The 144179-nt window shown below is 40.6% G+C and overlaps 4 protein-coding genes across 6 annotated transcripts; all 4 read left to right on the plus strand.

Annotated features, from left to right (window-relative positions):
* Positions 1–2790: 2790 nt before the first annotated feature.
* LOC142373627 (synaptopodin 2-like protein) lies at positions 2791–16176 on the plus strand. Of its 2 annotated transcripts, none has more exons than XM_075456960.1 (5): positions 2791–3029; positions 7233–7384; positions 7489–7791; positions 7936–8324; positions 12647–16176. In XM_075456960.1, exons 1-5 carry the CDS (start codon positions 2928–2930, stop codon positions 15331–15333), a joined length of 3633 nt encoding a protein of 1210 aa, XP_075313075.1. In that variant the 5' UTR covers positions 2791–2927; the 3' UTR covers positions 15334–16176. The 2 variants fall into 2 exon arrangements, with proteins under 2 accessions (XP_075313075.1, XP_075313076.1); XM_075456961.1 differs by having other exon boundaries at positions 7555–7791.
* A 7075-nt stretch (positions 16177–23251) lies between these two features.
* myoz1b (myozenin 1b) lies at positions 23252–40410 on the plus strand. Of its 2 annotated transcripts, none has more exons than XM_075457558.1 (6): positions 23252–23343; positions 29755–29841; positions 36533–36699; positions 36784–36850; positions 36955–37141; positions 39804–40410. In XM_075457558.1, the coding sequence occupies exons 2-6, from the start codon at positions 29757–29759 to the stop codon at positions 40033–40035; spliced, it is 738 nt and encodes a 245-aa protein (XP_075313673.1). In that variant the 5' UTR covers positions 23252–23343; positions 29755–29756; the 3' UTR covers positions 40036–40410. The 2 variants fall into 2 exon arrangements, with proteins under 2 accessions (XP_075313673.1, XP_075313674.1); XM_075457559.1 differs by having other exon boundaries at positions 36787–36850.
* A 12533-nt stretch (positions 40411–52943) lies between these two features.
* Positions 52944–98356, plus strand: usp54b (ubiquitin specific peptidase 54b). Its single transcript, XM_075457880.1, has 15 exons — positions 52944–53501; positions 62411–62503; positions 69678–69812; positions 72713–72826; positions 72968–73050; positions 74664–74769; positions 77914–78060; positions 81057–81206; positions 81725–81917; positions 82141–82323; positions 82663–82882; positions 86448–86828; positions 87102–87229; positions 87316–87474; positions 98243–98356. The coding sequence occupies exons 1-15, from the start codon at positions 53346–53348 to the stop codon at positions 98272–98274; spliced, it is 2280 nt and encodes a 759-aa protein (XP_075313995.1). The 5' UTR covers positions 52944–53345; the 3' UTR covers positions 98275–98356.
* Positions 98357–98487: 131 nt separating this feature from the next.
* Positions 98488–107083, plus strand: LOC142374363 (ubiquitin carboxyl-terminal hydrolase 54-like). The gene is made up of 4 exons (XM_075458010.1): positions 98488–99054; positions 100662–100789; positions 100877–101008; positions 104880–107083. Exons 1-4 carry the CDS (start codon positions 98892–98894, stop codon positions 104964–104966), a joined length of 510 nt encoding a protein of 169 aa, XP_075314125.1. The 5' UTR covers positions 98488–98891; the 3' UTR covers positions 104967–107083.
* Positions 107084–144179: the final 37096 nt, after the last annotated feature.

The following is a 144179-nucleotide window of genomic DNA, read 5'->3' on the forward strand; positions in this document are numbered from 1 at the left end:
CTATGAAGAGGAACAAACTGACCCATATGAGACAAAAATAATTACATTTTTAATTGAATATAAGCAGCACAACATGGGGAACCCCCCCCCCCCCCCCCCCCCCCCCCCACTAAAACATAAAGGATGTTAAATGATAACAAAGAGACCCAAAGTTGTACATAAATGACCAAATGAGAAGCTAAACAACCATAAATAAACCCAAAAGGATGCAGGCCATCTGCAGGTTTCACAAGAGGAAACAATAACAAACTGTGTTTACATTTTTTATTGTCTGTGTCGGCCTGTGTGTCTTCATCTCAGTGGGGAACATTTGAGGCCTTGATACATATCAACATAAATATTGATATGTACATATAAATATTAACTAATTAATTATACCGTCAATACAGTTCCACTCTCAAAGATAGGACTATCTTAAATTCAATGTATTTTAGATCTACATCAATATGGATACATTAGGGTCTTAGATGGGTGCTTACAGTGGACCATGTGATTCAGGTGCAATCCTCACGCCAGCCATTTTGCATGAAATTAGTGTCGAAACACAGCAACAACTTAAATCAACCAGGGCTTCTTATCTTAAACTTGTACTTTCATTATCAAGACCTGTGTTTCATTCTGATACTGGAAGTGTTACACCTGTCCCTGATCCTGCAACCACAATGAAATACTATATGTTAGCTATCAGCAGCCATATAAGCAGAAGTTGCTCGCATTCATTTCTCACTAATATCCTACAGATAAATTCGGTGGAAGTTCAAACGTGCAGTCATCTAAACTTTAGACAGCAGAAGAAGAAAAACACATTTTTTCAAAGTATTTTTTGGTAGGCCTGATGTAAAATCAGTTTTTTTTGTTGAATATTTTTGTTTGGGTGGAGGGGACCTGCTCATGTTCAGCAGGCAGAGAGAAAACCTTTCTCAGCATCTGCAGGGGGAGTATCTCCACTCTGGAGGAGCACAGGGTCTAACTGACAACTGACCACTGTTACATGTGCCCCTGATCTCTCCTTTTGCATAAGCCAGTGCAAATGGCCTTAGCTTTCTTCTTCGTAGCTTCAGATTCCGTGCAATTATCACAGTTATGCAGACGATACACAGCTTTATGTGTCTCTGTCACCGGACGACTGCAGCCCAGCAGACGTACTGTGTCAGTGTCTGGAGGAAGTAAACACCTGGATGAGAGAGAATTTTCTACAATTAAATGAAGACAAAACTGAGATAATTCTGTTTGGGAGCAAAGAGCAGAGGGTCAGCGTTGGTAAATATCTTGAGACTCGGGGACCTTACAACCACTGACCAAGTTCGTAACCTCGGAGTGTTGATAGAGTCAGATCTGACTTTCAGCAGCCACATCAAAGCTGTCACCAAGGCAGCTTTTTACCACCTCAGAAACATCAACAGAATTAAAGGTTTCCTCTCCCAAAAAGACCAGGAGAAACTCATCCATGCATTCATCTCCAGTAGACTCGATTACTGTAATGCTCTTTTAACTGGACTTCCCAAAAAGAGCATTAAACATCTGCAGCTCATCCAGAACGCTGCTGCTAGAGTTTTAACCCGGACTAAGAGATCTGAACACATCACACCAGTTTTAAAATCTTTACACTGGCTTCCAGTCAGTCACAGAATAGATTTTAAAAGCCTGCTGATGGTTTGCAAATACCAGAACGGTTTAGGCCCAAAATACATCTGTGATATGTTCAGAGAATATAAACCCAGCAGAGCTCTTAGATCCAAGGACTCAGGTCAGCTGGTCCAGTCCAGAGTCCAGACTAAACATGGAGAAGCAGCATTTAGCTGTTATGCTGCAAACAAGTGGAACAAACTGCCAGTGGAGATTAAACTTTCACCAAATGTAGACATTTTTAAATCCAGGTTAAAGACACTTCTGTTCTCATGTGTCCATGCATGAAATCTGCACGGTATATTTGAACTTATCTAGACTGTTGCTTGTTTTTAAATTCATTTAAATGATTTTATTTGTTTCTCTTTATATTCTTTTATGTATTTTTAATGCTTCTTCCACTCCCTGCTGCAATGCTTTAATTTTATGTAAAGCACTTTGAACTGTTTTGTACATGAAATGTGCTATACAAATAAATTTGATATTTGATTAAGTCTAGGCCAGGGTGCTTCTCATGAAATTTTAAATGGTGACACGGTGAAGCCATCTGAACCGGAGTCAACACATGCGGCTGCCTTCTATCAATGCCAATCTTTAATTATATCCCATTTTTCTGCAAAGTCAGAAGTCAAAGCTGACGCATAACATCTCTTTCAACCCTCCAGACGGGCTGGCCGTCATTGAACGTGCACCTTATTTATTACAATAATTCTCAAATGTGTCTTTGTGAAAGTGTGTTTATCCGCAGCTATCATGAAGCAGAGGCCACTCAAACCCCAATGTCCCTCTACCAGCCACTCTTGAACTGTTAAATTGCAGTGTCAGAAAACCCACTTAAACTCTTGAAATAGGCCTTCAGAACACTTTCTCCCGTGTTGTCAAAGGTTGGGATTTGGTGGGAAAACAAAGACAAAACTGCGCCACTGCTCCTCGACAGGCTGACTGAACTGGAGGGGCTTGAAGAGGGAGCAGAGCTGATGGTTATTTCTGGAGTGGATATCAGAAAGCATCCCCTCCTCTGTGGTGCGCTTGAGACTGACATAGCAAGTGTTGAACACAGGGGGAGGAGGACAGACACACAGACACACAGAACACGCTCACACTTTAGCCCCTCTCCCGCCCTCTGACGCAGCATTATTACAGTGTAAGCAGATGAAAGCCAGCCACCCCCCTGTCTCCTAATGGGTGGGGTGATCATGGAGAGCAATGAGAGGCACTTATTGATACTCGCAGAGTGGGAGGAACTGAAGAAAGGGAGATAGCGTCTCAAAGACACACACCGTGGTCTGGGAGCTGCTGGGATGGTGGCAGAGGAGATTGTGATTTCCCTCTCAGGTGGAGCCCCGTGGGGTTTCAGACTTCAGGGAGGAGCAGAGCAGCAAAAACCTCTGGAGGTGGCAAAGGTACAGTAAAGTGATATATATATATATATGTGTGTGTATTGGTGCAGTTTGCTGCAGGCAAGACTTTATGCAACTGTTATTTGTGGTTTGAGGACTTAATGGTTGCTCTTATGGTTTTCAGTGTTGCAATCTAAGCTTTCATCAGAAACTCAAAATAAGATTAATTAGTGTCTTCCTGCATTGGTGTCGCTATGAGTAGAATATCTGGTGCTTGAACGGAGATCTAGGATGTTACGATAAACTGAATTATTTTAGTGACTGAATTATGATGGTATTTCAACTTTTGCTTTGTTCTAAGTTAAAGCAAGATTTACCTGTTCGGATGGCAAAGTAAGTAAATTAGAAAAGCTGCAACTTTTCTGCCAGAACACAAGTATTTGCACTGCTTAAACTGATGAAGTTTTCACAAATAAAGGCAACATTTGCTCGTTTTTCGTGTCTGACAAAATATTTCTTCATCCCTGGACAATTTTATCTAAGCTTCAATTATCTTGGTGAGATTTTTTATAACCCGCCTCTTAGAAGTGAGTTCATGCTTGAATTTGTTGAAACTATAAAGCTTATTGATGAACACTGACAAGTATAAAACTGAAAATAATTCTTGAATGTATTCACTGTAACGAGACAAATGTATATGTTTTTTTTTTTTGCGTTTAGTCTCAAGATATCTACGAAGTTCTGGGTGGGATCTCTAGAAATGTTTCTGGTTTAAAAGAAAAATGTTGACAAATAAATTTTATAGTTTAGTTGGCCGAAAATGTTGTTTTTCTTCAAGTAATATATATCCCCCATGTTGTAACTTTATTTGTAGTACTTTATAGCAGTATAACAGCACTGGTTTGTCATTCTCATTTGGCCATGGCCCAGTTCAATTTAACCATCACCTGTTGTAATTGAGTGTTTGGTACAGTGTAGAAGTTTGGGGGATGGTCTTCTCTCACATTCCATCACCTCATCCTGAAGGCAAGCTGAAGCAGAGTTTAGAGGGGGGTTCTTTGAACTGAGTTGTAAATAGTACAAGAATCTACTCTTTATAATATACTTTAAGCGCAGGATATTATATATATATATTTCTGTCTGCAAACAGTCCTGAAAGCAGGAACTTCACCTCAATTACACTGATGATAAAAGTTGGACGGTCACTTATAAGCTATAAAATGGTTGCACTAGTGGTTCTAGCACCAAAGGCCACTCTTTATCCGGGATTTCCCAGCAGAAAATGTCACCTCAGTTAGGACCTTCTATCGATGTGTCTGCTTCTACTTCTTGTCATTTGGACGTGGGTTTATATGGGGTTGGACATAACTCAGATAAGCCTGGCTTGGAATGGAGTGCAAACTGGAGGATCAGAATAGCTCATTTAAGAGGAGCTGGAAGCGGAGCATGGAAAAAGGCCGACCTCTTGTTCACACGCAGACACAGATGCACACACACACACACACACACGCGCAGACACACACGCGCAGACACACTCATACGTTTTCTTTTCTCATTAGGCTCTTCATTCCGGTATTGTGTGTGTGCTTTTTTTTGCGCCTACGTGTTTCCCACCACAGTAGCGCCTGTCTCTCTCTCTGTCTGTCGAGGAATGTGGCTGATTTTCTGCAATGTTTTATTTTGGGAATGTGGGGGACATATGGTGAGTGACAGAAATGCCCCCTGCTCCCGACTGGTGATGCAGCTGTTCAAAGCCCCTCTTTCGCGATACTCGCTCGTGCTGTTTGTATATGTGTGTCTACAATTTTCTCTCAATGGGAAAGAATGAGATATATAGGTAGTCCTTGCCTTATGGGTGTGGCAGTAACTGGGTCAAAAGATAGCCTTCTGATAACTCTAAAACTTCTAGTAGGTGCTTGAACGCACTCAAAATTTTTAGCTTTGACAGCGATGAAGTGTGTGTATTAGTGTGTATGTGAGGGAACAGATGGGATGGCCTTATCATCTACTTTTAGAGGCGACTGTAATGTAGTGGACAAGAATGTTCACCTTTTAATCTATACCCACTATCCCCCACCCCATCAGACATACTTCCTGAAAGGGCCCAATGACATCATCTCTTAGCGACCTTCAGCAGCTGCATGGCTTCAGAAGTTATTCTGATGCAGGGACAGTTATGGCTGCCACTAACACAACATGCCTAACTTACACTATCTTTTCAGAACAAGCACTTTTGGCTATTTTAGGTGAAGTGCGCCTTCTCTCAATAGAATAGAAATAGGAGTAGAATAGAATGGAATAGAAAAATACTTTATTACACACAGCAATACAATTTAATTCTGCAGGTTGTTAACTCTCGCTATTTCTAATTTCATGGGCCAGACATATTTCAGTTGCCTTAGCTGTGTTGATGAAAAAACACTGTTGATGACACTTGTTTTAATTCAACAGGGAAAAAAAGGGTTTTAGCTTATTTATAGAAAAACAGCTTGTTTATTAAGATGTTAGTGGAGGCAATGATACAAAGGCCATGACTTAACAGGGTTTGAAGCAAGAACACATACAGCTGTTTCAAATCGACATAAGTTGTTCATTATTTAAAAAGCAACAGATGGAAAGTTCAGCGAATCATTTTTACGACATAATTTTCAAGTAAGACAAATTATACAGTAATGAATTGCTGTCAGGCTATGATGAAATAGTGGAAATGACCTAATCAGGATAATTGATTGATTTTACTTATTCAACAACAATGAAATATTTTTTCAATGGATCCTGATCTTGATGTTCTGTTTTTCTAATTTACAGGAATGAATAGAAATCAACTGCGAAAGCAGCAGATTTGATCATACATTACTGTGCAAAAGTCTTTAGCCACCTCTTATTTATTTAAATATTACCAGGAGGACGGGAAATATTTGCAGGGATTTATCGAAACATTAATGGAAATACAGTATATAAGGCAAAAAAAGGTCTGACACTTCTTCTTTTGTCCTCCACTTGCCCAGTTTCCTCACACGGCACACCATGCTGAGATATGCCACGTTTTCAGCTGATAGCTCTTTAGGAATCACCTTGCTGATGCAGAAATACAATTTTATGTCTGTCAAACTGTGTTGTGTAGATGCAACTATAGAATTGGTAACAAATAATGCATATTTGTGACAAGCTGCTAGTAAAAAAGTGCCTTAAGATAAATATAATATTGCTCTTTGCTAGGTTGTCTGTCATATGTCGACACGACGCCGGTTCATCCCCTTGGATAGATGCCTTATAATTATTTAATGATTTAGAGGTCAGTGTTAATATGTGGCTCAAAGAAAAACCCTCTTGAAAATGGTTAGGTACAAGGACTGAACTGACTGCTTGGAAGAAAAAATAAATTGTTATTGAGGGCTGGCTCAAGTCATTTGCACAGTATTGTTAACTATAGGAAGCCACAATGAAATGATCTCAAACCCACAATCAGCCTTCTGTCAAATATTGTGATCCAATATATGGCTATTTGCTATCAAAATCTGTATAAAACAGATCATAGAAATAACAGTATAATGCTGTATTTTCACAATGAAAGTGTTGATAGTATGCTCATTTAGGACAGTATATTAGATGTGTCTAATGGTGGCCAAACAGCATGAGCAAACAGACAAAGATGAATGGAGGATGAATTAATTAGTCTCACAACCTGAAGGTAGACACTGATCCGGTGAATAAAGCAGTGGATACTTTTCTATCTCCTGCCAATTCTGTCTATCCTAGGGATCACTCACCTCTGTCAGATAGCTGATGCTGTCCTGTGGAGCTCTGGCAGTTTAATCTGCCCTTACTTTAACAGCTTGATTCTTTGTAATCAAATTTTCTATTTGTAAATGGTACCCTGTGATTGACTGGCGACCTGTCCACTGTGTACCCTGCCCAATGACAGCTGGGATAGGCTCCAGCCACCCTGAGACCCTAAGTTGGAATAAGCGGGTATAGAAAATGGATGGATGGATTTGTGAATCGTAAATAAGAACTCACGTGGTATATCATGCAGAAAACACAGGCCAGGGGAGGCCAGAGATAAAAAACACATCATTTAAGATAGGTGGTCCTGGTCAAAAGGAATTAAAAGAAAAACTGAAAAAAACGATGGATTCATTGTTGAACATTGGAAAACTTCACAAACCTGTGAAGTGCCTTGGATGAGACTTGGTTTTCATCTCTATTTGTTTTCTGAATTAGAAACAAATGTTAATGTCCCATCAACTTCTTTCATCTCTTTAGGTACGCAGGCGCAGCAAAGCATGTCGAGCTGGACTCAAGGAGCATGACGAACTGGTTGCCATTGGTGACCACATATGTGCAGAGCTCAGTCATGCTCAGGCCATGAGCTTCATAGATACAGAGAGCGCCACGCTGAACCTGAGAGTTAAAAGGTCAGGCACCCACAGAGCTGCAGCACATGACACTCTTTGGCCTTATATCATGCAAACTGCTTCATGTTCTGCATTTTCACAGCTTGTCATCTGTTTGTCTCCAGGGCTCCCTCTGGATTCCACCCCTCATCTTACGTTGGTTGCTCTGTATCGCCCCAATCTTCCACTAGGGTCCTGTCTCCTCCTGCAGTCCCCCTGAGATCCAGCAGTTCCTCCCTCCTCTCCCCCACCAAGATACCCAAGGGCATTACCTCCCCCCCGGACAGTGAGGCTTACTACGGAGAAACAGACAGCGACGCAGACACACATTCTCACACTCATCACAGACGGCAGAGGCGCACACCTCCCCATGCGCGCTCACCTTCACGCTATGACAATCAAGAAGAGGAGACCTCAGAGATGAGCGGGTAAGTGACCTAAAGTTCCCTAAAATGTGATTGGGATGCAAATGCAAGACGTTGTACATCAGATTAACCACCAAGACAACTTTTCAGTACCTAGTTTACACATTGAAATTTAAAAAAATGGTATTGTTGTGTCATTGTTCTAAGATACGAGAGTGCGACAGATGCAGCAGTGACCATACAGGGGCAGTGGAATGGTCAGTGTCTTGTTGGTGTCCCTCGCAGAGAGCTCATCTATGCGCCCCTTGAGACAGAGTGGACCACTCCTGTACACACACCACACGCCCTAACCCCTCACACCCTCACCCCGACCCCTGATCAGGGGGCAGTTGATGCAGAGGGAGAAGGAGACAGCGGTTTCCAGGATGCGGGGGCCTGCACTGTCCTGAACTGCCCACCTTTAGTGTCTCCAGAACGGGCTAAAGAGGCTCTGAGGCTGGGCTCTGGTAACCATCTGGTGCCCATGGTGGGCCCACAGCAGACCCCTGTAAGTGACGAACTCTCCACCACGTACATGGACAAAGCTCGACAAGCCAGTGAGTATATATCTTGATACAAATCTTGACACAAATCCACATTTTTTCAGGAATTTTGTTATATTCATTTACAATGCCAAGTAAAAACATGCCTGTTTGTGATTTGCGGTCGTTGAAAACTACTCATTCACATTACTTAACACAATATAATGTACTTCCTTAGTCCCTGGGCAATAAATGGTAATTTACTCATTGCACAAGGCTGTATGAGTGGCAGTCAGTGAGCAGGGAGTCCTAAAGGATTGCAAAACTACTTGATCCAACATCATGTTATTTAAGAAAAATGATAAACCGTAAATAACATCCACCTTGCTGTAGCTATAGAGTAGGCGCGAGTCCCATGCTGAAGCCGTGTGATTCACCAGAAATTTTATGACACATTATTGTGGCATAGGCTGCCACAGTGGTCCACTTGGTACTCAGCGTAAACCATAAACATTAGCTACATTTTGCTTACACATTGCCCTACTGCGATGCAGCTTCTATCGATAAACCAAGTTTTCAAGAACTTGTTTCAAACGAGTGTTTCCAACCTGTAACTTTTGTGAGCAAGTTAAAAAATGCAAATAAATTCAAGTATATTAAAAAGAGTGTTTAAGACAACGGATTTTGATCAGGGCTACCGTTTTCAGTACCTCTTGCCCATCCTTCCCACGTTCTTTCTCATGTTTCTTTTTTGTGATGAACCCCACTGAGGTCAACTCCTCTCTGGTTCAAGCCGATTTCAGTCAACTGGCAGTTAATTTACACATTTTGTCTTGTTTGGGGAACTGCACATAAGCTTATCGGTGTTACCTCTGCCTTGGCTGAATTTCTGTGAACTTGTTTCTCTCTCCTGTAAAGTTGGCCATTTAAACCTACGTGTCTATTATGGACACTCTAACTCACTTTTGGAGTGGCCACTCAACAAAAGTGTTTTGGTGCTTCCACTGTGGCTTAATCTTAATCAAGCAGCTCAAAACTCAACGTTGTGATTAATTAGCTCCCCAAGGTACACGAAGTAGATCAGGTGAACAGGTTGTTGAGAAAAATGAAGACGACACATACAAACACACAGACAGATTCCTTCCTTCATTAGTTTGATTTAAAAACATTCCTTTAGTCTCTGAAGGCATTAGCTGTAGGGCAATAAATCTTTTGCAAGATCACCCTCTAGTGGTCATTTCTTGTCCCTAAGGTATCCATTTACATTTACAAGCTGCTATTGATGTGGTGAGATATACCAGATACGGACAGAGGCATTTAACCTCCTCCTCTTCCTCTCTTGGGTCCCCTGAAAAAGCAGTTTGTCTCTTCTGTCAGTATTCTGAGCATTTGCCTCAGTGGTCGTATTTATAGCTTCTGATTGAAAGGCTGAGCTCGACCCTCATTTACAGACCAGATGAAATTGTTGTGTATGAGTGCTGTGTTTGAATTAGTGTGTGTGAGTGTGTTAAGGTGAACTGTGGTATGGATGTATTTCTCATCCTTTAAACTGGCCAATGTATCTGAAAAAAAAACTGTGGGAACTCACCTACCTTTTGCTCTTAGAAAATGATATTTAATAGGCTGAAAACAGAAAGATAGTCAATAGACTTTTAGAGGGAATCATGTAAGGTGTGACATGGATATGAAATTAGAAAATATGCTTGTAAAGTGTAAATATGAAAGTAGAAAATAAAAACTAAAAAAGTCTGCTCAGTGGACTTTTTAATTCCTTGATCTTTGCCTGTTTATTTTGTGAAATGCACTAGATTGTTCTCTTCAGGCATCACAACATATGAATTAACATGCAGTCCAACGAGGAAAAAGTAAATTCAGTGTGAGACATGAAAAGGCATTACTTTGATTAAAATGCTTAGTTTGTAAATTGCCATAATCTCCAAAATGCTGAACAACCTTTAACCTTTAAATCATCATGTCATTAAAGGATGACAGCTTATTAAACTGAATAGTTATGCACTGACTGCATTCTCATTTCAGATGAGCGAATGTTGCAGTAATGAATGATCTGTCATCAGAAGACCTGCATGACTGTACCGTAGGATGAAGGCTTTGCTATAGGACAAATGATGTCTAAGGTGTCCAGGGAGCTGCCCTTTCTCATGTTACTAACACACAAACAGACGTTGGCTTTGCATATGGGATTGTCGGCTCTGCTGATGCAGAGTTGTGTGTCTGTGTGTGTGGTGTTACTCAGGTGTGAGGTGTCAGCAACACGGAGCGGCACATCAGTGAAGAGTTATGGATGCACTTTCCACTATAACCTATAACTGGCTTTATGAACTCATACACACAGGAAGAAACATTCACACACAGACACACACTAAGTGACACTGCTGTCTAAATATCCTGTGGTGAGGGGCTCTTCCCCTCTTTGTGTGTGTGTGGGCAGAGACGGGACAGGTGTTTGATGCCTGTCAACAGATGGACAGGAATAGAGGGTTGACATCATGTGTTAGTTAGGGCTGCTGGATACAGACAAAGGTCTTTACATGGGCTGTGCCCTGTGAGAGGAGCAGGGAGACAGACACTAAACGGGTCCACGCTCAGAGTGGATTTGGACTCTGTTACGATGTGTGTGGGAGGGTCTGAGGGAGGTTAAGGACACACACACAGTTGTGAGATGAGGGACCTCAAATCTCCTTCAGGTTCAGACATAGGTGGACACACAGTCCCACACACTGTGTATGCAGGTAAGATACACTCTTACATAACTTGTTTTTTGCGTGTGGATTTAAAGCAAAATCAGTTCTTTCAGGATAAAAGGATTGACCTTTTTTTCAAAGGATTATCTCATTTCTATGACATGTAAGCACTGTAGAGAGTTGGGTATTATTTGCCACTATTGTATCTGACTGGAAAGATCATGCCAAAATGACTTAAACAAAAATCTTAAGTCAGTCTCATTGATTATTTTAAGAATTTGTGCTGCAAAAACCAATAAAAGAAGCTCATACTGAGGTGTTTTTTCAGCACGATGAGGCTATATTTCGAACTATGAGCTTGATACTTCAAGCAATCAACATGTGGAGCAAATCTAAAGAATTTTTGTAGTTATTCTAACTCTGTTGGTGGCTTTGCTATAGAGACAGAAGAGGATGATTTGTTGCAACACTCTAGTCCAGACTCAAATATCCCAGCAATGTCAACATCATGGGTGGATTAGGGTGGGATTTACATTCATTTGGGATTCAACACAGGATGACAACACACCTTTTTTTTAATGCTACCACAAAGCTGTTTTTTAAATACATGACACCATTTGCATAGTTTGCCTTGAAATTGAGTGAATTCATGTTCTTGTCAAGATGAAACACAGTGAGTGCATTGGTGATACTTCAAGTTTTTCAATATTTAAAAGAGTCAAAACTCTGTGTGAGAAACAACATTCCCATCAGCCTCGCAAGTCCCTGTTTAACTCTAATTATAAAACATGTATCAAACTAAAATGTGCAAAGCAAAATTACAGCCACAGAGCTAAATTTTTAGTAGCTGTATTTAGAACCTCTTTAGATCAGGTTTTCCAGGTAGGGCCATTATATTTGGCAGAACTATCTAAACTTTATGACCAGCAGTTTGATATTAGGGTGTAATGTTTTATCTGTCTCCTCCCACCTTTGTTCTGCCACTTTAAGCTCCACTTCATTAAAGTGATAAAAAATAGCAAGATGTGTTTTTGCAGAGCCTGCATCAGCCTATAGCTATGTCAACAGCATTTTCATGTGAGGTGAGCCAAGATACTAAAAAGACTCAAATAGCCTTGGACTCAGCAGAGATACAGAGAGTGCTGGTGCACACACATAGTGGCGATTCCATCACATCAGAGGGCATTATATGGACTTGCATTTATTTTCTAGAGACTTAGTTAAAGGAGGTTTTTGATGCTTTTGCTTTGAAAAACGATCACCACAAGGGGGCAGAGTTTTGCCAGTCTCTGTTTCCTTTTGATTACTCCTGGTTCCTTTTTTATGGCTGCCTCGTGTATCCAGCATTTGTATGGAGCATTGTTTGTGCATGTTCTCAGAAATGAACGCTATGCGTTCACAAGCTTCAATATGTAGGTACAGGTAGGGGCAGTGTAGAGCTAAATTTGATCTAAATCCACAACACACTCTCCTGTCTGTCACCAATGCTCACTGAAGCACCTCACAGAGATAATACTATACAAATTTGATACTAGACACAGTTGGTGAGAGTACTAACTGTAATGCTTCAGTTATTTGTCACTTAGTCCTTGTTTTGTATTAATCAGAACTCCCATCATCGTTTCTCTGTTGTGTTCCTGATAATTCAACACATTTATTTTGGTCTTCCTTTTTTTTGTCCTACCTTTCTTGCAGAGCTGCAGCGTGGAGAGAGTGTGGTGGAGAAACAGGTTAAGGAGGCTCGAACTAAATGCCGCTCTATTGCATCCTTGCTGACTGATGCTCCCAACCCCAACTCAAAAGGGGTTCTTATGTTCAAGAAACGCCGGCAGAGAGCCAAGAAGTACACACTGACCTGCTTTGGCAAAGCTGAGGGTGACAGAGGAGGGGAAACAGAAGGAGAGACAGGAGGAGAGACTGAGGAGGAAGGAGGGAGTTCCATCCTAAGTGGCTCAGAAGTTGATGAAGAAGGATTCTCAACATCTTTTGACCCTACATGGGATTCTGGTTATCTTGACCTGCTGGACAAGAGAAGCTCTGCCTGCCCAACAGCCACACCAACTACTCCAACCACACCAACAGGTAATCACAGTACAGAGCTGGACGTCTCGGTTCTTCAAACTCCTCGACTTGTGACTTCTGACAATCAAAGCCCAGGGTTGGAGGTCTCAGGGTTTGAGAGCTTAGCCAATCACGGCTCAAGGCTGGAGAGCAGCATCACAAAGCAGCAATTCAATAACCACTCTGCACAGATGTCTCCTCCAGCTTTGGCTCTGACCAATGGCGGGTCTGTAGCTGTCAGTCGAGCCAATGTTGTTCTGAGCCCACCCTCTCAGACAACCCTTCAAAGTCAAAATGGGCACCATGGCAACCCGTATTCAACTCCTAACCCTGACTTTAGTTCAAGCCCAAACACAGACTTGCACAGTAGCACCAGCTTCAATGCTAGTCCAAGTGTCCTAAACCGCACTGCACGTCCCTTCACCCCTGGCTCGACCCCTTCTCGTGCAACTGTAACCTCTGTGATGTTCCGCCCCCCCCAACCCAAACCCACAGCCATAACCATGGTGACCAAACCTGTGGCAGCAGTATCCATGGTGACTCTCTCGCCTACTCAACACCAACCAGGGGCAGATGCAAGGAGAGCAGTGTCTAGCACCTCTCTGTATATCCCTCCAAGAAATAACAACAGCAACACTCCCCCATCAGTTCTTTCACCTCCCTCCTCCCTGTATTCTACACCTTTCTCTCAGCCTCCTTCTGCAAATCCACAAATGCATGCTTCGCCTTCAACCCTGCTCTCACCTTCTGCTGCTCAGGGTTCTCTGGTTTGTCCATCACCTTCCCAGCCATTCTCCCCTCCAGCTCCTCTGGCGTACCTCTCTCCCCCTGCTCCCAGTCATCCACCTCCCTACACCTGCATCTCAGCTCCTCCTGTTTCCCCTCTCTATGACCCTCCTGATTTGAACCAGGTCCCTTTCCCTGCTCCTCCTCCTTTCCAACCCACTTCATCTCCATCCGTTCACCCTTACATCAACATGACAGGTGCAGTGACTCCTGCATCGCATCCTCAGGCTTCATCCATGGACTCACTTTCAACCCGTGAGCAGCGCATCTCAGTCCCAGCTGCTCGCACCGGCATCCTGAACGATGCCCGCCGTCGCAGCAACAAAAAGCCAATGTTCAGTGCGCTGACAAGCAAAGATGTCTCTCCAAACCCTGACTTGCTGAACATGGTCCAGACTATGGATGATCGCTTTGGGAGAACCCCAGGTGAGTCTGGAGCTGCACCCAGTGGTGAGGCTGGGCATGAATCAGGGCCTGAAGAGGACTGGCTGAGGCTAGGGGCAGAGGCCTGTAACTTTATGCAGGCTCAGCGGGGACCCAGGCCGCCTCCCATAGCTCCCAAACCTCAAGCCCCTCAGGTGCCGCAGCTCGGGGGGAAAGGAGGTCAACTGTTCGCCCGCAGACAAAGCAGGATGGATCGATATGTTGTTGAGCGATCTCCATCTGCTGTTCCAGCACCTTACTCTCCTGCACAGACACGGGAGCCCTCACCCACACCTTCACTTCCTTCTACCTGGAAGTACTCATCCAACATCCGTGCTCCACCCCCTATCAACTACAACCCCCTCCTCTCTCCCTCCTGCCCTCCAAAGGCCCAGAAGAAACCTGAGGTGACAAAGGCTGGGACGGCTGCATCTAAAGGGCAGAGGTCAGGTATAAAACCTGTGGACATTATGAGCCACCAGCCATACCACCTCAACTCCTCCCTATTCAGCTATGGAGGCGGGGTTCCTCAGGACACTTTCAACCATCAGCAGCAGAGTGGAGTGACAGGTGGTCCTCAGAAGACAGCACGAATCTATGAGGTAAAACGGTTCTCCACACCCCCACCGATGGCCACAGAGCCCACCCTCAAAGTTATTGTTCCCCGATCAGCTACAACCCTTGGAGAACCACTGAGGCGCTCTGATGTCATGTCTCCTCAGCCAACTGCTGGTTACATCCCCTACCAACACCATCAGTCTCCACCCCAGCCTTACCAGCCCCAGTGGGCCACTTCTCCTCTGTCTGCCCCGATGCCTCCTGCTCCTTCTGCCCCACTCCCTCAGCTCCCCACCTTCTCCTCTGCTTCTGCTCCTGCTCCTGCTCCAAACCCAGTTCAGCTTCCCACCTTTTCTCATCTGCAGCCTACAGTTGCTCCGCAGGCCAACAGGCAGTTTAAAAGTGCCCCAGATCTTAGTTCCCTGGGCCCTGCTGGTGCCTCTCAGCCAGGGTCCAGCAGCTCTCAACCCTCCAGGGTCCCCAGGCCAAGGTTCAGCACTTCCAACCTGGGTCTGCAGCCTTGTGTGTGGCGTCCTGGATCCACTACGCACTGAAAAGGTCCTTGTCCGGACATGATAAACCAAAGCTCTGTGGGATCTTTAAACATATCCATGTGTTCTTAGTTTTTTTAATATCATTATTCCAGGCTGCAGCAAGGGTTTTATCAGTCACGTTTTATCACAAAATCTGTTGGATTGGCCGCACATGTAGCAGATTTTAATATTTAATCTTGTTTGCTCTTTTATCCGAAACATTTGGTTTAATAGTTATGAAAGGGAACACAGTGTTTGAAGATGGAAAATTCAGTGTGGAAACCTGAGTAATATTGGTGAAACGGAAATAAACCACACACTAACAGAGCAGAAAGAGTTGGCAGGGAAAACTGATATAAAATTCTGTAAATATTGTCCAGAATGATGAAGTTTAAACACAGAAAAAGAGGAACAGAGAATGTGTAATGATACGACTGCTATGAAAGAGATGTAGCTGAGGATGGGAAAAAGATAAACAAGAATGAAAGATAAGTAACAGTAGAAAAATGATGAGTAGAAGGTGCAGATTTGACTTATAACTCCACAATCTGTAACATCCTACCGGTTGCTGTCTGACAACATCATATTTCAATAGTTGTTTTACTATCAGCATTTAGCTGTTAGTAAAACAACATATATCACATTCTATAATATATTAAAATATTCTAAGGATTTGTGTTTGATGATTAATCTTTAAGCGTGTGCTTTATTATCTGCAGTTTTTCATAGGGGAAAAGCCTTTTACAGTAGACTTGATTTCTCATCTGTTGATATGAAACAAGAGAAGTATAAACAAGTCTGTTTAGCTGTGATTCTTTTCCACAGAGACATGCGGATGAATAAAAATAGACATGACTCACCTCAGCTGTCATTATGTTTCTCCCTGTGTCACCCACGTCACCACCCGCTTCCACACCGAGCTACAGTATCTCCTCGCCCTACCAAAGTTTTTTCTTTTTTCTCTCTTTAAAGTATTTACACTCTTCCAGCAGCTCTCTCCACATTCAGAGAGTTTTCAGATCAGATTCAAAGTAATTCATTTTTCAGAAATTGGTTTTAAATGGTAGTTTAAACTTTTACCACATGGAGGCACTGTTGGATTTGTCATTCAGACTTGTCACAACACTACACTTTACAGCTTCCTCCCCATTTGTGTCTCTCATTAACACTTTACAGTTATGTCCACGTGGCACTTTTATTATATTATTTTACATCTTAGCTGTGAATGTAGAGAACACATCCAAAGTATAGCGAAGAAGTGGAAAAAATTATTCAAACTGATGCCTCTCTTTTTTAAATTTTGCTGTTTCTGTTAGAGCGTTTGATTGCCGTACTTGACATTGTCCTTGTAGGACTATTGGCCCACATTTCAAAGCAGCTTAATGACATCCAGCTAATGGCCTTGGTGCAGTGAAACTCAACCATAGCCACTGAGAAGGATCTAACCTCTGACCCCTGACTGGGATCAGTTGACAGACAGGGCTAACTTTAGTCAGGTCTAAGGTAAGTTTAGCTGATATGCCACTGGAACGGAAAACACACAAGCAAAATGTGCAGCATATTATTATTGAGCAACTTATTGAACCTTTTAGTAAATGTCATAAACACTTTCCTCTATGACCGCCCCTCTCCTCTTTGTTCATATACCTCTTGCACATACCTTTGGTCTTCTAAAGCACCTATGACATATGGCACTCCCTAGCGTTTTACCCTAACCTTTATAACAAACTGTGTAATGCTAACCGCAATCTAATTCTAGCCCTATCCCCAAAACCAAGCATTGCCCCTAAAGTAGCTTTATAAACTTGTGGGCTCTAACATTTTGGTCCTTATATACAGTCAACAGCCTCCAAAAAGCAGTGGGACCCAAAAAATGTGGACAGCTTGAAGCTTTTGGATCATATAAATGTTGTAAAGCAACTACACATGCACATGCAACCCATTTCACCTATTTTTGGAACTGTTAATCTCCAGCGATTTGGCACGGTTGCTAAACTCTTAAATCTGATTGTTTTTTTTTACGATGTGATGAAGAGCAAAGAGGAAGTGCTACCTCATATTGCCTCGGACATCCTGTTACCACGTTTCTATCAAAAGGGTTGGATGTTTGGAGTCAAAGGTCATTGTGGGGAGGTCAGGGGCAAGTTAAAAGGTCATTCCCAGTCTCATGTGGATCATGTGGTCATTCTAGGGTTGTTATTTTGTTAAATGTTACTTCCTTAGCAGTTTTCTAAATACATGTTGATTTATTTGTTTGGCTGAAGTATTTTTACTTGGGATACGGTGAATTAACCATCAGGGAATCTACTACAGCAGCATTAAAGTTTGAATTGCAATGTTGGCTGGTTGACCAACATCAGCAGTCAAGATTGAGATGATTAAAAACTATTGCATGAAATTTGGGGCATCAGCACATTCATAGTTCATAGATTTGTAATAACTGTCATTTCCTTATTTCCCCCTTGTAATAGTGGACACATTTATATGCACAGCAGTATTCTGACTATTGAATTTATTCTAAATGTGACAATATTCCGACTATTGTGCTCACATAAGTTGCATATGAGGTATTGCTTTCATATTTCCTTTTACTTGGTACATAAGTTAGTCCAAAGGCACGTTTGCGCCTACCCAAAGCGTTGATTTGATCAATTTCTCTCAAAACATGAAGCATAACTCTGGATTCTCCTTTACCCCAAAAAATGTGTCTTCTTTCCCTGCAGCCTCTTTGTTTTGCACTGACTGTGTTAGCTAGATCATTCGTCATAAAGCACCGGTCTGTGTCACAAATGATAATGATAAACTGTGTGAATGTCTGCATAAAGCACCTAATATCAACATACTCTGTATAGCTTGATTCTGCTGTTGCTCACTCTGAATATGGCCTTTCCCGAGTCAAGGGGACCAACTGTTTACATGGCAGTGTCTTATTCCGAGTAAGGTTGATATCTGAACTGGGTTGATATCTGAAAATTAAAGTGCATGTAAACATACTTTACGAACTGAGGTTGTTTTGTTTGTGTGCAGTGTTTTATCAGCTGTTGAATAGATAGTCAAGTCACTCATAGTACAAATATCACATCCTTTTTCATCCAGTTTTCTGAATTTGTTTGCTAAATAGCAAATGCTACAATATGTTAACATGCCAAACTAAGAGGGTGGACGCCATAATTTTAGCTTTGACATTATGAGCAGTGTTAGCATACCATCCATGTACACAGGGCTGCTAGCTAATTATGACTTCAGACTAAAGTTGAATTTAGAGGTTGACATGATGAGTTTATTTACATGGCAAGCGATTAAGTGGCAATGTTGTCTTTAATTATGCATATTATTTTCACTAAATCAATGAACATTTAGTATTATTGCTGTGTTTGATGGGGCTGGAAATAGATTTTCTGCTATTTGTATATTATTTGATTATTCATCCTATTAAATACTTGATCGTTTATCATCTCAGCTTGCAGACCTGATATCCCTGTGGCTGGCTGGCATTGAGCATCACACTTCAGCTTCAGTTCACCTTTACAAGAGACTTAATTTATAGATCTAGATACTTTTTAAACCTCTTTAGTGGGCTTTCCCCTCTTTTATAACCACCTAGTGACAAATATAACAAGTTTTTGGGACAAAAATGTCATAGTACTGCACTACGACAGCAGCATATTTCTCCAGCACATTGGGCAAACTTCTTTTTTTCTCTACAGAGAGCCACAGCACATGCACAATGTTGTGCTTGTAGTTACTCAGAGAGAGGCCAATGGGAAGTTTCATACATACAAAAACATACAATAGCTGCCCATTTAGGCTGAAAATGACACTATAGCATGAAAGTGGTGACAGAACCAAAACAATAACACTACTATGTTTACGGACCATAGATGTAAAAGTTTTATACCAGATGTTAAACATCTTTTGAGGAGGAATTAGTGTTTACTAGTCATGACTAGGAGAACAAATAGTAAAACAGGACCTAAAAATATGAAAGAGAGCAGACAACTGATGATGCTTCACACCCTGCTTGCACACAATATCATCATTTGTGTTGTCTTTGTAAGTAATGTTGTGAGGATTTGTTGCTGACTTCACGTGACAAATTGTTACATTCATCAAATGAAGAATGAAAAAATAAAAAAGTCCTTTGAAAATATTTGCTTGGATGGGACTTAATTTGGGTTCTCTGTTGTGACAGTCTGACACCACCTTTCACCCCCCTCCTACTTCATTTAAACATTTTCAAACATGTTGTAGTGTGCGATGACACTTTTCTGACAGTTTTACACAATGGAAAGTGTAGGAATGTGAACCATTTGCAAAGCAAAATGTTGGCATGCAACCATTTTGGAGCCTAGAAAGTGTACTAACTTTATTATTTTTGAGACTTCACATTCTGGTGTTAGATTGTGTTGTTACATGAGAAGAGACTCAGACACAGGATCTTTAATCTGATATGATGAAATTAGATTGTCTAGGCTCGCTACGAACAGGGCTGCTCGGGGTTTGGTTTTAGGACTGTCGCCTCAAAGAAAGAGGGTTTCAGGTTCAAATCCCAGTTGAGGCCTTTCTGTGTAGAGTTTGCTCTGGCTTCCTCCCACAGTCCAAAAACATGCATGTTAGGTTATTTGGTTATTCTAATTTGACCCTAGGAGTGACTGTACATGGTTGTTTGTCTCATCTCCCTGTGATGGACTGGCAACCTGTCCAGGTTGTAGCCTGCCTCTCGCCCAATGAGAGCTGGGATAGACTCCAGCCCCCCCTGCAACCCTGAATTGGATTAAGTGGGTTTAGATAATGGATAGAGGGATAGTAACCACAAAAAACATTAGCTACTGCAAATCAGGAAATGCTGGCTGAGAATCCAATAAAGCGGAGGGGATTTAAACATTTTTTTTAGGCAATTTATATTTAACGTTAAGAGTTCATCCCAGTTGGCTGAACCATCTTAAATTATTACCTGACTGAAACTGAGCGCCACAAGACTGAAATGTGGAGTATCTATACCTTTGTCCCATAGAAGCATCTGTGCAAAACATTAATAACACAAACACTGGTTAAATAAAAAAACCTGTGGACCGATGCTGAGCTGACTGACATGGAGATTCAGGTGTAACTGTGTAGCTCATCCAGAACGCTGCTGCTAGAGTTTTAACCAGGACTAAGAGATCTGAACACATCACAGCAGCTTTAACATCTTTACACTGGCTTCCAGTCAGTCACAGAATAGATTTTAAAAGCCTGCTGATGGTTTACAAATACCAGAACGGTTTAGGCCCAAAATACATCTGTGATATGTTCAGAGAATATTAACCCAGCAGAGCTCTTAGATCCAAGGACTCAGGTCAGCTGGTCCAGTCCAGAGTCCAGACTAAACACGGAGAAGCAGCATTTAGCTGTTATGCTGCAAACAAGTGGAACAAACTGCCAGTGGAGATTAAACTCTCACCAAATGTAGACATTTTTAAATCCAGGTTAAAAACATTTCTCTTCTCATGTGTCTTTGCATGAAATCTGCGCAGTATCTTTTAACTTATCTGGACTGTTGCTTGTTTTTAAATTAATTTGAAGTATTTTATTTGTTTCTTTTTATATTCGTTTATGTATTTTTTATGCTTCTTACACTCCCTGCTGCAATGCTTTTATTGTATTAAAGCACTTTGAATTGTTTTGTACATGAAATGTGCTATATAAATAAATTTAACTTTGACTTTGACTGTGACTTTGCTTTAACTCCTCCCAGGCTCAAAACAGGCTGAGAGTTGCTAATCATACCCAAAGGTGGACGAAGATGTACCAAGAGACAATCAGAGGGGAGAGGGAAACACAACAACAAGAGCCCTGAGGCTAATAAAACTCTTATTCGTTCTCTTTTGAGTTGCTTTCATGTTAACAAGAGCCCATGCTCACTTTCAGAAGAGATGCAGTGGGACCAATAAATCTGGAGCTTGTGGAATCCACTAAAACTCATCGTGCCCAGTTTCATTTAACTGGTAATCAGTGAATTCAGGACAGAGTTTAAAGTTTTGGTGCACTCCCTGTGACACATACACATATCCTCTGGTTGTTCCAAAGTATAGACATAAGATCAAAGGTGATCTTTGCATGCGGCTGGCCAGAGCGGCTGTTGCTCAGGAGGATGAGCAGTTGTCTGCCAATCGGAAGGTCTGCGGTCCGATTCCCGGCTTCCCCAGAGGGCAGCCCTGATCACATGTTGAAGTGTCCCTGGGCAAGACACTGAACCCCACGTTACCTCCGATGTGTCCATCAGTGTGAAACACACACAATTTTTCTCAATGTGCGTGACTGAGATATAAAAATCCCTGTGAGCCTCTAACACTGTATAAAGTAAAACGTCTTGTATGAGAGTGTGTGATTGGAACAATTGTCGAGAGATGATTAACCCTCTGAACACAAGACAGCACTCATATAGCTTTGTGTTAACCTATCAGTAAATCACGTTTGGTTGAGTCTCCTCCTTGTGGGTTGTTATGGTTCATCCAAGCAATCTTTGATGAACAGTTGGAGGATGAGACTGCAAAGAGTTCCCTTCATCTAAACTTGTTTGTATGCTGTGTAAGATGCAAATAAGAATATATGGCAATGGTTGGCAAATAATGCAAATCCTATATTTAATTAAAATGTGATAGAATGACATCATTAGAATAACAAGTGTTTTTCTATTCTTCTTTAAAAAATCATTCAGAAATTGATAACAGGATCTTGGACTTGGTAAATTTAACAGTGTGTGGCATCATCTCTTCCTGCACTCTGGGAGTTGAGGAGGCCAACTGCTGTTCATTAGAAAATAAAATGTTTTTTCATTCTTGTTTGAGATTGGACCTCTACAGTTTGGAGGCTCTGTTTTTGTTTTTTAATACATTAAGTGTCAGGTCTGAAACTCAGGCAGGCCAGTTTTACATCCAGATGTTTTTACCACGGAGCAATGCCGCTGCAATGCGTGCAATACAACGCTGTCATGCTGAAATAAGCAAGGTAAATAAGCCCTTACCTGAAAAAGATGTATCGATGGCAGCACATGTATACTGCACATAATTCAGCAAACACTACACAAATGTTTGTTACTTTTCATTGGGCACAAGTTGCATTTGTGAATGGGAAAATGAATTGTTTTCACTAATGTGTTTCAGAGGAGTTTCTGGGGTCATGAAACGATTCCTCAACTGAATCATGTCTGTTTTCAATGGATGGTGGCCTAGGGGAGATTTCTTTGCATTCTTATATGACAATATTTACAGAAGATGATGAAATCCCCCAATTCCTTGCAGCTTTGTGGTGAAAGATATTACTTTTGGTCCTGTAGTCTCTTTCCTCTACATCTTTCTTTCAGCCTCTTAGGGTGCTCTTTTTACACTGATCCATGTTAGTTTCTGACCTTCAGGCAGTTAACCCTAGGTGCTGTATATTTATATTTATATTTATTTGATTTTAATTTTCTTTTCTCCTGTTTTAAGTTTTGTTAGGTTGTAAACCATTCTTACTGAAACCTTGGAAACCCGAAGGAACGGTTTGACAAATGACCTCATTTTTTAAAAGGCTATTGAGTGTTTAAGTGTTTTAAATTGTTAGATTCAGTGAGTTCTGCCAAAACAACAGAAACACTAATTTTACTATTTCTTGATTACTTTCCTTGAAAGACCATGTCCGAGAGAAAATACATTGATATAAAGCATCAGAAGTTTTGAATGCAACCAATCTCTCTAAATGTTTATCTTGGCATGTTTCTTTTTTTGATTGACCAGTAGATCAAATTGTTATTATTATTTTTTGTCCTCTCTCTTGCCAATAATGTTGACAATTTCTGAAGTCTACACACCACACCCACCTCTCTCTATGCCCCCTACTCAGTTTACCCCACCCCCCAGGTCTGGTCTATAGCACTGGAACAGCCCTTCTTATAGGGTTTCACTCTCTGCAGGGCAAAGAAGAGGGCAGGCAGTACAATAAAAGCTCTGGGAATCTAAATTCCTGTTCCTCTGGGACCTGCGTCTTCCTGTGGATACCTGGGTCTTACAGGTAAGACATAGGAGAGGTGAAATTGTGTGATAGAACTGATGGTAAATCCAAAGAAATCATGTCACAAATGCCTTGGATTTTTTTTGGATTATCTGGCACTGGTGGTCATTAAGTTATCAGCTTATCTGGGATCGTTTCTAAGTACAAGGAGACTTGTACGGCTAAATTTGAGCTCTGTGATTAGCAGGTTTGGGCTGTATGTGGCCCATGAAGACCTCTGTGATTGGATGAATTAATCAAACAGCAATCAAAAGCGCAGTATACTGCAGAATGGTTCAGGAAAATCCATAATTGCTCAGGAAAGCCTTCAGATTAATGGAGTGTCATGAATATTTTGACATGTGTATTACAATTTCTTTATTATGTGGCTCACTTGAATATTTCAAACCAAATCTGAATCACCAGTTGGTGGAGGATAAGGTGGAAGAAGTTGAAGCAATCACATCTTACCTAACACTGTAGTTGAAGAGGAATGTGGACCTCTCTGGTGGAGTTTTTAGTCCGCAGGGATGGATAGATGTGTGTATGTGGGAATGTGCTGACTGATGCCCTTCCTTCTCAGCTGTCCCCTCGAGATTTATCTGGAGCTAAAACAGGCTGGTCGAGGGGGACAGGAGCGCCTCTTCTCTTTAGAGAAGCGGTAACAGGACCCAAGCCCTCGCACACAGCTCCTGTAGCTGCCATCAGCCAAAGCCAAACCAGAACATCCAAAAACACCTGCAATCTTCTGTTTTTAATCCTGCTGCCACAGACTCACATTATTCACAAGAGTAAAGCTATTTGAGTGCAAATTTGTATGTGTGAGTACTAATGGTGTCGTTGCATGTATGTGTCATGCTGACAACAATTTCCATTCATCAGAGTGCTATTGAACATGGGCTCATAAAAATAGCTCACACAGGACTGAATCCCCAGCTAGGAAATGAGCTTCAATTACAGCAGATGAAAAGCAATTACATTAACTGTCTCCCTGTAGATGGGTCTTCTTGCTTTTTCTCTTGTACTGGGACTCACCTCCAGCTTTACATAATTGCTTTCGACCCGTGCAACTGACAGCGACATACTGCCTGTGCCCCATTAGAGTGGTTAGTCAAGAGAGACACAAGCTGCCACAAGGAATTAGTGTCCTCAAGGGCATGTAGAGGTTATACACCATGCTTAAAGTGTGCTTAACTTAATTAAGGACCCCACTGAGGTTCCATTGGAGCCCACTCAAATCGAAGGCGGATGTGCGATTTCATTATATGGAAAAATCTCATGGGAATAAGTTTGAATCTTCTTGGACAATAATGGATACATCTGCCACTTCTCTGCCACACTGCATCCTCCTGGAAATCCTGTCGGCCATTCTGTTGGACACCATTCAAACCAAACAAATGCAAGCATTTGGACAATAATCCCTGGAATTACATGAAACCACTCTTATACTACTAATTCATTCAAAGTAAATCAATTTATTGATTGACCACACAAAAAAAGAAAGGTGGAACAAAGTGCTTTATTGAAAATTTCAAATACAATTTCAAATTAGATCAAAAACACAAAACAAAGCTGAATGCACAAAGTAAAGACAACTGCTTTGCCATCACCCCAAACCATTCAATGAAGATGGTCATCCTACCTAAGCATGATTTTAAAGAAAAAGCAGTGATCTGGTTAGTTGGTAAAGTGAAACATGTACTTGTATCCTGTGTTAAAGTCCGAGGTTTTGTCACTCAGCTTACTACATCTTTGTTAATGTCAACAGTTGTATACAAACAAACTGAGGATTTAAAAAAAGTATTTTCAGCCCAGTCCCAACAGAATGTGCAAAACCTACATTGTTCACAGAACGAAAAGTTGTAGTTTAACAATAGTGTCCAAATCTGTTAAAATTCTGATGTTTTTCTCACTCAATTCCCTACAGACATACAGTGTACATCTCGATACATCTCGATACATCTTAACATCGATGTTAAACATCTGTACACATCTTGTTACCTGATGACGTTCATGCCAGGTGTCCACTTTCCGCATCTCCCTTCACATTTGACCCTCTTGATTTGGTCAAAAGTGCTTATAAGTAAGAAGAAAGCAATGGTGGGTGGTACTCCTCTGTGGACTTACATGCAAGACACTGAGTTTGAGACCCATCTTGCACAATGTTTTACAGAATCCTTTCACTTTTCTATTCCCCTATTACTCGCAGTTACTGCAAGAATTGAGATACATGGTTCAGTTTAGATGTTACAAAAAATTTACTATTCATGAGTTGTTGTTCATGCCATGCAACCTGAATGCCGCCCCACACAAAACAACAATCTTTTAATACAATGCCATCTTCAATTACCAACCATGGATTGTGGAAGTACTATGTTTTAGACATGATATCTGATATGATATTATTGCTACGCAAAGTTGGGTAACAGGTACAAGTTTATTCTCCAATAGTACAAAATCCATATGGAGTCAGGTTGCTCACCCACTGCAAAAATAGTTTATCTTTTCAACTCTGTTTTTGATCCCCCATGACCTGGGGGATATATATGAAAAACATTTGTCTTTATTGTTTGGTATCTGACAGGAGAAATTAAATGGGTTCATCAGAGCCATTTGAGTAAAAACGGCAGTTAGACTGCAATACACAGAAAAGATACCCATCCATCCATCCATCCATTATCTTCCGCTGGTCCGGGGATCGGGTCGCGGGGGCAGCAGCTTGAGCAGAGAGACCCAGACGTCCCTGTCCCCGGCCACTTCCTCCATCTCTTCTTGGGGGACCCGAGGCGTTCCCAGGCCAGCCGAGAGACATAGTCTCTCCAACGTGTCCTGGGTCTTCCCCGGGGCCTCCTCCCAGTGTGACGGCCCGGAACACCTCACCAGGGAGGCATCCAGGAGGCATCCTAACCAGGTGCCCGAGCCACCTCATCTGACTGCTCTCGATGCGGAGGAGCGGCGGTTCTACTCCGAGCCCCTCCCGGATGACCGAGCTTCTCACCCTATCTCTAAGGGAGAGCCCAGACACCCTGCGGAGGAAACTCATTTCGGCTACTTGTATTCGCGATCTCGTTCTTTCGGTCACTATCCACAGCTCGTGACCATAGGTGAGGATAGGAACATAGATTGACCGGTAAATCGAGAGCTTCGCCTTCTGGCTCAGCTCCTTCTTCACCACGACGGGCCGGTGCAGAGCCCGCATCACTGCAGACGCCGAACCGATCCGCCTGTCAATCTCCTGCTCCATTCGTCCCTCACTCGTGAACAAGACCCCGAGATACTTGAACTCCTCCACTTGGGGAAGGATCTCATTCCCGACCCGGAGAGGGCATTCCACCCTTTTCCGGCTGCGAACCGCTCCAGTGAGAGCTGAAGGTCACGGTCCGACGATGTCAACAGAACCACATCGTCCGCAAAAAGCAGAGACCCGATTCTGAGGTCGCCAAAACAGACCCCCTCAACGCCCTGGCTACGCCTAGAAATTCTGTCCATAAAAATTATGAACAGAATCGGTGACAAAGGGCAGCCCTGACGGAGTCCAACCCTCACAGGAAACATGTCCGACTTACTGCCGGCAATGCGGACCAAACTCTGACACGCCCATATCAAGGAGTCCGCCACTCCATACTCCCGGAGCACCCCCCACAAGAGTCCCCGAGGGACACGGTCGAACGCCTTCTCCAAGTCCACAAAACACATGTAGACCGGTTGGGCGAACTCCCATGCACCCTCCAGGATCCTGCTGAGGGTATAGAGCTGGTCCACTGTTCCACGGCCAGGACGAAAACCACACTGCACCTCCTGAATCCGAGATTCGACTATCCGGCGGATCCTCCTCTCCAGTACCCCCGAATAGACCTTACCAGGGAGGCTGAGGAGTGTGATCCCCCTATAGTTGGAACACACCCTCCGGTCCCCCTTTTTGAAGAGGGGGACCACCACCCCGATCTGCCAGTCCAGAGACTCTGCCCCCGATGTCCACACGATGCTGCAGAGGTGTGTCAACCAAGACAGCCCTAAAAACATCCAGAGCCTTGAGGAACTCAGGATGGACCTCATCCACCCCCGGGGCCTTGCCACCGAGGAGCTTTTTAACCACCTCGGCAACCTCAGCCCCAGAAATGGGAGGCCCCACGTCCGAGCTCCCCAACTCTGCTTCCTCATCGGAAGGCGTGTCGGTAGGATTGAGGAGGCCCTCGAAGTATTCCCCCCACCGACTCACAACGTCCCTAGTTGAAGTCAGCAGAGCCCCGCCCTCACCATAGGTGCACCGCCTCCCCCCCCTGAGCCGCCAGATGGTGGACCAGAATCTCCTCGAGGCCGTCCGGAAATCATTCTCCATGGCCTCACCGAACTCCTCCCAAGCCCGAGTTTTTGCCTCAGCAACCGCCGAGGCCGCGTTCCGCTTGGCCTGTCGGTACCCATCAGCTGCTTCCAAAGTCCCACTGGCCAAAAAGGCCCGATAGGACTCCTTTTTCAGCTTGACGGCTTCCCCCCAGCAGGACGAGGGAGTCTCCCGGAGGAGCACTCTCCAGTGCCTCCTCCAGGGACTCCAAAAAGGGTGGGTACTCTGAACTGCCATTCGGTGCATAAGCACAAACAACAGTCAGGACCCGTTCCCCCACCCTAAGGCGGAGGGAGGCTACCCTCTCGTCTACCGGGGTAAACCCCAATGTACAGGCGCACAGCCGGGGGGCAATAAGTATGCCCACACCTGCTCTACGCCTCTCACCACGGGCAACTCCAGAGTGGAAGAGAGTCCAACCCCTCTCGAGGAGGCTGGTTCCGGAGCCCAAGCCATGCGTCGAGGTGAGTCCGACTATATCTAGCCGGAACCGCTCAGCCTCACGCACCAGCTCAGGCTCCTTCCCCAGCAGAGAGGTGACGTTCCACGTCCCAAGAGCCAGCTTCAGTAGCCGAGGATCAGACCGCCAAGGTCTCCGCCTTCGGCTGCCACCCAGCTCACAATGCACCCGACCCCCTTGGCCCCTCCCATGGGTGGTGAGCCTGTCGGAAGGGGGACCCGTGTCGTTTCTTCGGGCTGTGCCCGACCGAGCCCCACGGGCACAGACCTGGCCACCAGGCGCTCGCTGGCGGGCCCCACTCCTGGAGCCAGAAAAGATACCAATAATAAATATACAAAATAACGTTCTCACTTCCAACTCATCACCGATGCCTAGAAAGGAGCCCGCTGCGTTGGCTATCAATGCAGAGTGTGTCCTCAAAGCGTCACTTTTGGATGTGCAGAGTTTCCACAGCTGGTAATATAACAGCTGTGGATTGTTTCATTGTATCAGCGTCAAAAAGGTTGGTGATGATTTTGGAAATAAAATGTATTTTACTGTGCGTCTTAACACTTAATCACAATCATTCCCCAACCCTGACTAAATACCAAGTTCCAACAAAATAGTTCAGTTGATAGCAGAGGAAGTCAAAATAAAACGGAAAAAACAGGACCAGTCTGAATGTTGATTAGAACGCAACTCCCATACTTGGGAGTCGTGAATAACCGCTTCCTCTCATCTAACCATCACAAGCAAATTGTGGCATCTGCAATTCAAACTCACTGCACTATTCATCCTATACAGTAGGTATCGCAACACCTACGGTGCAGGAATAGGTCACGCAGTAAGTACATCAGTCAAAAACAAATATCACTAGAATTTAACTCAGAAGTTTTACTTTTGAGTGAAATTTGACATTTTTTAACATTTGGAATAACTGTACCTTCTTGGGTTTGGATAGATCAAACAGATGACCCATAGAGACGAACCTGCTTTGATACCTTTGCCTTCATCTCTTCTGTTTCTCAAATGTCTGTCTGTTTAACGAGTGACAAGTTAAAAAATCAGGGTGCACACTATCGGCCTAAATGATACCAATGTGTGCAGCACATCAAGTTCTGTGATGTCATTTTTGGTGTATGAGACAACCACAAGCTTTACATGTTCCACGCTGTTTGTTGATAAGTGAGCACTAGGACTTTTCCAGTCGACATACACTACTTGTGCAGAAGAAAAACTTTCAATATGTAGCTGCAAAGAAGTTCCCTGTGCATTGGAAAGTAACAGTGAAGGGGTATCCCATGCACTGACACAAAAGGCTTTTGGTTCAGTTTGTTGTTTTTAAAAGGGTCACCATGAATTATGACTGTCAAATAATTAATTCAGCTTTAAACATTCAGTTTTCATTTTTCTTTGATCAAATAAGTTTAATCCAAACATTTATTTTTATTTTGAGTCTTGTGTATTTGACTTTATGTTGATTTTTGTCTAAAACTGCTGCCAAATAATTTAAGATTAAGATTAAAGGTTTACTGTAAAATTGTCCAAAGGGCCATTCTCAGTGTAAAGAAGTTGCTTTCCTTGTATGGCCGAACAGTGAACATGATTATGAAAAATATGAAAAACATTTCTGGTCCTCTCTGTCTTGTAGCCATGCCTGTCTCAACTCCTGCCCCTTCTAACAAGAGGAAGAAGACCAACAAGATCATCACTGATCTGTCCAACATCAGCCAGAACGGTAACACACACACACACACACACACACACACAAATGGCATAGCAATCACTCACTAAACATGCTGTATAAAGTTGTTTAGCCTCCTTTAACTCCGATGATTAAAAAAAAACAGTTCAGGAAATGATGAAACTGAACAGCATGGATATGAATATGGATACTGCATATGGTTTTTACCACAATTGAATAAGGACACCCACTTAAAGCAGTAACAAAATATCTAACATGCGTGAGGCATCTCCTACAGGGATGTGGATCATTATCAAATGTCAAAGCATCCACAAATCAGTCACCATCGTAGGCAACACAAAACCAGATGGTGATTCAGCAATCACTATATATGTGTGAGGCCATATGTAAGCTATGATTAAATTACAATCAATTCAGCTCTTTAAACTATGGCAAATAAGTTACATCTTGGCAAACTAAATCTATAAACATCATTCAGAAGTTTAGCAGTAATTGCTGGAGCTCATTTATGTGCTAAAATGAGTTCGCTTACACTTCATTATATGTGCTCTTTTCTTTGTTTAGCTACACTGGCTGCCCATGCTAAGTATCAGATTCTTCTTGTATTTCTTCCAAAAATCCCATCCTGTGAATCAGAGACTTTACATTCTGCAGGAAAGATCCACCGGAAACAGAATGTTTTATGCAGTTCCCTCTGCCAGACCCACCAGTTGGTCCATCTGTTCAAACTCAGGCCATACAGCTTAAAATGGTTCAAACTCAAAGTATATTACTTCTAATTATAATGGAGAGCCCAAAGTTTTGATAAATTACCAAAAGTATCAGGATTAGTTTTTAGAAAATGGGAAGGATATCAAGAAGTCATGAACATTTTGCGTAATTTTAAGTGTATAAATATACTTTGCTTGAACTGATACTCTGTTCCATTACTTAATGAGTAATATGAAAAACATTTGAAGACTTGTATGTGATTTTAAGTGAAATGTTCCCACATGAGCCTGCCGCAACTGCTCCAACGATTTCTCCCAAAGCGACACGACCTTTGATTGACAGGTGAATTGTCTAAGGAGTGTACTGCCCCTCAGTGTCAGCTGGGATCAGCTCCAGGCCCCCTGTGATCCTCTTAAGGATAAAAGCGTGTATTAGCTAATGGATGCATGGATGCACTCACAGGAGGGGATTTTTCTGCATGAGTTCCTATCTCTGTACTTAAAGTGTGTCTGAGTGAAATGTAAGACTTGTATTAACAATGCAGTACTTTTACACAATCGTACATAATTATCAAAGAGCCTTTTATTAAGTCAAAGAGACTTGACATTAAAAGGAAAAATATCACAAATTTAAGAGTTAAAGCATCAAAAATTGAAACAGTACAGGGTAGTCACAATAGAGACAGGTCTCTTGCAACAGCATTAATGGTGCTGCTCTATAGTATGTGTCTGCTGACTGATCCTGGCTGAAGAAAAACAATGCCTTTAAGTGTAATATTAATTAAGAGCAGCAAGACACTGGCTCCAAAACGTCTCAGGCTTCAGTATTTTTTGTTTCAAAATGTGCCAACTTCTTCAAAGAAATACTAAGTCAATAGATTTTCTTTAAGGCGTCATTGAATAGATTCAATCCTATTAATCTGTGTCCTGGTGGCCATTTTGAAAATAGTTCCCCAATTCAGTAGATATAAGTTCTTAAAGAATAATATCTTTGTCCAGTCAGGATTCACATGTCACTCTTCAGCTCCATCATCGTGTTCAAATATGATTACTTTTGGCTCTAGGAAGAACAAGATGGTGACCACAAAATGGGACCATAAAGTTAGCATTCAGCAGCACAGCTGTTGTTGCCATTTTAGCTCAGTTGATTGAGCTAAAAAAGCTCAGTAGCTGAGAGTCTCTACAGGTGTTCTGCTGCTTTCTGTTTCATGTGCATTTGTCTCATCTGCTCCAATGACTCTGCTGTGAGTTACACAAACCAAGCAGAGCAGAGCAGAGCAGAGCAGAGCAAAGGTGAAGTAAAAATAAAATTTCTCAAGCTGATTAATACTTGTCAAGGTACTGCCAGTACAATATAAGCTTCCCTACAAGTCCTCATTTTGATAACAATTTCCCCCAGTAAGAGAGCACCTAGATTTAGTTAAATTAACCCGAGGCACTCAAGATTTCCTTTTCATGCACTCTTTTCTCTCCTGACCTGCCAAAAACAAAACCTCTTTGTTCCAGGACTTCCTGATTCACAAATGATGTTCTTCTGTTTGAAACACAACGCATACACACAATCAATGCAAACACACACACACACACACACGTATACATGCAGTTGAGTTGAGCCATGCTTAGAGTTCAGGCCATTTAATTGGGCCGCTATCTTTGTCCCAGTATACATTTTAATTGAGGTTTTAATATGCTTTTTCTTTCCACAATGGCCTCATTCTTGCATCAGAACTAGAACAAACAAAAGGAATAAAAAAACAAGAGAGGCCTAAATTGCAGGTTGCTCCACATATCTTAAATAATGTTTTATGTTGGCAGAATAAAAAGTTACAAGTAGACATGAATTTGTGGGTGCTGTGCGATCACCACAGCAGAGCAGACGCAGATACATACACAGACTCTAAGTAATTGTAGGGTATACAGGGACTGTTTCTGCTGTTGCTGTCAACTTGTCACATACTGACACTCTGCTGCATTGGTTTGGAATGCAGAGGGTACCAACACAGCATCCCTTTTGGACATGCAGATTCCCCCAGACAAGTACCTTAACAGATATACGACGCATTGCCTAAACATGATGGTTTCCTAACCTTATTTAATTAATTTCAATATGCCACAGTTGTGGAGCAAATTCATTTAAAATAAAGACGGGAAGCAAAAAAAAACCAAAGTGAAAACCAGCAGTCTCCAGATTGGACTTTTATGCATTTGGTAGGAGGGTGTCTATCATCCACCTCTATTCTGATCTCCTTATACAGTTTTGTTAATTGTTGATAACACGGCACTGCAGAATAAGGTTTTCCTGTTACTGTTTACTGTTGGCACAGCTTGTGCACTGACTCACTGACTCCATCAGGATAACTGTCAATACGCACCTGAAGAGCAGTTTGCAAACTGACACTGGTGGCTCTTGACCAAGATTGTGTTTTGGTAGCTGGCTGCAGAACTGTAAAACATTTGCATTGTTAGTAAATTCTTATTGAAGAGGTGATAAAATAATTAAATCATAAGGTGATATTACTGAGTTTTAATGTAAAATAATGAAAAACGCTGGCTAAAGAAATTTCTTAATGACTCTAATGCTACTTTTGTCTTTCTGCTCTCCTTAGTTGACAGTATCAACAGCATGGTGGCAACATCATGGTCCCCATAGGGTCAACAAGTTGATGTAACAATGTTCATGACAAGTAGATAAACTGCATGAATGATATAAATAAATTAGTTCTCAAAAGCAGTGATAAATTGCCAGATCCCAATTGGTTTCCTGGACAATAAATGGATTTTAGACAGTTCCCAGCAACTACATGGGTTGATATATAGAGACAACTGATTTTTAAGTCCAATGTTTATACAAAAGAAAATCTCCATGTGTACAAATACTTACATGCACAGATTTATGTTCTTATCAGTCACGAACAAGGGATAAAGGTTTATGACTTTTGCATGATGAGACCAGGCATGAGCACTGCAGAACATCGCTTGCCTTTAGGACCACCAGGATCCCAATCCACCCTTTAACTGCATCCACAGCGTTGTGTTCTTGCTAATGTGATGTGATCCATTCATTTTTTTGATGGCTAGTGCAGTTTATAGAACAACAGCTCCACTTTTGAGCTCGACTCAACCAGACATGCCGAAAAGGGCACAACATTTTCCCCTTAGCCGTGCATGCATGTTTTCTCCTCTCTTTTCTTAAATCTCTGAGCATTACAATCTGCCACCAAATTGAGCTTGGTTGTCCGTAAACAAGTCATTCAGCAATCTGTTGATGTCTCCCCTCATTTGTCTCGTTTACTTTTTCCTGTACCAGTCCTTCTGCTGTCACATCTGTATCCACATCTGTAACCTTCCATTGGCTTGTATTCAGGCAGTTAGTCGTTCAGGAGCTTATCCTGCTTATCTCCCTATATCACTCCAGTTAATACCCACACATCTCTCCATTATCCCTGCCACTGTGTCATTCTGTCAGTCTGTTTGTCGTCCCATCTGTCCACTTCTGCCTCTGTCAGTGTGTCCACTTTCCTCCCAGTCAGCAGCCTGCTCTGGTTTCACATTCTCCTCAATTAACGCTAATAAATATCCCCATGGTAGACTTTCCTCCGCTCAGCAGCCTCAATTACTCTCTCTCACCCTCTCACACATACATACACACTTAAAACACAACTACTTGCACAAGCCTGATTTACGAGGTACTGCTACCAGCTCTCTACCACATTGCAATGCCAACTTGTAGCTTTATAGATTGTGTCTGTGTGTGTGGGTTTATGGCTGAACTCCAGGTGTTATGAGTGATATCAGAGTGCGTGCGGTGGAGGTGGAGAGCGTTTTATGAGGAGCTCTGTGGAGCTGTAAAATCCATCACCTCTCACCATCAGTGACAGAGGGCCAGAGAGACGATGCGTGTTATAAGGATTTCCCTCCATAAACAAAAATCTGTTGTGAGATTCCCCAGTTCCCTCTTCTTCCATATCACCTTGGCCTACTAACCCCTGCAACTCCCCTGAACACATCCTGTGGGACCACACAAGAGGTTTACACTCCAATTTATCACCGCATGTGCGGTCTAAAACCTCATCATAAAAACATACCCTTTAAAGCTTATCCATTCTTCATTCTATATCAGACATGTAATGGAACATAAAGCAGATTTATCATTTACCATATGGGTTTAGTCAAGCATAACTTTAGCTCTGACAAGCCTGCACAATTGATACTTTAGTAAAAAAAAAATGTATTTACAGTATTGACAGTTTAATACTGTATTTTGCATTACTACGGTACTATGCTAAAATTTTAAGCCACCTCTCTTCTGTATAATTTGCTTTCAAGGAGCCAGACTTAATTTTAATCTTTTAAAGTGGCCTTGATCAACAGTCTTGACTGAGTTTTCTGAAGGTTTTCCTCTGGACACTGGCTGCCTTTTCATTTATTTTTAGTCCAGTCCTTGTGCCTGACCACTTTAAGACACTTTATTTGCATGTTTATTTGTTATTCCAACTTAAGACTGACCTATGAATCATTCAGTCATAAGAAATGCACCAACCTGAAGGGATGAACCAGTACTGTGTGTACACGTCAGATAATTTGGTAAAAAAAAACATTTCATTGTATTTTTTTGGCACTTTGGTACTAACAGGCTGTCACAAAGGCATTGAATAGTATTTTTGCACCAACAAAAGTTATCCTGGACAAACTGGACAAGAGGGGGATAAAAGAAAGACTTAAAAGACTATTTACAGCAGATGAACAGTATCTGAAAGGAATGTTCTTGACATGAGAGATCCATCTGGACCTTCAGTTGATCCATCTACTGTTCACTGAAGTGGGTGGCTGTCAAGAAGCCATTCTTAAGGAAGGGAAACATGGAGAAAAGGCTGAGCTATGCCAAATGACACAAGAACTGGACCGAAAATCAGTGGCAACAGGTGTCATGGAGGGATGAATCCTCCCCAGGGCCCGGACCTCAACATTACTGAAGCAGTGTGGGATCATCTTGACAGAGAACGGAAGAAAAGGCAGCCGACATCCAAAGAAGAGCTTTAGAATGTCCTTCAAAAAGCCTGGAGAACTATTCCTGAAGACTGCTTGAATAAATTATGAGAAAGTTTGTTTAAGAGGGTTCAGGCTGTGCTGAAGAATAAAGGTGCTCATATCAAATCCTGACATTTAAGCTTGCTGATTTCCAATTTTCCTGGTGCTATTTAGAAAAGAAGGGGTGATTCAAGACTTTTGCATACTACTGTACATATAACCGAAGACTATAAGTAGGTTAAATGTAACTTTGCAGTGCCTACCAACATGTTTTCATTTACCTTGGGTACGAAATTCTAGTTATTTATATCAAATTTTCATCAACCCCCACTAATACACCTCCTGCTTGTGTGGTCATGAGGAATATAAATCTCCAGTTCAGTGCCAACATTAATGCAGCATTACTGAACTTTATACCCAACATTACCACTTATCCCTTTATGGCATTAAGTCAGTGTGATGGTATGGAAGTCATCAATAATCTTTGCTTAGTAGGTTATTTCTTCTGTGCAGACCACAAATTTAAACCTGTGTGACAACTGTCTTCAATCCAGAAATCAACTGCATTCATGTTGTCATCGGAAGTGTTGGTGGGATTTATTTTTCTCAAGAAATACAGTTTTGTCCTCATAGATCACAGTTACCTGCTGTTTGTTAAACAACAGAATAAACTGTTCAGTTAGATGCAAGGGATGTTATTTTATCAGTATCTTGCAATTTCTATAGAATATGGAAAATATTGTTAAAAGTGTTTTCACCATTTGAAATGAACAGAAATTCTAAATTCTGATTTCATGTAAATCTAAATCATAATATAGATGAATAGACAATATAAATAGACATTCTGTCATTTCTGTGTAGAGGGTCTTGTTATTGACAATCCTCTTATACCACAGCTTTATGAAAAACTGGAGAAATCTTTATTTGCACCGCAGATTATACTTGAATCCTCTGATTTTGCCTTCCTCCATCCCTCTTCCTCTCAGATGATGAGTCAGAACCTGATGCCGCAGAGCTCAACCTGGGCACCAAGATCAAGACCCCCAAGGATGTGATGCTGGAGGAGCTCTCCCTCCTCAATAACAAGGGGTCCAAGATGTTCAAGATGAGGCAGCAGAGAGTAGAGAAGTACATCGTGACCACTGAGAACATGGTGAGAGTAAAGTAGACAAACAGCCTCGTCATGTTGCATGCACATGTGCGCTCTGATCAGATTATATGCTCCGTTTTTCATCAGCAGAACCTTCAGAACCTGCTGATGCCCCCCCCTGTACCACCAAAGCCTGAAATGCCAAAGGAAGAAAGTGGGGTTAAACGTTAATTTTTCAGTATTTTAGGTGCAATCTCTCTGTTGAGGTTTTGCTTTCAATCTCTTTGGTCTTTCGAAAACTGTCTTTGTGTGTCTCAGACGTAGAGGAGACAGTGGATGAGGAGGCCGATAAGGCAAAGAGGAGGAAGGAGTATGTACGCACCTACATATCGCCATGGGAACGTGCCATGAGGAACAATGAGGAGCTGACTGCCACCATGAAGGCCTGCATGCCGGGACCCATCCAATTCCACCCAGATCTGCCTCAGTATAAGAGCTTCAACAGGTATACAAATGAATAGGATCAGAATCGAACTATTGTGTTTAAAGTTTAAAGTTCATGTGAGAAAAGCTGTAATATTCTTGAAAGCAATTATTATGCTGTCAAAACAAGCATAGTGTTACCAGTGTAAACACTCATTTACAGTTCCTGTTCCAGTTGCACTTTCATTGCAAGAAATTTACATCTCAATGAATTATTAACTTTCTTTTGAGGGTTGTAAACCTGCCAGAGAGCATATTGTCCTTTCATTGCAAATTTAAGTGTGTGTGTTTGTAGTCATGACATGTATTCTTGCATGAGAATGAGAGGACTGATGGTATAAACTATCCTTACTTCTCCCTATACTACTAAATCATTATTGTGTAACGTGTGCGTCACTGTCAGGTAGGAACGTGGGCAGACATTTAAAATATATATAATCACATAAACTGCGTATGATGTTATACAAACTAGTTCACTTTAAGCACATTGAAACCATTTAGTGCTGAAAATACATAAAGTTGAAGGAGCTAGAACAGATTGTTTCTTCAGTAATCAATTTCAGTCCAGCAGAAGCAAAGACAAATCCAACTTTTAGGTGCTACTATGGATCAGTCTCCAACAATTCTGAATTCTCTGCGTTTTCCAGTGTCTTTGTAGCATGAACTTAGCATGAAAAACAAAATATTCCCATGTTAGAGCACAATGAAAGTTATATGGTAAAACAGTGATCTTCGGTGTCCTGTGAAAACACATTTTGGGAAAGCCTTTTTTCCCCACCAAAAACAGCTGAGATGTAGTTCAGAATTATGTTTTTATGTTTAGCGCTGGACGTTTTTGGACACTGACACAGTTTTGTTATTTAATTTTGTTATATCTATTGAATATGAGCTTACAGTGAAGGCATAGAGTATTTATCTGAGGGTATTCAAATCTAAATAGAAGAAAGGTTGTAGGAATCACAGCTCACTGGGAAAATTTAGTTAAAACCTGTCTACGATCCTGTTAACAAACAGACCAACTGTCATCAAACTGCCTCCGCCTGCTTTACTGATCATGCTATTATTATATGCCGTTATAAGATGTTCCATTCCGGTACAGGTTGATTTCATCTCAAAAGAATGTTGTTTCAATGCGGGATCTGCCTTCTTAGAGATTTTTTTTTGGCGAAGTCTGATCTGGCCTTTCCATTCTTAAGGGCTTATTTTTTTGCTTGTCATGGTTGTGGTGAACCCTCTTTATTCAATCTTTATAGTCAACTGATACACAAGACCATCATTTAAAGTCATTTTTGTAGACATCTAAGTATTTCTTTTCTTTTTTTTTCTTTTTGCTTGGTTCCAGACCCCAGAAGCATTCCACACCACAGAGTTTCTGGAAACTGAGTTCAACAGGTTGACATATCTGTCTGATATCATTCTTCTAATGTTGGTCTAATTTTCCAGAATGTACCAAGCTACTAATTTGGTCATTATTCTTCTTGCTCGTGCTGTCTTTCTTATGGATTTGTTTTGTTTTTGAAGCCAAAGGGATGACATGTTTCATGCTGAATTGAGAGCTGTAAAAACAACTGTGCCATTTTAGAAATATTTCCTGGCCTAACATTATGTGGAGTTATGACAGCAGCATCAGTCTCAGCCTCACATAAACTCTCACAGAACCTGCATCACTATGACAACCACAAGATTGCTGTTTATCAGCAGTGAAAAGCAACTTCCTACCCAGCTGTGTTTCCATGGCTTTTAATTAGTACTAACTCTGTAAAAACTTGCTTTTGCTGAGAGACTTTTACATTTAACCCTGATTCAAACAGGTTGGGAAGCAGTGTGAAATGTCAATAAAACTGGTTTCATAAACCAATTTTGTTTTCACAACGGAACATAGCAAACATGTCAAATGTTGAAAATGAGAGACTTTATAGCAACATGTCTCAACTAAGTTGAGACAGGGCCATGTTTACCACTGTATACCATCCCCTTTTCTTTCAACATCAGTCTGTAAACATCTGGGAACTGAGGAGACCAGCTGCTAGACCTTCGATTGAGGAATGTTGTCCCATTCTTATCTTATAAAGGATTCTAGCTGCTACACAGTCTTAGGTCTTTTTCATGATGTTTTCAGTTGCTGAAAAGTCTGGACTGCAGGCAGGTCAGTCCAGCACCTGGACTCTTCTACTACGAAGCCATGCTGTTGAAATAGATGCAGTATGTAGTTTAGCATTGTCTTGCTGAAATATACAAGGCTTCATCTGAAAAGACATCATCTGGATAAGAGCATGTACTCCTCTAAAACTTGTATATACCTTTCAGCGTTGATGGTGCTGTTCCAGATGTGCAAAATAACGTTTCAGTGAGAAAGACTTTCCATAACATTCAAATAACATCCCTAACATTTAGATACAGTGTATACTAGCTCTTCAACCTACCACAACAACATCTTTTTTTTTTTTTTTTTTACCTCAAAAGCAAATATTTTAACTGTGAATCTCCATTCGTGATATTACTGTGACATTTCTTAATATATATAAATGTTTACTGTAGTCAAGAAGCTTTGAAGTATTTCCCTTCACTATGTGGCTATTAGGTGTCTGTGACCATTTTAAATCTCTCTCAGTTGTTATTTTTGTTCAATTAGCATCTTATTCTATGACTCCTCATCTTTCTGTTTCATCCTCTTTCTTCCCCAGGACGGCGCTGCCATTTGGTGGCTTCGTAAAGGCATCCAAAATGCTGACCTTCGAGCTCCCACAGCTCAATGCTGCCAGTGAGGAGCCGGAGCCTCTTCCCACCCTGCAGGCTGACATCCGCTCACGGCCCTCCTTCAACCGCACGCCCATTGGCTGGATCTGCAGTGAGGACAACTCACACATTCACATGGACCTGGACGCCCCCTTCGATGGAGAGACAGATGACCTGTGAACACGCATGCAGACACGAGCATATTTACAGTGCATGTAGTCGGAAACACACACATCAAGCGATGCACTGGACCTCATGAACACCCAGATTCTGATTTACATCATCGATACAAACTGACAACATGAGCTCTGTTAGACCAGCAGAAGCACATTTGAACACACAAGGAAACCTACTTTAATTGAATGGAAACATACATCTTAAAAAAAAATGACTAAACAGAAAAGGAAAGTATCTACCCCCATCTCCTGTGTGATTTCTTACCCCTCAACTATTTATGAGTCTTACTCTGATTTTGCATACTGTGAGCTGTATGAGCTGTGGATAGCAATAGATAAGCACTCTGCACTCTTAAAACAATGTAAATATGCAATAAACCTCCCCTTTACAGAATGTCTGGTGACTTTTTATTCACCAAGTCTGTGGGACTTCTTTTATCCATTTAATCAGAAGTAACAAATACTGCTTAATGCGAAGAGACCCCTGCCATCTGCAGACTGTATGCTGATAAAAAAAGGATTATTAGGACAACCTTTCTCATCTTGGATAATTTGTTTCACATTGACTTTATATTCATCATTTGACTAGACATTCCAGGTCACAAGGTCACAATCCAAGTTCAAGCTTCTTTCACTCTTCACGCAGACTGTTAACCTGCATGGAACCACAGTCCGCTTAAAAGTGGTTGGATTAAAGCAATACTATGTCACATTTCTACCTTAAAATAACAGCTTGAAAAAAATTGTGCGGCTGGAATGAGTTTTAATATTACGATCGGCCTGTCTCCTATGCCCTTCGGGGGTCTGAGTTGGAATAACTGCGCTATGTAACTTTGCTGGAGCGGCCCGGTGGCGGCCCGGGAGCTGAGCGGAAGTACTTTGACTTGCTTTCTGGCACACCTACCGCAAAAACAAATAGACCCCTCTCACTCTCCCAGGTACATTTGATTACTCTTACCTTCTCGGTCGACATAGCTTGCACCTTATGACTCCTCGCCGGTTCGTCAACAAACGTGAAACGTGAAAGCAAAAGGGTGTTGTATTTACGACAGTGTAACCGTACATTACCTCCAAGCCTGTAGGGGGAGCTCCATACTGGGCTTTTTGAGAAGTTACATTGTATTGCTTTAAGCGGGTATAGAAAATTGATGGATGAACAGACAATTTAGGGGCTAAAATACATTCTTTTTTTACAAGCGACCATAACCTTCATGGAGGGCATTTTACTGGTTGACTCGGTTACATAACACAAACGTAAACATAACACATTACAACAAATCTTTGTCACTTCCTGGTTGGCTTTAAACAGTGACATCTCTTGGTTAGGGTCAGAAATTGAAAGTACCTGAACAGGGATAGAAAGAATCCTGCAGTTGTGCTTTTTACCATCAGAGGTCACTTATTCTTTGAACGTAATTATTGGTGGTATCTGCCCACATGAACAATGCCACATGCGTATGTTTTGGGGAGCAAAAAAGTCTCTAATTGTAAATGGATATCTGTGAGTCAATGCAGTTGATCTCTTTCCTCATGAAAGGTTATACTTCTACACACCACTAAAATAGTAACAACTCCCTTATTTACTAATTACTAGCAGTTACGAAGTAGTCCTGCAATAATTTCTTTGTTATCAAGTAGTTATTAGTTGTTCTTTTTGAGTCCCCTTAAGTTAAGTGGAGTGTCACACTGTGTAGTATAAGACTAACAGAAGAATTATTTATAGTGAATCATCAGTTAATAATTCATCCATGGTTTGTTAAGGTATTTGTCATTAGATCATGGCTTGTAATCAATTAATGCATTATTCATTCCTCACTCAGTTATCATTTAACTGAGCATTAACTAATAATTTAATGACCCTTAGCGAATTAATCAAATCTGATCAGAAGTTCATCAGTTGGTAAAAGTTTTTTGTTAGCCTCTCATTTGTCCCCTTTGGGTTCCCATCCAACACAAGTGGTGGGTGAGCGCACTCTGACCCTAAACGTCGTTGTGCCAGCCCTGCACTGACCAAACCACCAAACAGCACCAAAGGTACAAACTTTGAATGCAAACGCATGCTCTGGAAAGTGCTGACCCATTGAAAAGGAATCTCTTGCGCACCTTTGCTGCCAAACTAAATGGTGACACCGCAACCTCTCACCTGCTCTATGAATAGTCTGACTGTAAACTGGCGCTGGCAGGTCTCCAGTTACAGAAATGAAGCAGATGTCCTCTGCACGCTGCTGCCAGCAGGTTACATCTGAGTGCAGAGAGGACATGCGGAGAGAAACAGAAAAAAAAAAAAAGGTGAAGGATAGAGGTGCGTGTGTGCTCAAACAGGTGAGACCTCACGGGGATGACATCATCACCACTCTCGCGCTCAACTCGCCCGGCGCCCAGAAGGCGGCGGCATCGAGCAGGGCAAACCACCTTATGTGCCCCGCCACGTCACATACTCTAGCTGAAAACTGATGGCACGGTATCGCGAGAGCGGCGTACCTCGACCGCAGCGCTGGATGGCGCTGGTGGGGGCTGTATGCGCCCACGGCTCGCCCTCTCTACTGTGTAATCACACGGGAGGACACACGATCGGACGGAGACTGGCGGCGACAGAAGCCGGGGTGAGTAAAAAAACCCGCACACTGCGCACAGCACGGGCTTCATCACAGCTGGAAAGACCGGGGGGGACTCTCATGCAACCACACCGGACAGAGTAGGTGCGTGTCACTTTATATCTCTGTGTGTATAAGGTTGTGAGGGGGGCAGTCAGCGTGGAGACCAGATGTGATCCTCTCCAGATGTGTTCATGTGACAGTCTCAGCGGACAGCTGTCTTTTTCTTCTCCATCATCATTCTCATCAGCAGCAGAGTCAGCTGCTGCTCCCTCTGTCACTCTATCTGATTAGTTTGATCATTTGATCAGGGGTCAGTAAGTCCCTCGTGTTTTAGGTGTCCCTCTCCATATATGTCCCGGGTGCACCAGTGTCCAGGCTCATCTTTCACAGTTACAGGTGTTTCTGTTCAGGTCGTCCGGCCACACAAACACTCCTTGCGCGTGGCTCCTGGTCCCGCACCGCGTGTTTTGCTTTGGCAGTGTTTGGTGTGGACTGTGCGGACTTGTTGATGGATGACAGAGAGACCGCAGCCTCTAGCCGAGGCGGATTCACGCTCCGCTGTCATCGCTCCCGGGGGCCTGGAGTGATTTAATGTTGCGGCTTCGATCCGCGTGATTGATGACTTTGGCCCGCATCACCGCCGAGCCTAGAGCACCGTCACATTATAGAGATGGTGACACAGCCTTCTGCCTCGCGCGCGCACACACGTGAGTACTTAAAAAAAAAAAAAAAAAAAAAAAAAAAAAAAAAAAAAGAGGGGGCGACCATACTGGTCATCCCCTCATTGGCTTATAGTCGACATCATTACGCAGGAGCACACACATTTCCCTGTCTTTTTGTGAAGATTTCTCTTACAACCAAAGAGTCTAAAGGCTAAAATTTAACATGCAGGGAGCTGGATTTTTTTTTATCTCCACATGGGACAAACAATGTGGCTGATTAAAACCGAGAGATGTCCCCAAAACATGAGGAATAGCTTCGCCACATCAGCACACTTTGGCCTTCCAAACTGAGCTTAAATGTCTCTTTTTTTTTAAATGTCGGACCTCTCATCAGTTATCGTTTTTAAAGATGAAACACAATCAGTCAACATATTTAGTTGGAATATTAAGGTAAACATTTGTCTGGGTCACTCACCCTGTTTTACTTTGAAACACCAGCTCATGTCCTTATGATCAGTTAAACACTTATTCTCTCCATGATTTACAAGCATTGCTGTAGCTTTAATGACACACGACGAGGATCGGTCCAGGCTTTTATATCTACATGGACTGTAGTGGAAGATTACTTTCACAAGTTTGTCCTGATAGCTGCAGTTGAGTTGAAACATACCCAGAAGGCCTGATCAGTTTTACTCAAGCTTGTGTTGTTGCTATATGGTGGACAAATTGACGTGTCATAAGCATCATTAGAGATGAGGTTGAGAGTGCTCAGCATTTAACTTTTGGTCCTGACTTTGTTTTTTCAGTCTTTTTAGCTTGAGTTGTTGGAAATCATATCTCTGAAATATGAACAATTATTTGTTATTTTCAGACCAACAATCATGTTGTCAAGGTTATTAAATTCTCCTAAATTCACTAATTGGTTTGAATCCTCTGAGTATTTCTCTCCGAACAGGGCTGGTCATGTGTGACTGATCCCGATTTGTGTCTCCAGGGTGTTTGTTGACATTAAAGTTAAAGTGTTTCAGCCTCTGTGGCTGGAGTCGGGGCCACATATATGGGATTATGAGAGGGTTCAGGTATAAGGAAGAGGGGATTAAACAGAGGATGAAAGGGAGGAAAATAAAGAGAAGTTCATGTGACGTGCCTCTTGTGACCTTTACCGTCCACTGGTGTGCTGGATGGTTAAGAGTTCCTTTTTCCAAATCCCCTCCTCTTTATTCAGTCCTAGCCTTCCTCCTCTTTCCTTTCTTTACTCTGAAACTTCCCAGCACTGTTTTCGTCGTGGATCTTCTGTCATTATCTTGATTCTTTTCCCTGTCTTTTCCTTTCCTTTCCTTTCCTTTCCTTTTTTTCTGGTTCCCTTTTTTCTTTCCCTTTCTATCCTTTTCTCTTTTGTAACAATTCCTCTCTCTTTCTTCCTTTCCCTCTTATCTCATCCCTGCTCTTTCCTGTCCTTTGTTCTCCTCTTTTCTTGTTCCCCCTCTTCTCACTCTGTGCTGACCTAAACTGTGAAAACCTCACATGATTCCCAGCATGCATTGTAAATAAGGATGGTTATGTAATAGCCTAAATATTAAGCAAATTTTCACGCCTCTTTATATTTTCTCCTGATAGGATTAGGTGTGCATGTGTGTCAGGGCTATTATGGGTTGGATTTAGGTTATGGTGCACACATGAGTCTGTTTGTGCTTGTGCATGCCCATAAATGATGTTTGTGTTCTCAGATGTATACTTTAGTGTTACACAGACCGAGCAGGGAAATGACCTTGAAGCTTGCCTAAAAAGAAGAAAAAGAGATCCCTGTCTCTGTGATATGCTTGTCCATGTAGCTGCATGTGCACTTTTTGTATGTTCATACACATATATAACCTCTCTGTAGATTGTAAGTGGAAAAGCAGGGGAGAAAGAGAGGCTCAGAGGGGAGGATGAACTCTGGGCTCTCCCTATTGTCATCCAGGGCTATTTGAAGTTACACATAACCCAGTTACAGGGAAACCACTGAGTGTGAGTGTATGTGAGCACATGCATGTGGAGTTTTACAAAAACTGAAAGAAAAGAGACAGAGATGAATGGGGGAAAAGGTGGAGAGAGTGAATGAGAATGGAAAATAGAGGTCAGTGGAAGAGTTGGAGACAGAGGGAAGGAATGAAGTGAATGGGAGGGAGAGGAGAAAGCGCAGCCAACAGTAAAAGAGAAGGAGCAAGAGATTTCTGAAAGATCACAGCTTCTTTTTTTTTTTTTTTTTACAGAGACATATGAATATACTTCTCGCCTTTATGTTTGCTTGAAAGAGAGGGAGACAGCATGAGAGACAGGCTATTGTCCTCAGGGACAGTATCAGCTCTTTGTTCGGCTTGCTTGACACCGGCGTCACCATCACCAAGCCACACTAACCCACAGCAGGAAGAGAGAAAGACAGTGACAAATAAATGCCCAAAAGGTGTCAAATAATGGCACATTATTTTCATCCAACACTGAGGTCAGTTTTTGAATAGAGGAACACTGTGAATTCTTCACAGCTGAGGGAAATAAAGAGGATCATAAACTAGGAAACAAATGAGGCTAATGAGAAATGGGCAAGATGCTGATGCTCTGAATTACTGTGGAGACTTTGAACATTCAGGATCTGATGATGAAAACAAATAAATATGTGAACTTTGACTGAGGCCCCATTCTACATGGTGGGTCTGTTTTTGTGTACTTTTTGGCACCTTGGTAACTTTGACGGGAACCTTTTGATGCGATAACATCTGATAATCTGAGGTTAGTCCACTTAATGGCTATTTCACACAGTTTTCTTTGTTTGAAGAGGACCATATGACTCCAACACAACATCTGTATTATCTTCTGCGGGACCTTGCGTTGAGGTTTTTTTGTGTTCTAAAAAATAAATGCAGATTAGTATGGAACAAACCAAACTGCATGCAATCGTGACATGAACACCATCCAGCACCTTTGAGATGGCTGTCAGCCAGGCCTTGTCACTCAACAGTGGCTGAGCTCTTGTTGGAGAGTCGGAGCAAATCCCTGCAGCCAGGTTCCAAAATCTGGAAGGCCCGTTAGCTCTAACAGCAGTGCATCTTGCACATGTTTTTTGAATAAACAACATTGGGTGTAACGTGCAGATGTTCACATACTTTTGGCCAAGTTGTTTCATAATTCTCTGCACCAAACCAGTTTATTTCTTAAGGTAGCTTTGTCTGTCTTTTTCAGTCTTTCATCAAAACCATAAAAGTCGCTGAAAATATATCTTTGAAAACCTCTTTCAGTATAAAAACTTTACACCACTCCTACAGTTTTGACATGTATAGGGGATAGAGGGAAAACTGGAAACCTTTTGGAAAGATGTTTGCTCTCTTTATGTCTTTCCCTGATTTCTCAGACAAATCCCACATCACTGTCACAACCAATCCTTTGCTTCTTGCTTTTACACTGGAAGCACATCCCCAACACACTTGAATAGTCATGTGATACATGATGTCCAAGTATAGATGAAGAAATGCCAAAATGTTTGTCTGAACAAAGACTGTTTGCCTGTCTACCTGAGGAGAAAAGCCTAATAAATGGTTTGATTTCTGACACAGCCTGTTGATGGACTGGCGACCTGTGCACGGTGTACCCAGCCTCTCGCCCTATGACAGCTGGGATAGGCTTCAGCTAACAACCCCCCCACTCCCGCGAACCTGAGTTGGATTAAGCTGGTATAGAAACTCGATGGATGGATGGGTGGATTTCTGACATATTTGTTTTTATTAAATAGCTTTACTGTAATAAACAGCCATGTGCGTGTGTTGGCTACCTGAATTAGTCATGTTAAGCTGAAATCATGTGACTGATCATAGCTGGGATAAAAAAAACAAATCACCTGAAATGTGGATTTTTATTAAATGTTATTATACCCCAGTGCAGACCACAGCTGTAGAGAGGTTTCATCCATGCGCCACACATGCTGCCACTGTTGAATGTTGATTTGATGGAGAAGCAGCATGACAGGCGAATGTGGGGGAATGTTTTTTTTTTCTGTTTTTTTGCAGAATGTTAACATGAATCATTGTGATGTGGATCAAAGAACAGGAATCACAGTGCACCAGGGACCAAACAAGCATCTGAGCCATCCTCCAGAATCTGCCCTGAGATAAACCTCCAAAGACATCACGCATGTCACTCTATAAGCTCAGAAAAAGCTGAAAAAATGAAAGGAAAGTAAGAAAAAGGGAAAAGTGCTCAGTGCGATTATTAGGTAATATAAAAGCATTACATACAATATAGTTTTTGCTGCGTTAGTAATTATCAGAAAAATAATGTAGTAACATCAATATTGAGATGATAGCAGAACCATAAAAAACAGCTGTCTGTTTTCAGTGCTCCCAGTTGAGCCCTCATCTGCTTCTATCGATCCATAAGTAATTATCTGCTGTCACATGGATGCACACATCCATTGTATATGGAAAAAAAAGAGCATTTCAAATCTCTTTAGAATTTGACTCCATTACACCTGTTCATGAATGCTTTCTCAAGTAGTTTTAGGGTCGATTTTCCAAAAGCATTTGATAACCTATACTGTACTGTTGCGCACCTATATCTCACTTATTTCCACTCACTTGTGAGAGCAAAGAAAAGAAAGACATTTTTACAAAATGAACGTGGTCTAATGGCACCGCAATGTGTCGCTTGTGTTCTCAATATTTGATTTAGGGCAGCATAGTAGATAAGAGGATTTGTGGGGCACTATTTTCAGTGGCCGATTGATATATTTTCTGTTCTAGTTAGTAATTTAAGTAGGAGGATGGTGCATGTGAGATGGAGTCACAGTATAATGTATTGTTCACCATGATGTGTTTGCACTATATACTGTACATTCTAAAATTCAGAATCATTGGACAATATTGGGATCATTTTGAGATGTGCAGAAGTAGCACTAAATAGCACCGTCCTGTGGTGTAGTGTGTTTGCTCTGCCTCTTAATGTAATATGGAAACAAGAAACGGAAGAAATGAAAAGAACTCATATCTACACTAAAACCCGATTCTTCATAGCATATTAAGGAATTGAGTCATCACCCAAACCTTCACAGCAAAACGTTTCTGTTTTTCAGATCTTATAAAGTGCTGCACAAGTTGTAATGCTATTTCATACATTTGATTTACTTTACAGTTCATTCTGACCAGTTTTGAAAGCTTAAATACCTTTAAAACCAGAGTAGAATTTAAAATGTTCTGGGTCCAAAAGGGCTGTTTTACTGAAGTTATCAGAAAGCATATCCTCCTTAACTTAGAAATAAATTATACATTTGATTCTGCAAGGTAACAGACGCCCATCTTTGATACTTTTCCTCCATGGGTTACACAGTGGACATGACATTATCTGTAGCTGTCACAAACTGGAAAAAGTCTCATTAGTCCCATGCAGGCGTCAGTTTTTTCATCAGGTCTTTTAATTGAGGAACCGTGTCGATTTTTATCTTCAAACTAATTCTGACCAATGTCAGAATGTCAGAAGTCAAAAGCTCAATTTAATTAAATCTATTTCAGTTCGATTCATGATGCACTGCTTTCCATTAATGTGTTGACTAGTGAGCAAGTTGGTGTCATGTGTGAATTACTCCCCAATGCTTTTCTGTAACATTTTGTGATGCAGTCTGAATAGATCGGACCTGCTGCAGTCACATTAATGGACAGAAACCCACAGCAGTGGCAGGTTAATGTGACACATAATAAGCTGTTAGGAGGAATCCAACAGATCCTGTTATGAGATGAATAAATAAATAACTACACTGTCCAATGTTGCCCCCTCCTTGGCTTCAAGCACTGTGATTGAACTGCTTTTGCTCTCTGTTTGACTGTATATTTTCAACTGCGTCCATTTTGTTCAACTCAATGCTGCGTGTCTTTTTTTTTTTTAGCTCAATATGAATTGTCATTGCAAAACAATGTGTTGTTATGAGAAAACTGTAACCCTAGTAGGACTTGCAGAGTTTAGTGCTGTGCTGCAGCTTCTCCTCTGACAAACAGCAGTGACTGTGCAGAGACAGTGTCCTCAGGTGAGGTTAACCTCGTGCTTTTTCTTGAGTTTAACAGCTACACTGTTACTGTCATGCTCTTAAACACTCATGAGTGTAACACTGACTTTTAATAATCATGGAAAAAAGTTATATCTTTGGCTTCTATGTTTTACATAGCCGCTGTGTGTTTGGCATGCTACAGTAAAGTGTTATGTGACTCTTTAAAGACTTTTACCTTGTATACCTCACTGCACGAAGGGTGAGGAACATTAACAGAAAAGTGACCGCTGTCTAAGTGACTGAATGCCATTGGTTTAACAGACCAAAGCCATTAATGTTATGTAGCTCATGTGTGCTATTGAATATCAAATCATTGCACAAGTTCTTTCAGGGCGCTTTACCATGACCTCATAACCTTACGGTGTTACAGAGAGAAATCCAACGTTTAGCAAGCTCAAAGTCAGCCTGGACTGACTTCCTCAGGTTAAACCATGAGGTCATGCAGACTACACACACAGACAGGCACCCATTGTGGTTGTGCATCTAGTGTCCTCACCTCAACATCAGACAGGGAAAATCTCCTCAGTGTGTGGTCGCTGTCAGGGCTGCATCTACAAAACCTGATTTCCGTATGCCTTCTAGTGCAGGGTCAGGGAATTTGATTGACTTGTGCCTTGACTCACTCTGGCTTCCAGGAAGTCTCCACCATCAATACACATCATCATCACTCGCCGGCTCAGTGTGTGAAAGAGAGTGTGTGTGTGTGTGTGTGTTGTGTTTGCTCTCTCAACCAGTGCAGCACAGTGTGTCTTTCTATTAAATCACATGGTTCGGCTTTTCCCCCGCATGCCTGCTGCTTGGCCTATTTCCATGGTAACTATCCGAAGATGTGGGGACACACATACAAACACATGTGCATACACGCACATGCACACAGAGTCCACATAAACAGCACTTGACGAGGGCTTGCCACAGCGATTTCAGCTGTGTGTGGCTGTAGGGTGCAGTCAGAGAGAGGATGTGTGATCACACACTCCACACGGGCTCAGCGGGATACACACACACACACACACACACACATACGCACACTGTATGCTGAGACAGAAGCTCAGGATGCTGCTCCGTAGAGGAAAAATGGCACACAGTGGCATGCCAGGCAAATCCCTTTATAAATCCTCTGCCAATTTGGATTTGTTTGTTAATGGATGATAGATAGATAGATAGATAGATAGATAGATAGATAGATAGATAGATAGATAGATAGATAGATAGATAGATAGATAGATAGATAGATAGATAGATCCCCCTATACTTACATTACGTAACCTCATCATCCCATCTCCCCTATCCCATGTGGCCATCACCATAGCGACAGCCCACGCTTCTTACCTGCTCGCTGCAGCATCCCTGCGCCCTCTGGCCTTTCGCCAAGGGGGTGCTGTGGCATTAACGCAGCCTGGCTATCGGGTGAGGGAGCTTTGCCAAAAGTGGGGAAGCTATAGGGGAAGGGAACAAGGAAGGGAGGGTGGAGGGGGCACTGCGGATCTATTAGCTGCTGCCCTGTGGTGTTATGTAACTTCATGTACACACACACCCTCACACACATGGTGACAGGGTGACAAATACATGTAGATTGCCTTTTTTAAATCATCACACACTTGCTTAGAAGCTATGTATGTATAGCAATGCTTGAGCATAGTAATGTCCTTGAGTACAGATTATGAAATGACATAACAGATTTCTCTAAATGGTTCCTGTGTCATATCACTGATGAAATGTTGCCCTCGTTGATATTGCACTTATGTGATGATTTACAATATTTGTGGCGCTAAAGCTACAGTACCTTATAGAATTTCTTAAAGCTTTAGCAGTTGATTTTAGACCACAGGATGGCAGCAAATAATCCAAGCATCTATCAGTGGCGGGGTAATAACAGGAGAAATGTACTTTTCTGATCAGACGTTATGCTGTTAAGCAAATAATTAAACCAGTGTATATATAACCATACGTTAGCACCACTGAATGGATTTGTATCATAGTGATTCAGACTCGGGTTGAGATAATATCACCGATGAATGTCAGTTTGACTACCTGAAGATGAAGCAATTCACATTTTAAAGTTCTGTAAAAGCAGCTTCCTAGACAGCAATCAGCTCAATACACCAAGAAATCATTATTATTTACTAGTTTTCTTAAAGGTGGAGAAGCAGCTTTCTGTTGTATATAGAGTATCCTCTCCATTTACTTAAAAGAATGATCTGATATTTCTTTGCAGTTTGAGAAAATACATCTTAAAATCTCTGACAGTTATATGGCAATAATGTAAATTTTCTTCAAGCGACAAAACAACCCATCACAGGAGGGCATAATTCCTGTAGAGCCAGTCTATTACCAACCACGTCACTGGCTTAAAAAGGTGTCATGGCTAATATGTTAGCAAACTGAAACACTTAGCGGAGTAGTGGACCTACAGCTGAATTCAAGCCATTCATTTGTTTAATGGCAAAAACTGACATTCGTGCTTTTTTTTCTTTATCTTATTTCTTGTTCGCTTGTAAATTCTGACAAAGCACGTGAGGCTCTGAAGCTGCAAAATATTCAACTACTACAAGTAGGGTTAGCAAGTAGCCAGTTAGCAACTGGTTGTTCTGACCTGTCTGACCAGGCCAATGCTTGGACCTAACAATTTGAATTAATGTATTCAGTATACAGTACATCATAGGATACACTTTGCTGTAGTGTTTTAAAGTCCTAATAATATGAAATAAAATTTTATATGGTTTGTATTATAATTTTTAGATGATATCAACAATATATTCTCTATACATTTTTCCCAACAAAGACAGGGAGTTATTTAATTGGTATTTTTCATTATATTTGAAAGTTTGTCATTTCCTAATGAAAAAATTATACAACCCCAACAGAATGCAATTTGCAGTTCTCATAAACCAATATTTTATTCAGAACAGAACATGGAAACCCTATAAAATGTTAAGTCCGGATGAAGTGGCATCCATAATTCTCAAGAATTGAAAATTGCCATTCGTTCAACCACATAACAGTTTTCCACTTTGCCCCAATCCATTTTATATGAGCTTTGGTCGAGGGAAGATGGCAGTGCTTCTGATTCATGTTCACATATGGCTTCTTATTTGCATGACAGAGCTTTAACCTGCATTTACAGTGAATTATGTTGACAGACAGGGATTTCTGGAAGTATTCTTGAGCCTATACAGTGATTTCCATGACACCCTTTGTTGCCCCTGTCCCAACTTGTTTAGACATGTTGCTGCCATCAAATTTAAGATTAGCTAATATCTTTCATGAAAAAGTAAAGTTTTCTATGCTTTGTTGTGAATAAAGTATTGTTTATGAGATTTTAAAGTCATTGCATTTAGTTTTTATTGGAATTTTACACTGCGTCATAACGTTTTTAGTAATTCCAAATCAACTTCTCTTATGCTGTAGTTATATCAAAGGTTATTCATTTAACTCCAAAACACATTAAATTTGTTGCTTTTTAGTACAGATGATAGTTTGAACTTGCTAAATGTGGTGGTTGCTAGATGTTCTTAATGCTAACGGGTTCGCCTTTGTGTCTTTCAGACAAAGTGAAAGAGGAGAAGAAGAAAGCACCGGAGTCCCCACATGGGAGCAGCAGTACTGTCTAATCCACTTCTATCTGACAGAATCAGCAAAAATACGCTTTGGAAACACTCTCATGACTTCAAACACAGACTTTTAAGTCCACGGAGCTAAAAACAGAAAAACAGAAAGCCAACTGGCTCTTACAAGTGAACAGATTTTAAAGTAAAAACACGGCAGAAGAGGGGGAGGGTTGTATGGGCACCAAATCTCCAACTAAGACACGCCGCATCTCCTCAGACCACAACTGCCTCCTCCCTCCTCTTCATCCTTCCATTTCCTCCTCCTCAACTCTTTTCTCATCCTCCCTCTTTCTCGCCCATGGGAGTGACATAGAGGCAGTCACTTGGTCTTCTGCCCCGCCCCTTCTCCGCCTTGCCGTGGAAACGGGAGCGTCCAGGTAGTGATGTCGTGGAAGAGGAACTACTTTGCATCGGGTGGCGGAGCGGCTGGCGTGGTGCAGGGGCTGGTGACCCCAAGAACCATGACCTCTATCGCACCGAGCAAAGGTTTGAGCAACGAACCGGGACAGAACAGCTGCTTCCTCAACAGTGCTCTGCAGGTCAGTTGGATAGACTCACAAATACAGGGCAGACAGAAAACATTAGGAAATGAATAGGATTTTTCTTGACCAGCCAAGTTAGTCACCTGATCTCAATCCACTGCTTGGGTCAGTTATTTTTAGTTGGGTGCAGTTAGACACCAATTTCTGCAAGAAGATGAAAAATTGGATCATAATGTGGTTTAAAGTCTCTGTTTGGATACCTTTAGAACAGAAGCAGCAAAAAGAGCATAATTAGTGTTGTCTCCTGTTTGTCGGCCCTCAGTCAAAAATCTTTAAAATATGACTTCTTTACGTTTCATCTAACTTTTTAATAAAAATAGAGCTTATATATATATATATACATATATATATATAAAGAATCACTGAGTGGGTAGTAACATATTTATTCTCACTAGAAATACAAAAAATACAGGTTATTACAGACGGAAATGTGCAATTTAAAGTTCTGCAACTGAGTTTTCTGTGACAAACTTCATACTTAGAAATTAAGTTTCATCTTTACAATGTAGAATTCTTTGGTATTATTACCAAAAATAGCTAGATTCATTGTGTATTGTCTATATTTGATTGATTTGCATACGCAAACACACAATAGCCCTTACCATCCATGCCTCACTCTGCAGTAAATTGCAATCAAGACATCACAGGAGTGAGATTAGCACCATATTAATGGGTGTTTGCGGGTTTTGGTGAGTTTTGGCATGAGTGCTTGTCTGACCTCTGTGTGGACTTCCAGTGTGTTTGGGAAGATGCCTACACTGCGCTGCTACTGCTGCATCTCCTTTTCCTCTTCACACACACGCACTCACAAAGACTCTCCTCCCTCCTCCCAAGACATCCAGTTGGCACACACCACACACACACACACACACACACACACACACACCACACACACACACACACACACACACATAAATGCCTCTTGACTACTTCACTTGAAAGAGGGAGAGGGGAGGAAGGGAGAGAGGTTAGAGTAAGCTGGAAAGGGAGGGGGTGTTTGGGCAGAGGCTTAGGGAGAGTCGAGGAGAACAGAAGTATAGATGCAAAGAGGAAAAGTTGCAGAGGGAGGAGAAGAAAAGAAACAGGGATGAGGAGTATACAGTATGAAAAATCCGAGGAGAAGACTCAAGGAGATACTGCGAGGAGAAAGAGAGGAATTAAAGAGTCCAGTAAGGTAAGGGAATTAATCGAGTGTTTGTGAAAAGAGAAAGAGGAGAGATAGAGGGTAGACGAGGGGAGGAAAAAGTAGAGAGAATGAAAAGACAAAGTGAAGGACATGAAGTTTTCTTGTAAGATGAAGAATCTGCCTCAACAAAGGTATACGAAGCAGCTCCAGTGGTGAAAGAAGTGGGCCACCTCAAGGACACATGTACACAGTCATGCACACACAGACGGGACGGGTGTTTAGCAGGACACAGATAAGCGAGGATAAACTGAGAGAAAAAACTGAGCTGCTTTTGGCAGGACATTTCTGTGTGTGTGTGTTCATGTGTGCATGATGTATCTGCTCGTATTATCTGTGTGTGTTTGCGTTTGGGTTTGGCACGAGTGGTAAGGTTCCAAAGTTTAAAGCTTGGACAGACTTTATTTTGAGGATTTGGTTTGTTCATTTTTGCTTTAAAATTGAAAACATACACAAGCCACATGTTAAATTGTGTTAACACTCATTTTTTAAATGTGAAAATTGCTTGATTTGTCTGAGCAACAGTCATAAACTGAAATATGTTCCATTTATAAAGTTTTCTTTGGCATCTCCCAACACAAAATATTTTGGTATTTGCCTTTATGAATCAGTTTATGATCATAAAAATGACGGCATTAACTCATAGCATAAAAGCTCTGCTCTGCTCACCACTCTATAACTAGCGAACAAATAGGTAGGTATAACACTCTCCTGCCCCTCAGTTATTACCCCCCTTTGGCCAGGAAGTTAACCCAGTGCTGCTGCAGTGGAGCTGCTGTGTGGCAGCAGCAGCATCAGCAGCAGCATCAGCATCAGCAGAGATGTTCGTTCTGTGAGAATTTGTGTAATAAGAGAGAGGAGAGGTGCTGTGAGGTAAAGTGTTTATACGCGCTCAGCAACTTTTCAAAACACAGGTAAAAATAAAATAGGCAACTGAGGTATAGAATAGACTGGCTTTGAGTTCACGCATCAGGCAGCAGCGTGTGTGTTTGTGGATGTTCGTGTCTGCGTCTTGTAGCAGTACGGTTAAGCAATATCTCAATCATTTTCCTTCTTTCATGAAAACTGATGATCAGAGACATCCGTGCTTCCTGTAGAGTTCTGCCATTAGAAGTTAAATGTAATTTAGATCATTAAAAGTTTAAAAACTGTATTGACGAACACATCTTCTCGTGATGTGCCTACACTGGCTTTTCAACAACTGTATTGATAAAGTCATGGGAGATATTCTTTTATTGATTCTGTGTTGGATTGTGAGAAGTAATTTATGCAAAGCTGCAGTCTCCTGCAGTGTGGATCAGTACTAGAGAGTGTAAGTAAATTTCCACTATGTGACAAAGCAAAACAGTTCAGAGTTACATTGGGTTAAACTTCTGTGGTTTATTTCAGGGCTAGTTACTGAGCACACATCCTATAATTATGTCCACTTTATGCTGTAGAGGGTTGGATCTGCCGACATTGAGAAAGACGCAGGGTTCAACATGAACAGTCAATCACAGCGCTCGCACAGAGACAGACTACCATGCAGGCTTACCCCTACCATTAAGAATTGATTGACGTGGACATATTTTGATCAGAACTCATTTTAGCAGGCTTCCAGTTATAGAGTGGCGCTGCATTGGAATCAACATCAATTTTCTGGCAAACTGTCTCATTCTGTGAAGTCTGCTTTATTGTGTCCATTAAGAGGCTTACATTAGAGCTTCCCAAAATGTTTAGTATTAAAGGGGAAAACTAACTGCAGAATCACCTTGTTTATGTTCTTTATGTCCGACCTTGTGCTGCAGTCTGGAGCTCACAGCTAATTTAGGATGAAAAGTATCACGAGAAAAGAAAACAAAAAGAAAATGTATTACAAAAGACTAAAAATCCATACAATTCTACGTAAATATGAGTAAAATGGTCTTGTAAAACTACTATGTTTTGATGAAAGAATTCAAGGTGAGAGATTAATTTGGAGGTCAGTTTATGATCAGATTTGAGAAGATCAAATGCAGGAAAGAGCAGGCAGGTTTGATTTGCCAAAATAGGAAATCGTGTGAAATGATCATGCTCTACTTATGGCTGAATTCCATTTAGATGTGCCAATTTGCCTGCTCACTGTCGTGGCTTACTGAGACTCGTAACGTGCATATCTTACCATGGCACAAGATCTCTGCAGTGAAAAGTGACAGAGAGAGATAACAGAGAACAAAATAAACTGAATAATAAAGGACCCTGCTGCTACAATGCCAACGGTAATGTGTGATAAACAAAAAACACAGAAATAGAGATGCTGTGGTAATAGGAGACCAGAACAGGAGGAAGTGGGGACATGGAGGGCAGGGATCACCTACTGAGAGCAGCGTGAGGCAGGTGGTGCCGAGTTATTCACATTATAAAGACCTGCTTAATGACTTCACTGAAGGGCTTGTTTGAATGTGATTGGTGGAAAAGTGGCATCAGTCGATTTGAAGCAGCTGTGTCTGTAATTCTCTTCATGACTGTTTACTGAAAAGATCGAAAATGTCTGTTTTCACTCCTTTAAAGTTTTGTGGTGGTGTTTGTTTATTTATTTTTTATTTTTTTAGTATTTTGTTTTGACCATTTATGTAAAAACATCAGTCACTAAATTATTCATAACTGATGTCTCTAGTTGTGTTTTACAGAGAAACCTACAGAACATTTCATCAGTAGTAATCTTTGAACAAAATTCTTTAACCTTTACATCCTCAGACCATGACTGAAATACAGCTTAAAATAGTCACACAAAGGAATAGAAATAAGTCAATTAGTCAGTAGAATTTTACTAAACATTTATTTAAACTGAGTGTTGTTGAGATCAACACCTTATTTTCTATAAAGGTTTGGAAAATAAGATACGCAGACATAACATGCACTAGATTATACAAAGAAGTTGTCATACACGTAGACCCACTAAAGCCGCTTTTCACAGTGTATGAAAAACCCACAAACATCTGGCTTTTGTTTTCATTTGAAAAAGGTTCGACCAGCATTTATTCCAGGGTCAGTGGAGGAGGTATAACTCACCACCAGCTGCATTCAGCATTAATGGAAATGTGACGACATGGTGACACGCTAAATCTTGTTGGAATTGAATTTTGTATATTTTTTCGTGACACCCCGCACAACTCTCAAAGTGTTTTCCATCCATGCAACCACGTCTTGTGGCAGTTGCAGATGGAGCACGAGTGGTTAGTCCTGTAAGTTAAAAAAGACATTTCTAGGTCATGGTGTGTTCTCCAGTGGTCTAAATCTAACCAAACGGAGTGAAAATGAGAGTGACTAGAAAGTGAAAACAAATGAATGGAAGTGTAAAACTAATGTAGTCTGAAAATTACTGGTCCCTACAGGAGAACCTCAGCATTAAACTGTCCATGTGATGCTTATATTTTATACGTTATTTTTATATTAGATTTTTCATGTCCATATAAAGTAAATAAATGAACAAAATTGAAAAATAAATACAAATTAGCGGATTTACTGAAACCTCCTTTTTGAGCAGTGCTGAAACCTCATTCAGTCGTCGTTGAGCTTAACAAGACGGAAGAATAAAATATCTAAAACAATAACCAACATGATAAGGTCACTGATCTAATGCTGCTTTCTAAATAGTGCATTGTGCATACTTTGTTTTACAGGCTACACAGAGCTTTGTCTGTCACACACAGCAATGTTCAGTAGCCACTGACTGCTCTCCTTCCTGAGCTACAGTAACCCAGGGCCAGAGCCAACGTGTGGACAGGGCCACCTACCCTCTTAGACCATCTTGGAAGTCTTGGTTTATCATTAAATCACTCAGACTTCATTTGTGTAACACTTGATACGAAGTGAATGTTACACAATTTGCTTTATAGATTGTAAAGCAAAAACAATAAAAAGAAGCATTAAAACCAATATTTCCAAACACTGTGCTCCACCCCCTCCAATCAATCTCCAAGCCCGAAGCAATAAATGTGGGCCGAATCAAAAACAAACAACGCAATACAGGGGACTAAAGAACTGAGTAAACACAATTTTATTATATTATTTAGTTCTCATAAATCTTGTATATTTGCTACGAGGAAACACCAGGGGCAGACAAAGCCATTCAAATATTGTTGAAGTCTAAAATGAAAAATGAACAGACCATAAACTAGCCAAATCACATCAAATAAAAAGAAAAACACATTTTATTTATGCGCTACATTAGGAAAGAAATGAATAGACAAACCACACAGTAAAACAAGTAAATGAAAATGAACATATAGAATGAATAGAATTAATTTGCAGACCAGCCAAAGAAATACAATAAAAATGAACCCATACACACGGAAGTCAAGCTAGCTAAGATTCACGAATCAAACAATGAATGAATAAAAAGAATTGAGCTAAGCAATTCTTACACTTAATTCTTTTATGTGGTCTAAATGGAAAATTTTCGTGATTTTTTTTTATCAGCAATTCAGAAAACTTAACATCAGAATCAACCAAGGGTTACACAAACGTGGAGTCCTTCTCCAGGGCAGTCATGCCTGCATATGTAAAGAATGATGATTAAAAAAAAACAAATCACCAACAGCTGTGGGCCAGAAAAACAATAATATGGTAGTTTTCTGAGCCACTTCGATGAGAGCGATGGTCTCAGCCTGGACACCCCATAAACATTTCCAGAATCTACCAGTGAAGCTGCTCCTCCATTTTCTAACCCTGAGTTTGTTCCAAAACAAAGAAAAGGCAAACGTGTGCTGCAAATGGGCATGGAGTCATTGGTCTTTTAATGGGACTAACCAATTACAAGAAAAGATTACCTATGCGAGTTTTGGTGTGACAATAAACCAAAACAAGAATAGATTAAGTTTGTAATGGATTTAAAGCTTGAGTTAGTAGAGCTTTAAAGGCAGGTTGTTGATATTGAACTAAAGTTTATACATGCAGATACAGTACCTGTCAAAAATCTGAACGCACCCACTCATTAAGAAAAGAATATGTAGGCGTGCTCAAACTTTTAGCCATCACTATATATGGTGTTAACCCACTTCTGGGCTGGAAGAGTCACCACATGAATACCTGAAAGAGAGAATGTATTTTATCTGCAGCTTATCATGTTGCATTGTCTCATGCAATCTGCGTAGTCTTTAGTTTACTGAGTGACGTAATTGCCGACTGATTTAAAGCAATGCTTTAATGGCTTATCTACTTGTTAAAGTGTAGCATTTTTTAAGAGAAGGGCTAAAGGAAGGACTTAGGGAAGGAATGAACCCTGCTTTGTTGTTCTCTTGCTCCAGACTCGTCAAAACTGTTCCGTATCAAATATAACCTGTCAAACATGAACTGATGGGCCGCCTTCTATTACACATATAGATAGTTTCTTATGTTTGACTTATATGACCGTTTCAGTTGGAGGACTTGTTGGTACAGAGGCTCCTGCAGTGTCTCCTCTGATCCTAAGCCAAGGAGAGAAAATTAGTAAAGTAAAAAAAAAAGGAGGGGGAGGGAAACAAATGGCGCTAATGATCGAAGAGCAGAGAGAGACAGAGAGAAGGAAATAGAGGGATGTTATTAGAGTAGGAGAAAAGAGCTGGATAGATGCTGATAAAGAGGGATGGGTATGGAGAGAGTGTGCCCTCCTTGTGGCTGCTGCAGTGCTGTGCAGGGAGCCAATTCATCACGACCAAACAAACTACAGAGAGAGGCGGAGAAACAGAGAGGAGGGTAAGATAGAATGCACACACTGGCGTCAGCATGCAGTCTGTCATCCGCTGCCCCATCTTTCCTCCACTTATCACTCTCTCCTTAGCACACTCACAAAGTGCGGACCTGTATTTTTATGGTTGCCACACATTCTAGTTTTGTGCGCTTGTCTTTTGCTTCCATGTAAATCTACAACTGTATGTCCCCTGAGTGTGTGTGTAGTCCCGTGTGTTCTGCAGATCTCAGTCGAATTCTAAGGGACATTTCTGACGACGCTTTCTTTCAGCATGCTGATTTAGTGCATTAAGTGCTCTTTCCACAAAATTTGAGAGAGCGAGAGAGGGGAAAAGTGAGAAGGTTTTACTTCACTTCTCTCCTGCTTTTGACGTCTCTTTAATATCTTTGAGCTTTGTGCTGCTAGTTCTCTGCCCGTCTCTCCCATAGTACCTCTGCCTCTCATTTATTGCCGAAAATTTACAAAGCAGAGAGCACGCTCAGTGGGAGGTGTTGGGAAAAACAATTAGCAGAAAATGGCTGAAAGACAAACTGAGCTGCAGACTTCAGCGTTGATTCTCAGCAACCATTTTAAATGACAGGAAGTCATTTGATTGTGGGATTTTTAAAGCGAAAATAAACTTATTTGAGCATTTTGTTTTGAGAAAGTGCTGCTAAAACAGAATTATTGGCTTTCATAAGCAAAGAAGCTTTGAGGAGAGTTGTGAATGTATAAATAGAACTGAACTGAATTTAGTTCCCTCAAGTCAGTAATTCCATGTAATTGAAAAGTTTTCTGTGGTACAGATACAAGGTCTGCAGTGTCATTTCATTCTGTGTGGAAGTAAGATGAATCAAGACCAATCAAGAAAGCTCCACACAAGAACAGATGGATGATGAATGAGGCTGAGGTTGTAATGGCAATACCTGAACCACACAGTGTAAAGGTAACTGTCTGTTTGAGCTCAAATGTAAACTAAAAATATTGCCGAGCAGCTTCGTCTAATGGAAGCTTTGTTTGGCCTTTGTGCTCTATCGCACACTGTGATCTGAGAACCACCCTTCCTGTTGTAGATGGTATTCAAGCAGTCTGTTTAGATCTTTATCTTCTTTATTAACCCAACTTTAAAAGAAGCACAGCACCTTGTCATTACCTTCCTTTCTAAATGTGCCATCACTCATGCCTTTAGCTGTTTTTTCTGACTGATTTGCACCTTCAAAAATAACCAGAATGAATGTAGTGTTACTATGGCAACCCTGAGCTCTAATGTCATCAAACTAAAGTCCCTCATAGAAACAAGCCTTTCTAACTGGCAACAATTTTGGAAACTCTTCCAGGTGGTTATTTTTGATAGATTATGCTTCTTTCTTGATGAAAGAGAGAACCAAAACTGCAGTTTTATTGGAACTCAAATCTGAGAGGAAGCTGTTTAAAATTGTTTTGGTGACTTTACCCAAAAACAAGGTGAAAGACAAGCAAGTCTCCACCTTCTTGGAATAATCAGTACTTTATTCTCCTTTTTGAGTGTCTGTTCAAAGTAATTCCTCCAAAATCTAAGACTGTAATTGGCTGGTCGTATTCGCTGGGTCAGCAGAAGATTTGACTTTTAGGAGATGCACAGAATACACACAGAATTATTTCTGTTCTGGATTACTCAAGTAGACTGGTTTGTTCTTTGTTGTGTTTCCAATCAAACTCTGTTCCACCATAGCTACATGTTTAAAATGTGATTCAGTGTTTTTTTTCCATCTGTTTAAAATCTTTGAAGCCAGCACACCTTCAGAGGAACCTGCACATTCATTCTTTTAGTAATTGCTGAGGCAAGATCTCACTAAAAAAGCGTCATCGTGTGAAACACATGTTGAAATCCAGCTAAAGCGAAGAGAGTCTGGAAGGTCTCTCATCATCTGTGACAATCAGTGTGATAGAGCTAACAGTGTAACATTGCTGTGGCTCGGTAAGTACATGAACACAGAAGAGGAGGAAAAAGGTTATAACATTAAGTTACAGTGGGATCGGTGAATAAACAATTAACATGTGCGTGTTGTCTTTCAGGTTTTGTGGCATCTTGACATCTTCCGCAGAAGCTTTCGACAGCTGACCACTCACAAGTGCATGGAGGACTCGTGTATCTTCTGCGCTTTAAAGGTGAAAACACTGTTGTGTTGTGCTTTAACTGTGAACCTAAAGCAGTTTCTCAGTAAAACACTGTGACACTGTTTTCCTTGTGTTTCTGTTGGAGGTGCAGTTTTTACGATCACTTCTGCAAGTCTTCATCACGGTCCACCACATCCTTCGTCTTCTGTCTAGGTTCACCTCTTTTACATGTCCACTGCATTTAAGGAGAAGACCTTTTAATCCATTATTTCAAGTTCTCTGACACTTTAAGATTTCACAGAATTACTGACAAGCATAAAACAGAACAAAACTGGATAAATCAAATGGAACATACAAAAAAAAAAATGCAAAAACAAACTATCTAGTTAATATGTTAATATAAACATGCTCCTTTTAAAATTGACATGTGTTAAATTTACTCATCATTTGACATTGTATAGATGTCCATTATCAGGTCTGGTGAATGAATATATGCTCTGAAGCTCCTGCAAGCCAAAGCAAGTCCAAACTTTTGTCTAGATGCAAGCAGTGTTAAAAAGGAACTATGCCTCTCAACCTGCTGGGAAACACAGCAGGGGAGATTCTTGCAGCAGGTTATGCGAATTACTTTGATAGTTTTGCTTTATTCCATCAGGAAAGGAGAAATACAAGTTTCTACACAAACCCGACAAAAAATGCCTTTTGCATTAATACAGTTCCACTGTTAAAGATAAGGTAAATACACATTATTACTATGTGTGCATCTCTGAGTGTTCATAGATTACATCCAGATCTAGAAACATGGATAATGTGAAGCTATTACAGCATTGAAAGCAAACCCTGTTATATGATCTCACCTTAGTCAGGTTTCTGACTGCTGACCACTTACATTATACAGGCACAATGTTGGCTGTATAATGGGTCACTTAGAGTTCCAAATCTGTTGTGGATTTTCACCCTCACAATCTCTAACAAAATATCTAAGTTTAATTCATTTTCTTTCACTCTGCTTATCTTTTTTTTTTTAATACTTTTTTGTTGCAACAGCTGTTTCCAGAGGCTTTAGGTGTTGGGGATAAGATGACTGAAAAACAGAATGCCATCATTTGCTAATAATTCAAAGCCTATATTTGATTCAAAATGGTACAAAGACAATTTTTTTTTGTTTTTCAGAAAACAAATGCTTCGTTTGAACTTATTACATCCATCAACCTGTTTCATAAAGTTGTATCTGAGGCAAGTTTACCGCTGTGTTATGTCACAACTTTTAACAACACTGAGTGTCTTGGAAGTGAAGAGAACAGCTGCTGTAGATTTGAAAGCTAGTTTTTTTTTTTTTTTTTTTTGTGCTCATAATGCACCAAATATTTTCAGTGGATAACACGTCTGCACTGCAGGCAGGTCAGATTAGCACCAGGACTCTTTTACAGTTTTCCCAATTGTTGAAATAAACAGGGTCCTTCCTGAAAACGACAGGCAGCATATATTCCAAAACCTGTTCGTTCAGCAGGGAGTCAGAGGTCAAGCCCCCGGTTTTCTCATGTTGACCCAGTCCATGAGAACCCAATAACTCACCAATCAAAGAATAAAAGAAGGCTGGGATCTTATGCAGTTTTTAAAACTAACCAATGTTTCAACACTACTGTGTCTTCATCAGTCTAAAAATCTAATACATCACAAGTCATTGTTTTGTTTGCAGTCCCAATGATATGATTACTTGATAGAAGTGTCATCTCCCAATGAGGCGATAATTCCAGATCGATTCAGTTTCTTTAACATATTCTGCCATCCTCTGTGCGTTTGTCCTTCTTTCTCATCAGTGTTTCCTTTCTTTTCTTTCACCAACTGATCAAAACCCCCAGAATGTGGTTTGCTCAGTAGTTCTTCTCCTCTCTATAACCATTGTGTAAAATGCACCACGCACTATGCACCAGACTCTCTGCTAAATCAGCGTTTAGAGGGGGCGCATCTAAATACTTTTGAAGCTTAGTTAAAGGTTGAGTCACTGTTTGTGTTTTAGCGCCTGCTCATACAAAGCAGCAGAAGATGAAGACCTGAGAAACCCTCCTGATGAACGAGCCTGATGCGGCTCTGCTCCGGCCATTTGTTGCATCAGTGATGACAAACATGTGTCTTGGTGAAAGAAAATGTTGTGCGTGATGTGCTCAGATGTAGTATTGTGTGTGTGTGTGTGTCTGTGGCAGTGCCGAAGTGTGTGCTCCACATGCTGCTCTATCTCCAGCGCTTCTCTGTAATTAATTGGCTGACTAAAAGCGCTGAGCCAGCATAAACCACGCTGGGATGCTGCGTACAAACACACGCACGCACACTAAAAACACACAGACCTCGTATGCTGGGCTGCTTCACGCATGCATCTTGAGATGCACGCCACGCTGAGACGCTACACTTGGACACACACACACAGGGGATGGTGAGCGTGAGTCATCTGTGGGTGTTGAAATCAAAGGTTCTGTCACAGTGTTGAACGTTCACATTTTCCTGCCTGCTTTCATTAACCGTCCCGCCAACTAACAGCTGTAACGTTCTTCTTGCAGTCTGTTTGTGGCTGTGATCCCCACAGCAACAGAGATTAAAGTCTCTGAATGAACGAGCAGGAGACCCACCAAAAGGACTTTAACGGCGTGTTAAATTTCCCAACGACCGTTATATAGAACTAAGGACACAAACGATGATAATGGGTCCTTCCATTTTGAAGGGGTAGAGGGTTAATTTGGGTTTATCCGCAGCAGATAAAAACGCCTGCCGTCGTAGTAAACATAAGTTTAGAGGCTGCCTGTAGCCGTCCCTCTAGAAATCACTGCAACACTTTATCTCTCTCAGAAGCAAAACACTTCCACACATACATACACTTAGATGCAGATACCTGAACACACGAGCTAACGCGCACACACTGCAACGAGAGGAAGAGTGAAGAAAAAGAAAGGAAGAGGAGAAAATCAGAGAAAAGGAGGCAGAAAGATGAATGAATGTGGGAGTTGGTGCTGATTGCTCCTGTCGTCACATGGACACACACACAACACACACCCACCCACCCACACACCTTTTTTTCTTACTCTACCTCATCCCTCCCTGTTTTCCTCCCCCTCCCTCCCTCCCTGCCTCCCTCCCTCCCTCCTCCTCCTCCTCCTCCTCCTCACCTTCCTCCCTCCCTTTCTCTGTAGGGTATATTCCCCCTCCATTCTCCTTGGCGCATTGCTGCAGTCAGCACAGCCATTATATCTCTCTCTCTCTCTTTCTCTCTCTCTCTCCCTCACACACACACACACACACACACACACACACACACACACTCTCTCCTCACACTTTTCCCTTTTCCTCTTCTGTCTTTTCTGTTTCTTGCTCTCTCCTTTACACACATACACGCTCCTCTTGGTCAGCACGACTGCATTACCTTTGCCACTGCCAGCTCTCAGCTTGCATGCACTCTGATGAAATCTGTTGTTTTATAACACTTTCAGACCATTTATGACCACAGCCATCTTGGTAAACTACTTCCAAAATGTCACCTGAAATCAAAAAATGACTGAACTCTTAATGAAGGCAAATAAAACGTGACTATTTTCTTAAACAGTTTCAGTACGTGTTTACTGACTGAATTAGTCACACATTCAGGCTCTATTTCCAGGCTTAAATATCTGCTTTAGTCATGTCTCAGAGAAAGTTATCAGTCTCATCTGGAAAAAGCCTATTTTCCTTTAAGCCCACATTAGCTTCTTTTGTACTTAATGCCAAGTTTCAGACAAAAAACACTCATGAGATGTTGGTATTATAAAAAAAATGTTAAAAAGTTCTCAAGAAAAGGAAAAACAAAAGTGGAGTTCTTACATTTAAAGGTTACATTTGGTAATTGTGAGAGGAATTATATTTAAAAAAAGAAATGAAATGAAAGGAGTACCAAGCAAAACTTTGGAGACATTTGACATTTACCAAACCTTTACCATAACTTTTATTAAATTTACTTGTTTGTGGTGACCATAAGGAAAGGCCAAATCAAGCCGATTTTAAAATGTTACAAAAACTTCTTGTAACCATCTGCCTAGAACACACTTCCTTCAGATCACAATATGATTAAAAAATGGAGGTTCATAGGAAGGATGAAGGTCAAACTGGGGTCTCCAAGACCAAGAAAGAAAAGGAAAGAAAAGCAAATTGAAACCCTCAGCGTTTAACTGGATAGGAGCTTCAGGATGATTTAGCAGACTTTGGAGTGGTGGTCAGTCACAACAATCCTCATTTTAAGTTTGCAAATGAACATCTGAACAACCCAGATGATTTTTGGGAGCAAGTCATGTGGACTGAATAAGATGAATTAGAACTTTTGAGGCTGCAATTAGAAAAGTTATGCGTGGAGAAAAAAAAGGCTCTGGTTTCATGGTTAGAAAAGCACTCCTATTGCTAAGCACAGGGGTGGATTGATCATCCTTTGGATTTGCATTGCAGTCAGCGGCATGGAGACCATTTAATTGGCGGGAAGAATGGATCTAGTGAAATATGAATAAGTTCTGGAAGCATACGTTATACAATATGCAAAAAAAGCTGTTTGAAAAGAGACTTCTACTACAGGGTAACGATTCTAACTAACCTTAAAATCTGCAATGGACTGAATGAAGGAGAGCAAGCTGAGGGTTTGCTGTGTGTCCTAACAGTCTCATATTTGTAGATTTGCTTAAAATTTCAAACAAAGCTGTCATATTTAACTTTACATCTTTAGCAAATCAGATCATCTTTTGCTATATATTGTTCTATGTGGTAACATAGATCTCTACCAAACTTTAGGATATCACTATACATTATTGATTAAAATATTTCTACTTTTTAGAAACTGGAAATGTTTTTGCAGGTTTTCACATTAAATTTATGACTTCTTGAGGACAATTTAACATTAGATTAATAAAGGTTTGGATGATGAGTGTTTTTTTGACTGCTTCTGCATTTTAACTTTGTTTTTGTTGAAAAAATACTTACAAAGTGTAATATGTCATGTGTTGCTGTTCATCTGAAGATGTATTTACTTCATTTTTAGATCTGGTGAGGAGCATATTATAATTTATCATGTCCTCACACTTAAAACTTTAGAATTGAAAGAGGCTTTTTGAAAAGGGACCTACATTTCCTCTTAGACTGTTTGCATAACTTCATACCTCTGGCTGCAAAATTGGAAAATGGAACCAATGTGAACCTTAAACAGATGACACTTGGGTGCTGAACTGTGGCTGTGTTGCAATATTTTTCACTTAATGCAGTGTTTATTTGGTGTCAAGGAAATTGAGCACCTGCTGCTTTTCAGCCCGGCCATCTCATCAGAGACTGAGTAACCACTGCGATGGAAACCAGCCACTGCTCTCATTCGTCAACCTGACTTATAAGGTTTATTTCTATTTTTGGGCTGTTTTAATGTTATTTCAAAAGAGTTACTGGTTGTTGTTTTTTTTTTTTTATTGTTTGTGTGTTTTTTTTCCGCCTAGGATTCTTATCAACAAAAAATTAGGTCATTTTTGTCCGTTGGCAATCTGGAGTAAGTCATCCATGCTTCCATCTGTCCCTGCTTGGGTGCTGTGGAGCAATCCTTCGTCCAGTCTCAGTCAAAAGTTATTCTCACTGCCTCTGGTTGAACTCTGCTAGTTTCAGTGCTCATATTTGGATCGAGATCAGATAAGCCACAATGTAGTAACATCCAGGACATTGTTTTTGGGAGTACTACAGTATTTTGTTATTTTTTCTACAACCTCTGTCATAATTCATGATTATGATGATAATTTGTACTTCAAATGATGCAGTATCCAGCTCAGATGAGCCAGTGGCTGCTGATTGTTGGTACAATGTTTACTGGGATGCCAGTCCTGGATAGATTGGCAGCCATTGGAAATCTTTGGCATTTTATTTGTTTTTGTTTTTAGATAATTTGGAGATATATTTTTTTTTTACAATCACAGTTCCAAAAATGTTGGCAGGCTGTGTAAAATATGAATTAAAAACAGAATACAATAATTTACAAACCAATATTTCATTCACAGTAGAACATAGAACACGTTTTATTGTTTGATAAAAAAATATTTGCTCATATTGAGTTTGTTGTTAGAAACATGTCTCAAATGAGTTGGTACAGGGTTGCAAAAGTAAGTGGTACACAGAATAAATAAGGAGAAACATTTTGCAATTGATTAGGTTAATTGGCAACAGGTCAGTAACATGATTGAGTATAAAAAGAGCTCCTTGGAGAGGCTGAGTCTCTCAGAAGTAAAGAAGGAAAAATGTTCAGCAATATGCAAAAAACTGTCTACAAACTTCAGAATAATGCAAAGAGTTTGAATAATCCATCATCTACACGACATAATATCATCAGAAGATTCTGAGAATGTACAGACATCTCTTTGGGAAAGGGACACAGATTAAACATCCCATGATCTTCGGGCACTGTTCAACAGTTTAACAGTTCACCTGCCTTTATCGGCCTTTTAACATTTTTAAGCTACTGTTGTCTGACACATATAAGATGTTTCCATGCACTCTGACTTTAAAACAGTCATGCTAACTTGGAGAAAAACTTGGAGGTTCTCTGGTGGGTTTAAAAAAATCGGAGGGGCTGCCAAACAACTAAAGGGAAAGATGGTGATTCAGACAGACAGAAATAAAACAGACAAAATAGAGCGGAACAGAAAACTTAAAATGGTTGTATATTTGAGGTCTGGATCAGCGAGACCTGAATGAGTGCAAACATAGTAAACTGTCTCGCCCTTTCCAAAATGTTTGATGCTGCTCTTCAGTCTCTGAACGCTGCCCTCAAAACACACTTTAGTGGCCTAGCTTTCTCTCTTAACCCCCTGCAACAGTTTGCTTTGCTTTCTGTTTTACTGCTACAAAGCACTCTCAGAGCGCTTTTTGTCAGTGTCAAAAAAGTGCACTGCAAATGTCATTTATTATTCATACGCTCTGATATTGAGGCTTCAGCAGGGGTGTTTATTTTAGTCTGGTCAGAGTTTGTTGCGCAGCACTTTGGCTCTGGACAAGTTAACAACTAGTTTCACTGGTTTTATGGGTCAGTTCATGGAACAGGATGCCCAGTTTTACAATACAGATGCATACAGAGTGTAAATACACTACAACAATGCAGAGATCTTTCAGGAAAAGAGTTTGGGGGATAGTATATTTTTGCCGCACTGACTGAAAAAATAATGGATATGTATATGTTTGTGTGCATTTGCAGAGTATCTTTGCTCAGTTCCAATTCAGCAGCGAACGCGTTCTGCCATCAGATGCACTGCGGAGCGCTTTGGCCAAGACTTTCCAAGACGAGCAGCGCTTTCAGCTGGGCATCATGGACGACGCTGCTGAGTGCTTTGTAAGTTTGTGACAGCACATGGCCACACACATACAAAAGGAAAAGGTAGTAAAAGGGTGGTCATTCTTACTGCAGACAGAAGCCTCAGGGGACACGAGATATCCTGCATAGAAGCTTCAAAGAAATATGCCTTTTGTGTAATGCGGAACCTTTATTTGGACTCTTGTCAAAGCTAATTGGGTTTTATTTGAACAACATAACTAAACTTACATTCCCAATGATAATTATGCATGTGTCTTTGCACATCCAAGTATTTTAGACCGGAACTAATTGGGGTACCTATCATGTTTCATGACGTGACTTACTGATGGCAGTGGAGCACCTTACTATCAATAATTGACGCTTACTATCAATCCTGAGCAAGAGCTCTTGACATTTCTTGTGGATGTCCACCACAACTTTTGTTGTTTTGTCTCTGGGTTCTTTCCAGTTCGATATAGCGTGAACAACCACCTGCTCAGCTGAGTTTATTTTTTCCTTACATTTCTAAAAATGCCAAGTTTTAAGGTTTGGACTGTTGGTAGAACACTTTTTATGTTTTGCTGATCATACAATTGATCAGTTAGTTAAAAAAAAAAAAAAGTTGATTGATTACAGAAGAAGAGAAATGTTTTTATCTTTCCATCTGTAAATCTTGATTTAAAATCCAAATGTTCCAGAGTTTCAAATTATTAGATGAGAATAAAGCATGACATTACATACATAGTAAGTCCAAAAAGATTTCTACATAAATTTCTAAGAAATCTTTAAAACATACTTATAAAAACATACAAATCATTTAGAGATAGCAATTATACAGCATTCTTTCAAATTAAGTTTTCTAAGCCAAATTGACAAATTAAAAGTTGAAAAAAACGTATCAAGATTATTTTTAAGACTTGGATGTAAAGGATTTCCAAGTTTCCTGAGAAGATGCTTTGCTTGGCTTTTATTGCAGCTGCCTTCACTTGCTGCTTGCTTTTTCCTTTTTTGTTCCCCCAGTCTTGTCTTTAATCAGTTAAATCAGGCTCACTTGTGTTAGTGACTGACTTTTCTATCTAAGAACATTTAATTTGTCTGCCTTAAGAAGCTCTTGGGCTGCGTTCACCATATGTTTGGAGTCATTATCCATCTGTAGTACGATTTCCTCTCTAATCAGTTTTGCAGCATTTGACAGAATTTAAGCTGAAAGAGTGATTCTCAGCACTTCTGAGATTATCCTGCTCCCTCTATCGGCAGTCCCGTCATCAATAAAAAATTGTGACCCAATTCTATTGGTGATGACCTACAGTATGTTTTAGGTCATGAACCTCAATACTTTTTTCTTCACATCCTTTGAGTACGCGTTCATCTTGGTTTCATCAGTCCAAAGAATCTCTTTTAGTGTTACCAGAAGTAGTGTGGACTTTGAAAATGATACCACGATACCTACCGCGATTAAAATGTTTTTTCTTCAAGACAAAATTCTTAAATTCTTCAACTTCGTGTCTTACATGGATCTCCTGGCCTCTTTTGGCTTTGCAGAGCTCTCCAGTTCAGTCCTACTTTTAAAGAATGAACCAAAGTTTGGATTTGTCCATTCTTCAAGTTTCTGCTTCTTTTGGATGTTTTTCGTCTGGCCTTCTTCACTAGCACTGACATTTCTTTGAACTTTGAATTGAGAGTTCCCATCATAAACCGAATGGCAAATCAACAATTTTATTTAATTCCAAACACTTTTGCCCCCCTAGTTTGTCATGAAATAAAGAAGAAACAGGCCACAAAGTGCTTATCAGTTAATTGTCTGATTTATTTTTATCCTTTGAGATTGAAACGATGTGAAAACAATATTCAAAGCTATTTTGTTTTCAGATCTTTGTAAATTAAACCTGAACGTCTACATCCGGATTATTTATATTCAGATCAGTCACTGATGTATAGTGGCTGAATTACAAAAAGTGACCATCGTTCAGACAATTAGTACCAGCCTATCGGACCGTACAGATGTCAAGGATTCTTCAAAAGATTTAGTCTTTCATTCCGTGAATTCTCAGCATTCTCAAAACAGTCACAACCCTTTGCTTATGTCTAAAATATTAATATAAATGGCTGTTTGGTAGCCAGCTATTACCAGCAGATCATTAACAGCCATGTACATGTTCTGTGAATATGATATAATTATTGGTGTTACATATTAAATACAAAGAGGGACTAGACTTAGAATGTGACCAGAAAGGACCCATCCTTGACTTTGAGAAAATCTTTAAATACAAGGCTAACTTGTGGTTAAGTTGACTATATATATTGTAGAGCTCAGTTAGCATTCTCACATTGGGATTTTACCTCACAAACAACTGCAGTAATTGTTCGAAAGAGGCTCAAATACTGTAAGTTAATGGCCAGTTGCTCAGGTTTGAAAATGTCTAACAATGTTATATTAAAAAAAATCTAAAAGTATAACATTTGATGGAGAAATTTCCTAAAATGTTTGAGTTTTATGTTGAGCAGATGCAAATGTATCTGCTCCTCTAAATGAAAATGTACAGGTTTTATTACTATAATGTCTACACATCTTACTTTATGTCTTTAACTGTTCCCCTTGGTTCCTCAACGCCACTTTCAGTCTCTTTCTCCGCCTCTATCTTTTTGTTTTACCAACCCACACAATGTCTGTGTTTGCGTATGTGTGTGTTTTATGCGTGTGCCCGGGAGGCGCTGTCTGATCGATTGGTAGTAAATGTGTTCAGTCAGGGAATCCGTCGGCTTCTTATGAAATATAGATGCTGCTCCCACGGTCAGATTAACAAGAGCACCAACAGAGAAGAACGATCAAAAGCACACACAGACACGCACACACACACGCACACACATACTGTAGTTATGCACAGAAACAACCACACATTTTATAAATGTTAGCTTTGTCTCTGCCATGTGTTTCTCAGGAGAATCTCCTCATGCGTATCCACTTCCACATCAGTGCAGAGAGCAGAGAGGACATCTGCACGGCAAAACACTGCATACCACATCAGAAGTTTGCTATGACTCTGTTCGAACAGGTAGGGGGATTGTTCACGCCTTCTGCCGTTCCAAAGAGCTTTTTACATGGTTCACTGTTTGGGGTCTTAAATAAAATAAATCATCACAGAAAATGAGCATGATTGTCTGTTTTGAATCTCTGGATATCTTTTTGTTTGCAGTGTGTGTGTAACAGCTGTGGGGCCACATCAGACCCCCTGCCCTTCATTCAGATGGTTCATTACATCTCCACGACATCTCTCTGGTAAGACCAGACATAACACACACACACACACACACACACACACACACACACACACACACACACACACACACACACACACACACACACACACACACACACATACTGCAGTAAATCTGGCAGCAAACTGTGGATGGGTGGCAATAAAGGCAGGTACAGTGTGTTCTCTGCTTCTCGACACGAGTCCTGGCCAAACATGTGAACACATACATCATACACACATATGCAAGAGCAGGTGAGGGTATACAAAATGTGTCCAGCGTGTAAAGGTAGAAATTAGCAAACACAGGTAAATCCACACAGGGTAACTTGTGTGCACGATCGGAGTTGTTACAAAAAATTGCCCACAGTTAATGAAATAACGAACAGGGGAAGTAATCAATCAGGTGTTTGATTGAGTACACCCACAGAGTTTAATAAATCTATAAGTAGAACAGTGGGCCGGAAAGAGCAAATGAGAAGAAAATAAGGGAATACATTCCTCCGTGTCCCTTTTGTAAATAAACACAGTACAGGAAAGCGAGGGATGAATGGGGGGCATAAATACAAATAAAAATAATTTCAAGGTAGTTGTGGGGCGCGGAGGTGCCATCGCTCTGTGCCTGTTAGCACAGCTGAGCTATTTTTACCCTTACTGAGGATGCAAATGCAAAAGTCAACACGAATAAGGTAATCACGGGGCAACACAGGAAAAAAAACCCAGAACAAATGTCCGATTCAAGCGCAGCTCAGTCATAAGTACGCTGAAATAAAAGCATGTTCCCAGCTTTTCTCAAAGCGCTTCTGCTTTCTTGAAATTGAGTCAGAGAGTGCAGAGGGGAGGTTCATTTCAGGCTAATGGAGGGGGGGAAGTTGAAGAGAAGAGAAGAGATTTGGATGTTTTTTTTTAAAAAGAGTTCTTCAGAAAAATAACAACGCTGATTCACTCCACAGAAAATCCCATCTGTGGTCCTGATCCTGAAACAGACATTCTCCTTTGGTATTCACAGAGAATGAGAACTTATGTTGGAGTTTGTCCTTCCAAGGACTGTTGTACTTAAAAAGGATCAACGCAGCTTAGCATTAAAGTATTATTGCTTTAAGCCTTGTTGAATGAGATTGTCTTGAAACATACTGTTTTATTTCACAAGTAAAGTTTTTTAATGAAATTATTTTCATTTAGAGGAAATTATCCTTTCATAGCAATCATACTGGTTTGTTAATATCCTTGTAGTGAACCCATGTTTCAACCTAATAATTTATAGCTTCACAACCTAAGTTTTTTTTATTATATATCCTTGTTTTCTTTCTATTTTGGTTAGTATTTTTTTTTTTCATGCAAGCAAATTAGAAAAAAGCCTAAGGGCCTGATTCCTAATCAACGCACATGTTTTTTTGAATCTCTGTCTGTCATACGTTTGCAGACACTTATTTCCTGCTGAAAATGAGTTGAAAACCTTTAAATTCTCCTTTGTATTCACCAAATGAATGCACAGACAATGTTAGATTTTGGGGAGGGGCAATTCATTTTGTTTTTAGGTTAGCAAAAGCTCAAAATCAAGTTCTGCGAGGCACTGACTCATTGATTGTATGACCTTGTTCTGTGTGTGTGTTTGTGTTTTTGTCCAATGCTGCAGTAACCAGGCAGTACGGATGCTGGAGTGCAGAGAGAAACCCACTCCGGACATGTTTGGAGAACTGCTCCGTAATGCCAGCAACATGGGAGACCTGCGCAATTGCCCCGTAAGAGCATACGCATATAGTGCTTAAAGTTAATTCTGCTGATTGATATTATGAACTTGACTGTATGAAATGTGCCCCACTGAGCAATTTAATGTATAAGAAAAATGTGAAAAAGGATGTGAAAAAAACTTGTAGTTTTTGTCACACCAAAGTGTTGACTCAGTATCTATATTTTTTACTCTGTTTCATGCTGTTAAATGAAACTAAATCTGAGCAGCTGAACATGAAGAAATTAAAAGAACAAACATAATACACCTCAGGATGACAGACTATGTACAATCATTTATATCTATGAATCTGGAATTTCTCATAAGCTGCCACAACTGCAGACTAAGAAAGACAAGTTGGTGACATCTGGTTGGATTCTATGCAGATGAATCTTCTTGTTTACTGTGTATCTGGCATCCAACTGCTTTAAGGTTTATTAACTGGTACATGCCAATGATAATTAAACATCACTTTTGATTATTTTGCGATACAGAAAAATAATGCTGTGAATCCTTAACTACGTTAAATGCAGGGGTGTGCAGTACTTATGCTGAATATTGACCGATTTGTATTTATTTCATATTTCCTGAGCTATACACAGCAGAGAATATTTTGGATTTTATCGTAGCATTAGCAGGCTGACATGTTGTGTATTACTCAGTGGGTGGTTTTACCCTAAATGGGGGGTTGTGCAATGTTTGTTTGCAGTGTTTGTTTTTAGGATGTCCATATGCAGCCAAGAAAATCCTTGTGTCTCATGGAAAGAAAGTATCCAAACTGCCTGGAGGGTTCTCTTTAATAAGAGACACCTAAGATGAAGTTTTATTGAGGTGGCTATTTCTTAAAGAAAACTCTAAAAACCTGGGTTGTGCTTATGCACTGACTTCTATCAGAGCTGAAGCACAGATTAAATAATGTGTAGTGGTCTGTCATACATTTCTTTTTGTCCCCTTCCACGTTCAGTTTTTCTTTCTCTTGTATCAAACGATGAAGGCTGAATGTCCTCAGCGACTCAGAAAGCAGGGTGGACGTTAAATGTGCACTGTACCACTTTGGTCGATTCATAATTTCTCTGTATTTTTCCCCTTCTTACTTGGCGGGTCCATGTTACATAATCAGCAGCTCATTTGCATTTTCTTCCCATTTTCTTACTCACTTTCTATTATCGCAAGCATTTGTCCTCGTCGACCTCCCTTCACAGTAACCCATAATTATCATCATAATCTCCTGGCAGCAGGATATCATGTTTAAGTGCTCAGGTGAGGAGCGGTTTTCAAATGACATACCTGATATACAGTATTTTTGAGTCAGAGGAACAGTAAATGCTGTGTGCCTGAGAGCGATCGCAGTACAGTGACAGAAACAGATTCGGAGATGTTTGGGTGGGGAGGAAGGTGGGAGAAAGTGCTGCTGTTGAATAGTTCGAGCTTGGCTCCACTCACCCACCCCCTCTCTGCCAAAGTGTCCACACAAAGAGCCCCATCTCAAGCAGCTGCCCATCTCTCCACACACTTCCACCTCCACTACCACACTAACACACACTGTTCACAGCCTAAAGGTTAACATGGTGCTCGCCGCCCTTTGGGAGACATGCAAGCTGCTTCTGTTTATCTTCCATCACTTGCAGCGCTGAGTGTGACGTCAGATTAAAGACAGGATAGTTTTAGGATGTGGATAGTTCAACTGATCTGAAATAAAGTGAAATGAATTGAAAAATACTTTAGGGAATCTATTAATTTGACTTTTTTCCTCATCCCATATTCCATAAACGCAGATTTTAGCAGATGAAATAACTGTTATTGTCCAAAGGAACATTATGAGGACTAAGGTTAGAGTTCAGTTTAGAACATTTCAAAATTGTATTTAATTGTGACTGACCCTCGCATGATCACACAAGCTCTGTAAGAATCAGTATCAGCATATCATGAGAAAGATTTAAGTGTGAAATAAGATGCATGAAATGCATGAAAATGGTGATTGCAGGGTCCAAGCTTGGATTGTCCACTGAGAGTATGCATGCAGTAACTTTTCCACCTCTGTGTTGATATTTGGTTTTTGGTCTCCTCAGCTGTCCCTGCTTTGATAAAAAAGTTGGATTTTTCTGTGTTGTCAGGAAGCGTAGCATCAACAATTTCCTCAAGTCGTTTCATTTTTCTTTGAAGAATACCACAATCAGCATTCTGCAAGCCTACCGTATCATTTGACAGGCAGCCCTATGATATAACACACAGTCTCGAGGAAAGGTCTGCACAGTCACAGAGAAAAAAAAGGAGAAAAATAGGGAGAAAAAAAATCTTTGCATGTATAATTCAGGGGTGAGACTGCAGCGATCAATGTTGTGCTGTGAAGCAGAGCGAATCTGTTTGTACAGTCATTTGATGAATGATGTTGTCAGTGGCTGTTCTCAGCAGTGAGACAGCACAGAGGGCTGACCGAAGCTGTGCATCCCGACCGTGTGTCCTGAGCAAACAGAAAGTCCCTGTCCCAGTGCTGTGCTGTTTGGCTGCTGCTCCCTGGCCTGTGTTTGTGTCCCTTTCTGAGAACTGAGGAGCAGACCCTGGCAAAATACCTTCCTGCCGTCTCTGGTGCCAGTGCAAGACGGCGCGCTGCCCACAAAGGGAGAGTTCTGTGTGTGATTGTGCATTATGTGCGTGTGAGTTTTGTGTTTGGCAAAGTGTCTGGTTGCCAGGGTGTTCTCAGGCTGTTTCCGAGCCCGCTCTGCCAGCGCTGCGTGCATGCTCGCGTGTGTGCGTGTGTGTAGGCTTTTGTGTGTGGTTGTTGTGTGTGCGTACCAGCTCTGCGGTGGGTCATGACTCAAAGGAAGGTTCAGAACACACGGTTCTGAACTCAACAGAAGGCCCAAGGGACAAATACAACTCAGCACAGCACTTCTTCTTCTTCTTCTGTCGTTCTCTTTTACAATCCTTTCATCATCTCTTTTCTCTTTCTTTTTATCTCTGCCCCTCATTCTCTCACTGTTCACTTTATTTGTATACGTATCTGCGTGCATTGTTGTTTTTATACCAGACAAATAAAGGAAAGGTTTTTTTTAGCGATGTGCACACTCTGTGCTTTGTAACACATAATAACTAAAACTGTTTAACCACTCAGACTCCATGTTTTTTTACCCCCTCCCCCTTCTTTTCTTCGTCACAGAGTAACTGTGGGGAGGTGTTGCGTATCCGCCGGGTGCTGATGAACTCACCGGAGATTGTGTCCATCGGGCTGGTGTGGGATTCGGACCACTCTGACCTAGCAGAGGATGTCATACACAGCCTGGGAACCTGCCTGCGTCTGGGAGACGTAAGAGGATCCAACACTGCACGCATTTTATGGTGTTTATAAAATATTAACACGTGGCATGTCTACCTGTGTGAGCAGCCAAGCAAGTAAGCTGAAAGTGACATATACAAAGACAAAATACCCCAAATTTGTTGGGGAAAAGAGCCTTTTGTACAGTGTGTACAAGTGAACCAGTTGTTCTATCTGTATTGTACATTTTAAGCCTCTGCAGAATAGAATACTTTAGACTGCAGCAACCATGTGCCAATGACATTTGTGTCTGGTTATGCAGACAGATGTTGTAATTAAATATAACTCTTCTCTGCACAAACTAAAATTTCTATGCAAGTTAGAGGGTGATAAAGTGTGATTTACAGCTTCAAACTTAGTGAACTTGTGAACTTCACTTTAAGTTTTGGATAAAACAGTGCCAATGTTTTAAATATTTGAGGTAGAGAGTGTATTTACATCGGCTTGCATGTCACACAACTAAAGATACTATTTTTTGGAGCTGGTCAGTGTCGCCTATTTATTTACATGTAGCCACGGGGATTCTTCCTCAGGCTTAAATTCAAGAGGTTTGTCCACAATAATGCAGGCGCTGTGTGAGCACTGAGCATTCCCTTCCCTTTTGCACATGCGCTATACAAAGGCTGAATCAGTGCGGGGTGGCGGCTGCCTGTCGAATGTATTCCTCAGCATGCCTTCAGTAGAGAAACAATGATAATACTGGTTTAAAACCACTGATTACCTTTTATACCCCCAAATTGTTGTGCTTTCACGGTCAGGTTCGTGATTTAGTGTTACCTGTATCCCACAGTTAAAGAAATTAAGAGTACACAAATTATTCCAATGTATTAAAAGTATTATTAAAAGTAGGAAATTGACATTTTCGTTAACACCAGAACAGTATGTTATAGCTTAACACACAACACTCCAGGGTGTCTGGACCTCAATTGGGTTGCCAAAAGAAAGCTTCCTTTATCTAAGGAGAGCATGACAGAGCTTCGGTTTGTAAGAGAGACGATACCAAAGTGGAGATGTTTGGCACCTTTCAGTCATTGAGTTGATCATCAACTCCTCTACATGATGAATTACTGTCATGACACAGGACAATGATACCAAACACAGCAGCAAATCTTCAACAGAATGGCTAAAGATGAATCAAGATGTTGAAATGGTCCGGTCAAGGTCCAGACCTCAACCTCATTAAAATGCTTTGGTGAGACATAAAAGAACTGTGCATGAATGGATATCCACAACCTCAGTGAACTGTGTAGCCTTATTAAAATGAGTTGGCCAAAATTCCTCCATAATTATGTGAGAGACTCATAGTGTCAAAGAAAATTATTGTGCCAAGTTACTGCTGCTAAAGGTGGTTCTACAAGATATTGTATCAGGGAGTTCACTTGGTTTTTCCACACACCTTCTATGTTTTGGCCTATCTTTTGTAAAAATACATAATGACACTGTAATGTTATGCGTTGTTGTTCGTTTGAGGTTGTATTTACCTAATTTTGATACCTTGTAAAGACCAGATAATTTTTTTTCTATGGTCCTCATACATAGATCTTAGAATTGAAAGAAGATGTACTTTCCTTTTCACATGACTGTTACATTTTCAAAGTTTGCCTGCTCATCATTTCATGTGGCTTGTTTGCAGCAGGTGAGATGCTGTTAGAATATACTGTGTTTTGGATCTTCATATGGAAGTGAATGCCCCTTAAATTGGTGCTGTAAACCCAGTGCTAGCCTACCAAGTAAATACATCTACACCATTCAAACATGTGAATGGTCATTCTGAAAGACCACAAATGATGGCACACACAACAGAAGCAACTGTTCCATTTGTTTCATGAACACACACACACACACACACACACAAACACGCGCACACACAGAAACATATGTGCGACCTCTGAATCTCTATGTCATAACTGAGCAATGTTGATGCATTTTAATGCCGCTGTAACATCTCCAGCCGCATCCTGAAGTGATATCCATGAATAATGGATTAGTGAATATGAATATGTGTTATAGTGAGTCAAGTTTTTCCCCTCTATCTTCGGTCTCTGCCTGCTGCCCTGTCTGTGGTTTTCACCCTGCTGTTGTAGGATGAAACTAACTGTTAGAAACAAATCTGAGAAATAATCTATTACAGCTCTTTCTTTTGTATAGCTGTTAAAAGCGAATCCATCTGCCTCCCGTATCCCGTCTCTTTTACTGCAGCAGCTCCTACTTTCAGTTTGTCTTCTGCATCTGCTTCCACTCTTTTTTGCCTGACTGTTACTCTTTTATGTCCCTTTCCTCTCCAGATTAGATCATTTTAGTGCTGCAACAAAGAATCCGTTACGACAAATAGATTTTGATTATCTATTATTACTTGAAAGGCATTTATCAAGCAACATTTAACAAGTATTTGCTGCTTTTCTGTGCTGCAGATCCTTGTAAAATGAAAGTCTTGGTTCTGAGGCTTTGGTAGTACAAAAACGGGTGATTTGGATGTCACCTTGGGCTTTAAAACGTCTAATGGAGTCTTTTCTGACATTTTGAAGACTAATGACTAATTGTTAGTTGCAGAACAGAAGCAGTGAACCATATGGGTCCTTGCAGCTGCAGGTGAATACAGGCGACACCAAAGCCCAATCAGACAGGATTATATAAAAAAGAGGATTATGTTATATGCACACTGGAATATGAAATTTACAAGTGGTGGTATTATCTGCAGCAAGTGACCTTTGAAATGCCATTGTGAGATTTCTGCATGAAAAGCTGCAGAGGGCGTGCAGCACTGTGAAATTTGTAAGTAAGTAAAGACTTCGTGAAACAGCAGTATGTGAAGTCTTACTGCATACAGCACATATACTAGGTGAGCAAAAATGTGCTTGTATTCACATTAACTCCTCTGTCTCTGCCCCCCCCCCCTGTATACCGCTCACCTCTCCCCTGCATGTCCCCCCTCCCTTCCTGTCTCCTCCCCCTCCCTCTTGCCCTCCCTCCGCTATCTCTCTGTGTAGTTGTTCTACCGTGTGACAGAGGAGAGGGCTCGCCAGGCGGAGCTCTACTTGGTGGGCATGGTGTGCTACTACGGCAAGCACTACTCCACCTTCTTCTTCCAGACCAAGATACGCAAGTGGATGTACTTCGACGACGCCCACGTCAAAGAGGTGAGACACAGTTTTTGGAGCTTGCATGCTGCAGTATTAGGAGGGTGTACTGTACAGCATCTGCTGCATCCTCAGCTGTGCCTAGAAGAGCAGGGAAGACAGGAACTGTGCTGAATGTTATTTTAAGTGCTGCACGGTCAGGCTTTCTGCAGCAGTGGCGACTGCTGTGTTTAAGGTTTGATTCCTGGCCTTATGTAAGTCTTTGTATTTGTGCAGGAGACGGAAGCTTGAGTTTTGCGTCTTAAGGCAACAGAACAGAAGGAACTAATGTACATGTCCTTGACTCTCCTATTAGTAACACTTCACACTCTGAATTACATTAGATGGCTGAGCTAATGATGAAGTGTAATGATATGGTTAAATCAGTTAGCGCACACAGCAGAACAAATTGCATTTGACCTTCTACTTTTGGTGGAATATACACAATGTTATGACCTTATATAGAGAGATGTATTTTTTTCTATATATGTGTTTGCTTAGTTTTGTGTGTCTTCGTCTGCTCCGTGCTGCACCTCCAGATCGGCCCAAAGTGGAAGGACGTAGTGTCTCGCTGTATCAAAGGCCACTATCAGCCCCTGCTGTTGCTCTATGCTGACCCCCGTGGGACGCCGGTGATACTGCAGGAGAGCCCCAACCCTTGTACCAGCTCCAACCCGCAGCTGGAGCTCCAGCACTGCAGCAGTAAAGCTGGTTACGACAGTGAAGACTCAGGTACAGCAAAGATGAGCACCCTGCTACACATCAGATGAGATTACTTTGTCTTTATCGGCTGGCTGGATGAGAGGATTCAGCTTCAAAGTTTTGACCTTTAACCCTATAATCCAACCTGTTTCTGTATACTGCAAAGCCTGAGCTTATTTTACTGCCTTTGACTGTAAACAGACTACGAATATGCAGGATTACCCTAAAGGGTCATCTGTCCTGTCTGTCTTAGGTCGGGAGCCATCTATATCCAGTGATACTCGTACTGACTCTTCGACTGACAGCTCCAGTCACCGCACTTCTCGCAGCCGACCCCTGCACCAGTCCACAGGCAGCCATCTCTCCAGCGAGTCCCAGACCACAGTAGTCTGCAATTACGACATCGACACTCCACCGCTTGGTGCTGACGCTGGAGGTAATGCTACAAATCCAGAAGCAAAGTTACCTCTCTCTTAGCAGCACCCCACCTTGAAGTGTTTTCAGGGAATAAGAGAGTTTACTGAACAAGAATACTTGTTTTCTTATTGATAGAGCTAAGTAGAAACATAAGTCAGTTTTCAAGTTTCTGCGGGAATGAAGCAAGTTGTTTTTTTTTGCTGTGCCTCATCACTGCAGACTCTTCAGGTTATGTGCCTCATTAGTGGTTATTTTCACATTTATTTGCACTGCTGCCGACATAATTGCTCCCTGTGGGATAAATAGAAATGTTGGATTTACTTGCTCCTCCTCTCCTTCACTTTTCTCCCACGTTTAGAGTCAGCAGTGGAGGGTCCTCCCCACCCTCCCTCTCCTCCCCTGCAGGAGTATAAGGAGACGGCCGTCTTCCTCCTCTCCTCCCGCAGGCCTCTCACCTCCTCCTCCTCTTCCTCTCGCCCCCTGTCCTCCTCCTCTTCATCAGGAGTTGGGGGCTGTGAGGGCGGGGTCGGGGTGCCCCATTGGGAGGATGAAAGCACGAGCAGCGAGAGCAAGTCCAGGTACTGCACCATTGATTCACATCCTGCCCCTGAATTCACATTCAAGCCTGGTGAACATGTTTTATTGATTAGTAATAAAGTTAACCTTGATTTGAGTTGCACTTTTCTTCTGTATTATCCTCAGTGAATGCCGATATATCTTCCTCAACCGAAGTAAAACAGTATTTTCTATCAAGGAAAGATATATTTGAAATATTGAAAATCCCTTTTAAAAGAGAACTATTATGCTCTTTTTTCCACAAGCTGACACAACTTACTGAGGTCTTAATGAAATGTCAGTGACATGCTTTGGTCAAAATAACACAGAGACTCTGGAACTGCTCCCTTTTCATCCATGGATTTACAATTGTTTTTAAAAGGATCATTTTACAGAGTGGAGTGACCCACTCAACTGCACTCTGCCTTTCTTCTTCGGGGTCAGCTTCTTTTGAGATCTGTAGTACTTAACAACTCTTGGAGCACATTGGAGTATGAGAGAGCATACAGATCACAAAACAGAATGCAATTTTATTCTCAGACACTTACTTTTCCATGGACAGCTGGTAAGCTACTGATTCCTCTTTTGGACATGATCTTGTCACAGGTCATGTGTTAAATGGCCCATGTTGTTAAAGCAGAACATACGGAACACAAGGGCCCTTGGCTGGTTCATAACATTATTGAGATCTAGACTTCACTTTTGTTGTCTTTTTTTTTTTTTTTTGAGATTTTAAGCAGCTAACATTAAGAATTGTTGCTTATATGATTCAAATGTCAACATTGTTTGTTTTTGTAATGGCAGTGAGCATAACTGTACCAATGGTACATTCAATGAGAAATGGGAAATCCGAATTTTATATCTCTGACAAAACAACACCAGTTAGAAGTAAAAGTAAAAGACTTTCAACTTCCCACTTCTGAGGTACAGCAAACAAAGCATCATCAGAAATTGAAGTTTGACAGAGATACAGACAGAGGTAGCTTGATATCCTTGACGTATGTTTCTACTGCAAATCTAAATAGCTCACTGAAAGTCATCTATTTGGATTTTGGGGCCAAAAACCTTAGGCTATAAAAAGCTACAAGATAAATCTGGTGGCTTCTGAGAGGAATACTGGTGTAGATAAGAAGGAAATACTCACAAATCTGTATTCCATACTTTTTTGTGAATTATTTGATTATTACACTAGTCTGATATTCAGAAGTCCAATGCATCCATTGTCTGGGACTTATCCGGGACCAGGTCACAGGGGCAACAGTCTCAGCGCCTCAGAGATCCCCACACCTCCATCTCCCTTGCCAACTCCTCCAGCTCTTCCAAGGGGACACGGGTCGCTTCCAAGCCAGCCAAGAGATATGATCTCTCCAGCCGGTCCTGGGTCTGCCCCGAGGTAGATGTCTGGAAGGCACGCAGTGTCTCCAGATGCTGCAACTACCTCAACATGCTCCTTACTATGCGGAGGAGCAGCGAGTCTACCCTAAGCCCCTCCCAGATGGCAGAACATCTCACCCTATCCCTCAGGGTGAGCCCAGCCACAATTTGGAGGAAGCTTGTTTCTCTTGTATCTGCGATATCATTCTTTTGGTCTGTATCCACAGCTCATGTCCATACAATATGTGAGGTTTGGAACATAGATCAACTGGTAAATTGGCAGCTTTGCCTTCCTGCAGTGCTTGCTGGAGCTCTCCGCTCAATGAAGCCAACAGGACCACATCATCTGCAAAAAGCAAAGATGAATCCTAAGCTGACAGAACTGGAAACTCTCCAGCCCCTGACGGCACTGAAGATTCTGTCCATAAAGTTATATACAGAATTGTTGACAAAAGGCAGACCTTGCGAAGCCTAAAACGTGCCAACAATTGATCTGACTTACTTCAGACAATGCAAACCAAGCTCTCACTTTTGTTGTACAGGGATTGAATGATCCATGACGAGGGACCCTATACTCCCGGAGTACCTCTCACTGGGCTTAAGTCATAAGCTTCCTTCATGTCTACAAAACACATAAAGACTGGTTGGGCCAACTCCCACGCACCCTCCAATATGCTTGTGAGGGTAAAGAGTTGGTACAGTGTGCCATGAGCAGGGTGAAAACCCCAGTAGCCCTGAATCTGAGGTTCAACTATCTGCCAAATTGTTCTCTGCAGCATGCTAGAACAGACTTTCCTAGAGAGGCTAAGAAGTGTGACCCTCCGGAACAGACCCTTGGGACCTTTTCTTTTTTCTTAAACAGGGGCAAACATCCTGGTCTGGCAGTCCACAGGCACTATCCCAGACTTCTATGCAAAGCTGCACAGGCGTGTCAACCAAGACAGCCCAACAAAATCCTGACCAATTTGACAATGGAGACCCTATAAGGGGGGAGCTGCCAACGACAACATAGCTCCTGGGATACCTTGGGCTCTCAAACCTTTATGGAGTACTGCAGTGCATTTAGTTTATTACAATATGCAAAATCATTCAAGTAAGGTTGAAAAGAATTAGTTTGCAAGAAAATTGAAAGAGCTGTAATTGGATATGGCCCAAAATGGCTCTGAGGTTCACAACTTGAAATTTACTTACGTCCTGAAGTTACCTTACAGCTCAGTTATTTTCAGAAGAGCATTAGTCATCGATTAAAAACATGTCATGTAGAATGGAAAATTAGCAACTAAGAGATGCTCATTGCAAACAGTTTAGGTCATAGAGCCTTCTGCAATCCAACAGTATATGAATACAACCAGAATACCTAATGAAGCACTGCAACTTTGCTGCTCCAAAGTTACCTATTTCCAGGATAATAACTGCTTCCTTCTTCTTGCCCACTCCTGTATTGGCATTGAGATTCAGATTTTTTAATATCACATCAACAGAGCAGAGTTGCTTAAGTGCTTATGACAGTACTACTAAAATGAATATTTATTACCTCTGTATGCATTTTTGTTTTGGAAGACCTTTTAGAATAGATTATTCAGCTATCTTTTACAACATTTTTTCTCAATTCACACATTCTTAATCGTTATTACTAGCCTGGGTGCCAGCCGAACTTAGCCCCGCCCATAAAAGTTTTGGTCGGGAAGTTCGGTCTGGCTCTGCTCAGTTGGGATATCGTTATGCCCGACCAAGAATTGGTCGGACCAATCAGATTGCCAGGGCGGGTTTTATACGATGATGGACAGATGATCAACAGGGACATTATCGACTACGTCACTAAAGAGCTGAACATGGCTGCCGCTGGAGAGCTAGGGTGTGTAGATTCTGCCATCGAGTCTGTTCTACAGGATCTCCACATTGCATTCATTTTGAAAGACGAACAGAGGAACGCGATAAAGGCTTTTATCGATGGAAAAGATGTTTTTGCCGTCCTTCCTACGACAAGTGTGTGTTGCTTAATCTACGTCACATACTACGTTGCTCTGATTGGTTGTAGGTCTATCCAATTGAGTGAAGAGGCATTTTTTCTCCTGGTTCGGTTGAAACACGCCCCATACTCAAATCTCTATTGAGCGGTATCAGACTCACATTCTGACTAGAATCGTGAGTATGACGTAGTCAGGCTACGTTATTACAGCATTATTTTTAAAATACCGTTCTCTTGCTCTGTAGCTCTTCTGGAAGTCGTTACCGGCCAACCTGGAGGCCAAGGAGAGAGGCCCTGAACATCGACAGTATCTTCACACGACAAAGAGACACCTGTTTGGGCTACAACACTGTACCTGGCCCCCCTCTCCTTCCAAACCCCCAGGATTCCTTCCCCTTGGAGGGACATATTCCACAGTCAGGACTGCAAGAAGTGGAAGGGAGAGAGATCAGTGACTTGGAGGTGGGCTTCGGGCTGGTCGGGCAGCCCAGGTCTCTGGGCAGCGGGCGGACAATGGGTCCCCCTGCTCCTCCACCTCTAAGAGGGGTGGAGCACCAGCCACGTCTGATCCAGAGGATGGAAAGTGGCTACGAAAGCAGCGAGAGAAATAGCAGCAGCCCTGACAGGTAGGACACTCACAAATAACAATTACTGTCTCTTGCACTCAGTTTTTGTTGTTCATTATGTTTCCCTCCTGTTAGTTTCTCTTGTTATTCTGTTCTTCTTCACTTTATCTGCATGAAACACAAATTGGACATTAACAAGAACAAATGGACCAATACAAGTGCTTAATAACAACGGATTAAGCAGTGAACACTGACTACATTGTCTGACTTATCAACATTTTCTCCTTTTGCCTGTTTGTCTTGGTGTCTTCCCTTGTCTGTGTCTTTCTACAGGGAGGTAGGGCAACAAAAACGGGTGCTGATGTCAGGACCATCATGGCGTTCGGTGCCCAAGTCAAAGAGCAGCAGTGCCATCCTGCAGGAGCTGCCTTCACCCAGCTGGGGGGGCAGCATTAAAATAGGTATGTATTTTTACATGTGTTTGCGTAAAGTACAGTAAGTAAAGTTAATTTAATTTGATTAACCTTTAAATGTTTCATCATTTCAGGCTCAGGGCGCAGTGAGCTGGATGAACTGCAGGAGGAGGTGGCAAGGAGAGCCCGCCAGCAAGAGCAGCAGAAGCGGAAGGAAGCGGAGCGGGAGGCGGCCATGGGATTCAACCCCAAACCCAGCAAATTCATGGACCTGGACCAGCTCCAGCACCAGGGTATGGATGAAAAAAGAAAAAGAAAGACAAAGGGTAGAAGAGGGTTCTGGGGGAGAAAGACAATGTGTGAGATGTTTCCAGTGAGAGCAGCAAGTTAAAGAACTAAATATCAGAGAACTTACCATCTTACTTGCCTTTAATGTTATTTAGTAGCTTTATTTACCTACGTTTTCAGGTGTATGTGCTCGACACTTCAGCGCCCAGACTAATACTGCATCAACAATGCTTTTTCACTTTTTATAAGGGCAAAAATTAAAGCTGCACCAGCTTTCTATTTAGAAACAGCAAAGAGGCACTCATGTATAAAACATCTTAGTAATTTGATCAGTTTTTTAAGCTGAAATCTTGTGCATTACAGCTTTAAGGTCACATTATCACCTGTTGTCTAGTTAGCAGACACAGTGACTTGTGTGTCCACGCTTCTGTCTGACCTCGTCTATGTCCTCGTTCCCATCTGTTGGTCGGTCTCTCCATCTGTCTCTTTTCACTGGTGTTCTTTTTTTTTTCAATGTGTCAGCTAGTTCAGTGCTTTTTATGTCACAGTAAGAGTGTGTCTAACAGTTCCAGCTGTGTTTGCTGGACAGTGGAGAACGAATCACGTCAGTTTTGATTAACTTGAAAACTCCTGTGAGACATTCACAGTCCAGCTATAAAGGGAAAAATCTTTTCGTATCCCGTTTAAAGTCCAATTCAAATTCAGAGCCCCAGTGTCCTGGCAATCCTCCAGAGTTCACTATCTTGCGTGTGTATGTATGTACATATTCTATACATATTGACACAGCACAGTAAATATCATATACTTACCTGTGTGCCCAGTGTGTCTTCATGTGACCATGAGATTGCGTGTTTCATAGCTTTATAGTTGAGGGGCACTCCACTAATTGAACACAGTTAAGGAAATTCATACCAAGTCAGCAAGGATTAGTATATGGCCTGTAACAACAGTTGTATCATCACCTCTGTGGCTCTGAAGGTTATGTCCATTCCAACCCTCTCTCACTCAACCTTCAGCTTGTGCGCATTGTTCTTTGGTTCTTTGGATTTGGAGGCTACAAAGTTGTATATTATAACAAACTGGGGGCATGGACTAGCAATAGATGTTTGAAGGTGTTTCACTGGCAATGTTTCTGCACCAGTGACTGCGACAGCTGTGGCCGTTGGCATTATGTTTTCAGGTTGTCCGTCTCTCATTCTTGTGAGCACACCATTTCCTAAATAATTGAAGGGAATTTCCTCAGTTTTGCCACAAACTTCCACTTGGACTCCAGCATGAAGCTGGTAGATTGTTAAAAGTAACTGTGATCTCACAAAACACATTTTGGTCTCTCCAGATTTGAAAAAGGGTACCCAGAAACTGCCTTCTTTATGATGACCAGTGGGCAGTGTTGTGCCAGTTCACAGCTTTTCTGAACTAGTTCAAGTTCAGTTCATGCATGCTCAAAGTGAACAGTTCACGTTCAAAGTTCACAATTTTAATTCTGAACTAGTTCAAAGTTCAGTTCATTTTACTTTTTTCGTGAGATATTCAAATCAATACTTTTTTTCACACTACAAGCTAGAAATCACTATACGTTCTTTGAAACTGCTCATTGTAGACATTTGCTCATGACACTGCAATTGTGGGTTTCTTATCAGGTGATGAAACTTGCAGCAGTACAGACAAGGTAGACCAGTTCTATACTTAGTGCAATGAAATCTACCAGCATTTAATTAAAAAAAGAATATATAATATGAAATGCCGTCGGGGTCTTGGTTTGCAAGAGTGTAAAATTGTTTTAAATGTTCATAATGCTCCGTGCCATCACTTCCACTAGCCTTTTTTTTTAATTCTCCTCCAGCCCTCCGCGCTCTCGTCGTTGCCTGCTACGCGGCGTTGTTATGGCTGCCCCGCTCTGCTGCAATTCATCACGGGTAAAGTCGTGCGGAAGCCAGTATGTTACTCAACTATTCTCAGCCGGACACTACGTTGCCCGCAATGCATTGCGCACACAATGTCAAAACCCTTTCTGTCTGGTGATACATGATTTAACCAGCGAGAATACAGGAGGGAGGAACTTTCTCTCGTTGCGTTTCAAAAGAGAAAACAGATGTCACTCAGTTTTCAATGGAAAACAAATTCCAACGTTCATTTACAGTGATGTCTGCCGTTCATGACACATAATGTGAACTAATTCATGTTCAAGTTCTTTATTAAAAAATGTGTTGCGTTCAGTTCAACGTTCACGAAAAAATGAGCGTGTTCAATGAACGCGTTCTTTTGAACTCGTTCACGCACAACACTGCCAGTGGGACACGAGTCTTGTTGTTGCAAAAGATGAAACAGTCCTATCGTACAGAAGTCTTCTATAGAAGTCTTCTATACAGAAGAAGTCTTTTTACTTGTTTTGATTATCAGTAAACATTTTACTGATGAGTTTATGGTTTCAAGTCTACTTAGTTTGAAGGATTTCAGCAGATCCTGACCTTATAAAAGAATACCAACATTAATAAGATTATTTGTCTTGGAAGACTATCAATTTGTGACTGTAACACAAAAGTAGACATGAATCAGCATCCAACACTTTATGGACTGATTTAAAGTATGACCATAGTCATAAATGGCAGCTCTTAAGAGGTTCTGCCTGGTTCATCTGATTGGCTTGAGTTAATTTATGACTGTAGTCATCTGACTACCATCTGACTCCTGGAGTTAAGCAGATTTTTGGCAAAAAAAAACAACTAAATAATGATGGCAAAAATTAGAAACTTTAGAAAGCTTTAGAACTGGAATCAATAACCAGTGGTTGAAAACACAGCGGTCATGCCCATCTTTAATGCACAATAACTCAGCTTTTGAACACTTTTATACACTTGGAATAAAACAAGAATTAATACAAATTTGGTGGTCAAAGAGGTCACTGTTGTTTACAAAATGCTTTTTTTGGCTTTAACCCTGAATTTATACACTAATTACGAGAGTTCATTACAACTTGACAGTTTTTATTATTAGAATAAATAAGATTTTGAGCTTGTAAATTTCTCTTCTCTACAAATTATTCCAGAGTTTGCAGTAGTACGTCTAACATTGTAACCCTTCAAAAACCCTTAAGTTTGTATGTTGTGTAGATTTGGGCATGTTTAAAAAAGAAAGAAGTTGCACAAAGACACGAGGAATTGGTTGAAAAAACAAGTGGGAAACTGCATGCAAAAGTCAGCGCTCAAAGTTCCCACAATGCGTGTGACTGACAAGTGCAAATTTTGACGGTGTCTTTATTACCTCAGACTGAGTGGACATTAACAACTCAACCACAAATCAAACTGTCCAGTCAGGCGTGTTTTGTTGCTTTTAACGCCACTGTTGGTTCTCAAAGTGAAGTAGATTTTGCAGATAAATGAAGAAGATAAACGGCTGGGCACTGTGCAAACAAGCTCATCCGCGTGCACACCCATGAATCACAGTGACATGGTTGAAGCACGTGATTTTTACTGCACGTGTAATCTCAGCGTAAATATATTTTTAGTTTCTGAATAGAATAAAGTAAAACCATCATTATGAACATAATCTCAGCTATGGCTTTGCTGTTTAAGCCTTTCCCATCAAATATCATCTTTAAACTATTTGATTTACATTGCTAAGTCAGCTCAGCTGTCGCTTTATTTTGCTACTTTATAACTCTTACTTTCGTATTTTAGGTGTACAATGTTTCAAACTGGTCATTACACGTAGCTTACAGTTTTACAGATTAATACATACTTAGACATTCAGATGACAAAAATGCATCTTAACTTGCAGACTTGGGATCTGACTTGGACACAACTTTAAATTACTTCAAACATAATGTCATATAACACTCAACAGACAGCTTAATTTGTGTATTTGGAATAGTAGTGGTATATATGTGAGTGTGTGTTTTTATTTTCATTTTGTCCACTTCTGTGTTGCAGAAATCTGAGTGTATGTGGTATTTACATAAGCTGCAGGTGTGTAGGTTTTACCCTTTGACTTAGCACCAACTAAATCTACATCAGGGATTATTGTGTTGTGTCCTATCTGTTCGACTGTGTGTTTGTGTGTGTGTTTCAGTGTGTTCGGCCTCACTTACCTGACACACATACACACACTCCACTGAGAGTAGACTTAACCTTGATCAAGTGAAAGGACGACTTGTGAACGAGCAGATGGCATCACTATCAGTGTGATTACGTAACAGAATTTGAGTTCCCACATCCGTATCGATGGATTCAGCCAGACTCTGAATAATCTGCCTCAGTGTTTTAGAGGACGCTCCAGCCAACAACAGCAACAGAGCTGCCATCATTCTTCCTTTATTCTGCCTCTATCATTCTTTCAGTCTGTAAACACAAGCCAAGATGGGTGATGGCTACTTTTTTGTTGTCCTCTTATGCATCTTTTTTATACCCAACTAACACCTCAGGGTACGTTCACGAGGCTACACACCAAGCAAAGCTTTCTCAAAGAAAGAAAAACAATGTTTCAAAGAAAAATCTTTTGACTCTTGTCTTTGGTGTTTGTGGCTCCAGGAACGCAGCCTCAGTTTTTGTCATCTCTGATCTAATGTTTACTTTTACATCTACTTTTAGAAAATAAAATGCATAGGGATCAAATCACTCCGGCGTGTATATGCTCAACTAGACTTAAATTACTTAAATGTGCGTCACATATGCTCAAAAGTTCCAACTTTATGCTCTATTTTTTGTAAAAGCTGTGACGCTTAGGTGTATATTAATAAAGCTCAATTCCCAACAAAACTCTCTGTTTCTTTTGTCAGAAATTATGCCAGAAAATAGTCCCATTAAGACTACTTGTCAACATATGTGCAGGGAATTTGGCTATACTTACATATCCATGATGATCCACAGTCTACAGCGTTGTGGCGTTGGACATACTTCAGTTAATACCTCATTTCTGCGCCCTATGTTTGTTCATTTGGACAAGGACAGTGGTCCAGCACAATGGCCCAGTCAAGCTGTAACCGTGGCTCGACTCAGCTGTGCATGTAACTGTGCAGACTGATGCGGTCACAACAGAGTTGCAAAGTGGGAAAAGATATTAATAGGTCTGACGGTATTTTTCTGCTATCCTTTATGAGTGCATTTACTATCTTATGATTGATTTTTGCGGTATCCAGCCATTACCAATTTAAAAATAGACAAGGTATCATTCTGTTATATATAAATCTGGAGGATTCTGATGGAAATCATGATATGTGAACACCTTATTCACAAATCTGAAGATTCTCTGTTGGTAACAAAGGGTAACAAATCTTTACAACTGTGATGACCAGGATTATGATGCAACAGGAAATGATAAAAACCTAAAACAAATAAAATATTATTGTGCATATATACACCAGTTTTCTATTGTAGGTTGCTCTAAAGGCTGCAAAGCCTATACATTTACTAGTTCTGCAGTACTGTGCAATACTTCCTGTATTTTCTTAATATTTTGCTTCCAAGCAGTAAGACTTAATCTTAAATCTTAACCGTAATCTTTTAACGTGGCTTTGAGAAATAGTTTTCCAGGCTTTCTGAAGATCTTTAAAAAAATTTTTTTGGACATTGGCTGCTTTTTCACTCATATGCAGTCCAGTCTTTGTACCTGAGAATCTGAGCTACTTAACATGGACTTATGAATCAATTCATCTTGAAAAGAGCACCTAACTCAAAGGAATAACCATTTTTGTGTCTACACTTAACAGACAACTTGGCAAAGAACCAGTGTTAAATTGCACATCTAGGCATTTACATACATGTTACATAATGTGTTCCCAGTTCCCATTTGTATCTCATATTTGGAAAATTCTAAAGATAAAACAGTTTGACAGACATAAAAATGTAGTTTTTGCACCAACAAGGGGCTTCCTAAAAAGCTATTAGCCTAAAACTTGGCATATATCAGCATGGTGTGCAGTGTGTCAATAAATATTTTAGGAAGTCAGACAAATGGAGGACAAAAGAAGAACTGGCAGTCATAAAATAATCTACCTGATCTACAGCAGATAAACAGTATGTGAAAGTGACGTCAAAAATAAATAGGAGAAAAGTCCAGCAAAGACCTGACACAGGGCCTGAGAGATGCATCTGGACCTTCAGCTGATCCATCTGCTGTTGGCCCAAGCCTCATCAGAAATGGGCTCCATGGAAGGGTGGCTGTCAGAAGCCGTTCTTAAGGAAGGGAAACAGGGAGAAAAGGCTGAGCTGTGCCAAATGAGACAAGACCTGGACTGAAAATGATGAATCCTCCCCAGAGCCCGGACCTCAACATGACTGAGGCAGTGTTGATCATCTTGACAGAGAACAGAACAAAAGGCAGCTAACATCGAAAGAAGAGCTTTGGGATGTCCCTTCAAGGAGTCTGGAGAACTATTCCTGGAGACTACTTAGACAAAGGACAAGAAAGCGTGTTTAAGAGGGTTCAGACTGTATTGAAGAGTAAAAGTGCTCATGCCAAATGTTGACTTTCAAGCTTGTTAAAATTGTACAAACTCTGTATTTGGATCTTTATACTGTGTTCCCATTTAAGTTTGTAAGTTTCAATAAACCGCTGCATCTGTTTCCCAGTTTCCTGGTGATATTTAAAGAACTATGGTTTGGCTCAACACTTTTGCACAGTTCTGGAAAATGATAAGAGCTGAAGCACATTTGAAGTAGTAATTTAGAATGAAATATTGCACTGCAGCTGCGGAATTAGTTTGAAATTACCCAAAGCAGAGCAGCTGCTGAATGTTTCATCAGGTTTTTACAAAGCATGATAAGAAGCACTCACTGTTATTGCCAGAGACAGCAGAATTTAAAACTCACTAAGTGGATGTTGCTGAGTTTTTGTTAAATTGTCTCAGTACATTAATGTGCACAGGCTTGTGGCTTTGCTCCTACTTATTTTTCGTCTGATGATTTAACCAATGCTTTGAAGTTAGATGAGGCAATTTCTATACGAAAAATTTAGAAGATGCTCAAAACTAAGTGTCCCACTTTGCAATTCTGCACATGTATAAAATACATACAAATAAACTTGTAGTAGAGGAGTTAAATGCATGCAGGCTCCCTACCCCATAACCACTCCTTCTGCTCTGCTTCTCTCTTCTCTGTCTCTGTTTGTCTCACTTGTTCTTTTGTCCACATGTTGTGTCTCTGTCCTGATCTTTTACTCTCATCCCTTCTCTTGTTTTGTTTCCTGCTCTGCTCCTTTTCTCTTTCTCTCGCTGCCACTCTGTCGTTATATATATATATCTTTATCTCTTTTATCTCCCGCTCTGTTGTTAACATCCTCAGCTGTGCTCAGACCCCTGCATGAGGCTAACGCTCATAGCGGATTGGCTGTAGCCACGTGCATGAGGAGCACTGGGGGTCCAGTCAAACGCAGGCAGGAACAAGAAATGGAACGGGAGACAGGAAACGCCTGCCCACAGGGGCCTCGCAGGTACCACCACTGTCCTCCCTTATGTGTCTGCAGCGGTGGCTGTATCAAAATCACTTCAGACTCCCCCCTCTCCTCGCTTTCCCCTCACTCACTTCGTGTGTGTCCTCAGCTCACCGTCCTCAAACTCACCTCAGGACTCCTCTGTGTGTGTCCTCTGGGCGCTGGTTGTCTGAAAATGCCTCTACACCCCTCATGTGTGTGTCTTCAGCTCTGGCTGGCCAAAAATCCCAGAACCCCTGTTTTTGTGACCCTGTGGCACATCCTGTTGTTTGTGTGTCTGAATGTGTGTTCTCAAACGCACACCTTTAACTACACAGTTACCTCTTATCCCCTTCGTGTGTTTGTTGCAATGCAGTAAAAACCTGCTTTGCTGTGTTGCCATTGAGAATAAAAAGAGAGAGGCAAGAGTTGCTCTCTGCTTCTTTTTGCTTCACTGCTTCCCTTCATTGTTGTTGTGCTTCTCTTTGTAGCTTTGTGCTGCAAAGGCTTCCCTCTGCTCTTTGTGTGCTGCTGATCTGCCCTTCTGTGCGCTGTAAATCTGTGGTCAGTCACTGTGCTTCTGTCCTGTGTGCTGCTGTGTGACTGCAGTCACAGATCTTCTGCTGTGTTTTTTCTTGCTCTTTGCTGCTGTGTTTGTGTTACTGTAAGTCAAGCTGTTTTCAACCTAATGTGCTAATTTTAGCACTCTGAAACATCGCGTGTGATAGTTAAAACAAGCTAAATGATTGCATTTACAATCTAAGTTATGAAATCTGTGAAATTAAATGAACATTCATCAACCAAATGCACACTGATGTAGAGTGATCAGAAGGTTTTATTTTAGATGGACATAACATCTTTGTCTTTAAAAAATGAATGGATTACTCTTTTTTGATCTGAGAGAAACTTTTAAGCAACAGATTTTACCTAATGGATATTTTGATAAGAAGCCTAACCTGAATATTTGTACAATTGGGGGGGCACTTTGAAGATCAACTTAATCTTTATGAAACTGTTGAAAATGCATTATGAATTAAAAGCTTGTAGAAAATAGGAGAAAAGTGGAAGGGGCCATGAGCCTGTAAATCCATTCACTTCTGCAGCCTTTTACTCATTAACCAAGGGCTAGATCATAAACATTCAAACTACCTTAATTTTGACTCCAGTTAAAATCTTGTAAAGCAAAGTGACAGGAATATGATTTGAGACGTAATCACATTGAGTAATTCTGACATCAGACAAACATGACAAAATCATTTTTGCTTTACTTTGTGTCACAATGAGCACATCTTGCAGTAATATGTCCAATTCAGAGCAATGCAACTTTAAGCCCAAACACTTCTTCTGATTTTGTGATTCTGGGTTAAAATTAAAACTATTTCTTTAATAGACTGCAAAGTATGTTTCGTTTAGGTCTGTTTGATCAGTCTGTTTCTCCCTGCCTTTTCCTACCTGAATATTGACAATAGCAATTGGCTGCAGCAAAAAAAATTTTTTTTAGTTTCTCACGTTTTTTTTTTTTAAATGAAGAACTCATGATATTGTGCAAAAAGAGGAGACTACTACTTCTTGGACAGATAGAGAGAACAGCCTTTCAAACCAGTCAGAATACAAGAAAAATCCCCAAATGTTTCAGAAAGTTTTCTCAGGAGCAGCACAAACTTGTGAATCAGAGAAGGAATATCTCTATATATCTCATTTCATATTCTAAAACACAAATAAAAGTATTCTCACACAAAATTCAAGCACAAATCTGCAAAAACGTGCCACATTACCACATTTACTGCTGTCCCCTTTCCACAAATTCAGGTTATGAGTACTTAAGATTTCACATTACAGTTGCCAACTATCCCTGTAACAAATTGCCAATACATTCACAACATGACAACACACAGCCTAACCTTTTATGAGATTTCTAACTTGTTTTCTTTTACCTGCAGTAGCACTAATTAGTCATTTGCTAGCTTCAGCAGGTACTAAATGTTGTCAAGTATCTGCATATTAAGTATTACTTTACTAGTTTTCACCGTTTTAAGTCTGCAAAGATATCAATGGTCTATTGTCAGTGAAGTGAAATCACAGATTTTGTGTGACCAAGTCAGAGTCATGGATGGAGGTCCATATGTGTTTAGGAGTAAAAGGGAGTTTCATGCTAAAATATGTCCAGCAACCGTGAAGACTGTGTTTTTAAAGAAGGGTATGATTAACCAAAGATATTTCGCATAGTATTCTTAGGCTTGGCTAATGGCAGGGTTTACTGCAGGAAAGTAAACTTAGATTTAGTCCACAATGAGAACATTAACATATATATGCTTAAAGTTTACTTCCCTGCAAGCTAATCTGACTGTTTCCATAATAAAAGACAAGTACATAGCTGTCCTAAAGGTGGTCATAAAAATGTGCCTTATAACTTTCTTCCATTACATCTTAAGGGGAGCTTTAATGTTGTACTCTAAACCAAATTAACTTTTTATAAATGCAAAGGTGGAGACAATGACTGGATGTGTGAACTTGTTAATATTGATTTAAGTCTGTTTCATTAGAACACAGAACTTTAACAAACAAATTGAATCCAACTGTTAACAGAGGAACTGAAGGGAAAGAGTAGGTGGAGGTAAAGCTCACAGCGCTCAGCTTCTTTTATTACCTTCCTCGTCTCCTCTATTGATCAACATAAGAATCTGATTTATAGCTCACTACTGCAAAGCCTTCTGGGTAATTACTAAGGCTGAAAAGAAACAGGAGAGTTTATGAGGGGGACGTGGGCTGGCACTTACGTAGACACATACAACTGTGGACACCACACAAGATAGACACATTTACAGAGTTTTTATTCACACGTGCCAGCACAGAACATGTGCCAAGTGTCTGTAGAGATGTACATCATGTATCATAGCACCCAAATAACAGTCTATGTCAATCAATAAAATGATATATTGACCCAGTGTGACCAGATCACGCTATGTCATAGAGGCCAGATTTTTTTTTAGTGTTGAAACACTGTGGCAGAGTGCTTTAAAGAAGAGATTCCTGCTTTGAAATTCCTGATTTAAGTAACATTTTTGGTTGCTTGAGACACTCAGATCATTCTTTCAAGTTTGCGATCCTTCGGACAATGCAGCTGAGCTTGTGCTTGACTCATAAATAGCATGGCTGCCATACACAGAGCAACGCTTTCACAAGGCTGCATCATAGTGTGTTATTACCTGTTCTGTAAGTGTGTTTATTTGCTTGTATATACTGGTATGCTGTTGTGACCTTCCCTCAATGCAGTAACTCACCTGACATTAGAGCAGCTTAGTTTTTTGTTTTTTCCCCTTTTTTCCTGCTGCCAGCTGACTGACACCCGCCCTCTCTTGTGTCCTCCAGTGAACAGCCTGGCTCGGTCCAAGTATTGCTGACATCCAATCAGGAGGAGGAAGAGGACCAGGCAACGCCCAGCCAGGACGCTGCTCTGGACCAAGAACTGCCCCCTCCCCCCTACAGACCTACTCCCCCTCGACCCACGCTCACCCTCAGTATCCCTCACCCATGCGGCCCTTCCCGCCAAGGGGGTGAAGAGGATGGGCATTTGGGGAGGAGAGGGGAGGAAGGTGAGGGTGGGAGGGAGGGGACAGGAGTGAGGCTGTGTGAGTTGCTGCAGGCAGGAGGAGTGAGTGTCAGACCCCTGGGGAAGCACTTAGCCATTTCATTACCCTCGCTTCCTCTGCGTCTCTGGGATACACACATCACACACACCTCACAGCCTACACACCTTGAACCTGCACAGGCTCCACCTCCTCCCTCTACTCCTCCCCCCTCACCCCCCCTGGAAACTTCTGGGCAAAGAAAACCTATCACACCGCTTTGGCAGCCACCCCAACCCCACTCCCCCAGCCCATCTCACCATTGGCAGCAACATGGAGCCGCCGCAGACAGCAGCACACGTCATTGGTCCTCCTGGAGTTTGGATCGCCCCGATGCCGTGGTGACGCCATATGACACGCCCCCAGACCGCTGTGTTCCCATCAGACCGCAGATGTCCAGTCAGAACCACAGCTTCAGTTGCCAGTCTTCTCCAGGGCACTACGGCTCCCAGCATGCGCCAGGGCTGCAGAGTGGTCCCTGCTGTGACCGTGAGGAGGCTGAGCTGTCTGAGCTTGACTCCCTTTACCAGGCCAGTCTGCTGGCTGGGAAGACAGGTATACTCCCATACACACATATTTGTTTCTGTGTCCCTATGGAGAAACTCCCTTGGCACAATGCATTCCATAGGCCCTACCCTAACCCTAATTGTCACAACTGAAAGCCTAACTCTAACTCTTACTTTAATCCCAACCAATTCCTAATTCTTCGTCAAAATTTGGTTCACTTGGTACACATAGGAACCACAATTTGGTACCCATGTTAACAGGAAGTCCCCATAAAAATGGTGTCTTGTGAGTTTATGGTCCCAATCATGACATAAAAACATGTACACACACACACACACACACACACACACACACACACACACACTTGTTTGTGTTTGTGTGTTGCAGTGGGGTCCTATCATTGACATAATGAATTCCCTTAACTCTAACTCTTAACCTTATTAACCTACGACTAATTTGTTCCTTTATTGACCCCACTACCTAAAAAAACAAAGAAATGACAACAAAATAAGAACAGCACATTGTCCATAAAACCTAAAATCTGCAAATCATGTTCATGGGAGCTTGTGTCGTATTAAAGGCAAGGCAAGGCAAGGCATCTTTATTTATATAGCGCATTTCATACCACAGGCAACTCATTGTGTATTAAAGGGATAGTTTGCCTCTTTTGACATGAAGCTGTATGACATCCCATATTAGCAATATCATTTATGAACATTGACTTACCCCCTGCTGCGTCCTGTTAGCCGAGTTCCAGCCTCGCTTTGGCGTTGACGAAGGTAGTCCGGCTAGTTTGCTAGGGTCCCGAAAATAAAGCGTCTTGCTTCTCAAAACAATATGCGTTCAAAAGAGTAATACATTTGCATCACAAAATCGTCCCTCCAGAAAAAGTCAGACCTCACAATCGCTTGGTGCTTTTTTCTCTCTTCATGTCAAAAGAGGCAAACTATCCCTTTAAGAGGCATCAAGTCTCCATCAGTCGACATGGTGGTGTCAGAGTAAAAGGCTGCTCCTCAGTGTTCGCTTTTATTTCTTATAAATAAATGATCAAAAACAAATGGATGTGGCCTCAGAATATTGTCTTTTCTGTGGATGTCTTGAAAGGTGGGGTAGACCCTGGAAAGGTTGCTAATCCATCGCAGGGCCAACACAGAGACAAATTGGAGAAACAATTAGACAAACAACCATGCACACTCGCACTCACTCCTATGGTCTATTTAGAATCAACAAATAACCTGACATGCAAATTTTTGGCCTTGGGAGGAAGCCGGCGTACCCGAAGAGAACCCACAGAGAGAACATGCAAACTGCTTGTGACAACATTCTGTCTCAAAATTAAAAAAATTAATAAAACCTTAAAAAACATTTAATCTATCCCCTTTTTACCTCAGAAAAGCAAAAAGCAATAATTTATGAATTTTAAAACAAAAATGAAAGATTATAGCAGAGGAGTTTAATGAATCATTTTTGTTTTATAACAATAAAAAGATTTTATTTTTTGTATTTAGAATTAATTTTAAAACGTATTTGTATATTTAGTGGGTTTTTTTGTTTAGTTTATACATTTCTTAAGTGTAAATGAGGAGCATGGAGAAAATATGTTTTGCAGAACAAGCTACAGCATGTTCATATTTTCACCATCTGTGTGTTCTAAGGCTGCAGCCCATCAGAGAGACTTATATCCAGGGTGGGAGGGCAGGCTCGCTCCAAGACCCCAAATGCAGACATGGAGAGGAGTGTGTACGGGGCAGACTGCACCAACACCCCCACCTACCTCAACAAGGCAACACCTACATAATAATTTTAATACTATACCCTCACGTGTTGGATCCATTTCCAGGCATATGACAGACATTTTCTCCCTCTGCAGCCAATGATGTTGCAGGATCTGCGTTTTGGGGTGGAGCCTAATGATGGGGACAACCAGAGGCGAATAGGACGCAGCCTGAGTGGCACGGTGGTGACCTCGCGCCGCAGCCGCCTGACTGCAACTCGTAGCTTTGTGAGTACGACTTCCTGTGTTCTGCTGCCTCCATGTGGCCATGGAATTAATCTGCATCTGCCTGATGTCCCGTGTTCGCATTTTACACATTGCTTTTCCCTGTTCTCTTCTCCCCCGTCGATTGTCTCATTTCTTCCTTTTGTCCCGCTTTTCTGTTTCCAATCTGCCCCCCTGCTCTCTGCTTCTCTTCCTTTTCTCTCCTCTGTCTGTTACAAAGGTGAAGCAGGCTGATGTCAGTGCCTCTCCTTGCTTACTTCCTCTCTTCTGAGTCCCTGTTGCTATTCCACCACTATCACCTCCTCCATCCTCTTCATCACCAGCACCTTCTCATCACCACTTCCCTTCACTGCTTCACAGGTAAACATTAGGCTGAGCTAATGTCGCATTAAGTTTGTTTTGTTAGAGGAAAATACAGTTAAATTGCATCTGCAGCAAACTCACTGGAGTTTCAGTTTTGCTACTTTGTGTGCCAGATAAGTGCATTCGGGAGAAATTTCAAAGTAAGGTCAAAATAGACTCATCTGGCATAAAAGTAGGCAAAATATCAGTTTGCACATAGCTGCATCCTGGGAATGTTCACTGATTTCAATTAACTATTAAGAGGTTATTTTCTTCCTTGTATAAATCTGCCGTGTGTTAAATTTGAAAATTCGTCCTACCCTAGAGGATAACTGAACATCAAGATTGCAGTGTAGCCTCAATTAAGGACTCTGAAAAAACACCAATCACCCCTCTTTACTGTTATTACTCCATCACTCATCGTCGTCATCATGTAATAGATCAAAATGCAAAGATTGGTAGAATGATGGTTAGGATAAGCAAAATCTTAAATAAAGAACAAATCAGCAAAAATAGCTGCACAGTAGGAAATCAGACACAATCCAAAACATAAATCCATGATACAAGAATCATCTGGGCAGAACAGAGCTGAACTGACTGAGACCAGACTGGTGAAACTGACAACTAACAGAAAAAATCAGGGAGTATAAAACACAGGGGGTAATGACCTCTGCAAAAAAGTGAGGAGCAATCAAAGGAACAGGACACTGTGGGAAGCAACAAACAGAGAAAGCAAACCCAGCTGACATGAACACAGGAGCAATCTGTTCCTGAATACAAGTTCAAAGTTCACATAGAGAACAAAAAGATAACAAAAACAGATAAACCGTGACGATCATAAAAAGTTTAGTCCTTTTTGTGGTCACTTGCTGAAACAGTGCAGCTTATTTCCAACTTCTGAATCTCTTCTTCTTTTAAAAACCAGTCCCATAAGCTGTGGTGTCACTTCAGGTTTTTGCACCGACTTTGCTTTGGGAGCTGGGGCTGATGCACATCGAACCAAAGTATTCTCTTGTGATGTGGTTGTATATATCACATAACAATATTATCTCTGGCAGCATAACTGTGGTATTTGGTTAGTCTCAAAAGCCAAACACCCTAGGTGCTTTCACGGGGCTCGGGTGCTCAGTTTATCCGTTAGCGGAATAGCGTGTTCGCAGGGGACCATTTCTGTGCACAAATAGTGTCCCTGGAGTCCTGCGTGTGCAACTGCAATATACTCCCTTGTAGTGGTAGCTGCAGAACTATTTTGGTCAGTATTTGTTACAGTGCTCATTAACAATAGTTAATAAAACCTGTAATAATAGTGGTGATTGGTGGTGAATGAACAAATATAAATTAGCATTGTTAGCTGAATCAGAGGCTGTAATAGCAGCAGCAGTGGTTAAAGGGAAGCTTATCCCAAATGGAAATGATGTTAATTGTTTCTTTGAGATTTTTTTTTTCTGACATCAACACAATCATACAACTTCCTGTTTGCACAGCAATGAGACGTAGACACAGCTTGTCTGAAAGATCCCATTTGTGCAAACAGAGCAGAAATTCTCCCTTGTGAGGACAGTTTTCTGCCTGTGGATTGTACTGTGTGCACTCATGTCTTGTGTATGTGCATGTTTTTACATGTTCAGCTTTTGAGACAAATTAAGGGCACGAGAGGCCTTTAACTTTCCATTTATTGCATTAATTCCTCTATTTTAACTGAAATGACAGCAAATAAATGACTCCAAGTGCTTGCTTTAAAAATATCGCTTAAATATCATTAGGTGACTTCTTCAGCTTTTAATCTTAAACTGCTCTGACAACAGGGATGTTGTTTTAGAGTATATGGCAGGTTGTATGCTTGTACACCACCTCTCCATTTAAGTCAAAAATGGCATTTGTGAAAGGTGACTGAAGTGTTTGCACGTAATTATCAGGCAAAAGAAACAATTATACCACAAACGCTAAACAAAGCAGCGATAAACACATTGACCCTGCTCATCCCCGCCGTTTAAGTTCTGAAGTGCTGCAGGCAACATAACCTCTCTCTTATACACCACACTTTATTCTCCATATGTTTTCAGCCATTTTTATGTGCCTTCTTAACACATCATCGCTATCCAAGTTATCATTAGAGGGCATGTTCATCATGAGGAAATTCCAAGACAGTTCTTCCAATTTGGATGTTTTCTGAGAATTTTATCTTGCAGTTAAGACTAGATACTGGTAGAGATCAAAGCTTTTCTCAAAGCATCTCAGCCTTTATGCTCCCAAGGTGAAAACGTGCTAAGAGAAGAGGCTTTAGACTGTCTTAAACGAAGGTGGAACATTTGAAACATAAAGAGAGAGGGGAAGTTCCAAACACCAAATGAGTAAATGAAATGGAGTCATATATCTTAAAGGGATAGTTCGCCTCTTTTGACATGAAGCTGTATGACATCCCATATTAGCAATATCGTTTATGAACATTGACTTACCCCCTGCTGTGTCCTGTGAGCCAAGTCCCGGCCTCATTTTGGTGTTGACGAAGGCTAGTTGGCTGGGGTTTAAAAAATAAAGCGTTTTGCTTCTCAAAACAATATGCAGTCTGATGCCAAAGTGCAGACCGAGCAGCTAACACCGTAACAGGCGCGGCTGTCGGCTGGTGGCCGCGCAGTGATACGAAGGGAGAGAAAATAGCGCCAAGCGATTGTGAGGTCTGACTTATTCCTGGACAACGATTTTGTGATTGTTTTGAGAAGCAAGACGCTGTATTTTTTAAACCCCAGCCAAATAGCTGAACTACTTTCGTCAACGCCAAAACTCAGCTGGAACTCGGCTCACAGTACGCAGCAGGGGGTAAGAACATGTTCATAAATGATGTTGCTAATATGGGGTGTCATACAGCTTCATGTCAAAAGAGGCGAACTATCCCTTTAAGCAATGCAATAACACCAAAATTCCTTAAATGCAAATACCATGTAAAGTTCTTATGGTGAGATATTTGGCAACTGGAAAGATGCAACAGTGCAGCAATGATTGCTGGTTTTATATCAATGAACTTAATGAATTTGTTAATGTCGGCTTCCTTTTTTTTTAGTTTGTTAGATGATTTCTTTCAGTTGTTTTATTTTGAAAAAAATACCTTTAAGGAAGCTTTTCCTTCATTGTTTCTTAATCAGTTGAGCACATAAAACCTCTCGGGATGATTCGGAGGTGCATCAATAATGGAATGAGAAGGATTGAAGGAGAATTTTTAATGAATAATTGCATCGGTTTATTTGATCAAATAGTACAGTGGGTGACAATGTGTCCAACTTCAGGGAAGATTTAATGCAGAGGTCAAGGTACAAGTCATTAAAAAGTTTCCATCTTATAGTGTGTTGCATGTTCTTACAGTAAGTTTGTGTGAAAAGATGTTTTGTGTCTGTTAGCAGACTGCAGCTGGTCAGAGAGCCTCATGTCTGCATCGTGTACCTATGTGTTTGCAGCTTAAAGTGATATCTGAGGAAGTCCGTATTTACCTCAACATATCTGACCGGATTTTCATCCTGTTCTCTGGCTTCTTGTCCAGGAGCTGTCCGGCAGTGCGGGGAGTTACTGGCTGTGTCTGACGGGGGTCAAACTGTCCTCGGACCAGAGTCCTGCTCTGCTTCACTGATGTCTCTTTCTGTCCACCTTTACATGGGGTGGCAGCACCGGGGTCCTCAACAGTATCATCTTGATGGACCTGGAATTGGTTTGGGAGGATTAACATGACACCTGTTCCTCCTCCTCCTCCACACTCAAACACATGCACGCACATCAGCACTGACGTAGAGCCTCCCTCAGCGCCTGCAGCACCCTGCTTAGCCCCTCCTTGCCTTCTTCCTCCTCTCCTCCCCCTTTGACCTACTATTCTGTCTATGCAGTCACTCTGACCCCCCAACTACAACCTCAGCCCTACTTTCCCCCTAACTTCCCGGAACTGTTGTTTCTCGTCTCCCCCTGGGTTTTCCGAGGGTTTTTCTGTGTAGTCGGCTTGGTCTAGCTGGGACCAGAAAACTTGTCCTGCACCCCACGGGACCCTCAGCTTAGGGGGAGACTCTTACCAAGTAGCCACGCCTCTTCCTCTTTCTTCATGGGCATTTCCTGTTGGACGCACATGTAGCTGAACTCAGTCTGTTTCAGATGGACAGCCATATTTTTCTCTTTCTGTTTTTTTGGGTTTCGTTGTGTTTTTCCTCCTGTGTGTGCACTCAGTAAATTCACTGAGACTGAACTCTAATAACTAAAAGTCATGTACAGAAAAACTCATGTATGAAACCTGTATGTTAATTAATAAGACCTTATGGAATGTTGATCATGATAATTAACAAATATTGATAAACTAAAAGTGGTACTTCCTCATGTCTGCATTTCAAATAGGAGTGGAGTGCACTTCACAAGTGTCTAGCTGGAGTTTCCACCCCCAAACCGCTCGCCGACCTAATGACAGCTCTCCCGTTTCTACCGGGAGATTAAACAAGAAAAGCGCTTCCTTTTTCTCTGCTTCTTTTCCTCTGTCTTTTCTTTCTAGCTGTCTTTTATTCTTGCTTGCTTTCTTTGTTCCAAACGGGAAGCAGTAGCACCACAAACAGGGAGGAAAGTTGAGAAGGAATGAGAGAATGTAGGTTAGGAAACCCGTCTCTTAGGCTCTTAACAATGAAAGCAGATGACTCAAGTGCACTTTGCAGGGCTGCTCGGCAGAAGTGCACTTTCCGAAGGCTATTTGACTGAGAAGGTGGAGAGAAGTCAGTGGCGTTTGTTTTACTTCAAGGCCTCAGGTGAACTTCAGTGGCACTTAAAAATTCACAGTTTTATGATTTCTTTATTCCACTGAAGCTGGTTTTGAGAGCCAGATGTGAAGAAAAATGCTTATCTTTATCCTGAAACACAGACATGTCTAATATTAATATGCTTTATATGATAAATACAGATTAGAGGTATATTTTCAGCGAGTGAACTATCTCCAGAGATGTCAACCTCAGATCTCACCTCAGTTGTATAAACAGTTGTTATACATTTATGACTTAATTCACTCCCCCTGTAAATGAGTAGCATTCTGACATTGAGTAAATTTAGTAAATGCTTTATTCTATATGAATTAACAAAGCCCTTATAAAACCACTGGCCAGTGTAAAGTTTTTCAAGAGTTTACTGATGTTGATTGATGTAACTAAACCAAAGGTTGGCACTTAACTCAACTTGTTACTAGTTTTTTCATTTAGGTTCATAATTTGTTGTTGATTGTTTGTTATTTGGGTTCTGGATGTGGGAGAATGTAGCCAACTGTAGCGCATGAGTCCGCTATGCAAATCAACCTTCCCTCACAATCCTGTATCAGAGACAGTTAGGAGGCAGACACACCCACCCACGGGCCCTCCCATGGACTGGCAGAGACAAGGAGACGAGGAGGAGGAGGACGATGATGAGGAGATCTCATGTTTAATGCTGCTCGTGAACTTTGTTGTTCTGCATCTACTGCTATGTTTCAGCCAATGGAATGCATAAAGGTAGCAAGGTGGTGGAGAGAAAGAGGGAGAAACAGTGAATGAATGTAAACTAAAAGATTAAAGAGTGTGTGAATGACGCAGTGGTCCGAGACGGAGAAGGGTGAATAACTGATGAAGATAGGGTTTTTTGTGGGTGTGTGTAGACTGAGTGTGTGTCAGTTTTGGGGTGGTGTTGCTTGGGGAAAGAGGGAACCTGTATTTTTGCAATAAAGTTATTACCAATGCACTCCCACAGGGGGCGTAACCACCATAACATGTCTGCATCGTCATTTGTGAGAAACTTTCTCTCAAGCATACAATCTGCTCCCAGAATCTTCCAGCAATAGGAAATAAATCAACTGCATATTGTAGGATATTGTTTATTTAATGTAAAATTAAATAAGGCAGACCAGACAGATTTGCTCGTTATCGCAAAGAAAAATCTGACAGGCCATATGCACCACGTTAAATGAACAAAATTCATCTCTGTCAGGCACAATTAGGCCTGAAAATATTACATTCCTGGGTTCCTACCATTTGGCTAAAAATAAATGGAAAACTCAAGCAAGGTATTGTACCAAAGGAAAATGAATTGGCACTACCATAATTAAAGAGAGTAGTCTAGGTAACATGCTTTTTATAAAATGAGACATCCTTATCTTAGAGCCATTATTTGAAACAGGCTGTAATTAAAATGATTGGCAATTTAAAAGATTGACAAAGTGGAACAGTTTGTCCATTATTTTGGTATATCTGACTGATTTGCTGTTTAATCTCTGCCAGGTGATTATGACAGTGCTCAACAGCTTATGTATTAGCTGTTTAATTCAATTCACACTGTGAAATATTTTAAAATGCTCCTTTCATTCATCACATGCAGTATAACATTTGCACAAAGGACACAGCTGTCTCCTCACTCATGGATCCTCTGATAAGATGACAAACTAAAGAACTGAGAGGAGCCTCAAGACCCACCAGCTGATGGACATCATCAGACTGAATAACAGAATGTGTTGTTGTGTGCCTAATAAGGCTTACTTTTTAACAAAAGAAAAGACTGAAGTGAAGTTCACCTTGACATTTGGTTTGATAGTCCAGTGATGTATACATGCACTGTGAGACTGTTGGTACTTTTTATCATGCTAACTTATGCTGTTGCTTTATACAAACATAGCGGATACCATGCTGGCATTTCTTCCTCATATATATCTGATGCCACAAGGGGCTAAGATAAAATAAAAACAAAGCAAGTAATGGAGGCAATGAGACATGTTACATGTGTAACATTTTCTTCAAATTACAAAGCAGAGGAGGCTTAGAGGAGATTTTTTTTTTTTACTAAGAAATGTTTTTAAATGATGATCTCTAAATGTTTTATTCTAAATTACACTACCTAATAATTCATTGAAATGATTAGCAGATTTATCACTTCCTAAGTTTGCTAAAAAGTGTCAAATTTGTGAATTAGATCACTATGACACCCCTTTTCCATCTTTACAAACTAAAAATCGGTTGAAATTAGTAAAACACTTTTATATCAGTGCTTGAGCATGAATAATTTAATGACTTATCTCATATTAGTGTCACTGTGGAGATATTTTACTGCACTGACCATTTTACTTTAATGTTAAAAGTTCATCTTTCTTTTAAAATTACTTTTCTTTAACATTAAGGTAACCTTTTTAAAAAAAAATTCTAGTTGTGACAAAGTCAGTGCAGTATTACACCACTGTACTTCAAAAGGTTCATACCTCATCAACCACTGAACTTCTGCAATTATAAGTTGTTGGGAAAGCATTAATGACATGAAGCAGCTGAGATACATACTGTGTACATGTGTACATGGCCTCTACAGGCCCCTACACGCAGTCTGAGGAGATGCTCAGAGAATGGAGGTGGGAAACTTTTACATTCATCAGTTCAATAGTTTAATAAGGAACTATTTTGAAAAAAAAGTAATTGTATAGTTTGGGACAAAGTTGGGTAATCAGTTTTAGGAAAAGCACATCAAGGATACAGAAAAAATTACAGCATTACTGAAGATGCAGATTTGTAGAACTGTGAATGCAACTGAAAAGTGACGCATGATTATTGGCAACCTACAGGTTTTGCAGATCACTAACCGACCAGTGTTTTAAGAAAGGGAAAAAACAATGCAGAACAAAAAGAGGTTATGTGCTGCCTTTTCCCATAAACCTGCAGCACACTCATCTACCACTAGATGTAAGCAGTGACACATTGGCCTGCCTCATGCACTTTCAGCACAGTCGCTCTCTTTTATCCGCAGAGTACCTGACACACTGTAGACACTCATAAACACCCTGACAAACGCATACTTCCCACCAGTCTAGACAGCCTTTTGTTGTCAAAGTTCGTCTTGTACGTCAAGGACACAATTAAAAGTTTGACAAAGCTCTTGTTGAAGAAACTGAAGATAGGAGACGGGAATCCCTGCAGAGCAGAGAAACAGTGATGGATCAATAGCTATTAACTTTCACATACACTTTCTGGTACACAGAGACTGTATTTGATGCTTCTTTTATGTGTGCATATGTTACTGTTTATGTTTGTGTGTTTATGTTTGTCTGTTATCTGCGTGCCCCGAATTTGTGGTGAGGATGTTGTTGTGCAGTCATTTATATTGGTTCTGTACACTCTCCTCTTCAAGAGCTAATAAAAATGTGTGTGGTTGCAGTAACATGACACTTGTTAAAATGCAAAGAGTGCATCCATTTCAGTCCATCTGTGGTTCACTGGTATTGCTTCAGCATACTGAAGGAGACTCCAGTGGGCTGAAGGTCAATACTGAAAATGATTATGCAGATGCAGATGTGTAAAGTTGAGCTAATTTTGATGTCATTTTTGTTTTGCAAATACATACTAACAAATGAAAATGTTAATGTCATCAGCATTAGTTTGCCACTAAAACAAGCACAGCACAGCTAAAATAAAAAGCATGTGGAAAAAAACCAACATGCATGCATATCAGGACAACCTGCAAAACTTCTCTCCGTAGGATCTTTTGACAATTTTAAGCTGAGAAAAAAGTACCACCTGTACATAAGGCAAGTTTGTCACTGCTGAATTCTGATAAACAAGCCATTTTTCTTAAGAATAAATCTAATTAAAGCAATACTATGTAACATTTCTACCTTAAAATAACAGCTTGAAAAAAATTGTGCGGCTAGAATGAGTTTTAATATTACGATTGGCCTGTCTCCTATGCCCTTCGGGGGTCTGAGTTGGAATAACTGCGCTACGTAACTTTGCTGGACCGGCCCGGTAGCGGCCCGGGAGCTGAGCGGAAGTACTTCGACTTGCTTTCTGGCACACCTACCGCAAAAACAAATAGACCCCTCTCACGTTCCCAGGTACATTTGATTACTCTTACCTTCTCGGTCGACATAGCTTGCACCTTCTGACTCCTCGCCGGTTCGTCAACAAACGTGAAACGTGAAAGCGAAAAGGTGTTGTATTTACGACAGTGTAACAGTACATTACCTCCAAGCCTGTAGGGGGAGCTCCATAGTGGGATTTTTGAGAAGTTACATTGTATTGCCACAGCCCTTTTACAGACAGCCGTTCCACTTCCTATTCGCCCCATTATAAAAAAGTTGGCTGCAGTTCAGTTGATTTTGTCTGGGGGCGCTGGCAAGCGAGTGCAGAATGACCATTTTCCATAGGGCTGGCGCTAATAACTCAAAAAATGTCCCCGCTAGCGGCTGAAACCTGAAAATAATACTGTGATTTCTGACAGAGGGATGTGGATTTATATCGAAAGTACAATAACATGGGAGTTATAGCTTTCTGTTTTCTTACAGGTCTGGCATTTGCGAGTCAGTATCCGCTAGCATCTAGCTAACGGAATCTGAAGAACGCACGGCTGATTACGACCGGCTGCTTTACGGCACTCGTCCACTGTGCCAGAGTGCTAACCTGGTGCCGCTAACAACAACCAAAGCTAAACCAGAGGCTAGTCAGAGAGTATGTAAAAGGGCTGTGCTGAAATCTGTAACTATTTGAGCTAACACCTCTCTGCTAGCTCAGTGCTAGGACTGACCATGCCGTAAAGTGATGCCACATGCGTGACGTCACTCGGGATGCAATACTGACAATAAATGTGTATTTTAAACAAATCTAGTGAGTCTAAAAAATCAAACCAAGTGCCGTTTGAAAGGATAATTTATCCTGCCTTTAGGAAAATTAAAATGAAAAAATATAAAAAATTCTATCAAAAGCAATGGCTGCATCTAAGGTGGATCTCATAGTACCACCATAGAGTTCGGCGTGCTCTGCACTGCTTCGTTGGCGCCCCTAGAGTGCAGTACCACCCGGAAATAGCCGCCAGTTTTCCCTCTCCTCATAATAGAGACTTTCTGGTATTGCTTTAAATAAAACCAGCAGAAGTGAAATGAAGATCAACTCACTGATGCTCTCTACAACATCTTAGGAGAATATATAATTAATATCTTCCATCTTAAATTCCTAACAACCAAATAATTTGGTGATAAATTGACAATTTATATAAATACAAATCGGTTAAGAAAAAAACATCACTTCTGAAGTACTGCTTTAGGAGAAGAAAACCAAAATAAATTAATCTCTTTGTATCAATCTCTGACTGAAATAAAACTTAATCTGAAAACTGAAGCTTTATCACCAGAGCATTTATCCAGATGCACTTCAGATGGAATTAATGGAACAAACTGCCTTTTCAGAAGGAAACACATCACACTGGAATAAACTGCATTACAATCTATTCACCCTTTCAACAAAAACACGGTGAAGAACTGAATGACTAACTCTGGACATAATCAGGACTTGTTAGGACTGATAAGCACACTGGATGAGATGTTGTGGAAAAAAAGCCAAGTGGGAGAAATCGTCTTGATTCATAAAAACTAAAGTCTGCAATAAAACAAAATTGCCGTCAGCTTTCCAAGTGCAGATGAGATTACACGTAATTAGCACACAACATCATTCATGATGATAAAAGCTTTCACATGTGCACACTCACTACCCCAAGATTCGTTACGTCATGTTGATTCGTAATGGAACTGCATGAATCCAGTTTTAGAGTAGGTCAGCACACACAATACAAGCACCTACACCCTTGGCAAAATGTGGTAACATTTTACAACCACAACCTCTCGAAAAGGTGAAGGTAATCAACAACATTCTACTTCTGAGCGCGGGGTGGGCTGGGAAGTCGAGACAGAAAATAGTTATGTGGTAGTGTGAGAGTAAGAGTGAACTATGCTTCCTAATTTAAGCAAAATGACAGATTTAACAAGCACATAGCTTTTAGCCTTGTAAGGGGTGAGGCTGTTTTATTGGCGCACAGGTGCTTTGAGTTAGTTGCTAACAGCAGTTAACAAGACATTGACAGACAAAAATATCAGCCTCTGGCACCAGAAAAAAAAAGTCAGAGGATCCTGAAAGTCAGAAGGATTTGTTCTATGGAGAACAAAAATCCTTGTACAATATTTCATGACAATCCATCCATAAGCCTTTGAGATATTTCAGACTGGACTCAGGTGGACTCAGAAACTGCTTTCACTCAAGCCGAGCTGCTGGGTGAATAATTGTATGGATTTTGCCACAGAAGGCCCATACTTCCTGCTGTCAACTTAAACATTCTACTGTAAAAGCATGATGTGTGGGGAAACATAGCCCACCTCCTGATGGGAAGTGCCTGAGAACAGAATCCAGGGGCACAAAAGCAGACAACAGCAAATACGGTAACATGTCACTGCCAGCTTGGGATCTGGACTCCTGTGGAGGTTAAAAGAACACCAGCTGATCCTGGGTCATATAGTGCAAACTCCAGATGGGCAATTTCTCAAAACAGAGAATCCCTTTCAAAAATTAATGAGCTGCACGAATCTGAGAATAAGACGGAGAACCCAAATCAAAACATGCTGGTAATAGAGCAACAAAATCTAGATCCTGTAATCCAGAGAGACATGTGTGGTCCACTGACACCCTTAAGACAGGAAAACAGAGCTGCTGGGGGGCTTTGTTGCTTCATTGTAAACTACAGAGGAGAAGCAGCAAACACCAACAGAACTGTTTTCAAAAAGCCTCAGTTTCTCTTTTTGAATATTGTTGGTAATATTTTTCCACACCATTTAATTTCATTAGCTAAATCCACCACTGGTGGTGTTCCTTCTAAGCAAATAATTTTACAATAATATATATATGTCTATATAGGGAGTATAGGGAATTATTCACTGAGTCTGGTCCATTTTTAAATTTTTTTTTCCTTTAGCACAAGTTTCTTGTGTTTACCTTGAATCCTACCAGTGTTATCTTTGGGACCGTGAAAGGTATGATTGACATCTGGCTCGGCGCAGCAACCCAACTGATGAAAAAGACCAGGGTCCTGTACTACAAAGCAAGTTCAACATATCCAGGATATCTTCTGGTGATCTGGCTTTTTTAACCCTAACGGTGGAGATCTCACTCCAGGCGGTGCTGTAATGCAGGTTATCAACTCCAGTTTTTTTTTTTTTTTAACTCTAGCTAAGAGTGTACTCATGTGAAACAGGTGGAGCTGGCATCAGATGACCAATCATAGTCATATAATTCTAGGCTGAGTGACACAGCTGCAGCAGCCAAAGCATGGAGTAAAGCTGATTTAAAAAAAAGAAAATAATGCAGACTTTGTATTTTATCAAATGAATATGCTGCAGGTGTATACTTAAGGCTATTTGTAATGCTCTGTTTAACACCTTGGACTGAAGTTCTCTGTATTCCCTGCCAGTGCAGGGCCTTTTGATTGGTTTAATTAAAAGTTAACTGGTCTCCATACCTCTCCTGCATTGTAGTTGCATTTCCTGCAACTGGGTCTTCATTTAGTACTGACAAAAGGATCTGACGAAAAGATGGATGTAGCAGGGGAGTACATCACTCTGTTTGAGTTTTTCAACCAGGAGGTGGCTAAAAATGCTGTCTACCTGTTGATGCTAAATCTGTAGCTGCTCAGAGATCCTCCAACAGGAAGCAAGGATCCAGGACATGCTCTCAAGACACCATGTAGCCAAGAGTAATTGAGCCTGAGCCGGTGGAGGGATATTTCCTGTCATTGTGACAGATGTCCTCACTTTTGCTGCCAGTATTGAACCCTGATTTACTTGAAAGGAATGGCACATTGGGTTGTGTTGGAACACAATTTCTGACAAATTTCGGATTTAGTTAGGGTACACAAACCAGTGGGTGTCCTGTCAGTGTACATAAAGTATATGCAGTGACGGGCAAAAAACAAATGATGCATGGCATTCAAAACATTCCTTTGAATGTTTTTCATAAAATGGTATGGGACCAGGAAAGGTTGTGCTCAGTCTTGCAGTCCCTCAGCAAAGAACGCTCATCAAAAATGAGCGACTTCACCCCACCGATTGAAGGTGAATAAATGCATGTAAGTACTGCAGAGCCATTTGACTGAAAAAAAAAAAGCCACATATTATTGGGCAGTAGCAGGCTTTTTGTCAAGTGGGGAAAAATAATTGCTTGTTCTTTATACTAGATCAATGAGGAGTGTGACTTCATCTGTGTGGTTACAAATTTAGAATTAGAACATTTAGCAACTTGAGAACAATCTCAATACATGCCAGGAAGCAGAGGGAGGATAAATCAAAGGATATGGTTTATCTACATTTGGCTGTTACTGAGCAATGTGGGTGATATTGTGATGATTCTTTGTACGCCAGATGAGATTTTAAAATGCACGGAGCTGTACGCTACAGACGGAAGAATGGGTCCAATCCCCTGGAGGTTGCATCACTTCTCACTAATTTACTGAAAGGACTCAGGAAGCTCTGCCGATATGCAGAAACGGTGGCGTGAGATGACTTTCCATGCATCTAAAAATCCTTCTTTGGTGTACACAAATACATCAATTTATCCACGGTGCTCAGTAGTAGCAGAATCTTTCCATGTCTCAGCCCAAGGACAAACCATTAAGCAGAACCTAATTAAATCATGAGCTATACTCTGTAATTAGTTTTTTCTCTCTGCACGCCATTTTGGCCAAGTATGTGATTGCTTTTTAACCTCACTTTCACGAAGGCAACTTACTTTGTCAGCAACGTAATTGTTCATGTTCTTGCTGTTGTATTACACCTGTTACCATGTGATTCCAATAGGGGGAACATTAGCAAACTCCGACCACAAAATTCACAGATATGCAGAATGTAAAGAGTGAACATGGAGACAGCAGGCTCATCTGATGTGGTTCATTTCTGCCTCCTCATGTCTTTTCTACTTCTACTGTCTTTCTGCTGGTCACCCAGAAATCATTCAGTCAACTATTTTGAAGGTGACTGAAATCCTAAATACACTCAGAGGAGAAAGGAGGCTTGCTGGAGGAGCATTAACTGAGGGTACACTTGTGTATTCTGTGCAGATGTCTTTACACATTTGTGAGCTCGTTTACGGTCTGAATAAGTCCCATTTTATAGAATGAATTAAAAGTAAACGTATAGCTTCTCACAAATATATTTACTGTTATATAAATAATTAAATACAGCAGCGACCTGCGTTATAAATGTGCTTTGATGATGCAGCTGTGCCATATTTAACTGACATAGGTTTGAAATGATGGCTCAGAAGTAAGGACAGTAAAGAAGGAGTACTTGGCTGAAGTCAGAGAACAGCAGAAAAACAACAACTGTGTTAATGATGACATTTAAGGACCATAAATAAAGGACTTTGGATTTCCAGTAACATTTGCAAATACACTGCCTCTACTTGCCACTTGCATCATCTGTACACAAAGGGATCATTTCCGAAGACTATATTCTTGGCTAAAAAAATACAGTCTAGAAAAGTTTATTCTTAGCCAGCTCATTCGAGTCATTTTATGGCAATACAACAATATGACCTATATCACTTTAACATGAAATGTTTCATCTTAAGACAAGAAGTTCTCATGAGTGTATAGTAGGCGCATTTACTGAAGTTTGTATGTCATAACAACATGAGCTGTGGTTGAAGAATTGAAGCAGTCGTCTACAATTTGGAAGGTTGGAGGTCCAGTCCCTGATATCCTCAGTCCACATGTCGAAGTATACTTGGGTAAGAACCCCACAGGTCTTTATTACATTCATGGGTGTGTGAATATTTGTATGATAGAAGGAACAGTGCTTTGACTGAAAAATAACTGTACAGATTAAGATATTTTCTGGGTTTGCGGGTTTTGGTGTGTTCTTGTACTTTTTATTTTATTTTAGGTTATTATTTTGCCTTTTAGTCTCTTGGTTTCCCATGTTATGTTCACTTTAGTTATCCGATTTATCATCGTTGCTTTGGTTTTTGGTCTATGCTCTAGTTTGGGTTTTCTTGGTGTCTTGGTTTAGTCTCTACTCTGTGTTTTGGTTCAGTTCCTGTTTGAGTTCTACTATGTTGTTTGAGCTTTATTCTGCATTTATTTTGTGTTAGTCTTCAGTCCTCTGTGTTAGATTCTCTTGTATTATTGTTCTTGTCATAAGAGTAGTTTTTTTTCTTTGTGTGCTGTTTAGTTTTTTTTTTTTTTGCTTTTGTTTCCCAAGTCCTTAGTTTCGTTTAAAGTAACATCAGTAAATTTAGCTTTTTTGTTTGCTCTTTGGCTCCCCCTGCACTTGTGGGATGTAAGACTACTGTCCTAAAAACAAATCTTTGAGTCTGTACATCCATACATATAAAATGGTAGAGATGTGTGGTGCAGAGCTAGAAAATGGCCACCCGTGGGTAGTTTTACGTTCGGAAAATGTCCATAACGGAGTTATTCTGAAACAAGTCAGAATTACAAAGATCTCCAGTGTTGCTTTAACTCTGTGTGTAAGCATGTTCATGTTTCTCTCGACTTTGCATTCTGTGTATGGTTGGTTTAGTCTCTAGTTACTTTCGGTAATTGGTTTAAGTTACATTACCCCTTGTAAGTTACCTTATTTTTGTCACTACCCCTGGACAATGCACACCTGTTTCCTGTCAATCACTCACCTGCTGTCAATCAACTCATCAACCCTCCCAATATTTATGAATCTGTAGTTCCTTATTTTTAAGTACCTACTGTATCATCTGTTTTAAACTAATTTGAAGGTAATAAATATCCATCATACCTTTTTTTTTTTTTTAATAGCTGTTGTCATCCACCATAGATATTACTCAGATACTTATGAATGAACCATTTCCTGTTGTGTGGTTCATGAATTTGTTTTCACTGATGAAAGAAAGCGTTTCCTTATCCTCCTCATTGTCTCCGTTTCCCCTCCTCTGCATCGTTCCGTCGTTGCTCCTGATGTTGGCACCTGCAGGCAGAGCTGGTGGTGGTGTGGGTCGTGTCTGACGCCCAGGCTTCCTGTCAGATGTGTTGTGTGGGGGATCGCACGTGCGGTGGACTCACGTGCGGAGCGGTGGGAGACAGACGATCACGCTCCCCGTCAGAGAATCATCGTGCGCTAAAAATAGAGTCCCGGCGGAGGAGGGAGAGGAGCAGGGGAAGACGACAGTGGAGAGAAATAGAAACTTTGGGGTTATTTTTACCACCTACACATCCGTGTGTTCCACCCAAGCGTGACTTCTTCCTCCCTGTAAAACTCCTCTGCTGTTCTCTTATTTATTAGGCTATTCTATTTATTGCCAGGGCGCCCCCTCCCCTGCTCTTAAACTTTATTGAGTATATTCGAACTAGGAGTTTTTTCTTCAAGGAAGCTGCTGCATGACTCAGTCTTATAATGATCCCATATCCCCCAGACACGTGACCACCTCCCTTTTACTTTCATATATGCAGAGATTATAGTTTCTGAATGAATATCAGCATGGAGCAAAACAACTGGAGTTGCAATACCTATGTACGCTTCTGGCAGCGCCGTTACCATAGCAACCATGCCCTCTAACTATAAGCCTCTTACACGTGACCAAGTTTTTCAGTCTCTCCCTCACTCACTCATTCATCCATTCATTACTAAAACGAGAATGCAATCATTTTTTGTTATTTAAAAAATAATCTTATTTGCCCCCCATGATAATTCAGTAACTTTCAAAGACACTGCATTGACTTCATGGGAGCATCAAGATAATATACATACAGGTGTATATCTTGAGTAATCCTGATAAACAATTTTAGTAATATAATGCAGCTTTGTGAGGTAGTGTCAGGTGAAAGCTTGATTCAACCCAGTGGTCTTTTTGTTGTTGCTATTACGGCTGGAGGCATTGGTCCGACTGCATTACAGTGCTGTTAGGATGTTTCAGCTTGACTTTGAGTCACACCAAATTGAAGAAGTAGGGAACAGATCTACAGAAACATTTAAATTAGTCTACATTATTACTATACATGTTCAAAAATGTATTTGACAACAATAGCTGCTCTGTAAGCATTATTTTTATTATTTGAATATGATGCCTGAATAGGTCAAAAATAGTTCACATTTTCTTACTCTTTTCTTTCTTAAATACATAATGTACTGTCATGTTTTTTCTGCAGAGCTCTAGGGCGTCATAAGATTATGTGAGTTAAAGTCAGGGTCACTATATTCAGCTCCCTCTTCTGCTTTCCTCCCAATCTGACACTTGGCTATTTCTCATTTGTATTATCTCTCTTTCCAATTTAAAAAAAATGCCTCAATTTAAGAAGCAGTCAGGATGGCATCACATATAGTTTTTGATGTTGCTCTTGAGAGGTGTAAAAATTCATTAGAAGCACTGATGGTGGTACTGCTGAAGCTTTGATTTAAAAATGACGTAGTTTACCAAATGAGGTTCCATAACACCTCAGGATAACATCCATACCAACACAGTAAAAAATGGCAGAGAGGAACGAGGCAAGACAATTGTAGTTTGAAGTTGAATAAACTCAGAAAAATGTTTTGTCATGCACTCAGTGGACACAACCATTGGGAGTCTAAACACAATTTTCATACAATTGGACCCTCATTCAAACACAAACTGGATTTATCATCACTGAGTTTGATTTAGTTTTGATTTCAATTTCTTAGCTTTCCAATATAAGACTGACGTTGAATTAAACGTGCAGGTGTCTGTACATCCGTTGTTCACAACACTTGTTTTCATTTACGCTTATTCAGAGCAGACTTTGCAAGGGAGGCTATAAAACCAGCAAGGTTTGACGATGAGAAAAAAGTATGTTTTAATGAAATAGCAATAAAAAACTTGAACTCTTAAAACACATGTATAAGCACACGTGCAGTCCATCATGTCATCACCACTTACAACATCTACCCTGGTTTCTCCAGGGAGTTTACTCTGTTTACTCTTTGCCATTGATCTGGCGCCATTTCTCATTACTGCATTGTGAATTTCAGAGAAAACCAAACCTGCCCTGTTTTCCTGCCACATTCAGTCTCCAATGCTCCAGAGAATTCCTTGTTTGAGTGTGTCTTTAAAATCTTTAAATAAAGCTTTACTACCAATTTCACCAGTTTCTGAGTCTGCTTTATCGCTATTTTCTAGTTTTTGTCGCTTTGTCTTCTTTGTTATGAAGTCGGTTGTTATTGGCCGGTTTTGACATGAGCTAGCTTTTAGCCAGTATATGAATAAAATATCCTGTCTATAACTCGTAAATTGAAAGTTTTATTTAAAATCATGAATCATTTTCAAACCTACGCTTTAATATGGCTAAGAATGCATTTCAATTTTCAGGTGGAAAACTGGCCAGTTGTAGTTTCAGCAGAAATTTCATGAAGTCTATATATGATAGTGTATATAATGAATAAGGCAAGATTTAAATTGTTCTACTTTTCCTGTTCAGAGATGTAAGATGCAGTCCTATTTCATGTGGAGCAAGGGATACAAATAAATTGTCTTCACTGAGAGCTGTGTTCATTATCTGTCATAATGACTTTATTTCAAAGGGTGCTGCTAATTTTCAGACTAAAGTTAATCATGTTTGCCCATATACACTCACGCATCTGTTTGGCTGTCTCTCTGAGGACCCTCAATGACAAAGAGCACTCCCAAGCTCCTTACCCTAATGTGAATTCAAGCTTGAAGCCTAAAATGAGGTCTTAACTTTCATAGCACTTTGAAGGTGCAAGACAGGACTGGCAAAAATACTCACACTTTTCCAAAGGAACCACAAAATTCAAACCACTCCTCGTGAAGAAAGTCAAACAAACACACTCACCAGAACACAAGTGTTATTTTCTATGAAATAAAAAATCAGAAGTCCCTTTCAAGAGTTTTGATGGCATTTTCTTCAGTAGTCCATCTGGAATGCCAGTGTAAGGGTATGTCTTTTCTTGTTGTTTTCTGATAGAGAAAGAGAACTGCCGCTGCCCACTGCCGCTGGGAAAAATCTCCAAAACAAAGCAAAACAAAACATGGGAATAATGACAGTGTGATACATGAACAAGTAGTAATCACCGCAGTTATTGTCATCACAATTGCTGCTTTTGATTTCAGCCCTCAGCAGCTTGCCGAGTCCTCTCAGGATTTGTGTGATGTAAGTGTTACACACTTGTATTAAGAGCCCCCAGTTGGATGTTAACCTGTAATCTATCACAAGTTTGTGATTCTAACATCATCCATATGCCACAGGAATAAAGCATCTCCTTCTTTGCTGTCTTTCTTCACCTCTTACTTATCTTCTCCACCTTTTTTTTTTTACAGCTTACTACCCTTGCTCCGCCATGTCTCACTTTTCATTTCTGTCTGCCATCATCATCCTTCCTCCCACTCTTCTGACATTTGTTTTGATGGAAAAACAGGCATCACAGGTGACAGTGATAACTGAATGGCTGCTAATCAATATCACAGCTCTGGCCTTTTTGTTATACTTAATTCCTGCAATCTGCCTCTACACTCAGTTCTCCTTTGTTCATCACATACTCTTTGCCTCGGCAGTAATTCTTTAAGAAATCTCTCTGATTCTTTGGCTCTTTTCAGTCCATTTAAAATCCTCCCTATTTGTCTACAAATCTGAGCTCACGTACTTTTTCTTTTCAAACATCCTCTGTCATTCCCTTCAATTCCTCATATCTGTCTCTTCTTCATCCTTCAAGATCAGGTGGCTTAACTGTTCCCTGTCACCCATGTAGCAGTCTTAGCCTGAGGACATTTCATTAACGATATAGTGAAGCCATGGATTGTATCGTTATTTGAAGAAAAAAAATGGCTACTTAATATCAGACAATGTGAACCAACAGGTCAGGTGACACTCAGAAGATTAACTGATTTTCAATCCCAACACCTTTAATTACAGAAGTTATTTCCACAATGATAATACAGTGAATTGCAGCTGCACCAGAACTGCAATTTGGCAGCCTGAGATGTGACAGACACTCGTGGTTTCTTTCACTTGCTTCATTTACTTCATACAGTAGAATTTAAGAACCTGCCATGTTGTGCTCTGAGCTCCAGTTCAGTTCAGACTGCATTCAACCTTGACCTGTACTTCCAATAGCAGTGTTGATGCATCTTTTTTTTTTCAGATATTTATCTATGACTCGCATTTCACCTTAACTATTGTTTTCGTTGTAGTTTTTACTCTTATTCCAGCCTTGTGTTTTTTTTTAGTTCAATAACTGTACCAGGGCTGCATGGTAGTGTGGTGGTTAGTACTATTGCCTTAAAACAAGAATTCCTAGTTTGACTCCCAGCTGGTGCCTTTCTTTGTGGACTGCATGTTCTCACCATGAATGTGTGGATTCTCTCCGGGTACTCTGCCTTCATTCAACAGTCATGCTCGATGATTGCTAATCTAAGACTAAATTGTCCCTAGTAGTGAATGTGGGTATGGATGGTTGTTTGTCCCATTTGTCTTTGTGTGGCCCTGTGATGGACTGGCGACCCGTCCAGTTTGTACCCAGCCCTCCTGTGACCCTGATTTGGACTAAGTGGGTATAAACAATGGATGGATAGATGGATAACTAGCTTATCATACTTTTGCCCTAGACATCATGTTTTCATAACACATGATTTTTTGTTTTTATTTGGCATTAACCAATCAATCCCGACCATGTAGTCTTACAATCATGGCTTTATTTTTGAGGCTTCTATTTTGGCATTGCTCATTGTATTGAAGCTGCCAGGGGCTAGTGACACTTTCAGCTGACAGCTGAGAACAATTATTCTGCTTTCTAACATTTCTCATTTGTTGCAGTGTGGAGTCACATATGGTATACACCGTAATACAAAGTAATACTTTTTGGAAAATGTCAATAACAATAAAGAAAAATCCCAAAGGGCAGGTCTTGCGGGGTTTAAATGTGAAGTTGTTGGTACTGACTTGAAAGGTGTATCTTTCCATTCCTATTCAAAATTGAAGGTTTACATATTTGTCTTTTTAGAAAATGTAAAAAAACATTTATTTGAAGGAATAGATCAAGCTAGTGAATTGTATACATTTGTATAAACTGCATAAATTATTTAAAAGTATTTTAGAGATGCAAGTGAGCACACAATTTGGAGATAATTTGTTCTGTATAGTAATTAGTGTTTCAACATACAGTATTGTGATTTATTACATAGAGTATATGCAAGGTCACAAGTCTGTATTTTATTTCAATATTTCAGGTAACAATAACAATGAGTAGAAAAAATAAGTCTACATCAGCTTTGTTGCCTGTCAAATTACTGCTTGCTCCTTTCGTCATCACTAAAAAAACATCTGTAACATGAGAAAATAGCCAATTAACAACTAATAATCAGATGTACCTACCTCAGTTTTGATCTCACAGCTGATTCTGTCAGGGCCTATCACAATAATAAAGCTATTTTTACACATGCACAGTTTACATCATCATACAATTAGCTTGTTTTTTAGCACAAAAATGGTAGCAAAGACATCATCACCATGAGAAAATGCATGGAGACAACATTAACTGCATCCACCACGTTAACATTACAAGCTTTTTATGTACCAGTCCACAGGGAAATCTGCAAGCTCTCCTCTGCCTAAAAAGCTTTTTTCCAGCCAAGAAAAGTGACATCAATATTTACTTTTTTCATGTCTTTTCCACTGAAAGCATTTTTTTGTGAGAGAGGAGGAGGAGTGGAGGTGAAGTGAATGTTCGCATGCCAGGAGCAAAGTCAGACAAACACATCCAGATAATACGGTTTTAGAATCAATCTACTGCATTCAAAAAAGGTTTGGATGCTGTATACTCAGGTAATGATTGGCAATAATTAGCAGGGCTCATAAATCAATATTTCATCCACAACAGAACATAGAAAACATATCAAAAAGTGAAAGTAAGACATTTATCTTGATATTTTATACCCTGATATTTAAGCATGGTTATTATGTGGGACCATCTATGTGTATTGCATGTTCACGCACACACACACACACACACACACACACACACACACACACACACACACACACACACACACACACACATTCATTAGCCCAGTAGCATGCTCGCTAAGCAGTTGTTGTGTTGTCCTGTGGTTTAAGGTCATCTGTATCCACAGTTGTATTATATGTGATTGCTGCTGCTTGTGCTTTTTTGTTTGTTTGTGCGTCTGTTCTCTGCTTGTCTGCCTACAGGTGCTCCTAGTGCCTCCAAGGCTGGATTCCCCACAAAAGCCATAGATAGTCTTCAGTTTTATTTTTACAGGTGTAGCAGCTGGTTGTCTGATTTTTCATTGTTTTTGTCTCTTCATATTTCTGTTCCTTTTTTCCCCTTCTTCTCTCTCTCTCTCTGTCCCCCAGTCCGGTTCGGCACTATCACATGTTAAGTATAGTAACAAAAATAAATAAATAAATAAGGAGTTGATGGGAATCAAGGGGAGCCCATCAAGCTTCCCTTGGCATAGCAAATGTGTTTGGCATAAACGGTATTCAGATGACACTTCTGCTGCCATAATGCTGGACAGGACAAGGGGTTAGAAAGAAAAAAAAAAGAAATTTATCTTGAATGAAAAGTATTAACTTTGATAGTAACAGCTTGTCTTAAAAAAGGTCAAAGGTCAACTGTGGGGAAAACATATGGCTAAAGTGGTACTAAAGGGGAGCTGGAGGAACATGTTGCAACTCAATTAACGAGCAAAATGTCATAACTGGGCATGCATTGAGCTTATACACTTTAGAGAGCACCTTAGAGAGGCAGAGACTCAGAACTTTCAACAATTAATTTGTTTTCTTTATTCGTAAATCCAATATTGGTTTATGACATTTGTAAGTCAAGGCTACTGTTTTTAATTAACATTTTACACAGCATCCCAGTTTTTTGTAACAGGAGTTGTAGTTAGAGACTGAATACACTGCAGTCCTGACAGCCCTGAGGTTACATGTAAACTACTACTGGCAATGCAAAAGGATCAGTTAAAAAAAAATAAAAAATCCTTTTAAGTTGACTCGTTTAACCATTGCCCTTGTGGCCTGTTTGGCCCTTGTCATTTTGTCGTGTTCTTTGGGTGGGATTCACTTCTTCTGAGAAGAAATGAATGAGAATCATTTCTTGGAGTTTTCCACATTTGGTCTCTGTCTTGAATGCATTTATTGCTAAATAAATACACAATTTAATGCTGTTGACATCTGTAAACTGTGTCTATCAGAAAAATCAAACATGATTGGCATTTATACAGATAATGTGACCACAAATTTTCTTTGCTAAACCTTCCGAGCTGCTATCTCCAGGTTTTGTTAAGGGGTGACAGCAAGATGGAAATTTGGGTGATGTAGGCAGTTTGGTGCTCTAAGAAAGTACCTTTATCTGAGTGACTGATGCTTATTCTGATGCTTATTCCACAAGTCAGATTTATCTCTCCTCCTCAGTGCTTCCATCTTCCATTAATCTTCGCTGACCAGCTGAAGTGCACTCATCCCTGTCCCCTATGGCATAGTATTAATTGGATGAACAACAGGGCACCATTTAGATTGTGCATGTGTGCGTGAGCAGCATGCAGTCAACACATAAAGGACTGGTTTAATGTGGACCATGGTGGCTCAAAAGTTGTTCACATGAAGATGTTAGCATTGCATCTTATAACCAGATTTAAATGTATCAATGCAATATTTTCTCCTAAAAGATGGAGTGCTATACCAATGAGCTCCCCCTTCCCCCTCATAGACTTATTAACCAAACTCCGTGTTATCTCTGACATTTTTAACTGACTTATCAGTCTAATTAGTTTATTTTAGTAATCTGATTGGCCCACGGGGACATTCTGAGAGATTCTTTAGCTTCCCTAAAGGCTTGCCATGCCTGTCCAAGACATTCTCTTGCCCTACTTGACACACACGGAGCCCCTTACTGTCATATTCTAACATACTTCTAGCACAAGACTTTCGCAGAATTTTTTAATGGTGTAAATGTAAATTTTGTCAGGTAAGGACTTTAAGGATCTATAAGCTCAGTGTTTGGAGGTTTTTAGGGCTGGTGAAGGATAAAGCCGCATGGCCAGAGAGTGAAGTTGAGGTTCTGTGGAGTAGAAGTTTTCCACCTTTTACATGCTATTCTGAACAATCTTTAATCACCCTGTCTTCAACATTTCGTTAGGTTTAGAAATATGGCACTGAGGTACAAAACACATTAACAGAGTAAAAAACACAATAAAAAGCCTGAAAAAATCCCCAAACAAAACAAACAAAAACCCCACTTAATTTAAAGAATATACCAACTGAACAGATCCCACAAAAATTTAGAACAAAACAGTGAACAAAATTAAACAGAAAACATCACCATTAAGACAACACATGAATGAAAGAGAAATTAAACTAAATTTAAGAAAACACTAAATTAACAATAATAATAAAAAAAAATTGCTGTATTTCATTAAATGTCAATGTCTCTGGTTCTGATGTGTTTTATCCAGTGCTGTGACAACCATAGTTTAGTCACCAAAACTACTTGGATAGGTTTGGGAAAGTATCATGATTTTGAATAGAATAAACATTTACATAGACATAGACATTTACCCAAGGAATGGAGGACGCAGGAGTAGGAGATGATTAATCCACGAGCAGGAGTTCCCAAAAACTCTCCAAGAGAGAACAAAACAGACTATAGAAGTTATCAATAAAATATATATATTCCTCCCAAAAGGGGAGAAGCATATCTATGAAAATTTATCAAAACAAGAATCCCTCCACTAAGGAGGAAAACAAAAAGATTATCAAACTTTGGTCTCAACTTAAAGTCACTCCTGCTGCGGAGGAAAACAAAAAAAACCTCACCTGAAAAATAGGAGGCACTTCAATATGAAATCTTATCCAAAACAAAAGATCACTCCACTTGGAGGAAAAAGAAAGAACGCTGTCAAACTTAAACTATGCTTAATCAAGGCTATATTATTAAAGTTATCAAGAAACAAAAACTCTCTTAGCGAGGACTCGATCAAAACAATGACTTGGTACTTGGACTATGGCTTTAGCAAAGGCGAGAGTGTTGCACGTTAGGACCAACAAATACGACACACTGGCACAAGACAAGGGGAGATGCAGACTCTTAGGCGCCGTTTACACATACCCGGGTATTTTGAAAAACGCATATTTTCTAACCTCGTTTGCAAAAAAAACTAGGTGCACACAGCCCCGTTTTAAAAAAAAACCACGTCTACATTGACCGGAGAAATACGCTATCAGGAGCTGTTAAATTACGCCAAGCCTGACGGTGGCAGTGTTAGAACAATGAGAATTCCACACAAGCCAATCAGAAGCCTAATAGAGAACCGCTGACAGGAAGAACTTCCGGATCCTTTTCAAGAAGAAAATATGGCGCCAGGCTCATGTGTGTGGACTGATAGCGAGACTGAGCTACAGAAGCTCCGCAATTGCTGCCCTCCGCCCGCGCCCTAATGCGCCTTTGTTGTTCAATACATTGTATGACTGTAATTTTCAAAATCACACAAGCGAGTATAGCTCTCAACAACAGAAATGCTGCTAGTACCTCCATGCTTGCCAGATAAACAATGAATGGCGTTATCACGCTAGCATCCTGCCAATATGGCGGGGCTCTGTACTATGACGACAACTCCACATTCCATTCTGAAAACTCCGTTTTCGTCTCTTTCAACCAGTTTACACACAAACGCTAAACGGAGTTTTTAAAAAATATCCACTTCTGCCGGAGTTTTATTTTAGCTTCGTTTTCGGAGGAAAAAACTCCGTTTGTGTGTAAACGAAAGGCACAAATGAAGGGAAAGGTCTTCGTTTTTCAAAATACCCGGGTATGTGTAAACGGCACCTTATACACACAGGGTTAACAGGGAACAGGTGGAATCATTCATGCGAAAATCAGACTGGAACACGAGAGGAAAGGCAAGTGACCTGAAACGAGAGGAGAGTTAATCTTTCAAAATAAAACAGGAAATGACTAGACATGACATGGAGATGAGACAAAAAACCCGCTTGACCTCACCGCAGTGTGACACTTCACAGGCAGTCCTCTTCCATTTTCAAGTTTTCATGATGACAGGTCTCAAATGTGACATCATTTAGCTGTGGAGTCATTGCATCTGCTTTAGAAGTTAAAGTAACTTCTGACAAATATTTTTTCTCTTTTGCTCTCCCTACAGTTTTGGCACTGTGTAATAACCACTGTAATAGAAATAAATGTTCATGTGATCCCTTCAAATGTACATCCATATAAATGATTTTTTTTGTTGTTAAAGAGGCAACGAAGATACCGTTAGAAGCCTGCATAAATGATGTGGTGTGGGGCTGGAAACCAATGTTGTAAACTGCGGTATCTCAGCCCCTGTGTGCTTTGGAGCAGTTTCAGGCCTGGGAATGTGTATAACAAAAGTCAGTGTATGTCAATGGGAGATAGATGCACATGGTTTTAAGGTTCACAAACTCCTCTGTTGTTGCTTTGGTAGTAAGAAGATGATAAGCTCTCAGTACTTGAAGCATTACGTTACATTACATTACATTACGGCCATTTTGCAGACGCTTACAATGAGTGTGTTCCACATCGGTAGGCAAAAGAACTTCAGGTCACAAGAAATTATAAGTGCATTTCCTTCCAAAAGCTTTGCCAAATTTTTTATTTTGTTAAAAGGATGACTGTGAACCCTTGTTTGTTTTCTTTTAAGATGAGTCAGTCCCCTTCCTATCTGGTTACTGAACAAGATACTGCATGTATGAGTTAGCTTACGTTTGCATTAATGCTAAAAAAGCTCCCAAATTAACACTGAACTGAATGTCCATCTCTCCAGGAAGTCACTCGATTTAACCAAGAAATAGTTATATTTAGAGGAGGCTGTGATGTCAATCCATTTCAGCTTCACTTTTATGCTCTCTAACAATGTTTACTACCCTAAAATCCTTCAATTTAGGGTTCAGCTGGGAACAAAGGGGCTTATACGACATAGTGTCTTTTGGCCAAATCTACCTCAAACCTAGTAATTGTTCAGTCTCTCTAATTCTTCCCGTCGAACACACATACATGCAGAGAAAGAATTAAGTTTGCTGTTTGTCAGTTCAGAGATGCCCCTTTTTCATCTCATCTGCCAGCCACATGTAATCACTTCACCCACTATGCACTTTTAATCTCTTGTGTGCCATTTTAATCCAAACAGTTTTTCTTGTTTGTGAGAAGTAAGCATAATATTTCTCGGTGAGTGCATCATCAACACATCTTGACAGAAGTAGAAAATGATTTGATGAGAGGGCAATCATTAATAATGCAATTTTCTCACTGTACACTCACCTCAGCTACGCCCTGCAGTGCTAAAAAAAAATCGCAATCATGTTTTCAGCAAGCAGTGAGTGGAATGAGTAAGCTGTTTTGGATAGAGCATGGTTTGCTTTACAACTGTAAAGTGCTGCAGTTGTCAACAGCAGTGAAGCTTAATAGCGAGGCTAGTGATTTTCTACATTTCTACAGCCGAGCTCAGTCTATTGTAATATTTGAAGGAGTGTGATTTATTTGTTTTTTAATTTTTTAAAAATGTATTCCCTATTAGTTGCAACCTAAGGTGAAGTTAATCAATGAATCAATCAATACATATTCTGACTGAAAATGTTCACTGTTCCAGGCAAAATTTTCTAGAAATATCTGACAGGATGACCAGTCTGAAGCAATACATACAAGACTTCAGACAAGCTGTCACTTTACAGACAGTATCTCTGACATGACAAGTGAATGTCACTGTGCTCGAGTACTGCAACATCAGGAGACATTTTTTAACCAAATATGCAAAATGTCATCATCAGGAAAGGAGGGAAAAGCACTGAAACAGTCCTCCAACATGGCTACCAGGAGGAGGAGTTTTCACAAAGCATTCAATCATCCAAATATCAGCAATGAAAGTTTTCTAAATGTTTAAATACAAGTGAAGCTAAGCAAGCATTTTTTTCTGATTTTCTCAAAAATCATTTAAAGACTGTAGGATAGGGGAGGATAGCACAGTGTGTCAATGTTTAAATCTAATTCAAAGTATGGCCCTTTGATTGCTTTATTCCTGGATTTTTGACTGCTTGGATTATTTTGAACTCTATTGCCTGCCACATACCTGCTCAATGGGCCTCCTAGTGTGTGCACATCAACCTAATAATACACAACTAAAGCAATAAGATTCTTATTATGATTACATTCATTTGCCTGTGTAGCTTCATTGCCACTGTTTCTCCAATGTGAGGGTGTTTTAGACTTGCATGTGCGAGACTGTCCAACACTGTTGAAACAGTACACCAGTACAGTAGCTGAGAATGTCTGTGCTTGAATTTATGCTTTATTGCTGTTATCTTGAGATGTTGGGTTAATGAATTCATTATCTTGAGATGTAAAAGCTCATTTTGTTAAGATAAGCAGGTAAGTATTTTCTAATCATGGGAAAACACAAGGGTTTCATTCTAAGATTATCAGAGACATGCTAGCATACACAGAGGGCATCCAAATGTCAGATGGCAAAGAGGGATGGTGTCTTTAGCAATTACATTTGAGTGTCTTGAGAAAAGCAGGTAAGTGAGAACTGGACAATCTCTTATAATTACCGACTTTAAGAAGATATGTCTGTTCTAATAGCTTACCTGCAGCAAACAAGACCATTGATTTATGCCTTGACTCAGTATTTAGTTATGGATCCTCCCCATCTACCATGAAAGCTTAGTAAAGGTTAATCAAATAGGCCAGGTGTTCACTTCATAAGTCCTCCCTCGCATTGGTGTGTTTGTTGAAATGAACAGCCAGCATGCAAGCACGCCGTTGCGTGCATGGCCGTTACGCCATGCGTTGTTTTGCTTTCAGCAGGAAGGGTTTTCTGTCCTAACTGTGAGTGACAAATATCTGACAAAAATCTGAACATTAAATGTTAACATCCAGCCAAACCATGAGAGCTGAAGTGTGACAGAGGAGCAGACCTGGTCCTCATCACATCACAGTGAAACACATATATTCTGTCAATGATTATCAACACACATTTACAGAAAAGACATCACTACACTGAGGGGTTTTATGGATGTACATGCGAAAATACACAAAAACAACCTATGTCTAATGCACTCTAGAAAAGTCCAGTTTTCCCCCTCCACGGTTGAAAGAAGAAAACGTTACTCGTGGGATGTCACTTACATTCTGTTAATGTTTTGCTTAGAACGGTATAGGAGCAACTGATAGCAGATGACCTCAATGTCACAGAAACATTCAGGAGACATTCCGAGTGTGCTGAGTTTATTCCTGTTGTATCTGTTAGGTGTAAAATGACAACTTTTTTGGTAGAATATCTGAGTCTACTGTGTGTTTTGGCTCAAAACGGCCAGAAAAATCTGTGACTACTTTGAGTGAAACGTTGGACTCCAGTTTTCACTGAAACCACCTGTTGGATGAATACCAGATATTATGAAATCACTGTTTGGAATGCTTAGAGAAGAACAGCTTCTAATTCACCTTCCCACAGATGGGTGTGGAAGAGGGCAGCTTTCCTCTGGTTTCTGACAGGAAGCTGCTCGGTAAAATTTGAAAATGTATGTAGTGACACTGACAATTACTGAGGAGGAGGAAGAGCTCGAAGAGCTAAGGTCAGGAATCATTCCAATCCTGATTAGTGCACCAAAGCTATAGTCATTCTTTATTTTAGAACTTCACAACTGTATTTTATATCTCATATGAGGATTTGCTAACCCTTTTGTAAAACAAAAAACAAGACTAATCATGTCAAAACAACTAAAATTGACACAAAAAAAAGTAATCTTGAGCAAGCATCATCTAAGATAATAACCGATTTCAGTCAAAAGTTACAACAATGACTGCAATCAGCTTTTGTAATACTGCCTTTGCTTGTGCATTTTCCATTCGGTCGCAATCTTTTAGTAGTTCTTCAAATTGCCTCTCCAAGTGTGTCTTGCCGCTTGGCCCTGCCATTCTTAATACTTTTTTGTGTACTTAAAAGGCTGTTTTCAGGGCCTTTTACTTGGTGTTTGTAGTGATCACAAGAAGGAGTTGGACTCTGTCCAGATCTGTCTATCTGGATCGATCTACTCATCTCTTTTATTTTTAAAAGCTACAGATTAAACTGAGCTGTGGACATCTGTGCATTATGTTGTTTACAAGCGATGTTACACTTTACGCCATTAATCCTGTTTTCTCCCTTTGTCCCCCCTTCCTCCAGGATCATAAAGGAAGTTAAATGAGTATTTATTCTTAAATACTCAACAGATGTACTTATGAACAAAGATGCAACACTGTCTTTGTCTGGGTCATTTAAATCCGTCCGCTCAGAGTTGAGTGAGAATAACAAGCTGTCTAAATTGCTTGTGTGATGACAATTTGCAACCTCTCTCCATCCATCCATCCATTTTCATAATCCAATTCAGGTTAAACCCGCAAAAGTTTTGAATATTTAAAAAAGTTGACTTGAAGGATGAGGCTGATTGTGTTTTCTTTATCAACACTTAGCACAGTTCACATCCTTTTCTACAACATAATTTAAGGCACACATTACTGTACACAATTAACCAAACAAGTTATGAGTGTACAAATATAACACATACGCAGTAAGGTTACCGCATGAGTGTGTTTTTAGCACAAGTTCAGAAGTGGTCTTCAAAACATAGAACTATTTTGTCATTTTATGCTAATTTCATTGTTTTCCTCTACAGTTCATATCATAAAGCGCCCACTTCAGCTTACATTAATGCTTCAACAAAGACTGAATTGCTTTACAGTGGGCTTGAATTGTCCCAGTCTGTGGAATAAAGTACCACAACAAAGGAAGAGAAGCATTCTTCAGCCTGATCTTGGCAAAGGTGTTTGCAGAAATGCTCAAATGTTATCAAATATTAAAACCCTTTTATTATGTTCAGGACGCTGTCAGAACGGGTGGGTGGTTGGTAGGACATGGATGCGGACTCCAGAGGTGTATAAACAAACTGGGTTTATTATTTCACAAACAATGGTTAACAAAAGGCAGAAGACAAAACTAGACTGTGGAATCAAAAAAATGAATGCAAAGAAGAAAAAAACCCAAAAGACTGGACATGGCATGGCATGAAAAAGGCCCTTATCTTAAACGTGGCATGGCATGAGGGGCGATAAACAGAAAAAGGATTTCACCAAAAGAAAGGGGAGTCTGGGAACTAAACACTAAACTGGGAGTGATTGGTGAATGGGTGCAGCTGGGGACAATGAATACAGGTGACGTGAATGAAACTAATGACCAGGGGGGTATTCCTAGAAGCTGGCTTAGCGGAAAGCCTGGCTTATTTTGCTACTTCTGGCTAAATTTAGCGAGAGTTCCGTTCCATAAAGGTGGCTTATTTGAACGCCCGCTGAGTAACCATGGTAATTTATGCTGCTGAACTAGCCTGGTCCCGGGCAGGCTAAAGTTGAAGCTTAGCTTAGCTGCAACTCAAAAAATGTCCGACCGGCTGAAACAGACTCCGGAAAGAAATGTTCACCAAGAATTCTGCGCTCCCGCAACTCATGTCTTGTCTAAAAAACGAAACAAAAACTGTGGTTATCATATCACCACTTTCACTGTCTCGAAAAATCAATCAGTCGGTGCCAGTGCAACTAAAGAAACGCAACTATATACACGTATTGAGCATGAAATTAAATGAGAGAGAACATGGTATTCATTAAAACTAATCAATACCTAACAAACATCCGATCTACACCCACGTAGGACCTGACTCAGAAAAATGGGGGACAGGTAATAATGTTAATGATACAAATTATTGAAAGCTCCTTTCAAAACAGTCAAGGACACTGTACAAACAAGATATTAGATAAAATGCAGGAATTAAAACATCTTACCATATTAAAAATATGACCTCTGTCCTTTCAGGCTGCTGCTCCACATTTACAGTAGCCGATGATGTAAAACAACCTACTGGCTGAAGTATTGGCATTAAGTTCATCATCTCGCTCAGGCTTCCCTAATCTTATCGGTGCACTACACTGTACCTATGTACGCATCCAAGGCAAGGCAATTTTATTTGTAGAGCACAATTCGTACACAAGGCAATTCAAAGTGCTTTACAGCTACATAAAATCACAAGAAGGCAATAAAATCATTCCAAAAAACAAAAAAAATCATTAATTAATTCATTTAAAAGTGAAGAGTGCAGATAAAATACTTGCAGGTGTCATATGCACATCTAAATAGAACTGTTTTCAGTCTGGATTTAAACATTGTCACATTGTCCAGGCCCCTGCTGGACCCGTGGAGGCTGACTATGTAAACCGAACATTTTTCCATATCCTAAATGTACAGGTACACTTGGGGATAATTGTCCATAGACTCTGAACTGGATTTCTCATTTTGAAAAATACCACATCAACCCCTTTGAGTAACGCTGAGCAATGTTACATTTATGCCCTGTGAAACCTCATCATTGACTCCTATCCTCCGTGAGTACAGATGATCTGTGATGGAGGTCATTTCATTTCCAACAATGAGGCTAAATGGCCGAGATCAGTTCATGATTCTAGGATCTTCCGAGCATCCTCACTGGCACAGAGGTTTGCACAAGGCGCAAGAATTTTACTTACCCGAAGGAGTGTACTTTTGAAGTAAGGTGTAGCATAGGCAGAATTTTGGTGATCTAATGAGAGGTCAGGTGTAGAGGTCATCTTAAGGAATTTAAAGTGCTCGTCATACTGTATTATAAATAGCCATATAAGGCACATATTGCATCAAATTGCCAAGTCTTAACACATGAATGAATGCATAACTCAACGTATATCCATCCAACATTTCTCTTATTCTGCAGTAGAGTTCAATGGTGTCCTGCTTGGGGACAGAGGCTATGCATGCTGGCCGTACCTCCTCACACCATATCCTGATCCAGGAACAAGGGCAGAGAGGGCATTCACATGCACATGCACATGCTAAAACAAGGGTACGGATAGAAATGACCTTTGGCCAAATTAAATACAGTTTCATTGCTTAACACATTGACTCCCAAGTCACGTAAAACTACGTTTTTACTGCCCATGCGTTGGCTCCCACATGGAAAAAATACTTTTTTACGTTTTTTTTTTGTTTGTTTTTTTATGGATTCTGAATCTATACATTCTAATGCACATTCTGTGTGATTTTTTGTAATTATGTGATGAACAGAACTGACATAGATGGCAGTCAAAAACTGGTGTCATCATCTGGACATTTTGATCATTACGCCAATGGCTTTGCGTCAACTCAAGAACAATTTTGATAACGCTGCACTGATTGTTGTGCATTTCCGCATTTTGTCCAATCGCACGTGTCGGTTTCCAGAGGGTGACGGTAAAGTAACATAAACAAACAAGAAGAAGAAGAAGACACGCGACAAGTCTAAGGAGGCGGTCTTATGAACAGGTTAGCCTTGCAACATGCGACACGACGCAAATCCTCTGACCCGGATATGTAAGTATCTAAAGTGCGACAGGCTGAAAGAGCGCACGTTTCACAAAAGCCCCGATATCTGTTTATTGTTGATTTTAGTGGATACCCGCCTTGGTTTAGCTAAGGATAGCTCGCTAATGGCGGCACCTAGAGACACGCAGTTTTGACCCACAAAGAGTTTAAAGTCTCAGCTTTCAAACGAGCCATAACATGTTTCAGTGGCCCTATCACATAATATGCTGTGACTGTACAAAAAAACGTAAAAAAAAAAAAAAAATGGTTTAGAACGCTGGGATTCTACGACATAATTCTGTAAAAAGCGCCGGTATTCAATGTGTTAATGTTCTCAGGCACCATGGCTGACTTCTGACAGAGCCATCTTAAATTAATAGTATACTTCATATTTTATACATTTTGTCTCATGGACAACTTTTCAGGCTCAAGTCTTTTCTTCGTTGAGTTCTAGTGCCTGAAAGGACTCTCCTGACACAGTGAGGACCTATATACAGGGACACATATTTCCTTTGATCCACATTGTTGTGACCTTTGAGTTAGAACTTCTTTTCATAATTTAGCATTGACACAGTAGCAGTTTAAGTCAGAGCAAGTGTAAGAAGGCTAATTGGACAGAAATGATTTATAACTTTCCACATGTTTAGGTCATGCCACCCCACTGAGAATATAAACGTAAAAAACACATTTCTAACACTTTGCATGAACCGTACAATAATGACAAGTTTGAGTTCAAGTTGTGTTGAATTGTTTAATTATTATTACATGTTTCTCAAGCTGTGGAGAGAAAACAGAATTAAATACAGTTCACAACACGAAATTCTCCTTTATCTGAATTTATACTAACATCCATCTCCAGTTTCATAATCTCTAGCTTGATCTTTTTTATTTTCAGTTTCTTGTATTCCATATCTAGTTTGGTGCTCTCTTTATTGGACAAACACATTTCTTCAAAGGCTACTTACCACTCTGAAATATTTTCCTGTACTTTACCTTCACTTGCTGCCAGGTACGCTTTTGGCTGTTAAGATTGCTCCTGTTGAGATATAACAGTGAAAAAATAATATGTGGGTCACACACACAGGATAATATAGTCACAAAGTATGATGATGAGTGTCGATTATTGGGTTATTAATAAACTGAGCAGGGCCAGTATATTTGTGCTGTACATCTCATACAGAGACAATTCAGCATGCTTTATGTAAACAAATTATAACACAAAGAGGAGAGCATAAATACATGAGGACAGTAAAATAAATGTCTAACAATTGACAATGGTATGAAACTTTCATAACTTACGCATTTAGTCTGTCTGCAGTTGTTTGCCATGCCGTTTCTTCGCTTTATTGATCACAGCTGTATTACCATTTCTGGTGATGACACTTTTAAAATCCTCATACAGCTCCATAAGCATTATTTGTTCAGCTGCCGAAAAAATAACAGCGCTTGTCTTGCTCTCCTTTTCACACAGATATCCGTTTTTCCACCATCCACTCGTCAGGGCTTCTTACGTTGCTCGTGCACTCGCACTAAGCTAGGCTATGTAAGCCTCGCTTGGATTAGCCTCACCGAGATGCAGCTAAAATATCTTCGAGGAACGACTTGAGGCTTAAATGGGAGATGGCGCTAGTTCAAGCGACGCTTACCGGCTGTAGCCTGGCTTACTTTAGCTACCTTCTAGGAACACCCCTCAGGTTTTGCTTTTCAGTCTTGTCATTGTTTTTCCCCCTCACTCAGGTCATTAGTTTCATTCACGTCACCTACCCAGGCTCCGCCCTCGCAGTGACGCAACACCTTCGGCTCTGCTATACTTACTCAGGCAAACTGCTCATTCAGGTGGATTCGAGTTCCCGAAAAAATGGGAACTCCACCCACTTTGTCGGGAAGCAATCAACTTTGAGCAGCGCCAACGGCCCAGGGTAGAGGCGTGTTCAAGGTAGTGACGTGGTTGAACTGCCACTCAACCCATGGATTGTACACGGAAGCGCTTCATTCAATATCAACATGGCGCAGCGTCAAGCTTTTGACACTGCTGTAGATGCTGTAATGAAAGTGTTTGACGGGAGATTCTCGTTAAAAATCGAGCAAAGAACAGCCCTTGAATCATTTCTTGACAGGAAAGACGTTTTCGCCTTGCTCCCTACTGGCTTTGGTAAGAGTTTAATCTACCAGTTAGCCCCGCTGGTAGCTAAATCATACGTCAGAGGAAAGAGTGGTGTGATTGGCTTAAGCTTAGGCACAGCCTTTTCTGGCCACAACCAGTAGCAACCCGAGGGAGGCGGGTTGACCAGGCCATTTCGAATCGTATTCGTTATGGTCTTGGTCAGACCAGAATCTCGAAGAGATTTGAAAGTCTATGTTAATCAGGCTACACGTCACCTGCACTCATTTTCATCACCTGCACTCATCAGTTCCCCACAGTATTTAAAGCTGCAGTCTGCAGGATTTGTTGTTGTCATACGTAAAGTCCTAATTTTTGGCATTTTAAGAGTTTACATGATCTATCAGAACGCTTGAAGTTGAAAACGGTGACCTCCGTAGTCGCAAAATGCAAGAAATGCTTATTTTTTAACCGAAAAATAAAAAGTTATTAAACTTCCTGTCCCGCCCCATCAAAACACATGAGAACTCAGATGCGCGTACGCGACTCCTCATTCATCAACTCACCTGCACAATCGGTGATGGACAGGCAGCAGAGCCCAGCTCGTAACCTGATTGGTTACCTTTTACCGGTCCGGTCTGCAATTTTGTAAACAAACCTGCTGGCTTTGGAGGGACCTAGCGGGACATATAGGGGACCTAGAGAACTCATTTTTTTTTGTATTGGGGTATTTAATGTACTACTTTCAGAATCCCCGGACAGTTCCAGGCATTATGCTTGAAAAAGAGTTGCAGACTGCAGCTTTAAGTTCCCTGTTTGCTTTCAGTTTTTGTGAGATCCTTGCACCATACATGTACACCTTCACGCCACGTCAAGTCAAAGATAAGTATTTATCCACGCCATGCCAAGTTCTTTGTTTTCTCATAGTCTTGTTAATGTTTTTTTTTTTGTTTTAGTCACAGTTTAGGTTTGAAACCGGCTCAGCCGCGCCTTGTGTTGCTACTTTGTTTTTTGTAATAATAAATCTAGTTTGCCTTTTTTGAATTTCCGCATCAGTGTCCTTTTCCACCCACACCTAACTGACAGCCTCAGTTAATGCCACCTACAAAAAATCAGTTTCTGTGAGCCCACTATTTGCATTTAGAGACTGCCAACTAAAAAACTTAATATTCAATCTAAACACACGAAGAGTGACGTCTAATCTTCCTTTAACCGTACCTTGAATTTACTAACAAGAACACAGTCATTGAAAATAAAGCCGATAACAGAGGGACTTAAGTGATCAAAGTGTGCTTGTCCTGAAAATGTACTTTTATTCATGCCTTTTCCTTTTAATGCATTTATGCTAATTCATGTATTCACTTGAGAAATGTTACTCTCTCATCAGTCCAAACACATCTAATATGTATAGTAAGTCATATGTGTAAAGTCTGCTTCCAATGCTCTCTATCACTCTTTTGTTTTGATCCCAAAACTGCTCCACTGAGCTGAACATATACTTTTTGTAAGGTGGGGGGGTGGCAGGACACGGATGCGGACTTCAGAGGAGTAAAAGCAAACTGATTTATTATTTCCAGAACAAGGTCAACAAACGGCGCGGATGGGCAAAAAATTCGATGACAAAACTAAACTGTGAAAAATAAAACATGAATATACTGTGACAAAAACAAGCTTAGCTTTTTCTTTTAAAGCTTCTTCAGCTTTTCTAGCCTCTATAGCTTTTTTAAGCTTTTTTGAGCTTCTTCTGCTTTTTTAGCTTTTTTGAGCTTCTTCAGCTTTTTTAGCATGGTAATTCAGTTCATATGCATTCTCACAGCTGTTTCGCAGGAACAGCAAATTTCTAGTTATTATTATTATTCCATTTATTTGTTCTGAACTTTTAGAATACCTGTTGTAAAAGCTTTCTGGCATTTTTATTTATTTGTTCAATTCTTTATATATCAGAAGTAGCTGCTGCATGATATATGACTTGAGTCTTTCTTCTTGTTGAAAATAATTGGTGGCGCTACCAAATCGGGTGTTGATGATTGGTCACAAATCTCACTAGAATTCCGCTGCCTTGAAAAATTTCTATTGAAGATGAAGTGGAGCTTGATGTCTTCCTTTCTTGCTATCATGCTGACTGAAGTTGTGCATATATGCTCTCCATCAATCCAACTCCATTTTTTAAAACATTCTTTCATTTAATTTTTCCTTTAAATCAAAAGAAATGTTAAACGTTGTTTGTTTGCACACATTTATTTCTAATTAGAAATTAGGAGGCGAAACAATGTGTTTTCTTTAGTGATACTTGACATACAGAATGAATAATTTGTGGTTGTGTCATGGATGCCACTGAGACGTTCGGACCTAAGACTTTGATTAAAACAGTCCTCTAAAACCTGAAAATTATCTAGAAAACTTAAAACTGTCCATTAAAACTTGTGGTTAAACCTTCAGGTTTTGTTGTCTTTGCCCAAATGTTTTCATTATTTTCTTGAAAATAAAAAGGGTTGTGTGTCGTGAAAATGTTGATACTTGGTGTCTGAAAATAAACGTTTTGGCAGTTTGTCCTACGTCAATCAGTAGGAATATTATAAAACCTAACGTCTTGCTCAAAGAGATTCATTTTTTATAGTAATTGTATTATTTTCTAGCAGATTATTTTACTCCATTGTAAAACCCTGATAAAAGATGAGACAAAAATCAAAGTGGAGAGTGCCAGCATTTGTTTTTTGTTCTTTCACTTTGATAACAGGTGACACTGTTCAGGATCTCAGAATGTGAGGTTGACTGTCACCATGGGTGTCTGATCAGAATGCAGGAAACAAAGCTATCAAATAGTTTTCCTTTGAATTAGACTGATATCTCAAAGCCCAATCATGAAATTGTTCATGTTAACCAAAAGGAAAACAAACACACATGAACCGCTGCTTCATGTGAAGGTGAAAACAGAGCAGTCCTTAAATAGTAAAAATAGGGAAAATCTTTACCACAGGTGGGCAGTTTTTCAGAACACTTTAACATTAGGGACATACATGGTAAACAGTATCTAGTATGGCAATATTTAATCCATGCACTCCTTTTTTCCTTTTGCCTCCTTTGTGTGTCGTCTCTTCTTTCTTACTCTTTTTGGAAACTCCCCTGTTCTTCTTTATGTCCATTTCAGACAATAAATGACTGAATTATATATATTTTTTTTCATGTGGTAAAAGGAAAACTTACTCTACAGTGGATGTTATCGAGCTGATGTCACTGTGCAATAATTGTTATGGATGTCTGCCCCTTTGTGAGATATAGAAGGTTTTTAGCCCTGGATTAATGTTAATTATGATAAAAGACAGAGATCCCATTTTGCCATTCTGTGGGTAATCCCTGGTCTTCCTAATCCCTTCTGTTGCTCCTGTTGGTGAGCTCAGAGACCTCAGTAGGATTCAGGCGCATTGTAACCTCATCAATCTTCTTCTGGTGCTCTTCCCTTAATCTCACCTCCTTAAATCTCACCTGTACCTGACCTTCCTGTCCTTTCCACCCATCCATCCCGTTTTCTGTATGTTATGTTTATAATACTCACCACATTTATGAAGGTCAAGTTTTAAGAATATTCTCTCGAACTAAATACTCAAAGATGTGTGTAGGGACATATTTGTAGTGCTGGGAGGAATAAATGAGAGCATTTAACCACATTGTCACGTTAGGTTGCTTGGTTAAATCTTTAACGCTTCTCTTTTTTGCTTTTTAATTGCTTCACCATTTTGTTAATGGATTTTGGATGCTAGGCTGTAAAAGCTGTCCACTAGACTCCACTTTGGTTTATCTATGGAGACAGAATGCATCACAAGCAAACTTTTTTATTTTCTTTTACCTTTTTTTGCAAATAAATAAAAAATAACAAAGAGAGTTGACAATATGACAATTACGCATTAACAACAAACAGAAATAATACAGTGAAGGGATAGGGTGAGTTGTATGTACCAATCATAGTGAGCATACTTAGAATATGATTTATATTATCTTATTATGATTTTGTTCTAAGTATATGCTTGGTAGGATGTGTGGAATCAGCTCTGAATGTAACATAGAAATGAATGAAAGAAATCTGTAGCGTCAGTTTAATCCTGGGCTTTTTAACCTTTCCAATAGAATTTGTTGACTGCAGTGAAGAGAGGAGAACCGGCCTGGGGTGGAGTAGCAGGGGTTGATTGATAGTTTACTTTGGGGAGAATTATTTTTTTTATGGTGTATTTTTATACAGTATCAGTACTTTGTTACAAAAATACAACAATAAACATACTGGGTATAATGTAGGGGTTCATTGTCTGCTTGACTTTGACAAGTGGATATGCTGGGGAACAAACCTCCAACTTTCTGGTTAACGGTCAACCAATCTTCCCAATCAGGCCTGTGCATGCCTACCAATGAGAAGGTTGGTGGTTCGACTCCTGGCTTCCCTAGGCCGCATGTCGAAGCGTTCTTGGGCGAGACACTGAACCCCATGTTGCCTACCGATGCATCCATCGGTGAATGGATGTGAATGAATGCATAAAATAAAAGCACTGGTTAAGATATGTTATAAGAGTGTGTGAGGGAATGGGTGAAGGTGGCATATAGTGTTAAGGCACTTTGAGTGGTCAACTAGACTCGAAACGGGCTGTACAAGTACAGTTCAGAAGAAAAACTGACTTATCAAAGCATTACCAGCGGGAGCAGATGTGTGTGGATTTACCTACCGTTTGATGAAACTGATGATTAAATCAACTGGATGTCTGTGTTGTAGTCAGTTGAAGCATCAATCAATGACAGTCCATGACTAGATATCTAAAAGCTCTCAGAAGTTTTATGAGTCTGATCTCTGGTCATGCAGCACAAGCGAGTACGTTTTCAGGTTTTTCCTTATGGAATTACCTGCATTCTTTTCCCAAAAAAATAATAAAAGGCTCCTATAACGAGAGATAAGACTAGAATGCTGCTCTAGTAAGACAGGGAGATATACAGCTCCTTGGAAGGCACAGAGTCAAATGAAATTGCACCCAGTGGTTTTAAGCGCAAATGAGACATAGTAACCCACCAAAATATCCTATTTAATACTATTTCCTGTGTGTATATTTCAGAGATTAATATTCCAAAACACCCATATTTTCTCTCTTCTGCACCAATAACTGCTTCTGTTTCGAAAGCACAATCCTGATTTTCACAATCTGCATCATTGCTTGTTAAGGCTTTTGGTCAAGACGGGCATGTCAAGTCCTATTTGTGTGACCACGAAGACTTCAACTGTAACAGCAACAACTAACAGTAATTGATTGTTTGCAAGACAAACCTTTATTTGTCCATTTTATTGGTATGTTAAGGGACTTCCAAATCAGCAAGAGAATTCTGGCTGTATGAAAGAGGTAATGTATATTTAAACATATGGATGAGTAAAATTTGGGCTCCGATGCCGCCACATTTGTGGCTTTTCGAGTCTTTTGTTTAGTCTCTTCCAAACATGTCAAATCCTCTTGATTAAAGAACCGAGGCTCACCTTTTCAGAGTTTCTATTCTCCTGATAGTATAATTAACACCAAATTTTTTTTGGTACATGAATGAACATAAATCAACCAAATTAATCATGGAAACAAATGTGACCTTTCAAACAGATCGAGCTATGAAGCTGCATAAAAGCACAAGAATGTGGAACATTCGTGATTTCAGGATTTCACCAGGTAAAGGGATTTTGCTATCCATTCATTTTTTTTCAAAAAGAGCAAAAGCCACCTCTTGACTAACAGTCTGCATAGCCTTCATTGACACATTTTTGTGACTGAATTTTTATTTTATTTTTTTGTTAAACAGCAGCATTTTAAGATTGGTCTTTATTTATCTAATACCCATTGCAGCTTTAATAAGAATGGGTGAAGGCTTCTTTATTTCAGGGTTATTAAAAGGTTCATTTTAATCCAAGCCATGATGTTTTCACTAACCTTAACTATCTACTTTTTAATACCTAACCTTAAACATGTAGTTTGTAAGTGAATGAAAGCACAAGGAAACAGGCGACTGTATACAAAATGTACTTTTCAATAGATCAAATGAAAGGTTGAAACAAATGTATTGGAATACAATAACCTGAAAAAAATTGGTGTTCAGAGAATTAGAATAAAGTTTTGCTGTTAGACTTCTATCTTGCATCAAGGCGGATGATGGATGAGAAAGGCAGTCTTGCGCACTTGGTGGTGGGCTTTTGTTCATTTTGGGCAAGTGGAGAAGTTGGAGATGAGTTGGAGTGTGTGAAATACTGTTTGGAAGGAGAATGAGGTGCAACTTCAAAAGACAGAAAATTGGACTGATTAGCTGGGTGAAAAAAAGAATCAGAAAGAAAATTGGATGAGAGCAGTGATGCTTTCATTAATGTGGAATATTTGGCAGCGTGGAAAGGAAGAGAATGGCTGGGAAGCTGTGGAAAAACCCAAGTGGGTAGAAAGATTGAGGGAAACCTAACATACACAGTAATATGTACTCACATGTTAAAGTGAAATGTTTTTTTCATTTTATGATAAAAATCAAGAATTTCCCCAAACATTTCAGTTTTTCAAAGTATAATGAGTGAGTGTTACCAAGCTTTCCCTTTCCTTCATTCCCCGCTGGTAAAACAGGATGTCGTGCAGTCTGAACTGCACAGCTTATGTGAGTTTGTTTTTCAGCCTCAAGGGTACTTCGTCTCGATTTCAGCATTTGATATCTTGCTGGCTCTGACTTTGCCTCCTCATGTGTCATAGAAAAAAGAAAAAAGAAATCTTCAAAAGAAAGTGAACAAGCCAGAAAATATTGAACTCATTCAATTCACCTGCGAATAAAGCACTACTCAGCTGCCGTGCTCCTTCACATCAGTCACATCCATGAGTTCGTATACACAATTCAGCTCCTCCATTTTCACTTGATCTGTCAAAACAAGTCTTGAACTCATCCTCATGGTGGGGCCTCATGTCTCTATCCTCTTCCACTGAACTGTCATTCACTAGGTCAGAAATAAAAAACGTCATCTTTGTTACATGAGGAATACAGCAAATTTAAGATTTAAGTTTTGTTCTACAACTTAAAGAAAACAGTGGCTAAAACAATATCTGACATGGTGATTATTTATATTTTCGTTAATGATGTCTATAGGCTAAAGATTGACTAAATCTGTCAGCATGACCCTCAAGCAAAACATTGTCAACAAGGCCACAGGTCCAGATGGTGTCTGCTTTTCTATTTAAGAAATGTGACATTGAATCAACACCTGCCCCTTGCCCCATTTCCTAGGGGTCCATCCACTCCCACACCTTACTATCACAAATGGAAAAGAGCAATTAACGCAGTTAAACCTGAGTCATTCTGTCCATAGGAGGACAATGGCTTTGGATCTCCTGCTTTGACCGCAGTCATGATGAAGAATATATAAAAGCTTATGATGAGCAAATCACCACTGGTTTATGGCCAGCAGCTACATGGATATTCCTACTGGTTTGAATTCAAACAACAGGCAGGCAAAGAAGATTCAGTCACCAATTTCACACTTGAGACCTTT

Source organism: Odontesthes bonariensis, chromosome 23, assembly GCF_027942865.1.
Source record: "Odontesthes bonariensis isolate fOdoBon6 chromosome 23, fOdoBon6.hap1, whole genome shotgun sequence".
NCBI lineage: Eukaryota > Metazoa > Chordata > Actinopteri > Atheriniformes > Atherinopsidae > Odontesthes > Odontesthes bonariensis.

Coding starts and splice junctions, on each gene's coding strand:
- usp54b (XM_075457880.1), top strand. CDS start 53,346: ATGTCGTGGAAGAGGAACTACTTTGCATCGGGTGGCGGAGCGGCTGGC. Junction 62,504..69,677: donor GTATCTTCTGCGCTTTAAAG/GTGAAAACACTG, acceptor GTGCATTTGCAG/AGTATCTTTGCTCAGTTCCA. Junction 81,918..82,140: donor TTACGACAGTGAAGACTCAG/GTACAGCAAAGA, acceptor TGTCTGTCTTAG/GTCGGGAGCCATCTATATCC.
- myoz1b (XM_075457558.1), top strand. CDS start 29,757: ATGCCTGTCTCAACTCCTGCCCCTTCTAACAAGAGGAAGAAGACCAAC. Junction 36,851..36,954: donor TGAAATGCCAAAGGAAGAAA/GTGGGGTTAAAC, acceptor TGTGTGTCTCAG/ACGTAGAGGAGACAGTGGAT. Junction 37,142..39,803: donor CAGTATAAGAGCTTCAACAG/GTATACAAATGA, acceptor TTTCTTCCCCAG/GACGGCGCTGCCATTTGGTG.
- LOC142374363 (XM_075458010.1), top strand. CDS start 98,892: ATGTCCAGTCAGAACCACAGCTTCAGTTGCCAGTCTTCTCCAGGGCAC. Junction 99,055..100,661: donor TCTGCTGGCTGGGAAGACAG/GTATACTCCCAT, acceptor GTGTGTTCTAAG/GCTGCAGCCCATCAGAGAGA. Junction 101,009..104,879: donor TGACTGCAACTCGTAGCTTT/GTGAGTACGACT, acceptor CTTCTTGTCCAG/GAGCTGTCCGGCAGTGCGGG.
- LOC142373627 (XM_075456960.1), top strand. CDS start 2,928: ATGGTGGCAGAGGAGATTGTGATTTCCCTCTCAGGTGGAGCCCCGTGG. Junction 7,385..7,488: donor CTGAACCTGAGAGTTAAAAG/GTCAGGCACCCA, acceptor GTTTGTCTCCAG/GGCTCCCTCTGGATTCCACC. Junction 7,792..7,935: donor GAGACCTCAGAGATGAGCGG/GTAAGTGACCTA, acceptor CATTGTTCTAAG/ATACGAGAGTGCGACAGATG.